A 120,810-nucleotide genomic window follows, 5' to 3' on the forward strand; every position below is an offset into this window, starting at 1 on the left:
TTTGGGTTTGCTAATGTTTAGGGTTGTACAGTACTATTATGTGGTGAATATACAGATACAAACATCTAATATACACTACCGTTCAAAAGTTTGGGGTCACTTAGAAATGTCCTTGTTTTTGAAAGAAAAGCACATTTTTTGTCCATTAAAATAACATCAAATTGATCAGAAATATAGTGTAGACATTGTTATTGTTGCAAATAAATTTTGTAACTGGAAACGGCCAATTTTTTATGGTATCTACATAGGCGTACAGAGGCCCATTACAGCAACCATCCATCCGGTGTTCCAATGGCACGTTGTTAGCTAATCCAAGTTTATCATTTTAAAAGGCTAAATGATCATTAGAAAAGCCTTTTGCAGGAGGACAAGTGCATTAGAGTGTCTAGTTTGAGAAACAGACGCCTCACAGGTCCTCAACTGGCAGCTTCATTAAACACCAGTCTCAACGTCAGCAGTGAAAAGGCGACTCCGGGATGCTGGCCTTCTAGGCAGAGTTGCAAAGAAAAAGCGATATCTCAGACTGGCCAATAAAAAGAAAAGATTAAGATGGGCAAAAGAACACAGACACTGGACAGATGAAGATTGGAAAAAAGTGTTACGGACAGACGAAGTTTCAGATGGTCAGATAGATGTTGGAGGAGTGCTTGACGCCATCTGTCAAGCATGGTGGAGGCAATGTGATGGTCTGGGGGTGCTTTGGTGGTGGTAAAGTGGGAGATTTGTACAGGGTAAAAGGGATCTTGAAGAAGGAAGGCTATCACTCCATTTGGTAACGCCATGCCATAACCTGTGGACGGCGCTTAATTGGAGCCAATTTCCTCCTACAACAGGACAATGACCCAAAGCACAGATCCAAATTATGCAATAACTATTTAGGGAAGAAGCAGTCAGCTGGTATTCTGTCTATAATGGAGTGGCCAGCACAGTCACTGGATCTCAACCCTATTGAGCTGTTGTGGGAGCAGCTTGACCGTATGCTACGTAAGAAGTGCCCATCAAGCCAATCCAACTTGTGGGAGGTGCTTCAGGAGGCATGGGGTGAAATCTCTTCAGATTACCTCAACAATTTGACAACTAGAATGCCAAAGGTCTGCAAGGCTGTAATTTCTGCAAATGGAGGATTATTTGACAAAAGCAAAGTTTGAAGGACACAATTATTATTTCAATTAAAAATCCTTATTTATAACCTTGTCAACGTCTTGACTATATTTCCTATTCATTTTGCAACTCATTTCATGTATGTTTTCATGGAAAACAAGGACATTTCTTAGTGACCCCAAACTTTTGAGTGGTAGTGTATGTATAAAGTTGCATGAATACATATGCAAACTTATTTTTATTGTGTTCTTTTCATGAACATGGACTGCAAGCATTCAGTATCATCACAGATCCATACAGTTACATTCATCATCAGATTTCCCATTTTGAAATGACAAACCACTGGCAATATGTGAACTCTCAACTCTTCTCTATATTGGACATTACAGTAATAAGGGCCAAAAAAGTCAGCTCAAATAGTATAGAAAAGTATTATATTGTGGAATATCATAATAGCATAGATGCTTGCTCCAGTTTTGGCACTTTATGTTTCAATAACGTAAAGTAGAAGCAGCCTTAAGGCATTATAGAGGCTAGATCCATTTCTGTATCCATGGATACAAGGGCAATCATGATTTGATTTGTTTTCAACAGTGTCTTTTGCATGAGACAGGACTACTGAACAGTAGACCAGCAAATGTCTGACTCTTTGGCCAAGTATGAAATGTAAGGTTGGTATCTGAAGGCCAAGAGAGACATCTTTAAAACACTCTGTCCAAGACGTATCTCAATACATTTTCTTAGTTTCAAGGTATTTTCTGCAGACTTCTCCACAGGGGGAAAAAACATGTTTATGACAGTTGACACTGGTTGGGCTTTCCTACACTTCTATAAATAGAAGTGTGTGACAAAGATAGGGAGAGAAACAAAAATAAAAACTCAGCCTTACTGAGTAACTATTTATGGATATAATGTGTCCAGGTGTGGAGAGGAGAGGAGAGGAGAGGTCATAACTCCATCTTCATTGACGGGGATCCAGACTGAGTTAGAGAAATGTAACCAGCCTACAGTAACAACTGTAAATCCATATGCTTCATAACAAGTATGTCAGAACAAATGCAAGACTTGAATAGGAGTGGAGGAGGTTAGGGAAGCAATGTTAGGATCACAAGAGCTTGATAAAAATGTGATGTGCAAACCCCATTCACTCCTGTGGATGAGATGACAAAACGTATCAGAATGATTGTAATGCATGTAGAGTTTTTGTAACTCACAATGCCAAATAGGAAAACTGTATATACACACATCTATTGTCCCTGAGCAGGTCCTGGATATCAATTTCTGTTCAAAAAGTTGAAAAGAGACTGAAAAGAGACACTGTGATATGTTGTGAAATAACTCCCAATACCAACTTTTCTGTATGTAGCCTATAAATAGCCTATAAATAGCCGATGCAATGAATGACAACCACTTCATTTGAAATAAATGGAATAAAATGTTGTTCAAGGTCTTTGTTGTTCACTTTGTTGTTCAAGGTCATATAATAGTATCAACAAGTTTCTCTTGAGTTTTTTCTTTATTCTTTGTTTGCTCCACTTCACCGCATTGGGAATCATATTGTCCGTCCGTCCGTCCGTCCGTCCGTCTGTCCGTCTGTCTGTCTGTCAACCCATCAACATAAAATCACCATAATACCCCTGTTTCTTCACTTAAACAACTGTATAACTCTCAGGCTGATGCCAAGTTCACCAAACACGTGGGGCATGGGCAGGTGAAATATCAAAACCCTGTTTAAGTCACAAATGGCACCCAATTCCCTCTATAGTGCATTACTTTTGAACAGGACCCACAGGGCCCATAGGGATCTGGTCCAAAGTAGTGCACTATATAGGACATATGGTGCCATCTGGGACACAGCTCAAGACTAAAATAGTAAATGTTCTTCATCACCTTTCACTTCTTCTTTAGGGAACTATAGTTAACAATTGCTGAGGTGATTGATTGCTAAATAAAACATTTGATTGATTCGATTGATTGTTAAATAAAAAATGTCACATCAAATGACACAAATGACAGTAGAGCAGAAGATAAACAATGTCTTCAAACAGAAGATGGCAAACATTTGGTTGAGTTGTCAGCTAATGTGAATTCAACATGAAATCCACAAATAAATCACCATGTCAATGGATTTAGGTTAAAAGTTAAGTGAAAAAAACCCGAAATTGATGACTTTTTATTAATCCAATTCCGTTTCCCGCATTGATTCAGCGTCATCGCATAGATTTTGGGGATTGAAATGACAACATTGATTCAACCAGTTTTTGCCCAGAGGGCTGTCTGTCTGTTAGTCTGTCTGTCTGTTAGTCTGTCTGTCTGTCTGTCTGTTAGTCTGTCTGTCTGTTAGGCTGTCTGTCTGTTAGTCTGTCTGTCTGTTAGGCTGTCTGTCTGTTAGTCTGTCTGTCTGTTAGGCTGTCTGTCTGTTAGTCTGTCTGTCTGTCTGTTAGTCTGTCTGTCTGTTAGTCTGTCTGTCTGTTAGTCTGTCTGTCTGTTAGTCTGTCTGTCTGTCTGTCTGTTAGTCTGTCTGTCTGTTAGTCTGTCTGTCTGTTAGTCTGTCTGTCTGTCTGTCTGTTAGTCTGTCTGTCTGTTAGGCTGTCTGTCTGTTAGTCTGTCTGTCTGTCTGTTAGTCTGTCTGTCTGTTAGTCTGTCTGTCTGTTAGTCTGTCTGTCTGTCTGTCTGTTAGTCTGTCTGTCTGTTAGGCTGTCTGTCTGTTAGTCTGTCTGTCTGTCTGTTAGGCTGTCTGTCTGTTAGTCTGTCTGTCTGTTAGTCTGTCTGTCTGTTAGTCTGTCTGTCTGTCTGTTAGTCTGTCTGTCTGTCTGTTAGTCTGTCTGTCTGTTAGGCTGTCTGTCTGTTAGGCTGTCTGTCTGTTAGGCTGTCTGTCTGTTAGTCTGTCTGTCTGTCTGTCTGTTAGTCTGTCTGTCTGTTAGGCTGTCTGTCTGTTAGTCTGTCTGTCTGTCTGTTAGGCTGTCTGTCTGTTAGTCTGTCTGTCTGTTAGTCTGTCTGTCTGTTAGGCTGTCTGTCTGTTAGGCTGTCTGTCTGTTAGTCTGTCTGTCTGTTAGTCTGTCTGTTTGTCTGTCTGTCTGTCTGTTAGGCTGTCTGTCTGTTAGTCTATCTGTCTGTTAGTCTGTCTGTCTGTTAGGCTGTCTGTCTGTTAGTCTGTCTGTCTGTTAGTCTGTCTGTCTCACTGTCTCTCCTTGTGAAAGCATCACACAACAGCATCATCTCAAATGAACCACAGAGACATATGAAACGTTTAGCTGGAGGTATAGCCCCCGTTATGCATCTCTTGACATGGGTATGGAGACAGGGGTAATTGGGTAGAGCCCTCTTGGCGTCACAGTTTTAGGCATATGTCAATTGAGGTGGAGATCCAGTCAAATTAGCTACACACTCCCACAGCATTGTCTGCTCCTCTCTAGATTAATCACGGTTCATGTTTTCTTGGGCCTCCGTGACGAAAGCACAGCTATAAAAGCGCACCTGGTGACGTTTAGTTGCCAAAGGCGAACAGGCAAGAGGAAGGATTTGGTCTACCTACAGAGCGAAGGGGAGAAGACGAACTACATGAAAATGATTTCAAATATCCAATTTTTCTGTTTAACTGCGCTTGTACTTCTGAACTTGGTAGGAGCCAACCCCATGTCAAACCTACAGGTAAGCTGGTGCGTCATGGACCAAACTCTCTTGATCATTGCTATTTTTCTGTTCTTCTTATTCCACCAATTCATATATATATATATATATATATATTATTGTAATTTATGGAAGACTGTTTTAAGTGGCTTTAAGTGACATTGAGGTTAATAATTCCATGGTTTCTCTCCGTTAGAGCTTGAAACAGCTTCTGGAGGAGGAGAGTCATGTGCCATATTACGCGTCGGATGAGATGGGGGTGGATGGGAAAGACTTGAATACAGAGAACATCGCGGAAGAGGTGCCTCCTTGGGACTCCGAAGACGCAAGGAATTCTGCGCTGACGGGAAAGGAGGACGTAATTGCGCGTCTTCTCAATGACATTATGACGACCCCCAAGCGCTCGTGGAGCCGGTTCAAGAAGGGTGGACTGAGAAGCTGCTTCGGCGTCAGGCTAGAGCGAATTGGGTCATTCAGTGGACTTGGATGCTAAAGGACAGGTATGGTTATCCTCTGCGTCAATCCAACCGAATGGGATTATCCATTCAAGGTGTAGCTACAGTATGTTGGAGTTGAATTTATATTATAATGTGTTTATTTGAACTATCAAATAAATGCAATATTGTTTCTCAAGACCAGCTCTATGTTTTGTGTTATTTCTGCAGGGTTTGGGCTGTTGATCAGAGCACAAGAAACGAACCTTACTTGAACTCTTCAACAAGGATGAATCTCTTCACCTCAGAAAGTCTCGACTGAGAGTTTACAATGGCATTTGTGATGAGATGTATTTAAATTTGTGGTTCGCGTTTGGAATATTTAAATGGTTATTATTTTAGAACTGTATACTGATGAATTTTCATTTTTGGCTCTTGCTATAATATACTATTGTTGTATGTATTTATCTATTTATTTTCTTGTAAGAAAAATAACGTGCAGACTTGCGATAGACTGTAGCCTAATGCGTTGAAATAAATATTTTGCATAATAAATTACTTTGTTGTGAGTTTAATTGTCTCCGTTTTTTTACAATCATGGTCTGGCATACCGAGACTTACGCTCTCCTCACTCAAGCAAGTGAAGCATCTGTTTCTGACTTGCCAAAATCATCGTCATAACTCCCAACAGCGATCAGTAGCCTATCGCAACTTCCTTCTCACCTCTCCATCCTCCACCTGACCTATTCTTAATCTCCCATCCTCATCCTCCTCCTCCTCTCACCCCCAAAGACAAACTATAAACATGACACCTCAACAGCTACCATCAACTCTACAGAAAATAAGCCTATCCAGTCCAAATAATGGTCCAAACAAAATATTATCTTAAAAGGCAGTCGGTCCGGGCGTCGCTAACAACCCCGCTCCCTTATCACTGTCAAGGCGACGGAATGTCAAGCTGAATTATGTCATAACATGCAGTCCTTGATAAGTAAGCTACTATCTGAGGCAAGGAGTCTACATAAAAAGGGCCCCTAGTCATCCCGTCATTAAATCACTGAACGGGATATCTGAAACACCTCAAAAACCACCGGGGATTGTTATCGGAATGGCAAAATTGCATGTTTTCTTTGGATATATCGTATTAATAATGACGCACAGTGTGAGCTGGGGAAATCTATATGCCAGTAGGAATGTTCAAGAGTTGGAAAATATGAAGGTAAGACATACAGTTACAAGCAGGACAAAAACATAAAAAAGGCAATCAAGTTAATTTAAGTTTTTACAATTGTGTAATTTCTGCAGACAAAATGTAACTGGTGACATCAGCATACATTATATGCGCACAGGCCTACATTCTATATTAAAATCACCTTTCAAAGTAATACGTTATGACTATGTGACATTAATACGCGCCATTTGTTCACTTATAGGACCTGATCCAGCGGCTCGAGGACAAGTTGACGGTTAACGAGGAAAATTACGTTTATCCGTCAGAGTCTGAGGACGTGGACGCAGCCGATATGGAGGACATTGAGAACTCGCCCGCGGCGATCCGGGGACAGAAGGAGAGAATGGTAATCAACGCAGCCAAAATAATTGCCCTCGAAAGCCCTGTGGTGTCACGCCTGAAAGATCTAATCGGTTTGAGGAGGACGGCCAAATCGTTCAACAGCTGTTTCGGTAACCGGATTGAGAGAATCGGCTCGTGGAGCGGACTGGGGTGCAATAACGTCAAGACTGGTATATTTGAAGGCAATTATTTGAGTGGAATGCCTTTAAAAAACGTACAAATAAGGACAAGAATGTAGTATCATGTTAATTTGTGTGCAAAAAGTCCATACTTTGGGGCTAAAAGGTATGCGTAAAATGTGTTGGCTTTACGCACGAATTGATTTTACGCATAGCTCTGTCTATTGTAAGACATAACATAAAGGTTGTTGCAAGATCACACACACATCGATATTAACTCCATTACATTATTATAATCAAGAAAGGGCTGTATATTCATTATTCATTGATATCATTTAGGGCTATGACTTGAACTTCTGCATGGTGATGTTTGACAACAATTTAACCACAGAAAAATGAAATTAATCAGTTGATTATTATATCATTTTAATTTGTATTTGCAGGTAACAAGAAGAGAATATCTGGGAACTGAAGAACAACCTAGGCCCACCCATTCATGGACGATAAAAAAACAGCGTCATGTCTGACCTCAGTGAAACTCTCCTTGGCATTCTGGAGAATGCATTTTTTTCCCCTTCAAACAATAGTCCTAAACTGAGAAATATGTATTTCATAAACGAATTTATACTAAATAATTTCAATATTAAAACATGCTAAATTTTTCTGTGTTGGTTGGTTTCTAGACTGTCAGTGACAATTAGACATGCATATTGTATTTCTACCACGAAAAGGAAACTATGATTGCTAATCGCACTCTCCAGAAATGCCTAATACAACGCATTTGTTACGTAGGGGCGGACGGGTAGCCTAGTGGTTAGCGTTTTGGGTTAGTAACTGAAAGGTTGCAAGTTCGAATCCCCGAACTGTTCCTAGGCCGTCATTGAAAATAAGAATTTGTTCTTAACTGACCTGCCTAGTTAAATAAAGGTAAAATAAAAATGTGTTGGACGCCTGTACAGTATTGTTCACTTGTGTGTTTCAAATCGATGTATATGTTGTGAGATGGCATTATTTGTAATAAACTTTTCTTTATTATCATATCCAATTATATATTTCTTATCAATTACATTATAGCCTTCCATAGTTGGTCACATTAGTTGTCGCACAGAGAGAAAGATAATGAGATAAATTCAAGTCATACCTTCTAATGAACTACTTACTGCAATACAATGAATAGTTTATGCACTCAACCAGCGCTGCAATGAAAGCACATGAGGTCCAAATTATCTGAGGATTATTATGATAAAACGATTTATCAACAATATTTCGAATTCTTGTAGACAAGTAGTATGACACAGTTAACGAATTTGTTCTCATTATAAGCCCAACTATTGCTGTTGGACCAGTAAATTGGAAAGTCTCCCATTGTTTATTGTAAAAAGTAAAGTTACTGACACTACAAAAGTAAATGCAAGTTCAGATACAAGAATGTGACAGATGCAGTAGCCTATTATTCCACAACGATATGACACCATTTAATAACGCAACAAAAGTCCAACTTCAAAATCTATATGGCAGGTCTGTAGAGAGAGCATCTGCCCAGGGTCCAGCACACACCACACCTTAGACACACATATTAGCTAAATTATGTCTAAATGATTAAAATATATTAAAATGCACATGCGATAGGGACCAGATGTTGGAGCAGCCTTAAGCGCAGTAATTAGCAGGAGGCAGCAGGATCAGGTGCAAAATAGTGTCCAGTTTATTATCAGTGAAAGGTGGTTCCAGGTGAATGGAGAAATCCAATTCATATTTAAATCATCTACAAAAGGTATTTACAAAATAAACACTCAAAATACAGGTTTGAATACAAAACAAAAACCTAAGCCTGAATCAGGCCTACCCTGCCAAACCAACTATAGCAGATTGGATGATAGAGGCTAGGGACAGCCTCCCCACACAGCTCACATACCAGAGCTTGAACATAACTGAAACCCTCAGGTGAAACAGGTATAACTTTTCACCCATTGCCCCTTCCTATGGCCCATACCATTAACCATGGAGCTCTTTACCCAAATATGGCAGTAAATCATGTAAGAGGCATTTTCATCATACCCACATTTACATATTCTGCCTAAATAAGCATCTTAAACATTCCTGGCTTATCATCAAAACAGGAATACGTTCAATTAATGAATACATATTTGATAGTTCTGCAGGTCAACAAGCAGCAGCAAAACGTATTACTTATGGAGCCGAGCACACACCCGTGCTCCCATTAAGCACATACATGCCAGACAAGACATGGAGCTCCCAGACTTGCAAACTTCAAACACAGGATGCATTACAATAAGGAAATAAACAACTTCTTTCTCGTCAGTGTAGCAAGTGTTCATGTGCACCTGAACATCGCATCCACTTGGAGGATTGCAAAAGGATAAATTACTGCCTTTAAATATGAAACTGAAATGTGCTACAATGCAACTTGACCAAATATTTCCTAGACACATAATTAACCTTGCTCACAGTAAATACTCATGACTGGCAAAAGAGGAAAAGAATAACAGTATACACTACTGGTCAAAAGTTTTAGAACACCTACTCACCTACTCAGGGTTTTTCTTAATTTGTACTATTTTCTACATTGTAGAATAATAGTGAAGACATCAACACTATGAAATAACACATATGGAATCATGTAGTAACCAAAACAAGTGTTAAACAAATCAAAATATATTTTATATTTGAGATTCTTCAAATAGCCATCCTTTGCCTTGATGACAGCTTTGCACACTCTTGGCATTGTCTCAACCAGCTTCACCTGGAATGCTTTTCCAACAGTCTTGAAGGAGTTCCCACATATGCTGAGCACTTGTTGGCTGCTTTTTCTTCATTCTGCGGTCAGACTCATCCCAAACCATCTCAATTTGGTTGAGGTCGGGAGATTGTGGAGGCCAGGTCATCTGATGCAGCACTCCATTACTCTCCTTCTTGATCAACTAGACCTTACACAGCCTGGAGGAGTGTTGGGTCATTGTCCTGTTGAAAAACAAATGATATTCCCACTAAGCGCAAACCAGATGGGATGGCGTATCGCTGGAGAATGCTGTGGTAGCCATGCTGGTTAAGTGTGCCTTGAATTGTAAATAAATCACAGACAGTGTCACCAGCAAAGCACCCCCACACCATAACACCTCCTCCATGCTTTACAGTGGGAAATATACATGCAGAGATCATCCGTTCACCCACACCGCGTCTCACAAAGACACGGCGGTTGGAACCAAAAATCTAAAATTAGGACTCCAGACCAAAGGACTAATTTCCACCAGTCTAATGTCCATTGCTCGTGTTTCTTGGCCCAAACAAGTCTCTTCTTCTTATTGGTGTCCTTTAGTAGTGGTTTCTTTGCAGCAATTCGACCATGAAGGCCTGATTCATGCAGTCTCCTCTGAACAGTTGATGTTGAGATGTGTCTGTTACTTGAACTCTGTGAAGCATTTATTTGGGCTGCAATTTCTGAGGCTGGTAACTGTAATGAACTTATCCTCTGCAGCAGAGGTAACTGGGCCTTCCATTCCTGTGGCGGTCCTCATGAGAGCCAGTTTCATCATAGCGCTTGATGGTTTTTGAGACTGCACTTGAAGAAACTTTAAAATTTATTGAAATGTTCCGAATTGACTGACCTTCATGCCTTAAAGTAATGATGGACTGTTGTTTCGCTTTGCTTATTTGAGCTCTTCTTGCCATAATATGGACTTGGTCTTTTACCAAATAGGGCTATCATCTGTATAAAACAACTGATTGGCTCAAAGGCATTAAGAAGGAAAAACATTTGACAAATTAACTTTTAACAAGGCACATCTGTTAATTGAAATGCATTCCAGGTAACTTCCTCATGAACCTGGTTGAGAGAATGCCAAGAGTGTGCTAAGCTATCATCAAGGCAAAGGGTGGCTACTTTGAAGCATCTCACATATATTTTGATTTGTTTAACACTTTTTTGGTTACTACATGATTCCATATGTGTTATTTCATAGTGTTGGGCATGCCATTGGTAGACATGCCTGCAGTACCTGGTAAAAGAACAAGCACACAACACAGGATGTTTAAGGAAGTATATTTACATGTGTGAATAACTAGCTTACAAACATTTACAAATGTGGGAATAATGATTAATAAATGGTGAGCAAACGGTTTGTAAATGTCTTATATTTAGTTTGTTATGGACCCTTAAAATAAAGTGTTACTGCACAGACAGACAGAGAGAGACACACACTGACACATGTACTGCCAGTTTATTGATATTTTGGCTCTATATTATATATGTAACAGTAATTAGGGGGGAACATGTATGACAGCCAGGTACTTATATTTGCAATATTATGAGCCAATGGTCATCTATTTGGCATTTATTCAGTAATCTTTATTGTGTATCTAAGAAATGTGTTTATTCACTCACAACTAGGATGTTGCTCAACCCAGCACAGGCAGTGTGGTCCCCTGGTCTTCTGGTGCCAGTGCTGTGGGAAAGGATGCTGGACTTAGCAGAGACAGCTCAAAGGTGAGTGCAGTGGAGGTAGGAAGAAAACAAAGAGACACAAATGCACTGCCAGTTCCTTAACATGTTGGCTCTATAGTGTATGTAATAGCAATTAACACTTAGGAGTCACAGACAGACAGACAGGCAACAGAGGAGCACAAGGAGAAGCGAAGACAGAGACAGACAGACAGACAGACAGACAGACAGACAGACAGACAGACAGACAGACAGACAGACAGACAGACAGACAGACAGACAGACAGACAGACAGACAGACAGACAGCAGACAGAGAGACAGAGAGACAGACTACAGCAGAGAAGATGCAGAGAGAGACAGCACAACAGGGAGGCAACAGAGACACAGTTATAGTGGTGAGCTGTAGTGGTGTTTTTACATGTTGTATTTGTCTTAAAACATGAGCTGGTTAAAAAAGGATGACTATGTTTCACCGGTCACTGGTACAGTAAAAGTTGAACTATAGTTGCCTATGTTACTGCCTGTGTGGGCGCATGCAGTGATACGGGCAGATACGGGCAGATGTGACTGAAATGCCAGGGCTGAATTTTTGTCCCAGTCCACCCCTGGGTATATCTCATTAAACTCACTTTTATGCATTTGGTTTACCTAAAACCCATATAGGCTTATGACATATAGTCATTTAATCATTGCGGTTTACTAAGAACTTCACATTGACTTAATCATGAATATCGCCACATTTAGTAACAATAAACAAGGCGCGAGGTCTGTCCTCAATGCTAGACAGCGTCACACTGTTGGCAAAGCCAGTGTTAAGCCTATGACTTCCTGTAGGCCTACTCCAAGTCAACAATCTCTTACAATATGTTCGCCAATTTATGAACGTGTGTTTCTAAAGAAAGGATTGAACTGACTAGGACTATGTCATGGGTATGCCCCATTATCTAGGAAGACAACGCTTTAAAAGGAGTTGCTTCCGACAGCTACTGTTATCACAATCAGGTGTTGGCATGCAACTCCAATTCCTCGCATAACTGTGCGTGTCAGACTAGATATAAAAGACCATGCGGTAGGTGTGTAGAAACAACGACAACTGCGAAGAAAATAAATAAGCTTCACACACCACTTCACCTTCACTGAAGAAGAAAGAGAATAATGCAGCTCTCCAACATTCCTCTTTTTGGCCTTATCCTGTTCTTAAATCTGCCGCTGCTCAGCGCATATCCTGTCTACAATGGGTTACTGACCAATGATGACATGAATGTCTTAAAGGTGAGTCCCTTTTAGGCTATAGGCCTATAGGCTCATTTTTACGCCTTTGAGAGATATTGTTGCGGATAGATCATGTAATTTATATTTCCTATACGTTAAAGCCCAAGGATAGATACCATTGAAACCGTTTGTTGAAACTTGCTTTTGGCATTTTAGGTACTTCTCCATCGACTTGAAGAGTCCATTCCTGAGCGGAGCGAGGTCGAGCGGGTCGCCACAGAAAAGTTGGACGACATGACTCTCGAAGCCATCGCAATGGTTGCAGAGGATGAGAGTGAGCAACAACAAAACCAACTCGACAAATCCGCAATAAGAGAGTTCCTCTCGGCTCGGGACCTGAAAACTGTCCGAAACGACTCAACATCGAAGAGATACTCGGGCTGCTTCGGGCGAAGGCTAGACCGAATCGGCTCAATGAGCTCTCTTGGATGCAACACGGTTGGCAAATACAGTGGGTAAAGTTAAGGTTAATATCAGACTACTGTGCATCAGACAAAATCTCTTAATCAAATAGGGTCCAAGTAGTAGACTCCAAAACCGCGTGGTTAAGTTGACTAATATCCATTGTGAGAGTTATGTTGAGAGAAAATTGTGTTGGCTAATTTCTTGTTTCTCTATTTTCAGATCCAAAGAGAAGATGAAGTCTTACACATTACCTGGAACAGCAAAGTCAATACTTACCAAGGGGTATTCTTATTTATAGTCTGTAGGCTACCTATTTATTTTCAATTTATTACATTTTGTTTATTGCCAATATATTTATTTGAACCAAGGCAAGATGTTTCTTTATATGGTGTCATTGGTGTACAATAAATGTTTACAATTGCTCAGGAAATGTTTTGTCTGATTACTTTCTATACCATCCATTAGGAAAAATGCGTTATTCAAAATGACAGAATGCCTAAGTCATAGGTTCAGGCTGAATAATCAATGAGGAAAATAATAGGATGTGAAGTTTGCCTAAACACCTTGGGTTCCTATTCATAGGCCTATCATAAGCCAAACTGAGTCAGGTGATTATCATTTGGGATGACCTGACCATAGCCCACTAACTCACAAGAGACCTAGCAGGGTGACCCTCACAGAACAATAAAAACACACAGAACAATACGTTACGGGAGACGCAAATAAAAACGACTTGTGTCACATGAGTTGACGCTGGAGAGACGAAGCAGGTGCCGGGAGTAAAACATTTAATAAATAACGGACATGGAACGAGACAAGAACAGCGTCAGCAAACAGGTAACACAAACAAAAGACAATCAATGCAGAAGCAGGGAACAGAACTGGGGAACTGACAAATATAGGGGAGGTAATAACAGGTGGTGAGTGAGTCCAGGTGAGTCCAATATCGCTGATGCGCGTGACGAGGGAAGGCAGGTGTGCGTAATGGATGATGGGAGTGCGTGATGCAGGGCAGCCTGGCGCCCTCAAGGGCCGGGGGGGGAGCAGAAGTGACAACTTGGTTCTAAGTAAAATCACAAGGAATAAACCTCAAATTCGAGGTTTGCTTCAACACCGTCTTCGGCACTGCTGTTGTTATTTCAGCACCATGGAGAGATACGTTGGTTCAATAGTTCCATGATTTCACAACGTTGACAAACCCATGACTCTGGCCAGACATGGATAGGACATGAGATATGTAGTCTGATATTTAGCACCCAAGATTCTCATCCATATATCAGTGAATGCCCAACAACAGTCCCCTTAGCAGACAATTCACATGCTTTACCATAATACTGATAGGAGGGCCTGGTAACTATTGCCACAACACAAGTAGACTATTTATTATTGGCGACTCGTAAATACCACCACTCAAGATGAATTAAGTCATACGTTGCCTCTCATAGGTCTCTCTCTCTTTTAAGATAATTAGGAAACTCCTCCAAGAGAAAACACTATAAAGTGGATCCACACACTCAACTGAAGATATTCTACTTCTTTTAAGGATGCTTTAACCATTCTAAACTAGCCCGATGTAAGTGTTTGTTCAGATAAAGGTGTGGATTACACACCATTTAGACAGAGCTTAAGGTTATTGAATGTTCAATGAGGCACCTACAGGTTTCCTAAGACTATACCGAACACTTATTAATTGTGTATTTTTGCCTTGTCATTATGTCTTGTCATGTCTTTATGTATGTTATGTTTGCCAAGTAAGCCAGTATGACGCAATCAACATTCCCTAAAACATATTCTAACCTGGAGAAATGTTTCATGAATAACCCCCCACTATATATAGACTATCAGAGCATGCTTTTAACCTACTATGGTATAGTTTGGGTTTGTAGCGAGAGCAATGCCAAGTATTTGTGTAGCGGATGGATTCCCGGCAACACACGGCCATGTCTGAGCGCAGGCCCCTAAGACTGATCCTGAGGTCACACACTGTTTGTGTGACCGGGCCCTACCATGAGTATCCTCTCACACACACGAACACACACACATCAGTCACCAGCCAGCCACCACTTAAAATTACATTTTACCAGCAGCCTTATCAGACAGAGGTGTCAGAATGCACTTCAGACAATGCACAAAATGATGAGCCACTAACACCAGATTGTCTCCTCTGTGGGTGTGTGTGTGTGTGTGTTTATGTCTAAGTGCCTATATAAGTCTCACGTCCTGACATGTAAAGGGGGTTATTTGTTATTGTAGTTTGTTCAGGGCGTGACAGGGGGTGTTTGTTTTATGTGTTTCGGGGTTTTTGGTTAATGTTCTATGTTAGTATATTTCTATGTTCTTTCTAGGTCTTCTATTTCTATGTTTAGTTTATTGGGTTGACCTTCAATTGGAGGCAGCTGTTCCTCGTTGCCTCTAATTGAAGGTCCTATTTAGTAGGGGTGTTTTTTTCCATGGGTTTTGTGGGTATTTGTTCCGTGTATAGCTGTGAGCCTTACAGGACTGTTTTTCGTTGTTGTTTTTGGTAATAGTGTTTTGTTTGTTTTAGTCAATCACCACCTTCCGGAGACACCTGAAACCCCACCTCTTTAAGGAATACCTGGGATAGGCTAAAGTAATCCTTCTAAAAAAAAGTAATCCCCCCCCCAAAAAAATATATAGATGTACTATTGTAAAGTGGTTGTTCCACTGGATATCATAAGGTGAATGCACCAATTTGTAAGTCGCTCTGGATAAGAGCGTCTGCTAAATGACGTAAATGTAAATGTAAATGTTTTGGTTTTCATCTAATAAAAGAAGATGAGTATTCATATCCCCACTGCGTTTTGGTCCAATTCTTACAACGAACCTGACAGAACTACCCACCAAACGAGGACCAAGCAGCGGAGGAAGGAGCAGCAGAGGAGCTATGTAGAGTCGTGGACATGGGAGGAAATATTGGCTGGAGAGGGACCATGGAAGAAGGCTGGAGAAAACCGGGAATGTTATGTGAGAACACGGCTGGCAAGGAAGCCTGAGAGGCAGCCCCCCCAACAACAAAAATTTTTCGGGCACACGGGGAGTTGGAGCAAGTCAGGCAATAGGCCTGAACCAACTCCTCGTGCTTATTACGGGGAGCGACAGATCGAGAAAGCACCGAGCTATGCGGAAATGCGCACTGTATTGCCCAGAAGCGTTCAAAGGCCGGTGCAATTGGTGAAAGCTCCTCAGTATGGCCAAGCTATGGTGAGCACTCAGCCAAGAAGGGTTGTGCAGGCCGTATGCTCCAGACCTCCAGTGCATCTCCAGGGTCCAGTTTACCCTGTTCCTGCTCCTCGCACTAGCCTTGAGGTGCGTGTCACCAGTCTGGTGCCTCCAAAGCCGGAACCAACAGAGTCGGCCCGCCAGTCTGGCGCCGCCAGAGTCGTCCGCTGCGAGGGTCCCCAGTCCGGGGTCGGCAGCGAGGGACCTTGCTCTAGAGGCGCCACCAAAGTGGGGTGAGCCAGTGGTGGAGCGGGGTCTGCGTCCCGCTCCTGAGCCACCTCCGAAGGGGGGAGGATTGGGAAGGGGGGGTGTTGCACAAGAACCGTCGGTGATGGTGGCCACCCTCCCTTCCCTCCCTTTATTTTGGGTTAATTATTATTATTATTTTTTAAGGTGCATACGGGGTCTACACCTTTGGGGGGGGGGGTAATGTCACGTCCTGACCAGTCCTGACCAGCAATTTGTTATTGTAGTTTGGTCAGGGCGTGGCAGGGGGTGTTTGTTTTATGTGTTTCGGGGTTTTTGGTTAATGGTCTATGTTCTATGTTAGTATACTTCTATGTTCTTTCTAGGTCTTCTATTTCTATGTTTAGTTTATTGGGTTGACCTTCAATTGGAGGCAGCTGTTCCTTGTTGCCTCTAATTGAAGGTCCTATTTAGTAGGGGTGTTTTTTTTCCATAGGTTTTGTGGGTAGTTGTTCCGTGTATAGCTGTGAGCCTTACAGGACTGGTTTTCGTCGTTGTTTTTGTTTAAGTGGTTTGTTTGGTTTCCTTCGAAATAAAGAAGATGAGTATTCATATACCCGCTGCATTTTGGTCCACCTTTTACGACGAACATGACAATAAGAGAGTGCTTGGCTAACAACCTGCCTTAGCACTAACAAACCAGAGCCTAAACGGAATCAGGCATGGCGAGGAAGGCCACCTCATGGGGACTTCTGGTCCTGCTGTGTCAGGAGACATTGATGGCAGTCCATGTGTTGGGCAGACCCTACCCTGCTAGCAATTTGGCCCAATTGAAGATAGGTAACTACTAGTCCAGTCAGTTGATTTAGGTAGGGCACACTGATTCTTTGTCCCTGGTAGAATTGATAATAAAGTTGTGTTGAATTGGATTGATGGATGGTTGTTTGACAAAGGGCCTGGAAACTTCTGTGATCTAACAACAGCTAGTCAAAGACAAAATGTCTGACCTAATATGCGCTCTTCAAAACCATCTTTTGAGTAAAATATCTAGAGTTCTTTTGGAATTAAGGTTTCTTGTATTTGAAGGTAAATACATGTTGAATCGCCTTCATGTCAATGGCTTCAGGAACTTGTTTGTCTGTGATAGATGACAAAAACAGTGCCCAGGATACTACAACTAAATCAAGTCGTGAAATATTGTGACGTCCATGTCAATTCCCTGTTCTACAGAATCTACTGGAGCGATTCGAGGAGACCTTGGCTGCGGTGGACTACGAGGGCACCAACCCAGAGCACGAACACAGTCAGGCTAGCCCAGGGTGAGACGTGGCCCCAGAGGCCCCACAGAGGCTTCTGCTCTCAGACGTCCGGGAGTCAGCTGCAGAAGGGAGATACAGCGGGACACAGAGTAAGAGGAGCCGGCTGCAGGACCTGGTCATGGCCACCAGGAGTAAAGCTTTCACCGGGTGCTTTGGAGCCAGGATGGACCGCATCGGGAACTCGAGCGGCCTAGGCTGCCGTCCTTAAAGAGGTAGCAACTGTAGTACAGTTAGTTGATGTATTTACAGTACACAGAAAAACATGTGTACTTGTTTTAACTTCAACAGATGAGTTACCTCCTTAAGTTATGTCAACTTAGTTGCATTATAAGATACATGTTGAGACAACTTAACATTTGAAGTCATGGCAACTCTTTTTAAGTCGTGAACCACTCTTGTGATGACTTGTGATACTATTATGACACATGCTATTGTTTTAGCAAGTAGAATAGAAAACATTTGTGGACTCAAGATTTTAGTATCAACAATCATCTACCATCTACAGTACCAGTCAAAGGTTTGGACACACCTACTCATTCAAGGGCTTTTCTTTATTTGTACTATTTTCTACATTGTAGAACAATAGTGAAGACAGCAAAACTATGCAATAACACATATGGAATCATGTAGTAACCAAAAAAGTGATCAACCTATTTTATATTTAGCCTTGATGACCGCTTTGCAAACTCTTGGCAATCTCAATTGGGTTGAAGTCGGGTGATTGTGGAGGCCAGGTCATCTGATGCAGCACTCCATCACTCTCCTCCTTGGTCAAATAGCCCTTACACAGCCTGGAGGTGTGTTTTGGGTCATTGTCCTGTTGAAAAACAAATGATAGTCCCACTAAGCCCAAAACAGATGGGATGGCATATCGCTGTAGAATGCTGTGGTAGCCATGCGGGTTAAGTGTGCCTTGAATTCTAAATAAATCACTCAGTGTCACCAGCAAAGCACCCCAAACCATCACACCTTCTCCTCCATGCTTCACGGTGGGAACCACACATGTGGAGGTCATCCGATCACCTACTCTGCGTCTCAAAGTCATGGCGGTTGGAACCAAAAATCTTACATTTGGACTCATCAGACCAAAGGACAGATTTCCACCAGTCTAATGTCCATTGCTCGTGTTTCTTGGCCCAAGCAAGGCTCTTCTTCTTATTGGTGTCCTTTAGTAGTCTTTTCTTTGCAGCAATTCAACCATGAAGTCCTGATTCACGTAGTATCCTCTGAACAGTTGATGTTGAGATGTGTCTGTTACTTGAACTCTGTGAAGCATTTATTTGGGCTGCAATCTGAGGTGCAGTTAACTCTATTGAACTTATCCTCGGCAGCAGAGGTAACGCTAGGTCTTCTTTTCCTGTGGCGATCCTCATGAGAGCCAGTTTCATCATAGCGCTTGATGGTTTTTGTGACTGCACTTGAAGAAACTTTCAAAGTTCTTGAAATGTTCCATGTCTTAAAGTAATGATGGACTGTGGTTTCTCTTTGCTTATTTGAGCTGTTCTAGCCATAATATGGATTTGGTCTTTTACCAAATAGGGCTATCTTCTGTATACCACCCCTACGTTGTCACAACACAACTGATTGGTTCAAACGCATTAAGAAAATAAATTCCACAAATTAACTTTTAACAAGGCACACCTGTTAATTGAAATGCATTACAGGTGACTACCTCATGAAGCTGGTTGAGAGAATGCCAAGAGTGTGCAAAGCTGTCACCAAGGCAAAGAGTGGCTACTTTGAAGAATCTCACATATATTTTGATTTGTTTAACACTTTTTTGGTTACTACATGATTCCATATGTGTTATTTCATAGTGTTGATGTCTTCACCATTATTCTACAATGTAGAAAATAGAACAAATAAAGAAAAACCCTTGAATGAGTCGGTGTGTCCAAACCTTTGACTGGTGCTGTATGTCTGTAGAATAACTTATCATTCAAAAGTTGAGCGATTCGCTCAACTACCGTTCAAAAGTTTGGGGTCACTTAAATGACTATTGTAGTTGGAAAAGGCTAATTTCTTATGGAATATCTACATAGGCGTACAGAGGCCCATTATCAGCAACCATCACTCCTGTGTTCAATGGCACGTTGTGTTAGCTAATCCAAGTTTATAATTTTAAAGTCTAATTGATCATTAGAATACCTTTTTCCAATTATGTTAGCAGAGCTGAAAACTGTTGTTCTGATTAAAGAAGCAATAAAACTGGCTTTCTTTAGACTAGTTGAGTATCTGGAGCATCAGCATTTGTGGGTTCGATTACAGGCTCAAAATGGCCAGAAACAAAGCACTTTCTTCTGAAACTCGTCAGCCTATTCTTGTTCTGAGAAATGATGGCTATTCCATGCGAGAAATTGCCAATAAACTGATGATTTCGTACAACGCTGTGTACTACTCCCTTCACAGAACAGCGTAAACTAGCTCTAACCAGACTAGAAAGAGGAGTGGGAGGCCCCGGTGCACAACTGAGCAAGAGGATAAGTACATTATAGTGTCTAGTTTGAGAAACAGACGCCAGTCTCAACGTCAACAGTGTCACGTCCTGACCATAGAAAGCTTTTATTTTCTATGGTAGAGTAGGTCAGGGCGTGACTGGGGGGTTGTTCTAGTTTATATTTTCTGTGGGGTTCTAGGTTCATTTTTCTATGTTGGTGATTTGTATGATTCCCAATTAGAGGCAGCTGGTTATCGTTGTCTCTAATTGAGGATCATACTTAAGTAGCATTTTTTCCACCTGTGGGTTATGGGATATTGTTTGTTTTGAGTTAGTGCACGTAGCATCGCTGTAGTCACGGTTCGTTGTTAGTTTATTGTTTATTTGTTTTTGTCTTTGCTTAGTTTCACTTTCTAATAAATAATGTGGAACTCAACAATCGCTGCGCCTTGGTCCGACATTTATTCCAGCGAACATGACAAACAGTGAAGAGGTGACTCCGGGATGGTGGACTTCTAGGGAAACCATCTCACCCTGAGATAAAAGATGTGATTCCTTCAAAGCTAATAAAAAATGCTACAGTGTGTAGTGTCTGGTGGGGATGTATTCTGACAGGCAGCGTGAATGGGACGCCAGTGTTGGTTACGCTAAAGCGAAGCCCTGTCACTCCAGTCTCACTCATGTCAAGTTGGGTTACTCTTTATGAATTAGACTCCGGTAGTCTGCTACAGTGAAGGATCACCACAGATGGCAATGACCCATTGAGAGAAGGTGCTACAATTTCAGGAGGAGCAGCTGAGCCGTGCAGGAACTAATCAAACACAAATGATGTGCCTGGAGACTTCTCCTTAACGGTGTCAGGATCACTTGTAAACCGTAAAGTGGCACCGCAACTAACTCCTGTACTTTTCAGTGACTGTGATCCCAGTGATAAGAACAGGTGCGATGGTCCATGGAATAACAACCCCGGGAGGATTTTTCCACTGTGGTGGAAGATTTGCCTGATTCGTAATTGGTAGCTTATAAGTGTGGGCTAGGTTCCCAGAGCCAGTCAAATGTGGAAAACTGGGACCAGGACCTCGTGCAATCCCTCCGTATCCGGCACATCAGAACACCTTACACAGCCAGCCTGAGCATGCATGTCATTTTAGTACCAGGCAACAGGGACAACTCAAGCATTGGAAAGGTGACGTAGTGCACTATGACATATCTCTATTTATAATATGCTTTCATTGAAAATAACACAACACTTTTGTATTATATCTTCTAAAACATATTTTCTACAATGATAAAAAAAATAAAAAAATAAGATGGATACATTTGAATGATTTACAAAACAAAGAGACCTTTATTTTGAAGAGTAATGTCAAGGCACAAGACCGAGGTCTCTGCTTTCTCTTTTCAAGGGACCTATGGTGTTTGCCATGGGCTTGCTTTCCTACATTTGTCAAGCTTTCACAAACTTCTCAACAAGCTCAGAGCAATGCCTAAACCTCCACAGCAGACGTACTAAACACAGGTGTGTCCATAATGTTATTTGGCAAAGAAACGATCCCTCTGGTCCCAACGCTAGCTAACCGTAGCGCGTTTACCATTTGTCATACAACCTCATCTGATGGCATGTCATATGCAGAGACAACATTTAGTGTGGATATAAAGTAGCATGATACACAAAACCAGAGGTGGCTGGTGGGAGGAGCTATAGGAGAACGGGCTCATTGTAAAGACTAATGGAAAAAATCTGAATGGTATCCAACACATTAAACATATGGAAACCACCTTCGACTCCGTTCCATGAATTATATTCCAGCCATTACAATGAGCCCATCCTCCTATAGCTCCTCACACAAACCTCCTCTGATAAAAACATTGATTTAAAATAACAAGTGTGTTACGGCTAGGGTTGCAAAATTCCAGTAACTTACCCAAAATTCCCAGGTTTTGGGAAAATTACCCTTACATTTTGAAACCCAAGCTATGGCGATGACAAAAAGAATAATAATGTATTTTTTCCCAAAGTAACATTGTGCCATCTTGTTATAGACCAAATGTAATGAAGGCCATTTCATGTGATCCAATCATAGTGCATGAAGCAAATCATAAAATGTTCATTTCTTAAATAAGACATTTAGCAAAAAATATCACACAAATAAAACAAAGAATACTTAGTGTATAAATATGTGCCATCGTGGTTTGTCATAATTGATTATCTTTACATCTATCCACACTATTTAGAAGGCATAGAAAAGCTACACTCGCCTCATCATCATGTTTAATCACATGTTAAAGGTAGACTCTGCAATATGACATCACCATACACACGTGTTACTCACTATTTTTTGTAAGGGGGCCACTTTGGGTTGAGACAATCATTCAGAGGGCCGCACAGATCTTTAATTTGTTGTACTTCTTCTTCCAATATTATAAATTAGCAATTGAGAGCAAATTCAGAGCATAGCAATTGATTTGATGTACAGCACATCACAAATATATACATACACACATCAAATAGGCTACATCACATGTATAAGACCCATATTAAGGTTTACCTCAGTAGTTGGATTAGCAAAAATGTCCCTCCTGCTCCTTGACTGAATTAATTCTAAATGTGTAGTCTGTTGTTGCTATCCTTGTGAGGCAATCCAGGTCTGCATTGGTCAGTCAGTTTCTATGTTTTTGTTTCACAATGTTCATTGTTGAAAATGTTGCTTCACATGAATAAGTGCTGACAAAAACGGATGTCACCTTTTGCACACACTGCTTCAGAAGTGGATACTCTGTGTCTGACCCAGAAATGGGTAACACCTGATCTTAGTCCACCTTGCAATGTGTCATTTGACTGCAGCTCCACTATCTCACTCTCTATTCCATCACGGTCAGGACAGAGGCCTGTGATGACTGGGGTCAGAGATGACACTGGCACATGAAAGGGGTTCTTAATGAAGTTGAAAAACTCCTTGTACTGCATGATATCCTTGAATCTGGACACAAACTCCAACTCCAACTCTTCCAACACACACACAAATGCATCATAGTTAAAATGTTACAGTATGTCTGGGTTGGATGTGGTGACTGCTCTGAGTTTGGTAAATGAACAAACTGTCTGTCAGGTATGCACATGTGGTGATTTATTTTGAAATGCTGTGACCACACACAGTATTTTGCCCGGAGTTTTAGCTTTCCCTTGGAGCAGCGAGCCGCAAATTAAGGGCATGCAGCCCGCTGGCCTTGCAATGAGTATCACTGCCATACACAGTGGAGCAACTTCCTACTTACACACATCAACTTAACAAGACAGCCATTACTGGCTTATCCCAATTTACACCATCCCTTGAGTCATGTGATGATGTCATATTGCGGATTCTACCTTTAAAGTACCACCATTTTTTGTTGGCACAAAACTACTTCCATACATCCATTTATTTGTATGAGTGACCTTCAGACGATTCCCGTGACACTTGTGGTTGGGTCGTAGAGCAAAACGGAGAACACCATGGTGTTTGTGAGAGTTTGAAGGCCAAACCATTCGGACGCTATAGACGTTTTCGTGACAATACCGATTTTCAGGATGTCTCATGGTCTGACAAACACAGCTGTAGCTCGTGCACCTTCAACCGCAGATGCGGAACGCCTGACATAGGCGGATGTGGTGGACTGAGACGCAGACCATGCAAAAACACTATCTCTAGCTTAACCTGACAGATTTTGATGGGGATATTTTTGTTATGTTACTTAGATTGACACACGGCTGTGCCAATAGACTCTTAAGGATTAATACTGACAAACAAACGTCCACCCTTTGCTGTCTAGAAAATATGCTGAGCCTTCCTTGGCCCAGCATATTTAGTCAAAATAACAAAAATAAAATGAATAAACTTTTGTCGATTCCATTCCACTCTCATAACCTTGTTGCCTGAATATTTGTGAGAACAACTGTCTGTTGTTAAGCTTTACATGTGCAATTATGCATTTTTGCATTAACATATCCCTTGATTAGAAATGGTCCCTAATCTTGATCTCTTGATAAGCCTACTTTGATCGAAGCCCTGGCAGAACAGCAAAATGGTTTTAGTGCAAATATATAGAATAGTACATTTAAATATACAGTAAGCATAAAATAAAAAAATACAGTCAAATCTAAACAAAAGTGCTACAGTGATAATGATGCTAAATCGTTGGTTGGTTGGTAAAGCATGGAAATTTGTTGGGACACAGAGGATGTCTTTGGGTGATGGAAGGCTCCTCAGCAGACAAAAGTCACCAGCTTTCATTACAAGGGGTGTGTGCCTATTATCTCATACAGAGAATGGATGCCGTGCGGTTGGGTGTGTGTAATGGATAAGACATGGAGAAGCATGGTACAGGTCCAGTTAAAGGCGGGATTGTGTCCCAAGGACAGCAAGATGCAGGCGGCTCTTGTCGGCTTTAAAGACTGATCTCTGGAGCTCAAAAGGTGATGTAGTGCTGTCTGAGTTTCACCAAAAGGAACTCATGGGTTAAATTGTGTCGTGTGATTATTCCCACAATCTGAAAGAGAAGGTACAGACAGCGACATCATGGAGCAAATTGCTTCCTCTACTCTAGACAGACTCTCAAAAATAACTAATTAGCTACAGTAGTTAAGAAAGCGATTTCTCTGCTTAAAGCATTTATGCAAATGAAAATTCTAGAGCTCGTTTTGACGGATAAAATAAGTCGAGTCACTCACTTGAAGCTGCGTTTATGTCAGAGAGAATGTTGATAATTCATGCCGGTTTAAATTTGAACAATATGGACATTTAATACATACTGTGTCAAGTACTTGAAATGAGTCTATGGTGTGTCTGTCTTTATGATGGACCAACAAAGGCATGTTGCAATGTGAATGGTTGTTATTATAAATCTGGGTTGTATTCATTAGGCACCAAACAGAAGGAAACAAAGGGGGGACTACTTGAACTTGTCCAACAAGAAACACGCCTTTCTCTTTTCCATTGCAAGCCATTTGGCTACGGTGTTCACTGATGAATACAACCCTGTCCACAGAGAGTAAACAGGAAGTAGAAACAGGAAGTTGAGGAATGGGTCTTATTAACCCTTTGCAGTAACACTCACCTCTCCCACGGCATTGACCACAGGCAGGTGTTGGAGGCCCATGGTCCTGAACAGGTTAAAAACTTGGGACACATGCGTGTTTGGGGACACTGTGTAGGGGCACGGGTTCATGTACGGTGTGACGTCCTGAAAGGGAAAGATGAAAAATAATTGTCCCTTTTTCGCATTGTCCATTGTATTGACTCGATAAAGAGATGTCACACATCTATAATGATTGACTGGGTCGTACCACTATAATGTGGGGTTGTAAGTGCAGTGTTAGCTGTAGATGTAGTATTTTGTATTTTATTAGGATCCCCATAAGCTGTTGCCAAGGCAACAAATACTCTTACTGAGGTCCAAACAGAGATAAAACATATCAAACAAAACATTGTGCATAATACAAATTTACATCGCTACATTACTACATTACAATAATACATTACTAAGAAGAGTGTGTGGGTGTCTGTCTCTTCACAGTCCACGCTGTGCCGTGATGTGTTTTATCAGGTTTTTATAAAACTGGATTTTACTGCTAGCTTGAGTTACGTGGAAGAGAGTTATGGCTCTGCAGTTGAAGTCGGAAGTTTACATACACTTAGGTTGGAGTCATTAAAACTTGTTTTTCAACCACTCCAAAGATGTCTTGTTAACAAACTATAGTTTTGGCAAGTCGGTTAGGACATCGACTTTGTGCATGACACAAGTAATTTTTCCAACAATTGTTTACAGACAGATTATTTCACTTTTAACTCACTGTGTCACAATTCCAGTGGGTCAGAAGTTTACATACACTAAGTTGACTGTGCCTTTAAACAGCTTGGAGAATTCCAGAAAATGATGTCATGGCTTTAGAAGCTTCTGATAGGCTAATTGACATCATTTGAAAGTGTACCTGTGGATGTATTTCAAGGCCTACCTTCAAACTCAGTACCTCTTTGCTTGACATCATGGGGAAATCAAAAGAAATCAGCCAAGACCTCAGAAACAAAATTCTGGTTCATCCTTGGGAGCAATTTCCAAACGCCTGAAGGATCCACGTTCATCTGTACAAACAATAGTACGCAAGTATAAACAGCATGGGACCATGCAGCCATCATACCGCTCAGGAAGGAGACGCATTTTGTCTCCTAGAGATGAACATACTTTGGTGCGAAAAGCGCAAATCAATCCCAGAACAACAGCAAAGGACCTTGTGAAGATGCTGGAGGAAACAGGTACAAAAGTATCTATATCCACAGTAAAACGAGTCCTATATTGACATAACCTGAAAGGCCACTCAGCAAGGAAGAAGACACTGCTCCAAAACCGCCATTAAAAAAGCCAGACTATGGTTTGCAACTGCACATGGGGACAAAGATCATACTTTTTGGGGAAATGTCCTATGGTCTGATGAAACAAAAAAAGAACTGTTTGGCCATAATGACCATCGTTATGTTTGGAGGAAAAAGGGGAAGGCTTGCAAGCCGAAGAACACCATCCCAACCGTGAAGCACGGGGGTAGCAGCCTCATGTTGTGGGTAGAGGTCGACCGATTAATCGGAATGGCCAATTAATTAGGGCCGATTTCAAGTTTTCATAACAATCGGTAATCTGTATTTTTGGACAACGATTAGCCGATTTAAAACACCTTTATTTGACTAGGCAAGTCCGTTAAGAACACATTCTTATTTTCAATGACGACCTAGGAACGGTGGGTTAACTGCCTTGTTCAGGGGCAGAACGACAGATTTTTACCTTGTCAGCTTGGGGATTCAATCTTGCAACCTTACGGTTAACTAGTCCAATGCTCCAAGGTAAGTTGCTAGCTAGCATTAAACTTATCTTATAAAAAACAATCAATCAATCAATCATAATCACTAGTTAACTACACATGGTTGATGATATTACATTTACATTTTACATTTTAGTCATTTAGCAGACGCTCTTATCTAGCCTGTCCTGCGTTGCATATAATCGATGCGGTGCACATTCGCGAAAAAGGACTGTCGTTGCTCCAACGTGTACCTAACCATAAACATCAATGTCTTTCTTAAAATCAATACATTTTAGCTAAAAGAAATCCAGGTTAGCAGGCAATATTAACCAGGTGAAATTGTGTCACTTCTCCTGCGTTCATTGCACGCAGAGTCAGGGTATATGCAACAGTTTGGGCCGCCTGGCTCGTTGCGAACTAATTTGCCAGAATTTTACATAATTATGACATAACATTGAAGGTTGTGCAATGTAACAGGAATATTTAGACTTAGGGATGCCACCCGTTAGATAAAATACGAAACGGTTCCGTATTTCACTGAAAGAATAAACGTTTTGTTTTCGAGATGATAGTTTCCGGATTCGACCATATTATTGACCAAAGGCTTTTATTTCTGTGTGTTTATTATACTATAATTAAGTCTATGATTTGATATTTGATAGAGCAGTCTGACTGAGCGGTGGTAGACACCAGCAGGCTCGTAAGCATTAATTCAAACAGCACTTTCGTGCGTTTTGCCAGCAGCTCTTTGCAATGCTTCAAGCCTATCAACTCCCGAGATTAGGCTGGTGTAACCGATGTGAAATGGCTAGCTAGTTAGCGGGGTACGCGCTAATAGCGTTTCAAACGTCACTCGCTTTGAGACTTGGAGTAGTTGTTCCCCTAGCTCTGCATGGGTAACGCTGCTTCGAGGGTGGCTGTTGTCGATGTGTTCCTGGTTCGAGCCCAGGTAGGAGCGAGGAGAGGGACGGAAGCTATACTGTTACACTGGCAATACTAAAGTGCCTATAAGAACATCCAATAGTCAAAGGTATATGAAATACAAATCGAATAGAGAGAAATAGTCCTACAATTCTTATAATAACTACAACCTAAAACTTCTTACCTGGGAATATTGAAGACTCATGTTAAAAGGAACCACCAGCTTTCATATGTTCTCATGTTCAGAGCAAGGAACTTAAATGTTAGCTTTCTTACATGGCACATATTGCACTTTTACTTTCTTCTCCAAGACTTTGTTTTTGCATTATTTAAACCAAATTGAACAAGTTTATTATTTATTTGAGGCTAAATTGATTTTATTGATGTATTATATTAAGTTAAAATAAGTGTTCATTCAGTATTGTTGTAATTGTCCTTATTACAAAAAAAATAAAAAAAATCGTCAGATTAATCGGTATCGGCTTTTTTGGTCATCCAATAATCGGTATCGGCGTTGAAAAAAATCATAATCTATGCTGGCAATAAGACCGCACTCAATGAGCTGTATACGGCCATAAGCAAACAGGAAAACGCTCATCCAGAGGCGGCGCTCCTAGTGGCCGGGGACTTTAATGCAGGGAAACTCAAATCAGTTTTACCTAATTTCTATCAGCAAGTTAAATGTGCAACCAGAGGGGGAAAAAAATCTAGACTACCTTTACTTCACACACAGAGACGCGTACAAAGCTCTCCCTTGCCCTCCATTTGGCAAATCTGACCATAATTCTATCCCCCTGATTCCTGCTTACAAGCAAAAACTAAAGCAGGAAGTACCAGTGCTTGTCAATAAGAAAGTGGTCAGATGAAGCAGATGCTAAACTACAGGACTGTTTTGCTAGCACAGACTGGAATATGTTCCGGGATTCTTCTGATGGCATTGATTACACCACATCAGACACTGGCTTCATCAATATGTGCATCGATGACGTCATCCCCCCATATATATACATATATTCCCCAACCAGAAGCCATGGATTACAGGCAACATCCGCACTGAGCTAAAGGGTAGAGCTGTCGCTTTCAAGTAGTGGGACTCTAACCCGGAAGTTTATAAGAAATCCCGCTATGCCCTCCGACAAACATCAAACAGGCAAAGCAGGACTAAGATTGAACCCTACTACACCGGCTCCGACGCTTGTCGGATGTGGCAAGGCTTGCAAACTATTACAGACTACAAAGGGAAGCACAGCCACGAGCTGCTCAGTGACAAGAACCTACCAGATGAGCTAAATTACTTCTATGCTCGCTTCGAGGCAAGCAACACTGAAACATGCATGAGAGCACCAGCTGTTCTGGAAGACTGTGTGATCACATTATTCACAACTAGATTTAGATGAGGTTCAGGGTTTAACAAATGATTTGTCCCAAATACAATGCTTTTAGTTTTTTATATATTTAGGACTAGCTTATTACTAGCCACCCATTCTAAAAATGACTGCAGCTCTTTGTTAGGTGATTTACTTGCCATAGTAGCTGACGTGTATAATGTTGGGTCATCGGCGTACATAGACACACAGGCTTTATTCAATGCTAGTAGTAGGTCATTAGTAAAAAAGGAGAACAGTAGAGGGCTAAGACAGCTGCCTTGAAGAACAACCACACTCTACCTGGTTTACATTAGGGAGGCTTCCATTAAAGAAAACCCTCTGTGTTCTATTAGATAGGTAGCTATCAATCCACGATATGGCAGATAACATATCTTTTTCAGCAACATATTATGATCGATAATATAAGAAGCTGCATTGAAGTCTAACAACACAGCTCCTGTGTGATGGACTGGGTCGTACCACTATCATGTGGGTGCAGTAGTAGCTATAGATGTGTGATGGACCGGGTCGTACCACTATCATGCGGGGGTTGAAGAGGGCCAGGTCCAAGTTGTGGATTTCTGGGAAACAGCGGTAGTCCTCAGTCATCTCAGCGTATGACAGTCTGGGCTGCGTGGCCCTCTATGTGGACGCACAGACATACAGTCAAAGAGAACAGTGCACAAACACAGACACTCCTTCACTTCCTCTCTCCCCTAGACACACTGACTAACTCCTAGGTTATATTCATTAGTGCATAGCACAAAGTAGCAAAACGTAGCAAAACGTTTTGCAATGGAGAACAAAAATGAGAGTGAAGGTAGTTCCTCCACGGTTTCTTCCATTTGGTGCCTAATGAACACTAGGGCTGGGAATTGCCAGGGTCCTCACAATATGATATTATCACAATACTTTGGTGGGATACTATATGTATTGCGATTCTTTATGTCACACTATTTTATATATTGCGAATCGATACTCTGATTTTATTGTGATTCGATGTTCAAACATACTGCTCACTACATGTCTGCTGCAAAGGAACAAAAGGGCCATGAGTAAACAAGTTTTGAGCAGTCATGGAAATAAAAGTGCTGAAAACATGTTGGCTCACCATATAAAAAGAAGATTAAAATCACGATAAGATTAAGATAATCTTGCCATAATCTATTGTATAAATGTTTTCCCCCCATCACTAACTAATACGACCCTCATGAGGAGTGGGTTGGAACACTAACCGACTGGTTCTCTGTGTAGCAGACGCCACGGATGAGCAGGTTGACCAACTTGGGACCGCAAGATGATGCCGTGGAAGGTCAGAGGTCAGAAGCACTTTTCCATGGTACACTCCTCGCTAGGGGACTGGTCTGGAAACAGGTTAGGGTAGGGCACATGTCTGGAAAGATACACACAGAAACACACGTCAGCACAACATTTTCTCCAAATAAAAAACACCTGACTGACTCATCACAGTTAATGGGAACTATCTATGTTTTACCTGCTTCTCCTTCTAAACATGCTTGTTAATTAAATAGAGGGTGGGTCATTACCTGGTTTATGACTGCAGTAATGGGGTAAAGACATCAGTGCTAAGATATGGTTATGACTTCAGTGGATAGAACATACCATAGTATCTGTTTGGACACATCACCTAGTAGTCAAGCATTGTGTGTCTGCTATGTAGGTAACTCTGCACTCTTCTTGGGAACGGGAAGGTATGGGCATCTTCACACTTCTCACGGGAAACGAAGAAGATGTACCGATGTATACATTAAGACCTACATCAAGACTTAGAAGCCATATGTTTACATATTGACCAAGACATAAAGTAATCATATAAGGTTTGTTCCACCAATTTGGAGTCTTTTCAGAATTGGAAGTTGGTAAAAAAAATCAATCGAACTTGATTTCACCTCATTTTAACATTGTGTCATAAAGAGCACATGTTCAACTTCATTAAAAAAAAAAAAAAAATTCCCATCTACAAAATTACTATAGTAGTTTCAAGTTTAATTTGTCACATGCACAAGTACAGTGAAATGCTTAACTTTCAAGCCCTTCCCAAAAGTGCAGTATTCAATATCAAAATAGTATAACAAAAATAAAACAGAAGAAATAGGAAGAAGACAAAAACTAAAACAATATAGACTTTATACAGGGTCAGGGCCAGTACCACATTTACAATGTGCAGGGATACTGGAGTGTTTGAGATAGCTATGTACAGTATGGCAGCATTAGGAGAAAGTGACTGGTAGCAGGATCAATAATAATAATAATAACAGTAAACAGTATGGCAGCAGCATAAGTGGTGGGTGAGTGGGTGTGTGCGTGGTGGTGAGTGTGTGTATGTGTGGGTGTTGATTAATCAACAATCATTTTAGCAGAAGCGTAAGTGTGTGGCGTCAATAACGACTGTGTGACTGAGGGTGTACAGTATGTGAGTGTGCGCATGTGAGTATGTGTGTGTGCATGTGAGTAAGAGTGACAGTGAAGGTGTGTCAGAGTTGTGGCAGTCATTTTGCCAGCCGGTTATTGTCATGCAAAAGCATGAAAAAACCAAAAAACATTTAGCATCTCCAGGCCTTCAAGCATACAAGCTACGTACAAGCCACTGATGCACCTTTGGAACATCTACATTTAAAAAAGTATAATAAATCAATTTCATATACACCATCACAATAAATCCATAGTTTATTTTAGTATGAAGAAAATGTATTTTCCCAAAGAACAAAATATGAGTTGCGCTACTGTATGGTATCTGGCTATGGTCCATGCCATAGGATATAGGCTTGTTCATTTCGCTGACAAGATATGCTTATAAGTCTCGTGCCATTATTTTATACGTTATGATTTTACTTGAACAAAGCTGAATTGAAGCTGAATAAAATAGAAAGGATATTTCTCCCATTCTGGAGCGAGTGTGCATATGAAGTGGCTATGTTGAGCTAAAAGTGATCATTTGAAACAGGTCCTACACGCTAGATTTAGAGTTATTTGGCAACCTTAGTTGTGAATGATACAAACCTTAGAATGTTTTAGAAATCCAAACATAAATGGGCTGCGTGATGCGACTACAGGATATTGATGATTTGAGAAAGTCGCAAAAAGAGCTTGCGCTCTGCTCCTTGCCTCAGGCTGCACACTCTCTCTCACCAAGTTATCATATTTACACCCATCAGACTATTCTCAATTTAATCCTGTCTTTACTAATATGTAAAATAAGTTTCGATTTAGATGATCAAATTATCAAATGGACAGGGGGAGGGGGAAAAATACATGTAAGCTGTGTGTACTCAAATAGCGAATGGAGGCCACGTGTTTTCCCACCAGTCCGTTTTTCAATAATGCCTGGTAGGCTACTTCAGTTTTATAGCAGACCTGTGCTTCATATGAGCAGCTGAGAAATAAATATAACAACACTTATTTCACTCCACACGTCAACCACTATTTGAGGAGTATGCTCTCGCTGCCCGACAGGTGATATTCTACCCAAACTATCTATGCCATGGACTCTCCAACTCTGTTCCTGCAGCTACCCAGCGCTTAATTTGGGAAACCAAGTGAAATCTGTTTGGGAACATCGATAGTAACATGTTTATCTCAACAAAACATATTTCACTAAACTGTTGACAGCCCCTCTGCACGCTCAAGAAAGGAATAAAGGAAAGGAGATGGAAATGCATGGTGATGAGATATTCTGTATAGCTAAAGTTAATGTACCACCCAATTAATTATGAAAATATAGAAAAATCCCTATTAAGGACTACCTGTAAGCCGCCCTGCACAATCAATGAACCAACAGCATCGCCTAGGGCTATATGTACGCACGGTAATCTCCTTTCATGCACCCTGGGTATGCTTTTTTTGAATTTTACTGCGGTAATGACTCATGACTGACAGTGTGGCGGTAATACGATCACTGCAACAGCCCTAAGGTGTGTGCGTCTGAGTGGGTAGAAACCTGTGGATGGGCATAGAGTCAGTGTGGATAGTTTGTGGGAGAGCAGTAGTTGTTATCCATTTAACAGTCTTATGGCCAGGAGATAAGTTGTTTAGGAGTCTGTTGGTCTGAGCCTTGATGCACTGGTACCACCTGCCGGAAGGGAGCATGAAGAACAGTCCATGTCTGAGGTGGCTGGAGTCTTAGGCAATGTTTTGGGCCTTTTTCAGACACCGCATGGAATGTACGTCCTGGATGGCTGGGAGCTCACCAACAGAGATGCGTTGGGCCATCTACACCACTCTCTTCCAGTCGAGAGTGGTGCAGTTGCCATAACAGACGGTTATACAACCAGTCAGGATGGTGCAGCTGTAAAAGTACCTAAGGATCTGAGGGGCCATGCCAAATCGTTTCAGCCTACTGAAGGCGAAGAGGCACTGCCATGCCTTCTTCACGACTGTGCTGGTGCCAATTCCTCAGTGATGAGGACACCGAGAAATTTGACCCTCTCCACTGTGGACCCCCCATTTCTTGTATTCCACGATAAGCTCGTTGTAAATGGCTATTAAGTGCGAAATAAAGTAAAAGTCCAATGCAGTTGTTTTTATCTCAATAACAAATCATTTCTGGGTAACAATTAAGTACAGTACTCTGATTGTTTTCAATTAAAATTGACAAAAAAAATCTAATATTTGCTTCACAGCAGAAAGCAATTTCTCAATCAAGGAATTAGCTACAGTAGGACTGTCTGGGATTAGTCTGAGTGAGGAAGGGACAACTGAAAACTAGCTGTTATTTGGAACTCTTTCTTATAGAGGGTTGCCAGGTTGCATATGACGCCTCCTGGAAGCCATATTGGAAGATCACCACGTCAATTCTTCCAACAACAACAGCTGAGTGGCTACCCCAAGCTGCCTAAAATTAGTTGATTCATCACCATGGTACATTTCTGTTCAGTATTTGGCTGCTATAACAAGGCAGGAAAGACAACAGGATTTTTTAATTTTTTTTTAACAGATTACCCGCAATCATGAAACACCATGGCGATAAGACTCAAGAACTGTCTGAAAAACAAAGAAACCTTATTGTCAGTCAAGACCTGAACCCAGACAACTGTCAGTACAGGATCTGTTCCGACCATTTCATCACTGGTTAGTCTGATCGATTTATAGTTTAGTTTAGATGCTATGCTAACCAGGTGAAGACAACAAGACTAAGTTAGCCAACATTAGCTACCTAATAGCGTGTAGTCTAGCTATTAGCATGTGTCTCTCTCATAGGCTGCGCATGATTTTCAAGTTATGGGGAAGCAATTTTTTCCACCATAAAAATGTACCTTTATAATAAATCATTGCATGCATCTAATGTAAGCCTACTATTCCTAATGTGACGATTGGATAGTCATAATTTATTCAGATATAAATATAACTCAATCTAATCCTTGTACATGGCTGAGGGTGTAGTGGCATAGGTTAAATAAAAAAAGGTTAAAATAAATAAGGAAATAGGCATATAGGCTATATCAAAGATGTTTCTTTTCTTTCCTTTGCACAGGGAAAATGTGGCCTTTGATCAACACATTTCATGCAATTCTACAACACTTTATATGACTGGAGACATTAGCAGAATCCAGTGCCACTGGAATTTTGGAAAATAATGTCCTCCTCCTGGCTACAATGACGGCCTACCGGGGAACAGTGGGTTAACTGCCTTAGGATTTTTACCTTGTCAGCTCGGGGATTCGATCCAGCAACCTTTCAGTTACTGGTCCAACACTCTAACCACTAGGCTACCTGCTGCCCCATTTGTTGAGAACTCTAATCATAAAGTGGGACAATGTATGGCCATTACAGTCTAGAACAAAGGCCTCAATGGGATAGGACAACCTGCTGTGTTTACTATTGGTTCTTCCAGCCCAACAATAGATTTAATCTCTATATGACACTAAATCACCTGTATGAATTAAACACAACCAATCAAGAACCCTGATGCTGTAGGTTAATCAGCTATCCCACTGTAACGATGAGCAATGCTGCAGCAGCATCAGTTTCTACTTCTACTATTTCGCCCTTTTCCAGATATGAAAGGAGACATCCCTCAGTTAGACAAAATGGTTTTCATATGCTGTGCCTTGGTCAATCTGAATGATTCTGTTGTGCCATGAGGAGAGAGCACCTTCCCCCTTAAACAGAATGAAGGGTGCAGCAATAACTGCTGATTAAACAGAAACACAGTTTCACAGTACACATGTATGAATAAATGAATTGTAATTTGGAACATGTAAAATACTATTGTTTTATGACATTGTAAACATACTTTAATAATAGGCTATTTTGTTGTATTGTGTGTCATCTCTGCTTTGCCTTGCCTTATTAAATAAAATGTATTTCTTACAGCCTAACTATTTTTCTTTCTTTTACAATTTAAACAGATTTAGCATAGACAATGTAATTGTTGTGGTAGTCTTAGGCAAACCATCTTCATTATCACAGTGGCACATCCTGTCACACCCTGATCTGTTTCACCTGTCTTGTGCTGGTCTCCACCCCCTCCAGGTGTCGCCCATTTCCCCCATTATCACCTGTGCATTTATACCTGTGTTTTCTGTTTATCTGTTGCCAGTTTCTCTTGTCAAGCCTACCAGCGTGTTTTTCCGTACTCCTGTTCGCGTTAGTCCCTGTTTTCTACTTTTGACCATTCTGCCTGCCCTGACCCTGACTGCCGTTCAGTACCTTACGGACTCTGCACTGGATTACGGACCTCTGCCTGCCTGCTGTTCTGTACCTTATGGACTTTGCACTGGATTACTGACCTCTGCCTGTCATTTTGCCTTCCCCGTTTTGTTTATAAATTTCTGTGATTTGAACTGTCTGCATCTGGGTCTTATCCTGAGGTCTGATACCTCCAAGTGCCAGTCAGACCTTCTAGGAGAAAAGTATCTGACATTGAACTTTGTAGAAGTAGTTGTGTCTGTTTTTATGCTAAGGATCCAATCTCCTGCTTTGACATTTCACAGGGATTGGATTTGCACTAAACAATTTAATTTTTTATTGTTGTATTTTTCACCCCCAATTTTGTGGTAGCCAATTGGTAGTAGTTACAGTCTTGTCTCATCACTGCAACTCCGGTACGGACTCGGGAGAGACGAAGGTTGAGAGCCATGCGTCCTCCGAAAACAACCCAACCAAGCCGCACTGCTTCTTGACACAATGCCCGCTTAACCCGGAAGCCAGCCGCACCAATGTGTCGGAGGAAACACCGTACACCTGGCGACCGTGTCAGCGTGCACTGCGCCCAGCCTGCCACAGGAGTCGCTAGTGCACGATGGGACAAGGATATCCCTGCCGACCAAACCCTCCCTAACTCGGACGACGCTGAGCCAATTGTGCGCCGCCCCATGGGCCTGCCGGCTGCGACAGAGCCTGGACTCTAACCCAGAATCTCTAGTGGCACAGCTAGCACTGCAATGCAGTGCCTTAGACCACTGTGCCACTCGGGAGGCCAACAATTGTATATCAGCGTACAAAATCTAGTATAATGATGAGCCTAATATACATTGTCTATTGGTATCGCTTTTTAATTGAATACGTTGTTGAGCTATATGTTTTATGTAAACAATGTGTGAGGTAAGCTATTTTCTGCTTCAGATGTACAATGTCATGGGATGCATTGCAAATGCAATCATAAGGCTAATGCCGTCATACCGTAGGCCAGTGGTTCCCGACTCTGGTCTTCAAGTACCCCCAACAGTACACATTTATATTGTAGCCCTGGATAAGCACACCTGATTCAACTAATCATCAGGCCCTCCAATGAGTTGAATTAGGTATGTTGTCTGGGGCTATAACAAATGTGTGCTGCTGAGGGGACCCAAGGACCGGAGTTGCGTGCCATTATCAGCTGCAATATGGGTATGACTGACATCCTGAGAGTGACAAAACTAATTGGAGAGCTTGCAACTGAACAAAAAGGTCATGTTCATTTGAGAATACAACACAAACACATTTGAGACAGATTCCTTCCACCCTTTATTGCAGGATTGTGATCTGTGATTAATCAACATTGACTAGTTCATCTTGAATAATAGTTAACAATACAATTAACTTCAAAGAATCAGCACTTTATTACATATCATTTCAAAGTGTACAAGTAACCTAACTCAAAGATTAGACATCTTAGTAACAAGTAGGCTATTATTACGAAAGCATAAGGTAAACAAAAGCTGTGTTCGAATACTCATACTAACTGTACTATTTGTGACATGAATTGAGTATATGGTATGCTTATTGGTCATAGTATCGATTGTAGTTAGTATGCCAAAAGTTCCCGGATGTCGTACTAAATTCGCCAAAATATGAAGTATACACTCAGAGGACAATATTTCTGTACTTTAGGGCCCATAATGCAATTATTTAGGAAATGGGTGTGGCTTCACATCATTTTCAGATTTGAAGAAAATGGGGTGCTCAGTGGGGTGCTTTCGTAAATTCTCTCTGGCTATCTTCTCGTCTAAGTGTACCAGAGCGCAGAATAATGAATTTACGAGCGCTCAACACCCGTTGAATATGGCCGGTGTCAGTAAACGTCGGCAAAAAGGCATAAAAGTTTTGCCAGCAGCACAGTTATTCACCAACGCTCTGGATAACAAACTGCCTAACCAGCTCTGCTAGGGTGAGTAAAATGGTCAGAGTGGTCTCATAGCCAACGTTAGCTTGGGTGCTTGACTGCCGTTGTAAGATCAGAACACTCAAATCAACCCTACTCCTTGGCCAGAGCGTCCAGTGTGCGCTCCGAGAGCGAAACGCTCTGAATTTACAAACGGACAACGCTTTAACTTTACGGGCTCCCTCTGGCACTCCACATTGTATTTAAGAACACACCTGAAGTCGTAAAATGTCTAACTAATAATTTATGCTAACTAGCTAGCAAGAGGTTGCACAGCAACAGCATAAACTTCCGGTAGACAGGCGAAGAGCTAGTACGCTCAACTGAAAGCATACTGTTTGTTTACAGTATACTAAAATGAACTTATAGTATGTAGTATATACTCATTAAGTATGTAGTATACAGTATGTTAGTATGGGTATTCGAACACAGCTCTAGTCAATACCAGAGGTAGCCAACCTCGCTCCACTGATCCCTGATCTACCTGGTGAGTTAACTTCTATTCCAACCCAGCTATAACACACTTGATTATCAACTAATTAGGTTTGATAAATGGAATCAGGTGTGTTACTGCTGGGCTGGAACAGAAGCCTGCACACCCAGCAGGGTTGGCCTACTCCAGTTGTAATAGGTTTATACATTGTGTGTGTCTTTTTTAAATTGGATTTTTGTTTAAAACATTTGCTAAAGATGTACCCTTATTCTTTTGGGACTTTCATTGGGACCTTTCTCTTCATCTGCAGACAGGGTTTCACAGCTCTCCGTATCTGAGGACAGAAAACATCCCAAAGAAACAGGGATCATTATACTCAGAGATATAGCAACGTAATATTCAGTGCTCTCTGATTTGTCATTTTTTTTGCTAGAAGAATCTTTTCAAAATGTCCTCCCACAAAAGGTACATGCCCTATCCAGAGTAACCTAGTCTCCTTCTCTGACAGGTTTAGCTAATAATACATTGTTTATCATTTTCAAAATATATTTACTTACTTCTCCAACTCCATCTGTTTTCTGGGTCCTTAATAATGGGCAATCTTCCCCATGTTTCTGGTGGTAGAAAAACGCAGCCAGCCATATGGACGATTGGAGGACTTCCACCAGACTGACTCTGGTCTTCCAACACGGCATCTGGTGTGGTTGCTAGGTGATTTGTGATGCAACTGCAACCCCTTTATTGGTCTATTAACTAATTTACCGCCTAGTGACGACAGGCAGGCAAAAACTCCATCTGACCAAAACAGGATGAAATTTCAGATGGTCTTTTCAAACAGCTCTTACACTAAAAGGGCATTATAATTTTAAAAACTCGGTATATAAGACGCTTCTAGCCCCTTCTTATTAATGGTATGTTGCTTTTATACATGTCTTACTACTCGAAAGTCGTCTTAATACTCGATCAAAAAACTCGCGTGGCATGTTTTGTTTCTAAATGTCTTCGCAAGAGTGAAGGTTTCATCCGAGCCATTTTATACCGAGTGGCTAGGACAGGCAAGCCCCATACTATTGTGGAGGACTTAATTCTTCCTGCTGCCGTGGATATGGCTGGGACAATGTTGGGGGAAAAGGCCCAAAAAATGCCTTCATCAAACAACACTGTTTCACGACGCATTAGTGACATGGCAGGAGATGTTTTGAAACAACTACTGCTTTGTATACAAGCCTGTGAATTTTATGCATTATACAGCTGGATGAGTCAACAGATGTGGCGGGCCTGGCACAGCCCCGATACATGTCGTTACGTTTATGGGGGTGGGGGGTCAATTAAGGAAGACATCCTCTTCTGCAAACCACTGGAAACCAGGACAACAGGAGAGGATATTTTGAAAGTACTGGACAGCTTTGTGACATCAAATGGACTTTGGTGGTCAAGATGCGTTGGTATCTGTACTGATGGCGCAAAAGCCATGACAGGGAGACATAGTGAAAATGGTTAACTTCATTAAAGCAAGGCCCCTGAACTCTCGTGTATTTTCTGCATTATGCAATGATAATGGGCAGCGACCATGTAACGCTTTTTCACCATACAGACGTGCGCTGGTTATCAAGGGTCAAAGTATTGACCCTTTTTTAATTGAGGGACAAGCTTAAAGTTTTCTTTACTGACCATCATTTTCACTTGTCTGACTGCTTGCATGATGACGAGTTTCTCACATGACTGGCCTATCTGGGTGATGTTTTTTCTCGCCTGAATGATTTGAATCTATGACAGGGACTCTCCGCAACTATATTCAATGTGCGGGATAAAATTGAGGCTATGATTAAGAAGTTGGAGCTCTTCGACTCACTGGAGCTCGACGACTCACTGCGAGCTCACAGAACAGGGCTCCGGGCAGCCGAGCGGAAATGGAGGAAAACTCGCCTCCCTGCGGACCTGGCATCCTTTCACTCCCTCCTCTCTACATTCTCCTCTTCTGTCTCTGCTGCTAAAGCCACTTTCTACCACTCTAAACTCCAAGCATCTGCCTCTAACCCTAGGAAGCTCTTTGCTACCTTCTCCTCCCTCCTGAATCCTCCTCCCCCTCCCCCCCCTCCTCCCTCTCTGCGGATGACTTCGTCAACCATTTTGAAAAGAAGGTTGACGACATCCGATCCTCGTTTGCTAAGTCAAACGACACTGCTGGTCCTGCTCACACTGCCCTACCCTGTGCTTTGACCTCTTTCTCCCCTCTCTCTCCAGATGAAATCTCGCGTCTTGTGACGGCCGGCCGCCCAACAACCTGCCCACTTGACCCTATCCCCTCCTCTCTTCTCCAGACCATTTCCGGAGACCTTCTCCCCTACCTCACCTCGCTCATCAACTCATCCTTGACCGCTGGCTACGTCCCTTCCGTCTTCAAGAGAGCGAGAGTTGCACCCCTTCTGAAAAAACCTACACTCGATCCCTCCGATGTCAACAACTACAGACCAGTATCCCTTCTTTCCTTTCTCTCCAAAACTCTTGAACGTGCCGTCCTTGGCCAGCTCTCTTGCTATCTCTCTCAGAATGACCTTCTTGATCCTAATCAGTCAGGTTTCAAGACTGGGCATTCAACTGAGACTGCTCTTCTCTGTGTCACGGAGGCTCTCCGCACTGCTAAAGCTAACTCTCTCTCCTCTGCTCTCATCCTTCTAGACCTATCTGCTGCCTTTGATACCGTGAACCATCAGATCCTCCTCTCCACCCTCTCCGAGCTGGGCATCTCCGGCGCCGCCCACGCTTGGATTGCGTCCTACCTGACAGGTCGCTCCTACCAGGTGGCGTGGCGAGAATCTGTCTCCGCACCACGTGCTCTCACCACTGGTGTCCCCCAGGGCTCTGTTCTTGGCCCACTCCTATTCTCGCTATACACCAAGTCACTTGGCTCTGTCATATCCTCACATGGTCTCTCATATCATTGCTATGCAGATGACACACAATTAATCTTCTCCTTTCCCCCTTCTGACAACCAGGTGGCGAATCGCATCTCTGCATGTCTGGCAGACATATCAGTGTGGATGACGGATCACCACCTCAAGCTGAACCTCGGCAAGACGGAGCTGCTCTTCCTCCCGGGGAAGGACTGCCCGTTCCATGATCTCGCCATCACGGTTGACAACTCCCTTGTGTCCTCCTCCCAGAGTGCTAAGAGCCTTGGCGTGACCCTGGACAACACCCTGTCGTTCTCCACCAACATCAAGGCGGTGACCCGATCCTGTAGGTTCATGCTCTACAACATTCGCAGAGTACGACCCTGCCTCACACAGGAAGCGGCGCAGGTCCTAATCCAGGCACTTGTCATCTCCCGTCTGGATTATTGCAACTCGCTGTTGGCTGGGCTCCCTGCCTGTGCCATTAAACCCCTACAACTCATCCAGAACGCCGCAGCCCGTCTGGTGTTCAACCTTCCCAAGTTCTCTCACGTCACCCCGCTCCTCCGCTCTCTCCACTGGCTTCCAGTCGAAGCTCGCATCCGCTACAAGACCATGGTGCTTGCCTACGGAGCTGTGAGGGGAACGGCACCTCCGTACCTTCAGGCTCTGATCAGGCCCTACACCCAAACAAGGGCACTCCGTTCATCCACATCTGGCCTGCTCGCCTCCCTACCTCTGAGGAAGCACAGTTCCCGCTCAGCCCAGTCAAAACTGTTCGCTGCTCTGGCACCCCAATGGTGGAACAAGCTCCCTCACGACGCCAGGACAGCGGAGTCAATCACCACCTTCCGGAGACACCTGAAACCCCACCTCTTCAAGGAATACCTGGGATAGGATAAAGTAATCCTTCTAACCCCCCCCTTAAAAGATTTAGATGCACTATTGTAAAGTGGTTGTTCCACTGGATATTATAAGGTGAATGCACCAATTTGTAAGTCGCTCTGGATAAGAGCGTCTGCTAAATGACTTAAATGTTAATGTTAATGCATTAACAAGGACAACACACAGGTCTTTCCATTATTGTATGCAAATGAACTCAAGCTTACGGACAATGTCAAATGTGATTTAGCGAAGCGCCTGAGTTAGCTCAATTATCCAGGTACTTTCCCGAAACGGACGACACAAACAACGGGATTCGTTATCCCTTTCATGCCCTGCCTCCAGTCCACTTACCAATATCTGAACAAGAGAGCCTCATCGAAATTGCAACAAGTGGTTCTGAGAAAATTTAATTTAATCAGAAGCCACTGCCAGATTTCTGGATAGGGGTGCGCTCAGAGTATCCTGCCTTGGCAAATCGAGCTGTTAAGACACTGATGCCCTTTGCAACCACGTACCTATGTGAGAGTGGATCCTCGGCCCTCACTAGCATGAAAACTAAATACAGGCACAGACTGTGTAGAAAATTATTTAAGACTGAGACTCTCTCCAATACAACCCAACATTGCAGAGTTACATTGCCATTCAAAAGTATGCACCCCCTTGGCGTTTTTTCCTATTTTGTTGCATTACAACCTGTAATTTCAATAGATTTTTATTTGGATTTCATGTAATGGACATACACAAAATAGTCAAAATTGGTGAAGTGAAATGAAACTTAATTTTTTTTTTTTATTCAAAACTGAAAACTAAATAAGATCTGGTGCAACCAATTACCTTCAGAAGTCACATAATTAATTAAATAAAGTCCACCTGTGTGCAATCTAAGTGTCACATGATCTGTCACATGATCTCAGTATATATACACCTGTTCTGAAAGGCCCCAGAGTCTGCAACACCACTAAGCAAGGGGCACCACCAAGCAAGCAGCACTATGAAGACCAAGGAGCTCTCCAAACAGGTCAGGGACAAAGTTGTGAAGAAGTACAGATCAGGGTTGGGTTATAAAAAAAGATCTGAAACTTTGAACATCCCACAGAGCACCATTAAATCCATTATTAAAAAATGGAAAGAATATGGCACCACAACAAACCTGCCAAGAGAGGGCCGCCCACCAAAACTCACGGACCAGGCAAGGAGGGCATTAATCAGAGAGGCAACAAAGAGACCAAAGATAACCCTGAAGGACCTGTAAAGCTCCACAGCGGAGATTGAAGTATCTGTCCATAGGACCACTTTAAGCCGTACACTCCAAAGAGCTGGGCTTTACGGAAGAGTGGCCAGAAAAAAGCCATTGCTTAACAAAAATGAGCAAACACGTTTGGTGTTCACCAAAAGACATGTGGGAGACTCCCCAAACATATGGAAGAAGGTACTCTGGTCAGATGAGACTAAAATGTTGCTTTATGGACATCAAGGAAAAAGCTATGTCTGGCACAAACCCAACACCTCTCATCACCCCGAGAAGACCATCCCCACAGTGAAGCATGGTGGTGGCAGCATCATGCTGTGGGGATGTTTTTCACTAGCAGGGACTGGTCAGGGAAACTGGTCCGAATTGAAGGAATGATGGATGGCGCTAAATACAGGGAAATTCTTGAGGGAAACCTGTTTCAGTCTTCCAGAGATTTCAGACTGGGATGGGGGTTCACTTTCCAGCAGGAACCCATCCAACTTGAAGGAGCTGGAGCAGTTTTGCCTTGAAGAATGGGCAAAAATCCCAGTGGTTAGAATCTATTTTAATTCAAGGTTGTAAGGCAACAAAATAGGAAAAATGTATACTTTCGCAAGCCACTGTATGTGCATCCTTTCAAGCACACCCCTTCTCATTAACCTGTGGTGAGTTATTCACAATTCTTTATGAACAAATAAGGATTTATATGTAAGATGGCTAAATAAAGAGCAAAATTATTGATTATTATTTGTGCCGTGGTCCTATAAGAACTCTTTGTCACTTCCCACGAGCCGGGTTGTGACAAAAACTCACACTCATTCTTATGTTTAATAAATTTATCATATAGTGTGTGTGTGGCAGGCTTACAATGATGGCAAAAAAACATTTGAGAGTGCGTTGACCCTGGTGCTAGAGGGGGTACACAGTTGGGAGGTTGAATGTTTGAAGGGGTACGGGACTATAAAAAGTTTGGGAACTACTGGTGTAGACAAAGAATAGCTCTCCAGTAGGTGTACCCAAACATTCAAGGTCCATTTTCTCAAAAGTGGGGTTCCAAGTTTAGAAACGTACAAAGCAGAATTACTTTCCCATTGTTCCTCAACTGTAGTGTATGATATACCATTTGCTAGCTCTGAGTACTTTTATTCAATGTAAATAACACAATTTCAAATTTTGGGACATAAGACTGAATCGAGCTGGTTAGTCATGTGATCGAGCTGGCCTTGCTTCCCCCCCCCTCTCCCGCATCACTTTATACACAGAAGATCTCCACTAAACATGGAATCACATGGTTTATCCATCTCTTTGTGACTGCCGATAACTTCAAAACAAAGTTGACTACAAATATAAAAGGATCATCGCTTTCACATGGGGATCATAGCATTCACATGGATTCACCTGATCACGTCTGTCATGGAAAGAGCAGGTATTCCTAATGTTTTGCACACTCAGTGTATATACTCTTGCTGCAAGTTTCCAATAAAAACACCATCCTTGTTTTGGGTGTGTATCCATGCTATACAGAAGAACCAATCTATTTTGTATTTTTATAATAAGGTCCTGCAGGCTTTACCCTCCCATGATTTAGATTGCTTTCTGCCTATGGCCTAATAAGGTTTCAAGGAGGGAAAAGTTTTGAATTTGCTGTTCTTGTAGCATTTTTCTATGTTTGAACATTTAAGTCAGAGGTAAATACAGTGCCTTCAGAAAGTATTCATACCTCTTGACTTACTGCACATTTTGTTGTGTTACAACCTGAATTAAAAATAGATTAAATTGTTTTTTACTCTCACCCATCCATCTACACAAAATTCCCCTGCAAATTTATTGAACATGAAATACATGTTAGAATCACCTTTGGCAGCGATTACAGCTGTGCGTCTTTCTGGGTAAGTCTGTAAGAGCTTTGCACACCTGGATTGTGCAACATTTGCACATTATTCTGAAAAAAATATTCAAGCTCTGTCAAATTGGTTGTTGATCATTGCTAGACAGCCATTTTCAAGTCTTGCCGTAGATTTTCTAGCTGATTTAAGTCAAAACTGTAACTAGGCCACTCTGGACCATTCAATGTCGTCTTGGTAAGCAACTCCAGGGTATATTTGGCCTTGTGTTTCAGGTTATTGTCCTGCTAAAAGGTGAATGTCTCCCAGTGTCTGTTGGAAAGCAGACTGAACCAGGTTTTCCTCAAGGATTTTGCCTGTGCTTAGCTCTATTCCGTTTATTCTTTATCCTAAACAACTCCCTAGTCCTTGCCAAAGACAAGCATACCCACAACAGGATGCAGCCACCATCATGCTTGAAAACATGAAGAGTGGTACTCATGTGTTGTGTTGGATTTGCCCCAAACATAACCATATGTATTTGACATGAATATTTTTATTCTTTACAGGCTTCCTTTTCACTGTCATTTAGGTTAGTGGATCCATCCTCAATTCTCTCTTATCACAGCCATTCAACTCTGTAACTGTTTAAAAGTCACCATTTGCCTCATGGTGAAATCCCTGAGCGGTTTCCCTCCTCTCCGGTAACTGAGTATTACGCCTTTATCTTTGTAGTGATTGGGTGTATTAATACACAATCCAAAGTGTATTTAATAAATTCACTGCTTGATTGAGGGACATTACAGATAATTGCATTTGTGGGGTACAGAGATTAGGTGGTCATAAAAAAGTCATGTTAAACACTATTATTGGACAGAGTGAGTATATGCAACTTATTATGTGACTTGTTAAGCAGGTTTTTACAACCTGAACTTATTTTGGCTTGCCATAAGAAAGGGGTTGAATACTTATTGACTCAAGACATTTCAGCTTTTAATTTTTTATTAATTTGTCAATTTCCAATTTTACATTATGCAGTATTGTGTATAGGCCAGTGACACAGAATCTAAATGTAATCAATTTTAAATTCAGGCTATAACACAACAAAATGTGGAGAAAGTCAATGGGTGTGAACATTTTCTGAAGGTACTGTATGCTTGAAGGTTAAATGAATGTTTAATAACATTTCCAGAGAAAACTAAGACATCTTTTAGCATCCATAGAATTTTTGTGAATTTGTCTTCATAGCATCAATCGGACCTTGTATTCATAGCAGATAATATTCTAATTTCTGGTGACTTTAATATTCACATGGAAAAGCCCACAGACCCACTCCAAAAGGCTTTCGGAGCCATCATCGACTCAGTGGGTTTTGTCCAACATGTCTCCGGACCTACTCACTGCCACAGTCATACTCTGGACCTAGTTTTGTCCCACGGAATAAATGTTGGGGATCTTAATGTTTTTCCTCATAATCCTGGACTATAAGACCACCATTTTATTACGTTTGCAATCGCAACAAATAATCTGCTCAGACCCCAACAAAGGAGCATCAAAAGTCGTGCTATAAATTCTCAGACAACCCAAAGATTCCTTGATGCCCTTCCAGACTCCCTCTGCCTACCCAAGGATGTCAGAGGACAAAAATCAGTTAACCACCTAACTGAGGAACTCAATTTAACCTTGCGCAATACCCTAGAGGCAGTTGCACCCCTAAAAACATTTGTCATAAGAAACTAGCTCCCTGGTATACAGAAAATCCCAAGCTCTGAAGCAAGCTTCCAGAAAATTGGAACGGAAATGGCGCCACACCAAACTAGAAGTCTTCCGACTACCTTGGAAAGACAGTACATTTACATTTACATTTAAGTCATTTAGCAGACGCTCTTATCCAGAGCGACTTACAAATTGGTGCATTCACCTTATAATATCCAGTGGAACAACCACTTTACAATAGTGCATCTAAATCTTTAAGGGGGGGTTAGAAGGATTACTTTATCCTATCCCAGGTATTCCTTGAAGAGGTGGGGTTTCAGGTGTCTCCGGAAGGTGGTGATTGACTCCACTGTCCTGGCGTCGTGAGGGAGCTTGTTCCACCATTGGGGTGCCAGAGCAGCGAACAGTTTTGACTGGGCTGAGCGGGAACTGTGCTTCCTCAGAGGTAGGGAGGCGAGCAGGCCAGAGGTGGATGAACGGAGTGCCCTTGTTTGGGTGTAGGGCCTGATCAGAGCCTGAAGGTACGGAGGTGCCGTTCCCCTCACAGCTCCGTAGGCAAGCACCATGGTCTTGTAGCGGATGCGAGCTTCGACTGGAAGCCAGTGAAGAGAGCGGAGGAGCGGGGTGACGTGAGAGAACTTGGGAAGGTTGAACACCAGACGGGCTGCGGCGTTCTGGATGAGTTGTAGGGGTTTAATGGCACAGGCAGGGAGCCCAGCCAACAGCGAGTTGCAATAATCCAGACGGGAGATGACAAGTGCCTGGATTAGGACCTGCGCCGCTTCCTGTGTGAGGCAGGGTCGTACTCTGCGAATGTTGTAGAGCATGAACCTACAGGATCGGGTCACCGCCTTGATGTTGGTGGAGAACGACAGGGTGTTGTCCAGGGTCACGCCAAGGCTCTTAGCACTCTGGGAGGAGGACACAAGGGAGTTGTCAACCGTGATGGCGAGATCATGGAACGGGCAGTCCTTCCCCGGGAGGAAGAGCAGCTCCGTCTTGCCGAGGTTCAGCTTGAGGTGGTGATCCGTCATCCACACTGATATGTCTGCCAGACATGCAGAGATGCGATTCGCCACCTGGTTGTCAGAAGGGGGAAAGGAGAAGATTAATTGTGTGTCATCTGCATAGCAATGATATGAGAGACCATGTGAGGATATGACAGAGCCAAGTGACTTGGTGTATAGCGAGAATAGGAGTGGGCCAAGAACAGAGCCCTGGGGGACACCAGTGGTGAGAGCACGTGGTGCGGAGACAGATTCTCGCCACGCCACCTGGTAGGAGCGACCTGTCAGGTAGGACGCAATCCAAGCGTGGGCGGCGCCGGAGATGCCCAGCTCGGAGAGGGTGGAGAGGAGGATCTGATGGTTCACGGTATCAAAGGCAGCAGATAGGTCTAGAAGGATGAGAGCAGAGGAGAGAGAGTTAGCTTTAGCAGTGCGGAGAGCCTCCGTGACACAGAGAAGAGCAGTCTCAGTTGAATGCCCAGTCTTGAAACCTGACTGATTAGGATCAAGAAGGTCATTCTGAGAGAGATAGCAAGAGAGCTGGCCAAGGACGGCACGTTCAAGAGTTTTGGAGAGAAAGGAAAGAAGGGATACTGGTCTGTAGTTGTTGACATCGGAGGGATCGAGTGTAGGTTTTTTCAGAAGGGGTGCAACTCTCGCTCTCTTGAAGACGGAAGGGACGTAGCCAGCGGTCAAGGATGAGTTGATGAGCGAGGTGAGGTAGGGGAGAAGGTCTCCGGAAATGGTCTGGAGAAGAGAGGAGGGGATAGGGTCAAGTGGGCAGGTTGTTGGGCGGCCGGCCGTCACAAGACGCGAGATTTCATCTGGAGAGAGAGGGGAGAAAGAGGTCAAAGCACAGGGTAGGGCAGTGTGAGCAGGACCAGCAGTGTCGTTTGACTTAGCAAACAAGGATCGGATGTCGTCAACCTTCTTTTCAAAATGGTTGACGAAGTCATCCGCAGAGAGGGAGGAGGGGGGGAGGGGGAGGAGGATTCAGGAGGGAGGAGAAGGTAGCAAAGAGCTTCCTAGGGTTAGAGGCAGATGCTTGGAGTTTAGAGTGGTAGAAAGTGGCTTTAGCAGCAGAGACAGAAGAGGAAAATGTAGAGAGGAGGGAGTGAAAGGATGCCAGGTCCGCAGGGGAGGCGAGTTTTCCTCCATTTCCGCTCGGCTGCCCGGAGCCCTGTTCTGTGAGCTCGCAGTGAGTCGTCGAGCCACGGAGCAGGAGGGGAGGACCAAGCCGGCCTGGAGGATAGGGGACAGAGGAAATCAAAGGATGCAGAGAGGGAGGAGAGGAGGGTTGAGGAGGCAGAATCAGGAGATAGGTTGGAGAAGGTTTGAGCAGAGGGAAGAGATGATAGGATGGAAGAGGAGAGAGTAGCGGGAGAGAGAGAGCGAAGGTTGGGACGGCGCAATACCATCCGAGTAGGGGCAGAGTGAGAAGTGTTGGATGAGAGCGAGAGGGAAAAGGATACAAGGTAGTGGTCGGAGACTTGGAGGGGAGTTGCAATGAGATTAGTGGAAGAACAGCATCTAGTAAAGATGAGGTCAAGTGTATTGCCTGCCTTGTGAGTAGGGGGGGAAGGTGAGAGGGTGAGGTCGAAAGAGGAGAGGAGTGGAAAGAAGGAGGCAGAGAGGAATGAGTCGAAGGTAGACGTGGGGAGGTTAAAGTCACCCAGAACTGTGAGAGGTGAGCCATCCTCAGGAAAGGAACTTATCAAGGCGTCAAGCTCATTGATGAACTCTCCAAGGGAACCTGGAGGGCGATAAATGATAAGGATGTTAAGCTTGAAAGGGCTGGTAACTGTGACAGCATGGAATTCAAATGAGGAGATAGACAGATGGGTCAGGGGAGAAAGAGAGAATGTCCACTTGGGAGAGATGAGGATTCCAGTGCCACCACCCCGCTGGCTCGATGCTCTAGGGGTATGCGAGAACACGTAGTCAGACGAGGAGAGAGCAGTAGGAGTAGCAGTGTTATCTGTGGTAATCCATGTTTCCGTCAGCGCCAGGAAGTCTAGGGACTGGAGGGTAGCATAGGCTGAGATGAACTCAGCCTTGTTGGCCGCAGACCGGCAGTTCCAGAGGCTGCCGGAGACCTGGAACTCCACGTGGGTCGTGCGGCGCTGGGACCACCAGGTTAGAGTGGCAGCGGCCACGCGGTGTGGAGCGTTTGTATGGCCTGTGCAGAGGAGAGAGAACAGGGATAGACAGACACATAGTAGACAAGCTACAGAAGAGGCTACGCTAATGCAAAGGAGATTGGAATGACAAGTGGACTACACGTCTCGAATGTTCAGGAAGTTAAGCTTACGTTGCAAAAATCTTATTGACTAAAATGATACAGTACTGCTGGCTGGTGGAGTAGGCTAGCTAGCAGTGGCTGCGTTGTTGACTATGAACGTGTAGCTGGCTAGGTAACCTCGATAGTTTCAGTACTACACCTTGTCATGATACAAAGCAACTTTGTAGCTAGCTAGCTAACATAACACTAATCAAGACGTTCCTTGTAATGTATTTAGTTTCTACAATGCTGCTCGTCGGTAATAGTTGGCTGGGTTAGGAAAAATGGCGTCGCGGGGGACGGAAATAGCTGGCTAGCTAACCTCGATGGCTGGCTTGCTAACAATTATCAAGCTATGACAGTACCGTGCAGTATCAATGAGCCCTCACTGCTGCTCAATCATCCTATTTTTCAAACTTAATTGATGAAAATAAGAACAATACGACATTTATTTTTGATACTGTTGCAAAGCTAACTAAAAAGCAGCATTCCCCAAGAGAGGCTGGCTTTCACTTCAGCAGTAATAAATTCACAAACTTCTTTGAGGAAAAGATCATGATCATTAGAAAGCAAATTACGGATTCCTCTTTAAATCTGCGTATTCCTCCAAAGCTCAGTTGTCCTGAGTCTGCACAACTCTGCCAGGACCTAGGATCAAGGGAGACACTCAAGTGTTTTAGTACTATATCTCTTGACACAATGATGAAAATAATCATGGCCGCTAAACCTTCAAGCTGCATACTGGACCCTATTCCAACTATTGAAAGAGCTACTTCCTGTGCTTGGCCCTCCCAAGTTGAACATAATAAACGGCTCTCTATCCACCGGATGTGTACCAAACTCACTAAAAATGGCAGTAATAAAGCCTCTCTTGAAAAAGCCAAAACCTTGACCCAGAAAATATAAAAAACTAAAATCAGCCTATATCAAATCTCCCATTCCTCTCAAAAATGTTAGAAAAAGCTGTTGCACAGCAACTCACTGCCTTCCTGAAGACAAACAATGTATACGAAATGCTTCAGTCTGGTTTTAGACCCCATCATAGCACTGAGGCTGCACTTGTGAAGGTGGTAAATGACCTTTTAATGGCGTCAGACTGAGGCTTTGCATCTGTCCTCGTGCTCCTAGACCTTAGTGCTGCTTTTGATATCATCGATCACCACATTCTTTTGGAGAGATTGGAAACCCAAATTGGTCTATACGGACAAGTTCTGGCCTGGTTTAGATCTTATCTGTCGGAAAGATATCAGTTTGTCTCTGTGAATGGTTTGTCCTCTGACAAATCAACTGCACATTTCGGTGTACCTCAAGGTTCCGTTTTAGGACCACTATTGTTTTCACTATATATTTTACCTCTTGGGGATGTCATTCAAAAACATAATGTTAACTTTCACTGCTATGCAGATGACACACAGCTGATCTTTTCAATGAAACATGGTGAAGCCCCAAAATTGCCCTCGCTGGAAGCCTGTGTTTCAGACATAAGGAAGTGGATGGCTGCAAACTTTCTACTTTTAAACTCGGACAAAACAGAGATGCTTGTTCTAGGTCCCAAGAAACAAAGAGATCTTCTGTTGAATCTGACAATTAATCTTGATGGTTGTACAGTCGTATCAAATAAAACTGTGAAGGACCTCGGCGTTACTCTGGACCCTGATCTCTCTTTTGACGAACATATCAAGACTGTTTCAAGGACAGCTCTTTTCCATTTACGTAACATTGCAAAAATCTGAAATTTTCTGTCCAAAAATGATGCAGAAAAATTAATCCATGCTTTTGTTACTTCTAGGTTAGACTACTGCAATGCTCTACTTTCCGGCTACCCGGATAAAGCACTAAATAAACTTCAGTTAGTGCTAAATACGGCTGCTAGAATCCTGACTAGAACCAAAAAATTTGATCATATTACTCCAGTGCTAGCCTCCCTACACTGGCTTCTTGTTAAGGCAAGGGCTGATATCAAGGTTTTACTGCTAACCTACAAAGCATTACATGGGCTTGCTCCTACCTATCTTTCCGATTTGGTCCTGCTGTACATACCTACACGTACGCTACGGTCACAAGACGCAGGCCTCCTAATTGTCCCTAGAATTTCTAAGCAAACAGCTGGAGGCAGGCTTTCTCCTATAGAGCTCCATTTTTATGGAATGGTCTGCCTACCCATGTGAGAGACTCAGACTCGGTCTCCTTTAAGTCTTTATTGAAGACTCATCCCTTCAGTAGGTCCTATGATTGAGTGTAGCCGGGCCAAGGAGGTTGAAGGTGAACGGAAAGGCACTGGAGCAACGAACCACCCTTGCTGTCTCTGCCTGGCCGGTTCCCCTCTCTACACTGGGATTCTCTGCTTCTAACCCTATTACAGGGGCTGAGTCACTGGCTTACTGGTGCTCTTCCATGCCGTCCCTATGGGGGGTGCGTCACTTGAGTGGATTGAGTCACTGACGTGGTCTTCCTGTCTGGGTTGGCGCCCCCCCTTGGGTTGTGCTGTGGTGGAGATCTTTGTGGGCTATACTCGGCCTTGTCTCATGATGCTAAGTTGGTGGTTGAAGATATCCCTCTAGTGTTGTGGGGGCTGTGCTTTGGCAAAGTGGGTGGGGTTATATCCTGCCTGTTTGGCCCTGTCCAGGGGTATCATCGGATAGGGCCACAGTGTCTCCTGATCCCTCCTCTCTCAGCCTCCAGTATTTATGCTGCAGTAGTTTGTGTCGGGGGGCTAGGGTCAGTCTGTTATATCGGGAGTATTTCTCCTGTCTAATCCGGTGTCCTGTGTGAATTTAAGTATGCTCTCTCTAATTCTCTCTTTCTCTCTTTCTTTCTCTCTCTCGGAGGACCTGAGCGCTAGGACCATGCCTCATGACTACCTGGCATGATGACTCCTTGTTGTCCCCAGTCTACCTGGCTGTGCTGCTGCTCCAGTTTCAACTGTTCTGCCTGCAGCTATGGAACCCTGACCTGTTCACTGTGATTACTATTATTTGACCATGCTGGTCATTTATGAACGTTTGAACATCTTGGCCATGTTCTGTTATAATCTCCACCCGGCACAGCCAGAAGAGGACTGGCCACCCCTCATATCCAGGTTCCTCTCTAGGTTTTGGCCTTTCTATGGAGTTTTTCCTAGCCACCGTGCTTCTACACCTACATTGCTTGCTGTTTGGGGTTTTAGGCTGGGTTTCTGTACAGCACTTTGAAATATCAGCTGATGTAAGAAGGGCTATATAAATACATTTGATTTGATACATTTGATATAGCTAGAGAGTAGGCCAGATCTGACAATCATTTATTTTATTGATTGAAAACTTTTCAATACGCATGGATAAAATGTACAAGTAGGCCACCCCAAGTAATCAAGAGCGAAGTGATGCGTTTTGACAATTAAATATAGACTCATGATTGGACATATTAACATAGTGCTTGGTAGACCAGTATTTATGAGGGTTTACTTTGGTCAATCACATTATTTGTATTGACCTGTGGAGCCTGCTTTTGTTCAGCAAGTTGATTATAATTTAGCACATGCAGGTGAACACTATAGTCACCCATTTGGATGTATACATTCAATACATACAGTACTAGTCAAAAGGTACTGTATATACACATTAATTCTGAAAGTATTGGAACCCCTTCCATTTTTCCACATTTTGTTACGTTCCAGCCTTGTTTAAAAATGGATTAAATAAAAAATATATTTTAATCCCTACACACAATACCCCATAATGACAAAGAGACAACAGGTTTTTAGACGTTTTTGCTCTGACAGAGCTCAAGAGTTCCTCTGTGGAGATGGGAGAACCTTCCAGAAGGACAACCATCTCTGCAGCACTCCACCTATCAGACCTTTATGGTAGAGTGGCCAGACAGAAGCCATTCCTCAGTAAAAAGGCACACGACAGCCCGCTTGGAGTTTGCCAAAAGGCAAATAAAGGACTCTCAGACCATGAGAAAGAAGATTTTCTGGTCTGATGAAACCAAGATTGACCTCCGAATGCCAAGCGTCATATCTGGAGGAAACCTGGCACCATCCTTACGGTGAAGCATGGTGGTCGCAGCATTATGCTGTGGGGATGTTTTCAGCAGCAGAGACTGGGAGACTGGTCAGGATCGAGGGAAAGATGGATAGAGCAAAGTACAGAGAGATCCTTGATGAAAACCTGCTCCAGAGCACTCAGGACCTCAGACTGGGGCGAAGGTTCACCTTCCCACAGGACAACGACCCCAAACACACAGCCAAGACAATACAGGAGTGGCTTCAGGACAAGTCACTGAATGTCCTTGAGTGGCCCAGCCAGAGCCTGGACTTAAACCCGATTGAGCATCTCTGGAGAGACCTGAAAATAGCTGTGCAGCAACGATCGCCATCCAACCTGACAGCGCTTGAGAGGATCTGCAGAGAGGAATGGGAGAAACTCCCCAAATACAAGTGTGCCAAGCTTGTAGTGTCATACCCAAGAAGACTTGAGGCTGTAGTCACTGCCAAAGGTGCTTCAACAAAGTACTGAGTAAAGAGTCTGAATATTTATGTAAATGTTTTATTTCAGTTTCTAAAAACCTGTTTTTGCTTTGTCATTATGGGGTATTGTGTGTATATTAAGAGGATAAAAACTATTTTAGAATAAGGCTGTAAAGTGAAATGTGGAAAAAGTCAAGGGGTCTCAATACTTTCCTGAATGCACTGTACATACACACCGTACATATAAACTCAGCAAAAAAAGAAACGTCCCTTTTTTAGGACCATGTCTTTCAAAGATAATTCGTAAAAATCCAAATAACTTCACAGATCTTCATTGTAAAGGGTTTAAACACGGTTTCCCATGCTTGTTCAATGAACCATAAATAATTAATGAACATGCACCTGTGGAACAGTCGTTAAGACACTAACAGCTTACAGATGGTAGGCAATTAAGGTCACGGTTAAGAAAACTTAGGACACTAGAGGCCTTTCTACTGACTCTGAAAAACACCAAAAGAAAGATGCCCAGGGTCCCTGCTCATCTGCGTGAACATGCCTTAGGCATGCTGCAAGGAGGCATGAGGACTGCAGATGTAGCCAGGGCAATAAATTGCAATGTCCGTACTGTGAGATGCCTAAGACAGCGCTACAAGGAAACAGGACGGACAGCTGATCGTCCTCGCAGTGGCAGACCATGTGTAACACCTGCACAGGATCGAAACATCCAAACATCACACCTGTGGGACAGGTACAGGATGGCAACAACAACTGACCGAGTTACACCATGAATACACAATCCCTCCATCAGTGCTCAGACTGTCCGTAATAGACTGAGAGAGGGCTTGTAGGCCTGTTGTAAGGCAGGTCCTCACCAGACATCACCGGCAACAACGTCGCCTATGGGCACAAACCCATCGTTGCTGGACCAGACAGGACTGGCAAAAAGTGCTCTTCACTGACGAGTCGCGGTTTTGTCTCACCAGGGGTGATAGTCGGATTCGCGTTTATCATCGAAGGAATGAGTGTTACACCGAGGGCTGTACTCTGGAGCGGGATCAATTTGGAGGTGAAGGGTCCGTCATGGTCCGGGGCGGTGTGTCACAGCATCATCTGACTGAGCTTGTTGTCATTGCAGGCAATCTCAACGCTGTGCGTTACAGGGAAGATATCCTCCTCCCTCATGTGGTACCCTTCCTGCAGGCTCATCCTGACATGACCCTCCAGCATGACAATGCCATCAGCCATACTGCTCGTTCTGTGCGTGATTTCCTGCAAGACAGGAATGTCAGTGTTCTGCCATGGCCAGCGAAGAGCCCGGATCTCAATCCCAATGAGCACGTCTGGGACCTGTTGGATCGGAGGGTGAGGGCTAGGGCCATTCCCTCCAGAAATGTTCGGGAACTTGCAGGTGCCTTGGTGGAAGAGTTGGGTAACATCTCACAGCAAGAACTGGCAAATCTGGTGCAGTCCATGAGGAGAAGATGCACTGCAGTGCTTAATGCAGCTGGTGGCCACACCAGATATTGACTGTTACTTTTGATTTTGACCCCCCTCCTTTGTTCAGGGACACATTATTCCATTTCTGTTAGTCTGTGGAACTTGTTCAGTTTATGTCTCAGTTGTGGAATCTTGTTATGTTCATACAAATATTTACACATGTTAAGTTTGCTGAAAATAAACGCAGTTGACAGTGAGAGGACGTTTATTTTTTTGCTGAGTTTACAATGCACACACACACACACACACACACACACACACACACACACACACACACACACACACACACACACACTATATACAGTGCATTCGGAAAGTATTCAGACCGTGTATAGCCTTATCGAACATAATGCAAGGGTTAAATAAAATGTCAATCCTGATATTGCATCCAGTTGTGCTAACTAGGGATGGGCATGGTTAATTGAATATCCAATTCGATTACTTGAGTGAGTGTTCATTTAATAAAAAAAAAATAATAATAACAATATAGGCCTATTTTAAAATCACTTAAAAAGCTGTCTAAAATAAAATCATCCTTGTGACATTTTGACTTACATTTAAAATTCATAATTTAATAAAACAAACTTTTGAATGTAGTTTTATTATGGTGCATTGAGCTACTGCTGCGCATTTAGCCCTCCAGGTTGCCCTGACATCAGTATGCTGTTTTCCCCACTTCAGATAGCAATTACAGGCGCTCGCCTAATGGAGTTTCCACAAGACCTGAAACAGATCAATGCAAAACACTCACCAGAAAACCTTTCTGTAACAGAATCAGTTCAATCATGGTGAAAATCAAGCAAGCAGTTGAAGCGGCCTCTCTATAGGGCTTGACACAGAGCGAAGATCCTTTTAGGAGCAATGGATACGTGATTATCCATGTGCCCCACGATGTCCTGATGAATCTCTCTGAACCCAAATCCTCTGCAGTCCATATTTCATGTTGGGAAAAACACCTCACCCTCCCTTCAGTAAGGTTTTAAATAGTTACATCTAGATTACCTTAGTATTTGGGCCTATAGGGGAACTCTCACTAGTGGATTATCCCCAATTTGAAATGAGGTTGGTACAGGGCCTTCACAGAGCACATCAAGATGACCACAGCAAGGGCAATGCATATGCAGATGGTTTAGCTAGAAGGGCAGCTGTGGATGATGAGAAGGATGAGTGTAAGATAGCCATAGATGAACAGGCCTCTCTCCCTCTCGTCTGCACCAAAATTGGCATCCTATAATGACCTTAGGGACATTCAGAGAATTGCCCCTAAGCCAGAGAAACTGTTATCAAATCAAATTTGATGGATGGAAAATTAAGGAAAATTACACAATGGAGGTGAAACACCATGAATGTAAATGTTTAAGTGTAGAATGGAGCTCCACTGGTTTTCTTTGTTCTTGGAATTGGTCTAATTGGTTAAATGTATTGACACTAGCTGAATGATATCTTCTCTGTTTCAGATAAGTGTCCCTAGTTGTCCAGATGAATGTCAACGTGTAAGAAATAGTTTTCAAATATAAACTTTATATGGCAAAATCCCTCTCCCGACTCGATTTTAATGAGGTCAATGCCTCTCTAACCTTCACAGGACCTTTCCTGTTTGCCCCTGAGATTTCAGTAAGGTCCCACATGGTTGATTATAGGATCATCAAGGTGAGGGACAGGTAGTTATGTATCTGCAGGGGAAAATACTGAGGGTTCGTTTTTGCCCTCAATCCAACTTCCATCTTGGCAGATCATAGCTGAACATGATAATGTGTATGATCGAAAACACTGTCAACAAGTACGACTACTACTACTGATTTATCCACTGTATTTGAGGTTACAAACACATTACCATTAAGCTGGATCAGGAATATACACTGCTCAAAAAAATAAAGGGAACACTTAAACAACACAATGTAACTCCAAGTCAATCACACTTCTGTGAAATCAAACTGTCCACTTAGGAAGCAACACTGATTGACAATAAATTTCACATGCTGTTGTGCAAATGGAATAGACAACAGGTGGAAATTATAGGCAATAAGCAAGACACCCCCAATAAAGGAGTGGTTCTGCAGGTGGAGACCACAGACCACTTCTCAGTTCCTATGCTTCCTGGCTGATGTTTTGGTCACTTTTGAATGCTGGCGGTGCTTTCACTCTAGTGGTAGCATGAGACGGAGTCTACAACCCACACAAGTGGCTCAGGTAGTGCAGCTCATCCAGGATGGCACATCAATGCGAGCTGTGGCCAGAAGGTTTGCTCTATCTGTCAGCGTAGTGTCCAGAGCATGGAGGCGCTACCAGGAGACAGGCCAGTACATCAGGAGACGTGGAGGAGGCCGTAGGAGGGCAACAACCCAGCAGCAGGACCGCTACCTCCGCCTTTGTGCAAGGAGGAGCAGGAGGAGCACTGCCAGAGCCCTGCAAAATGACCTCCAGCAGGCCACAAATGTGCATGTGTCTGCTCAAACGGTCAGAAACAGACTCCATGAGGGTGGTATGAGGGCCCGACGTCCACAGGTGGGGGTTGTGCTTACAGCCCAACACCGTGCAGGACGTTTGGCATTTGCCAGAGAACACCAAGATTGGCAAATTCGCTACTGGCGCCCTGTGCTCTTCACAGATGAAAGCAGGTTCACACTGAGCACGTGACAGACGTGACAGAATCTGGAGACGCCGTGGAGAACGTTCTGCTGCCTGCAACATCCTCCAGCATGACCGGTTTGGCGGTGGGTCAGTCATGGTGTGGGGTGGCATTTCTTTGGGGGGCTGCACGGCCCTCCATGTGCTCGCCAGAGGTAGCCTGACTGCCCTTAGGTACCGAGATGAGATCCTCAGACCCCTTGTGAGACCATATGCTGGTGTGGTTGGCCCTGGGTTCCTCCTAATGCAAGACAATGCTAGACCTCATGTGGCTGGAGTGTGTCAGCAGTTCCTGCAAGAGGAAGGCATTGATGCTATGGACTGGCCCGCCCGTTCCCCAGACCTGAATCCAATTGAGCACATCTGGGACATTATGCCTCGCTCCCTCCACCAATGCCACGTTGCACCACAGACTGTCCAGGAGTTGGCGGATGCTTTAGTCCAGGTCTGGGAGGAGATCCCACAGGAGACCATCCGCCACCTCATCAGGAGCATGCCCAGGCGTTGTAGGGAGGTCATACAGGCACGTGGAGGCCACACACACTACTGAGCCTCATTTTGACTTGTTTTAAGGACATTACATCAAAGTTGGATCAGCCTGTAGTGTGGTTTTTCACTTTAATTTTGAGTGTGACGTCAAATCCAGACCTCCATGGGTTGATAAATTGGATTTCCATTGATTATTTTTGTGTGATTTTGTTGTCAGCACATTCAACTATGTAAAGAATAAAGTATTTAATAAGATTATTTCTTTCATTCAGATCTAGGATGTGTTGTTTAAGTGTTCCCTTTATTTTTTTGAGCAGTGTATATATATATATATATTTTTTTTTTAAATGCTGTTTTCAATAAAGTGGTCAAAGAACATGTTCAGAAGACTGGAAAAGAGATAGCCTTATTGACTTGAACTTCAGCTTTCAGAGATATAAAGCAGGAGAAGTTATTGCAGCTGAAAGTATTCCATGGTGTACAATATTGGTATTGGGTATTTGTATGTCAAACTATTAGTGATTTTGACTATTCTTACTTTCTTCATGGTGATACAGCTGTACTGCAAGATAAAGGAGATTCATTGATCTGATTTATAAAAAAAATAATAAATATATTTTATTTCAATGTTTTCATGAATATCGCTAGTAACAAAATAAACACATTGAAATACATACCTACAGTAGAAAATAGAATAATATATTCTTTCTAATGAACTTCACGTCTGAACTTCTAATATTGAGCAAATTACACTCACTGGAGTATCCGACATAGGTTTTGAAAAAGCACCAGTCGTTGCAGGTGCCGCTGGCTACTGGTAAGCTTTTTGGCCAACGCATGGCTAACCTTTGTTTAACCAGCTAAACAGATGCTCTTAGTGAAAATGTGTTTGGAGTTACTTTTCTAGCAAATAGGCCATGTTAGAGTTTAGATAATGACAGACTATCTACCAAAATTATTAATTTTAAAATGTTGATTACTTCTCCTTGCAATTATCATTCACCTGATAAGACATCTGTAAAAACATATATTTGTTTAAAGCCATCATATGATGGGGGTCCCTGGGTCGCCGGTTTGCCTGGGCAGGGGTCCCTGGGCAAGAAAAGTTTGAATACCCTTTTTTTAGGGAATAGTACCGGGAGGAGGGGCGACTTAAGGAAATGGTCATTATTATGTACAGGAATTGGAACTGAAGCGCCCATACACTAAGCAATACACTTAACCTTTTCATATTTATTTTATTTATTATTTTGATCCTTTGCACCATATTATTTATATTTTAACTTTGAACTTTCTTCAAATTATAAATCTACCATTCCAGTGTTTTACTTGCTATACTTTATTTACTTTGCCACCATGGCCTTTTTGCCTTTACCTCCCTTATCTCACATCATTTGCTCACATTGTATATAGTCTTATTTTTGTCTACTGTATCATTGATTGTATGTTGTTTTACTCCATGTGTAACTCTGTGTTTTTGTATGTTGTCGAACTGCTTTGCTTTATCTTGGCCAGGTCGCAATTGTAAATGAGGACTTGTTCTCAACTTGCCTACCTGGTTAAATAAAGGTGAAATAAAAATAAAATAAATAAAATATTTCATTCTATTCCCTATACTACCTATTTCCATTATAATTTTCATTATGTTTTGTTAATATTTTTATTAGTGTCTTCAAATGTTGATTGTATAAAGGAATTGTGTGGTCTTCTTATTTTGGTAAAAGTGACCTCTCAAAATAATTTATACCTTCAGATGAATCTATATTATTCCTAGTATTTTCATTGTTGTCTTATAAATGTATTGTTAAAATAACTAATGAGTCAGGTCTCCTTAAAATACAAATTCTGTCCCATAACAGACTAGTGCCCCAATTCACAATTCATAGTAATAATTGTATACTCTCCGTTACACATGCTTCTCCTTCTAAACATGCTTGCTAATTAAATAGAGGATGGGTCATTACCTGGTTTATGACTGCAGTAATGGGGTAAAGACATCAGTGCTAAGATATGGTTATGACTTCAGTGGTTAGAACATACCATAGTATCTGTTTGGACACATCACCTAGTAGTCAAGCATTGTGTGTCTGCTATGTAGGTAACTCTGCACTCTTCTTAGAAAAGTATGGGCATCTCTCCACTACTCACAGGAAACAAGGAAGATGTACAGATGTATACATTAAGACCCTCACAAACTTTCACAGATGCACAATTGAGAGCATTCTGTCGGGCTGTATCACCGCCTGGTAAGGCAACTGCACCGCCCGCATCCGCAGGGCTCTCCAGAGGGTGGTGAGGTCTGCCCAACGCATCACCGGGGGCAAAATACCTGCCCTCCAGGTCACCTACAGCACCCAATGTCACAGGAAGGCCAAAAAGATCAAGGACATCAACCACCCGAGCCACGGCCTGTTCACCCCGCTATCATCCAGAAGGCGAGGTTAGTAACAGGTGCATCAAAGCTGGGACCGAGAGACTGAAAAACAGCTTCCATCTCAAGGCCATCAGACTGTTAAATAGCCATCACCAGCCGGCTACCACCCGGTTACTCAACCCTGCACTTTAGAGGCTGCTGCCCTATGTACATAGACATGGAACACTAGTCACTTTAATAATATTTACATACTGCTTTACTCATTTCATATGTATATACTGTATTCTCCTGTATTTTAGTCAATGCCACCCCGACATTGCTTGTCCTAATATTTATATATTTCTTAATTCCATTCTTTTACTTTTAGATGTGTGTATTGTTGTGAATTGTTAGATACTACTGTACTGTTGGAGCTAGGAACACAAGCATTTCACTACACCCGCAATAACATCTGCTAAATCTGTATGTGACCAATAACATTTGATTTGATTTGAAGCCCTACATCAGGGATCATCAACTAGATTCAACCGCAGGTCCATTTTTTCTTGAGCGGATGGTCGGGGGCCAAAACATAATCACCAATAATTTGTAGACTGCAAATTGATCTCAAGAAGACTAAACAGATATACACTGAGTATACAAAATATTAAGAATAACTACTCTTTCCATGACATAGACTGACCATGTGAAACCAGGTGAAAGCTATGATCCCTTATTGATGTCACTTGTTAAATCCACTTCAAATCAGTGTAGATGAAGGGGAGGAGACAGGCTACAGAAAGATTTTTAAGTCTTGAGACAATTGAGACAAGGATTGTGTATGTGTGCAATTCAGAGGGTGAATGGGCGAGACAAAAGATTTAAGTGCCTTTGAATGGGGTATGGTAGTAGGTGCCAAGCGCACCGGTTTGTGTAAAGAACTGCAACGCTGCTGGGTTTTTCATGCTCAACAGTTTCCCATGTGTATCAAGAATGGTTCACCACCCAAAGGACATCCAGCCAACTTGACAAGTGTGGGAAGCATTGGGGTCAACATAGGCCAGCATCCCTGCGGAACGCTTTCGACACCTTGTAGAGTAAATGCCCGACAATTTTAAGGTTTTCTGAGAACAAAAGGGGGTGCAACTCAATATTTGGAAAATGTTCTCAGTGTATTTTGGACTAAAACAATCATTTCAAACCTACCATTTGTACATGATAACGTCTCTCTATTATGCGTGGGAATACTTGGGAACAGATTTACAAAATTAAAAATCACTTGGAGCTGATTTCCTGGTTATCCTCAACTATGTCCAACAATGAAAAAAGACCAAAAAATAAAACATGTTTTTTGTTTTTGCTCAGAAAACTTTGAGGGCCAAACATAACCAATCGCTGCCAGTTGGGGAACCCTGACCCATATTAAGACCTAGAAGCCATGGGTAGATTGCAACAAACATGCTGAATTTCGCACATACCACTGTGTTAACCAATGATATTTATAAACCCTGGAACGCTGATACAATGTATTGACCAATGAGAGGCTTTGAAGCCACCAGTGGGCCATATTGGCACTCCCCAGAAGAAGCAGTCATCCATTGGAATGAACGAAATTCTACAGTATTTAAATTAAATATTTCAATAACAAAAACACCTGTCTCAACGTCAACAGTGAATTGTTTTTTAAAATGTATTTATACAAGGCAAGTCAATTAAGAACAAATTCTTATTTGGAAGCGACTCTGGGATGCTGGCCTTCTCGACAGAGTTGCAAAGAAAAAGCCATATCTCAGACTGGTCAATAAAAAGAAAATATTAAGATGGGCAAAAGAACACAGACACTGGACAGAGGAACTCTGCCTAGAAGGCCAGCATCCCGGAGTCACCTCTTCACTGTTGATGTTGAGACTGGTGTTTTGCGGCTACTATTTAATGAAGCTGCCTGTTGAGGACTAGTGAGGCATCTGTTTCTCAAAGTAGACAATCTAATGTAGTTGTCCTCTTGCTCAGTTGTGCACCGGGGCCTCCCAGTCCTCTTTCTATTCTGGTTAGAGCCAGTTTGCACTGTTCTGTGAAGGGAGTAGTACACAGCGTAGTACAAGATCTTCAGTTTATTGGCAATTTCTCACATGGAATAGCCTTCATTTCTCAGAACAAGAATAGACTGACGAGTTTCAGAAGAAAGTTATTTGTTTCTGGCCATTTTGAGCCCGTAATCAAACCCACAAATGCTGATGCTCCAGACACTCAACTAGTCTAAAGAAGGCCAGTTTTATTGATTCATTAATCACGACAACAGTTTTCAGCTATGCTAACATAATTGCAAAAGGTTTTTCTAATGATCAATTAGCCTTTTAAAATGATAAACCTGGATTAGCTAGCACAACGTACCAATGGAACACAGGAGTGATGGTTGCTGATAATGGGACTCTGTACGCCTATGTAGATATTCCATTAAAATCGACCATTTCCAGCTACAATAGTCATTTACAACATTAACAATGTTGACACTGTATTTCTGATCAATTTGATGTTATTTTAATGCTCAAAACAATGTGCAACAAACAAATGTGCAACAAACAAACTTTTGAATGGTAGAGTGTATATATATATATATATATATATATATATATATATTGTGGCAAAGAAGGGTGTCGAGTGATAAATGGCAGATATGTGAGGGCAGAACTAATAAACGGGCTCTGCCCGATCACTAAAATGGCCACCCCAATCAGAACTACAGATCACAAAATGGCCGACTGCCAAAACTACAATTCCCAGAAGCAAGGGGAACCCTCAGAAGGTGGAGCCGACCCACAGATAAAAGATCAAGAAAAACCAGGAAGAGAGAGAGAGTGCGGGAAGGATCTATGAACCATAGAGAAAGAGACAATCTACATTGGCTGGATTTACCGTGTACGAGCTGGACTGTTTTGGACTTACCTGTTGGCGTTTAGACCTGGACCTACTGAGAACCAGATTTGTGTACCGAACCCTGCTATCCTTGACCTTACTTGTGGCCTGGGTGGACCATTACAGCGAAACAAACACACAGGTACTGTCATGTTCGAAAGAACTTTCATTCTGGGCTGACTTTGGTGACAGTGTCCCACTTAATTTGTGACAAACGCTCCTAACTTTGAAGAGGTTTGCCACACGTGGTGGAGAGTGTGGGCACTGGATTAACCAAACCGCTGATTGGGTAGATACTTTCCTAACTTTGCGAAGTTAGGTCAAAAGAACGGCATATTTGAGAAGCCAACAACCCTGACCAAGCAGGAAGTGAGCATGAGGCCATATCGGGTACCCGAGGCTCGACAGGCAGCGATTAGAGCAGAGACGGAGAAAATGTTGACAGCTGGAGTGATCGAAGAGTCACATAGTGAGTGGTCTAGCCCAATTGTGATGGTCTCCAAGCCCGATTGGTCTTTGCGGTTCTGTAACGATTTTCGGAAGGTAAATGAAATCTCCAAGTTTGATGCCTACCCCATGCCCAGAGTAGACGAACTACTGGAGAAAATTGGTAAAGCTCGGTACATTACGACCCTGGACCTGACAAAAAGGTACTGGCAAATTCCTCTGACCCCCAGGGCCAAAGAAAAGACAGCCTTTGCAACCCCTGACGGTTTGTTTCAATACACCGTCATGCCATTCGGCCTACACGGGGCCCCAGCCACCTTTCAACGGCTCATGGACAAGGTCCTAAAACCGCACCAAACATACGCCGCAGCTTATTTAGATGACGTGGGGATCTACAGCCCAGATTGGGAATCCCACTTACCCCGGGTACAGGCGGTGTTAGACGCCCTTAGAAAGGCAGGGCTCACGGCGAACCCTGCCAAGTGTTATGTGGGGTTAGAGGAAACGGAGTATCTGGGATACACAGTGGGAAGAGGATTAATCAAACCCCAACGTAAGAAGGTGGAGGCAATTAGAGAATGGCCGAAACCAGTAAATAAGAAGCAGGCTCGAGCCTTCCTAGGGCTGACCGGGTACTACCAGAAGTTCATCCCAAGTTATGCCACAGTGGCCGCCCCACTCACCGACATGACTAGAGCCAGAGGGCCAAACATGGTCAAGTGGGATGAAAGGGCCACCAAAGCATTTAGGACATTACAGGAGGCCCTCTGCTGTAATCCAGTGCTGGTGGTACCAGACTTTGAGAGAGAGTTTGTGGTTCAGACGGATGCTTCAGAGGTCGGCTTGGGAGCAGTGCTGTCCCAAGAGGTAGAAGGGGTGGAACACCCCATCCTGTTTTTAAGCAGGAAGCTGGAACCACGGGAAACCAACTACTCAGTTGTTGAGAAAGAGGCGCTGGCAGTAAAGTGGGCTCTGGAAAGCCTGAAATACTACCTGCTGGGGCGCCACTTCACCCTCATCAGTGACCATGCACCACTCACCTGGATGCATAGGGCTAAAGAGAAGAACGCTCGGGTGATGCGGTGGTTTTTGAGTCTCCAACCGTTTCACTTTGACTTGAAACACAGAGCAGGAAAGGAAATGGGAAATGTGGATGGGTTATCCCGCATGCACGCATATTTTGCTGCGGTAGCCCGACACTGGGGGGTCGGATCTAGGGGGGAGATGTGTGGCAAAGAAGGGGGTCGAGTGATAAATGGCAGATATGTGAGGGCAGAACTAATAAACGGGCTCTGCCCGATCACTAAAATGGCCACCCCAATCAGAACTACAGATCACAAAATTTGTGACAAACGGTCCTAACTTTGGAGAGGTTTGCCACAATATATATATACTGCTCAAAGAAATACTAAAACACTAAAATAACACATCCTAGATCTGAATGAATGAAATAATCTTATTAAATACTTTTTTCTTTACATAGTTGAATGTGCTGACAACAAAATCACACAAAAATAATCAATGGAAATCCAATTTATCAACCCATGGAGGTCTGGATTTGGAGTCACACTCAAAATTAAAGTGTAAAACCACACTACAGGCTGATCCAACTTTGATGTAATGTCCTTAAAACAAGTCAAAATGAGGCTCAGTAGTGTGTGTGGCCTCCACGTGCCTGTATGACCTCCCTACAACGCCTGGGCATGCTCCTGATGAGGTGGCGGATGGTCTCCTGAGGGATCTGCTCCCAGACCTGGACTAAAGCATCCGCCAACTCCTGGACAGTCTGTGGTGCAACGTGGCATTGATGGAGGGAGCGAGGCATAATGTCCCAGATGTGCTCAATTGGATTCAGGTCTGGGGAACGGGCGGGCCAGTCCATAGCATCAATGCCTTCCTCTTGCAGGAACTGCTGACACACTCCAGCCACATGAGGTCTAGCATTGTCTTGCATTAGGAGTAACCCAGGGCCAACCGCACCAGCAAATGGTCTCACAAGCGGTCTGAGGATCTCATCTCGGTACCTAATGGCAGTCAGGCTACCTCTGGCGAGCACATGGAGGGCTGTGCGGCCCCCCCAAAGAAATGCCACCCCACACCATGACTGACCCACCGCCAAACCGGTCATGCTGGAGGATGTTGCAGGCTGCAGAACGTTCTCCACGGCGTCTCCAGACTCTGTCACGTCTGTCACAGGTGCTCAGTGTGAACCTACTTCATCTGTGAAGAGCACAGGGCGCCAGTGGCGAATTTGCCAATCTTGGTGTTCTCTGGCAAATGCCAAATGTCTTGCACGGTCTTGGGCTGTAAGCACAACCCCCACCTGTGGACGTCGGGCCCTCATACCACCCTCATGGAGTCTGATCGTTTGAGCAGACACATGCACATTTGTGGGCTGCTGGAGGTCATTTTGCAGGGCTCTGGCAGTGCTTCTCCTGCTCCTCCTTGCACAAAGGCGGAGGTAGCGGTCCTGCTGCTGGGTTGTTGCCCTCCTACAGCCTCCTCCGTGTCTCCTGATGTACTGGCCTGTCTCCTGGTACGCCTCCATGCTCTGGACACTATGCTGACAGACACAGCAAACCTTCTTGCCACAGCTCGCATTGATGTGCCATCCTGGATGAGCTGCACTACCTGAGCCACTTGTGTGGGTTGTAGACTCCACCTCATGCTACCACTAGAGTGAAAGCACCGCCAGCATTCAAAAGTGACCAAAACATCAGCCAGGAAGCATAAAAACTGAGAAGTGGTCTGTGGTCACCACCTGCCGAACCACTCCTTTATTGGGGGTGTCTTGCTAATTGCCTATAATTTCCACCTGTTGTCTATTCCATTTGCACAACAGCATGTGAAATGTATTGTCAATCAGTGTTGCTTCCTAAGTGGACAGTTTGATTTCACAGAAGTGTGATTGACTTGGAGTTACATTGTTTTGTTTAAGTGTTCCCTTTATTTTTTTGAGCAGTGTATATCAGTTGAAGTTGGAAGTTTACATACACTTAGGTTGGAGTCATTAGAACTCGTTTTTCAACCACTCCACACATTTCTTGTTAACAAACTGTAGTTTTTGCAAGTTGGTTAGGACATCTACTTTGTGCATGACACAAGTAATTATCCCAACAATTGTTTACAGACAGATTATTTCACTTATAATTCACTGTATCACAATTCCAGTGGGTCAGAAGTTTACATACACTAAGTTGACTGTGCCTTTAAACAGCTTGGAAAATTCCAGAAAATTATGTCTGGCTTTAGAAGCTTCTGAAAGGCTAATTGACATAATTTGAGTCAATTGGAGGTGTACCTGTGGATGTATTTCAAGGCCTACCTTCAAACTCAGTGCCTCTTTGCTTGACATCAATGGAAAATCTAAAGAAATCAGCCAAGACCTCAGAACAAAAATTGTAGACCTCCACAAGTCTGGTTCATCCTTGGGAGCAATTTCCAAATGCCTGAAGGTACCACGTTCATCTGTACAAACAATAGTACGCAAGTATAAACACCATGGGACCATGCAGCCGTCATACCGCTCAGGAAGGAGACACGTTCTGTCTCCTAGAGATGAACGTACTTTGGTGCGAAAAATGCAAATCAATCCCAGAACAACAGCAAAGGACCTTGTGAAGATGCTGGAGGAAACAGGTACAAAGGTATATTTATCCACAGTAAAACGAGTCCTATATCGACATAACCTGAATGGCCGCTCAGCAAGGAAGAAGCTACTGCTCCAAAACCGCCATAAAAAAGCCAGACTACGGTTTGCAACTGCACATGGGAACAAAAATCGTACTTTTTGGAGAAATGTCCTCTGATGAAACAAAAACGGCCATAATGGCCATAAAGACCATCGTTATGTTTGGAGGAAAAAGGGGGAGGCTTGCAAGTCAAAGAACACCATTCCAACCGTGAAGCACGGGGGCGGCAGCATCATCTTGTGGGGGTGCTTTGCTGCAGGAGGGGCTGGTGCACATCACAAAATAGATGGCATCATGAAAAAGGAAAATTACGTGGATATATTGAAGGAACATCTCAAGACATCAGTCAGGAAGTTAAAGCTTGGTCGCAAATGGGTCTTCCAAATGGACAATGACCCCAAGCATACTTCCAAAGTTGTGGCAAAATGGCTTAAGGACAACAAAGTCAAGGTATTGGAGTGGCCATCACAACGCCCTGACCTCAATTGAAACAATAGAACTCGTTGAACCAATAGAAAATGTATGGGCAGAATTGAAAAAGCGTGTGTGAGCAAGGAGGCCTTCAAACCTGACTCAGTTACACCAGCTCTGTCAGGAGGAATGGGCCAAAATTCATCCAACTTATTGTGGGAAGCTTGTGGAAGGCTACCTGAAATGTTTGACCCAAGTTAAACAATTTAAAGGCAATGCTACCAAATACTAATTGAGTGTATGTAAACTTCTGACCCACTGGGAATTTGATGAAAGAAATAAAAGCTGAAATGAATCTCCCTCTACTATTATTCTGACATTTCACATTCTTAAAACAAAGTGGTGATCCTAACTGACCTAAGTCAGGGAATTTTTACTAGGATTAAATGTCAGGAATTGTGAAAAACTGAGTTTAAATGTATTTGGCTAAGGTGTATGTAAACTTCCGACTTCAAGTGTGTGTGTGTGTGTTTGTGTGTGTATGTGTGTGTGTGTGTGTGTGTGTGTGTGTGTATGTGTGTATATATGTGTGTGTGTGTGTATGTGTATATATGTGTGTGTGTGTGTGTGTGTGTGTGTGTGTGTGTATGTATGTGTGTATATATGTATATATGTGTGTGTGTGTGTGTGTGTGTATATATGTATGTGTGTATATATGTATATATGTGTGTGTGTGTGTATGTATGTGTGTATATGTGTGTGTGTGTGTGTATATATATATATATGTGTGTGTGTATGTATGTATGTATGTATGTATGTATGTATGTATGTATGTATATATATATATATGTATGTGTATATGTGTATGTATATATATATATATATATATATGTATGTGTATATGTGTATGTATATATATATATGTATGTGTGTATATATGTGTATGTATATATATGTGTGTATATATATATATATGTATGTGTGTGTATATATGTGTTTATATGTGTATATATATATATATGTGTGTTATATATATATATATATATATTTCAAAGTATGAATATATATATATATATATATATTTCAAAGTATGAATATAAATAGAGCACATAGAACAGATAAACTGCTTCTCAGACTTGCTTTCAATCTATAACTCACATTTCTACGTGAATTTGGCCTGGTCGCCCCAAAAGCAACTGCGACTTTAATGGACCGCATAAACTGGAAACAAATAAAATAAGGAGTGGTAATGAGGTGACCAAAAATGGTTGCAATTGAGATTAGCTGTGGCGGTAAATTTATCACGAGAGATCAGCTGCCGATAATCTGGTCACCATCGATGGTTGTAATAGGCCTCCATATGTTTCCAAAGGCTGCGTTTACACAGGCAGACCAATTCTGATCTTTTTTTCACTAATTGGTATTTTGTTCCAATTACATCAGCTCTGAAAAAGATCTGATGTGATTGGTCAAAAGACCAATTGTGAGAATTAAGGTGTGTGTGTGTGTGTGTACGGGTGTGTATGAGTGTATGTGGGTCTCACCTCCTCTCCAGCATCTGCTGCAGCATGTCCTGGCCCTCCTCCGCAGCAGGCACCACAGCCACTGCTTGGTTGTCACACACTTTGCGCAGCTCGCTGGACGGATACGACTTCATGGACTGGCAGCGCCGCCGCTGTTCCCCTGCCCGTGTCAGCATGCTCAGTTTCTGAGAGGGGGGAGGGTAGGGTTACACACGTGCGCATAGAAAATATTTAAAATAATTAGGTGGATGCTTATATTTGTCCTTTTTCACACATGTACAAGTGTGTATCATATACATTTGTGACATGGAAATGTGTTTTATGCATATCCCAACTCTCCCCGAGACACCCTAGGGCAGTGGGGTCATGGCCAGGGTCAGCCATTATCAACAGCGACCCTGGAGCAATTAGGGTTAAGTGCCTTGCTCGTGGACACATTGACATATTTTTCACCTTGTCGGCTCGGGGATTCAAACTAGTGACCTTTCGGTTACAGGCACAATGCTCTAACCGCTAAGCTCCCGTGCACGCGCACGCACACACACACACACACACACACACACACACACACACACTCCAAGATCCAGGATTCACACAGGGTTTAAGTTCAATGTTCTATTTCAATTGTTACAGTCATTACTGTCAGGAAAGGTAGTGTTTTACGTCACATATGTGAAGATTCCAAGCATTCAACTCATGAATTATGGACAACTCATGATAGGGTGTACACATGTTTTGATTAATCTCATGTAGGTCTATTAAATTTAATGTAGGTTACCTGTTCTGCGTGTGCTCATGTGTGTAAAATTTGCCTTGGCTGAGAGGGTAGGCTACCGGCACTGTAGGTCTGGTGGTGGGTAAACGCAGGTTAACCACCTTTTTCTGAAATATGCATTGAAAGTATAGGGAGAGTTACTTTTTTCACCGCAATCAGAGTTTACCCACCTAGTGTTTTTTTTTACTACTACATCACTGGCTACTGGTAGGTCTATTTGAAGTTCATGGTAATTCACATTGTAGCCTAGTCTAGTAAATTGACCGTGAGTGTGTTAGGGTGACCATCCCAGTTTCAGCCCCATTTCAGGTGTCCTGACTTTTCAGGCTACAAAAAAGGTCAATTTGTCAACAAGACGCATCAATTAATGTAGGCCTAATCAAATGCGGCCTAATCAATGGCGGCCTAATCAATGGAGGCCTAATCAATGGCATTAGGCCCACTTTGTTTTTTTTATAAACAGATATCTATTTCCATTCATCAGAGTGTACATGCAGTGCACAGTTTGGACACTGGAATTATTTTGGAGTGGACGAACATGCACAGGTAGCGTACTTTTTGAAGGGAGTTGTTTTACAATCAGATGAAAACAACATAACTGGTTGTCTTAATGCCACATTAAAATGTTAGATGATGAAAATGTTAGATAATCAATGTAACGCACGCACACGCACCCAATAGAGACAGCCCTGTTCAAAGAAAACACAGATTAAGCCTGGTCCTGGAACTAAGAAGTACTTTTACATGGAGATCCTTCATTGAGCATGCTGTTTAGTACAGAAGTGGGATAAGTTTTGCCCTTCAGATCAGATGGGAGCCTGTCCATAATCTCATTCATTATGGCCTAAAACAGAGGTCCCCAATTACATTCAGCGATGGGACGAATTTGGCCCGCGGGCCGCCTATTGGGAAACCCTGATCTAAAATGTCAAACTGATCCTAGGTCAGGTCCTGTCTCACCGTCCTGGTGGAAAAGTTGGTGGATGGCCACCTCCTGAGAGTTGAAGAACAGAGTGGCCATGTTGTTGTACGTCTTGTTGGGACAGAAGAACTGGCGGATGGTGGAGTTGATGACGTCTTCGTTGAGTGACACCTAAAAAAAACACCATATCCAGATTACAAAAATGACCTGACACGGTCATTATAATTACAGATCAAGCTGCACGTACAGGAGACATGTGAAAAAGAAAAGACTCTAGTCTAACAGAAGGTTAATCCTAACTTCAGTTTAAATTGGTATTTACCCCTAAACTCATAAGTGTGAGTTATTAAGACACATTTCCATCCTTAGGTCTTCATGGCTAAAAGCCATTGAATGGGAGTATGTTTCTATCTATTTTTACATGTATGCACCGCAAAATGTCTGTACAGTGTGGGAGCCATTAAAAATACAAAATTCCACTTCTGAAGGACCTGAGTGTGCACTAGACTAGAGGCCTGGAGAGATCAAAGATCACAGCCAAAGCATTGAAAAGTGAAATATTAACACAGTGACTGTGTAATACTGGAGTGGGAGTGTGTTCTGTCAGATGAATTGGTTCATTTACACTAAGCAAGTTGCTACACAGCTCAACCAACAGCAGTGGTACTGGGGTATGTTTAATTAAGAGAAATGTTGAAACTGGGGTATGTTCAATTAAGAGAAATGTTGAAACTGGGGTATGTTCAATTAAGAGAAATGTTGAAACTGGGGTATGTTCAATTAAGAGAAATGTTGAAACTGGGGTATGTTCAATTAAGAGAAATGTTGAAACTGGGGTATGTTCAATTAAGAGAAATGTTGAAACTGGGGTATGTTCAGTGATGTTGTCACGCCCTGACCATAGAGAGCCTTTTATTCTCTATGTTGGTTAGGTCGGGGTATGACTAGGGTGGGTAATCTAGGTTGTTTTATTTCTATGTTGGCCTGGTATGGTTCCCAATCAGAGGCAGCCGTTTATAGTTGTCTCTGATTGGGGATCATATTTAGGCAGCCATTTCCCCACTGTCTTTTGTGGGATCTTGTTTTGGTTTTGTGTAGTTGCCTGTGAGCACTTCACTTGCTTCATGTTTCATTTGTTCGTTTATTGTTTTGTATTTGCTTAAGTTTCACTTTATAATAAAGATGTGAAACGCTACGTACGCTGCACCTTGGTCCAGTTCTTACGACAATCGTGACAGACGTTGCAGATAGAAATGGAATGAGCCGAGCTGACTGGATTCTCTATTCTACATGACAGACAATTATATTGGTTTTAAACAATGCACCCTCCTGAACCGCCCCCCTTGTTAGCAGGGTTGGGATCAATGACATTTCAAGTCATTCAACACAGGCGACTAGTCTGCTGAAAGATGTCAGAGAGACAATAGAAAACACACAAGACAAACTTTTTAAAGATGGCTTTTGTTTGATTATAGGTTGTTTTATGATCATGCTGTGTTCCAATATGCTTTCAGTGCTCGTTTCAGGATGATTATAACATTGTTTTATGGTTGTTCATAACTTGCTTTTTTATATGCTTTTATATGCTTCACTTTCTTTTTTTTTAATGAAGTTCAGCTCTACCAAACGTACCGGCGCTGTACTGTTGTTGTTGGTTGTGGGGGAGGCCAAGTCGCGACATTCGCCCAACGTTATGGACACCACGAATATCACCACCGTCGTCACCATGGTGACCAGCAGGCTCTCCAGGACCCTAGAGAGGGAGTAGAGGAAGAATAAGAGATGAAAGATATATGACAACCTTTTTGAGACAAATGCCTTTCCACTCAGACGAATGCCTTTCAGATGGGAATGTTGATTGATTGAAACTATTTGATAATTAGGCTAAAAGTAGAAGACTACATTACAGATATACGTTTCATATATTAAACAAATATTTTCAACAACTGCAGCAACTAACACTACAACGACATAGGAGAGCATAAATGGTGTGTGTTCATGCTTTTTGTATGTTACGGTATGTTTCCCAGCAGTACCTGACAAACTTGGCCTTGGGGTGGACATGTCTCATGCGGTACTTGTCCAGCCTCTTGTTGATGTAGTTGAAGATGGCCCCCAGCAGCCCTCCCACCACCCCCATCAGGACAAAGAAGGCCAGGTCCACCACCGTCCACAGGTGGTACTTATTATCCCCATCTGAACACTGTGGGAGAGGGATAGACATACATGGAGGTGTAGAACTCAAGCCACTTTATCATCATATGCACACACAGACCCACATACAAAACACTGTACCCACATCGCAGCTCTGCCACAAAAATGGAAGAGACAATTACTCAAAAGAGAAAGGAATGAATTGATTTGTCTGTGTAACCGGTGTGAAATGGCTAGCTAGTTAACGGGGTGTGCGCTAATAGCGTTTCAATCGGTGACGTCACTTGCTCTGAGACCTTGAAGTAGTTGTTTCCCTTGCTCGGCAAGGGCCACAGATTTTGTGGAATGATAGGTAACGATCTTCGAGGGTGACTGTTGTCGATGTGTGCAGAGGGTCCCTGGTTCGAGCCAAGGTTGGGGTGAGGAGAGGGACGGAAGCAACACTGTTACATTGGTGCTGTGACCTGGATCACTGGTTGCTGCAGAAAAGGAGGAGGTCAAAAGGGGGGTGAGTGTAACCGATGTGAAATGGCTAGCTAGTTAGAGGGGTGCGCGCAAATAGCGTTTCAAAACGGTGACGTCACTCGCTCTGAGACCTTGAGGTAGTTGTTTCCCTTGCTCGGCAAGGACTACTGCTTTTGTGGAGCGATAGGAAACGATGCTTCGTGGGATGCAGTTTTTGAGGTCCCTGGTTCGAGCCCAGGTAGGGGCGAGGAGAGGGACGGAAGCAACACTGTTACATCTGCCTCCAATGAAAAACTATGCCAGGCTTAAAACGACTACTAGAAAATCGCAAAAAAGGTTGCGAGGTTTCACAACTATTGAAGAGTTAGACCGGTGCAGACTGCCACGAGGAAACATAACCAATAGATCATATGTTTTGTTACTGTCCTTCGCTGGCTCGCTTTTGGAGCCAGGTCCAGCAGTGGTTGTTAAGTCATAATGTCTGTGTTCAGATGGACCTACAAACAGTACTGTTAGATCTGAAAAAGCCCAATCAATCAATGGGAAATATGATTATACACTTAGGTAAATAATTTATTTTTAGGGCAATCTTGATAGAATTGGTACAAATAGAGGTTCAAGACCCTCACAAGACATCACAGTAAAATACACTATGTAAAATATCACAGACATCACAGCAAAGTACCAAACATAAGGAACACCTTCCTAATATTGAGTTGCACCCTCTTTTACCCTCAGAAAAGCCTCAATTCTTTGGGGCATGGACTCTACAAGGTGTCGAAAGCATTCCACAGGGATGCTGGCCCATGTTGACTCCAATACTTCCCACAGTTGTGTCAAGTTGGCTTGATGTCTTTTGGGTGGTGGACCATTGTTGATACACACAGGAAACTGCTAAGTGTGAACAGCCCAGTAGTGTTGCAAATTTTAACACACTCCAGTGCACCTGACACCTACTACCATACCCCGTTCAAAGGCACTTAAATATTTTGTCTTGCCCATTCACCCTCTGAATGGTACACATACACAATACAATTGTCTCAAGGCTTAAACATCCTTCTTTAACCTGTCTCCTCCCCTTCATCTACACGAGAGGTCTCCAAAAGGTAGTTTGCGAGTTACCAGTAGCGCACAGCCTACCTATGAGTAGCTCGCCAAGCAATTCTGAAAGTACGCTACATGCATTTTTTTTCATGCTTTCCATCACAAACTGTCATAAACATAAAGCTCCCGTATCCAATCAATTTGACAGTGTTGTAGTGAAGGGTAAATGCAAATCACGACAGTTTACAGCCAAGACCTCAAAACAACAATTGTAGACCTCCACAAGTCTGGTTAATAAATTAATTAATAAAATTAATTCAAAGTTTGTTTTGATATTTCAGCCTGCGTGTTGTGATCGCGTTTAGTGTGGGGGGCCAGAATCAATTTGCGCGTCCAGTTTGGGCATGGTGTTACAGTAGCTCTCATGCTAGAAAAGGTTGGAGACCCCTGATCTACACTGATTGAAGTGGACTTAACAAGTGACATCAATAAGGGATCATAGCTTTCCCCTTTCCCCTGGTCAGTCTATGTCATGGAAAGAGCAGGTGTTCCTAATGTTTTGGCACACGGTGTATAAGGATGTAATGCAAAATAAAATAGTAAAATGGTAGTGTCCTGGGAGAAATAATATCATGGTAGTGTACTGGGAAAGATATGTTAGTCTGTGGACATGGAATTAAGATTGGAGTGATTAGTTGATTGGACGATACACTTTAAGTCCAGTGTGATTAGGAAACAAACGTTATATACATAATGGTAACTACAAAAATAAAAGGAAACACCAACATAGTGTCTTAATAGGGCATTGGGCCACCACGAGCCAGACCAGCTTCAATGCACCTTGTCATAGATTCTACAAGCGTCTGGAACTCCATTGGAGGGACGCGACATCATTCTTCCACGAGACATTCCATAATTTGTTGTTTTAATGATGGTGGTGGAAAACGCTGTTTCAGGCGTCGCTGCAGAAGTGTTCATCTGGGCTGAGATCTGGTGACTGAGATGGCCATGGCATATGGTTCACATCGTTTTCATGCTCATCAAACCACTCATGCCCTGTGGATAGGGGTATTGTCCACCTATGGGGGCATAGCCATGGTAGCCAAAATAACCTGAACAAAAATATAAACGCAAAATGTAAAGTGTTGGTCCCATGTTTCATGAGCTGAAATATGTGTTTACATCCCTGTTAGTGAGCATTTCTTCTTTGCCAAGATAATCCATCCATCTGACAGGTGTGGCATATCAAGAAGCTGATTAAACAGCATGATCATTACACAGGTGCACCTTGTGCTAGGGACAAAAGGCAACTCTAAAATGTGCAGTTGTCACTCAACACAATGCCACAGATGTCTCAAATTTTGAGGGAGTGTGCAATTGGCATACTGACTGCAGGAATGTCCACCAGAGCTGTTGCCAGAGAAATTCATATTTATTTCTCTACCATAAGCCGCCTCCAACATTATTTTAGAGAATTTGGCAGTACGTCCAACTGGCCTCACAACTGCAGACAACGTAACGTGTATGGTGTTGTGTGGGTGAGTGGTTTGTAATGTCAACATTGTGAACAGAGTGCCCCATGGTGGCGGTGGGGTTATGGTATGGGCAGGCATAAGCTACGGACAACAAACACAATAGAGATACTGTGAAGAGATCCTGAGGCCAATTGTCATGCCATTCATCCGCCGCCATCACCTCATGTTTCAGCATGATCATGCATTGCTCCATGTCCATTGACTTATTTCCTTATATGAACTGTAACTCATTAAAATCTTTGAAATTGTTGCATTTGTGTTTTTGTTCAGTATAATAGACAAAATAATAGCCTGCCCAGCAGTTTTATAAATGAAACCTAAGCAAATGATGGGATGCACCTGTGTGGAAGCACCTACTTTCAATATATATCCCTCATTTACAATAGTGTTTTCATTATTTTGACAGTTATCTGTATAGTATACAGTATTTTGAATTGTAACGTTTCCCACCAAGTCTTCCAACTAGTGTGTATTACACACACAGTACCAGTCACGGGTTTGGACACATCTACTCATTCAAGGGTTTTTCTTTATTTGTACTATTTTCTACATTGTAAAATAACAGTGAAGACATCAAAACTATGAAATAACACATATGGAATCATGTAGTAAGCAAAAAAAGTGTTAAACAAATAAATGTGAAATTCTTTAAAAGTAGCCACCCTTTGCCTTGATGACAGCTTTACACACTCTTGGCATTCTCAACCAGCTTCACCTGGAATGCTTTTCCAAGTCTTGAAGGATGCTGAGCACTTGGTGGCTGCTTGTCCTTCATTCTGCAGTCCAACTCATCCCAAAACATCTCAATTGGGTTTAGGTTGGGTGATTGTGGAGGCCAGGTCATCGGATGCAGCACTCCATCACTCTCCTTGGTCAAATAGCCCTTCACAGCCTGGAGGTGTGTTTTGGGTCATTGTCCTGTTGAAAAACAAATGATAGTCCAACTAAGTGCAAACCAGATGGGATGGCGTATCGCTGCAGAATGCTGTGGTAGCCATGCTGGTTAAGTGTGCCTTGAATTCTAAATAAATCACCAACAGTGTCACCAGCAAAGCACCCCCCCACACCATCACAACACCTCCTCCATGATTCATGATGCTCGTGTTTCTTGGCCCAAGCAAGTCTCTTCTTGTTATTGGTGACTTTTAGTGGTTTCTTTGCAGCAATTGGACCATGAAGGCCTGATTCACACAGTCTCCTCTAAACAGTTGTTGAGATGTGTCTGTTACTTGAACTCTATGAAGTATTTATTTGGGCTGCAATTTCTGAGGCTGGTAACTCTAACTTATCCTCTGCAGCAGAGATAACTCTGGGTCTTCCTTTCATAGTTTGTCTTCACTATTATTCTACAAAGTAGAAAATAGTAAAAATAAAGAAATCCTTGAATGAGGTGTCAACTTATATACAGTATATTTGGAAAGTGTTCAGACCCCTTTTCTGTTACGGTAGGCTTATTCCAAAATGGATTGAGATTTTTTTTCACCATCAATATACACACACAATACCCCATAATGACAAAGCAAAAACAGGTTTTTTGAATTTTTTGAAAATGTATAAAAAAAATAAAAACACCTCATTTATGTAAGTATTCAGACTACTTCCTGTGAAACTTGAAATTGAGCTCAGGTGCATCCTGTTTCCATTGATCATCCTTGAGATGTTTCTGCAACTTCAATGGAGTCCACCTGTGCTAAATTCAATTGATTGGACATGATTCAGAAAGGCACAAGCCTGTTTAAGGTCCCACAGCTGACAGTGCATGTCAGAGCAAAAACCAAGCCATGAGGACTAAGGAATTGTCCGTAGAGTTCCGAGACAGGATTGCGTCGAGGCACAGATTTGGGGAAGGGTACCAAAACAATTCTGCAGCATTGAAGATCCCCAAGAACACAGTGGCCTCCATCGTTCTTAAATGGAAGAAGTTTGGAACCGCCAAGACTCTTCCTAGAGCTGGCCGCCCCGGCCAAACTGAGCAATCAGGGGAGAAGGGCCTTGGTCAGAGAGGTGACTAAGAACCCAATGGTCACTCTGACAGAGCTCCAGAGTTACTCTGGAGATAGGAGAACCTTCCAGAAAGAAAACCATCTCTGCAGCACTCCACAAATCAGGTCTATAATGGTAGAGTGGCCAGACGGAAGCCACTCCTCAGTAAAAGGCACAAATTATTATGGGGCAGGGGTATTGTGTGTAGATTGAAGGAAAAAACGATTTAACCCATTTTAGAATACGGCCGTCATGTAACAAAATGTGGAAAAAGTGAAGGGGTCTGTATACTTTACAAATGCACTGTATATATAAATATATAACGCAACAATTTCTAAGAATTTACTGAGTTACAGTTCATATAAAGAAATCAGTCAACTGAAATAAATTCATTCGGCCCTAATCAATGGATTTCACATGACGGCAGGGGTTCAGCCATGGGTTGGCCTGGGAGAGCATAGGTCCACCCACTTGGCCTATGCTCTCCCAGGCCCACCCATGGCTGAACCCCTGCCCAAAACAACGTTGGAGGCAGCTTATGATAGAGAAATAAACATGCAATTCTCTGTCAACAGCTCTGGTGGACATTCCTGCAGTCAGCATGTCAATTGCATGCTCCCTCAAAACTTGAGACATCTGTGGCATTGTGTTGTGACACAACTGCACATTTTTTAGTGGCCTTTTATTGTCCCCAGCACAAGGTGCACCCATGTAATGATGATGCTTTTTTTTATCAGCTTCTTGATATGCCACACTTGTCAGGTGTATTGATTATCTTTGCAAAGGAAAATTCCCACTAACAGGAATGTAAACCAATGTGTACACAACTTTAGCAAAACAAGCTTTTTGTGCAAATGAAACATTTCTGGGATCTTTTATTTCAGCCCATGAAACCTGGGACCAACACTTTACATGTTGTGTTTATGTTTGTGTTCAGTAAAGGGGGATAAGAAATTATGCAAGTCATTTGATAGACTCCAGTTCTGTCTGCTGGTTTCATAGCGGATCTACAAAAATACCCACATAATACTCTCACACCTCAAACATGAACAAGCAATGTCTGGGCATGTGAATGAGTGCTTGTACCTTGAATTCTCCAAAGTTGAGCAGGCCGGGTAGCTTGAATGAAGCCCATTTGTTGTAGTTTATCCCATAGCGAAAGAAGTTAAGGGTTAATGTAGTCGACATTGAGCAGAAGAGCTGAGGGGAGGGAGACACAGGAAGAGGGGTACCTCAGAGCAACCGACTTACAATGACTTCAACTAACAGAAAAATTGCCTGTGTGTGTACGTATGTATGTGTGTCCGTCGACCTACCACTTTTCAGGTGAGTGCCTGGTTCCAGAAAGAGGAGCCTTCCTCCAGGCTGAAGAGGGTGCCCCCTATAGGCGCCCCAAACGCAGCAGCCACCCCGGCCGCAGCCCCCCCCGACACAAAGTCGCGCTTGTCCCTGTAATAAAGATTAAGCACAGACATTTAACTTATAATGGTGAACTACTGCACTATTAGCACTTTACACTAGTAGAGTGAGTCCCTGTACCGGTCACTGCGGAAGTAGGGGAAGTCAAAGTTGATCTTCTTGAAAGTGATGCTCTGAAACTGAGGTAGGCCGGCTCCCACGATGGCTGCGCTGTGGATCATTGGACCCTCCTTCCCCACAAACAGACCTGAAGGATCAAACACGTAGTCAGAGGCGGAACAGATGAATTGGTACTGGATTCCTTTTAGTTTAATCCTATAATGTTTGCATCTGGAAAGTCAGGGTCATATTCATTAGTCCACACCGTAGAAAAATGTTTTGCAACAGAAAACAAATAATAACCGTTCTATTGGACAAGTTCAGATAGTCTGTTGCAGTCCGTTTGGTGCCTAGTGAATACGACCCAGTTCCATCTGTTGTAGTACCTCCGGCTACGGTGAAGAGGACTCCAATGGCCTTGCAGAGGAAAGTACGTAGTCGGACTATTCTGGGTATTTTTACTCCGTTCAGGTAGCTCTTGATCTCGGGGATTCCCGAGCCTGCAGCTACAGGCTAAATGACACAGGACAGGGACTTTCAGTGGGAGTTGGGACAATTCTAATATGCTACCACTAGACAAGCAAATAAAATGTAAAGAACTATCCCACAGTTAGAAAAAAAACAGCAGTTTTGAAAATAAGCGTATTGTCAGAGGGATTATGAGCATGCACATTACCTCTGAAAATGAGGGTATGGTCAGTACAGGCAGACTACTGATAAGTGCACTTCAGATAAGTGCCAGCTTTTTTGAAGTGCACTATAGTTTGGTCGTCCCTTTTTAATTGCTCCTGATAACTGCATGCTTTGGTTTAGTGCACGCCATCCCAACAGTCCCAAGCCACTGCATTTTTCAGGAGTCGACTGTAATAGCATAACAATAGCATGAAAGAACATGTTAGGTATTTGTGTAGATCGGCTTTACCTCGATGAGGACCAACACACTGGCGATGAAGATGAAGGTCATGTTGAAGGCCAGCAGCTCGAAAAGCGACAGTGTCAGGCAGCCTTTCTCACTGCACTCCTCCACAGCTAGCAAACACTGGCTAAGGAAAAACCCTGTCTGTCACACACCTCACTGCTCTCAACTAACTAATATGTTGATTTGGGAATTATGACTACTGTCATGCATGTTCAATATCAGAAAGACCTGATTCATTTGAAATATTGAAGTTTTTGAGTGAAATATTCCATCTTCCAAAAATAGATACATTTTCCCACCAAGTTTAATTTGAGCTTAGTAAGAAGTCCACGAAAAGGCCCACCTGAAAGAAAGGAAAATAGTGTCAAGAGTTTCATGTGCATTTTCTAATGAATGCAGCCATTTGGCAGTAGCACTTGGCATCGTCCATACCTTCGTCATACCTTATTTCCAGAAAATGTACAGAGCGTCATTGTTTTTTGCTTACTGGTATGTAAGCTAACCAAAAATCAGCATGTCTGATTCTACATGCAGGATAGAAAATGATGGCACTTACCAGGCCTACTGAAACTCCAATTGCAAACACCAGCATCCACCTCACAGCTTCATACTTTTGGGCATTCTAATATGTGATAGGAGTACCAATGTTAGAATAAATGTAAATATAGACCAACTCAGCACAATTGCAATATGCAGTTTGTGGAAATTAACTGCAAAAAAAGTAATCATTTTAATCACTAAGTAACGACTTTGTATCTAACTTAAAACATGTATTTATCACTTAAACAATACAACGGTTAATTTCTTAGTATACCTTAGTGTTCATTCCCTCCAGAACTTCAACATATGGTTCATTGATGCACCTGTCATAATCCAGGCTCTGCCAAAAGATAGAGAGAGAACCATTTGGAGATGAGTCAGAGTGTGTTTAATTATATAGATTCTCTAGTATCTCTATCTGACAAGACAGATTTCAATGGTACTCTGGCAACATATGTGGTCCAGAACTAGCCTGGTTCCAGATCTGTTTGTGCTCTTGCCGACTCCACTGTCAAGCCAACATCTTGATGTTCATCTGCTTCGAAGTGACTTTCTCACCTCATAATCTTTCCTTGGAAGGATCTCATCCTCCTCATCTTGAGTTTCCCCAATAATAGTCTGGAAATGATGTTGAAAAGGTTGAAGAATGTGACATTGACATTAGGCCCTATGCATGAATAATAAAACAACAACACAGAACTATGTCTGACAAATAAGGTTATTGCAGTACTGCTTTCCAGTCCTCATTAGAAGATAGCTGGCACTTACTGCACATAGTACCACATGCCACATAAGTAATACCCCCAACAAAAGAGCAAGCTGTTGCTGAGATTTCTTCCTGAGTCATCATGCAAGGCTGTGAATAGTTTGAGGGGAATTAACAGCTAGATGTTTTAACTCTCTTTCAACATACACTTCTTCAGACAACTAGTGCCCCCTTGTCAAACTGTCCAATTGGGTGTTTGACAAGGGCCTCTTAAACGATGAACATCATGATCATGCAATGTTTTTTGATAAATGGAATGGGTCGTGCTTGCCAAGCATCAAGCTAGTGTAGTGCCAGTGCCTACTAATCAGCATTGTTTCTAACCACTGTCAGCTAGCTAGCTGTCATGTTGTTTAGTTTGACTCAGTACAAATTTCCCCAAAACAGTTATTCAGCCTATTGCTATTCCGACAACTATATAGCAAACATAGCCTAACTCAATATTTCTTCATTTATCTAGCTATCATACAATATAGCTACCAAGCTAAAGTTCTATTATATAATAATATATGCAATTTTTAACAGAAAAATGGCATATATTATCCAAAGCGACTAAGTCATGCGTGCATAAATGTTTAGTGTATGAGAACATCACAACAGAAGAGGATTTAGCTTTCTCCAGCCATGGTGAAGAAGTCAGGACACAGGCTTAGTTTTTCTTGGAAATCTCGCACAAAATATTGAGCAAATTGAGGCATTTCAACACATTATGCAAATTATCTCATACCAGTTCCTCGGGTGTGCGGGTCTCTTCATCCCTGCAGCAGCATTGACAACATAAGCAATTCCCACACTCGCCATCTTCGCTGTTGTCTCTTCAGCACCACCCTTCCCACAATGTCATGTGATGAACAAAGACCGGAGGGAGTAGTTTACGGAAAAAGTACGTCTTCGGTGGGGTTTATTCGCAACTTACATCCAACGTTAATGAGCATTACCGCCACCTACTGTACTGGAGTGTGGGCCAGAGTCAGGGAGAAACTCAAGTCGACCTTCCAGCCCCTTTGCTCTTAAAAAAGATAAAATATTTGAGACAATATCTAATAACGTACTGCTCAATATACTCTTAACTAATTTCCTGTATCCCCTTCTCCCTCATACTAGATCTCAGCATCTCTCTTTCCCTCTGATACTTCCCACACTGCAGCAATACATGCTCAACAGTCTCTGTTTCCTGGCAAGAATCACACTTTCCTGTTGGATATTTTCCTATCACATTTAAGGACTTATTCAACTGGCTGTGTCCCACCCTTAATCTTGTAAAAAATAGCCTCCTCTCTTCTGTCCCTCCCTGCCATCCTCCCGGACTTTCCTCTGTACTTTAAATAAATCCCTGCACTTAGTATCTCTATTCCACTGCTCCATATCAGTTTGCAAACAATGTTAAAAATATAAGAAAAAATGTAATTTAATTAATAAAGCCACATACAAACATGGTCTCTTTTTTGCTTTCTTGAGTGAGGCAGCTTCAAAATGCAGGGGTTTTAGCCTAGCTCAGTGCTGTCTGTGATGGTGGGGCTAGCCAGCAGAAAATACAGAGTGTTGCGCCTGATTGGCTCAGTTTTCTGTCACTCATCGGATAGTACGTCATCGCCAATTCTAAGGTTAGAGCTCAAATGTTAGCCCCTTGGCTTCTGCCATAGAGTTTTTTTAGAAGTGCCCATCCAAGAAGGCTCAAGGTCATTGGTCACAGATAGTAAGACATCAAATCACATTATATCTATATCTACAGTAGCTTTGATTGGACTGATCATGTCAACATCTTACTTTCAAAGTCTTAGCTAGTAGTCATCATCAGTTGTCATCAAGTCAAATCAAATCTAATGTTATTAGTCACATGCACCAAATACAACAGGTGTAGACCTTACAGTGAAATGCTTACTTATGAGCCCCTAACCAACAATGCAGTTAAAAAAAAATACCAATAAGAATAAGAAATAAAAGTAACAAGTAATTAAAGAGCAGCAGTAAAATAACAATAGCGAGACTATATACAGGGGGGTACCGGTACAGAGTCAATGTGCGGGGGCACCGGTTAGTTGAGGTAATATGTACATGTAGGTAGAGTTATTCAAGTGACTATGCATAGATGATAACAACAGAGAGTAGCAGCAGTGTAAAAGAGGGGGGTGGGGGCAATGCAAATAGTCTAGGTAGCCATTTCATTAGGTAGGAGTCTTATGGTTTGGGGGTTGAAGCTGTTTAGAAGCCTCTTGGACCTAGACTTGGCGCTCCGGTACCACTTGCCATGCGGTAGCAGAGAGAACAGTCTATGACTAGGGTAGCTGGAGTCTTTGACAATGTTTTGGGCCTTCCTCTGACACCGCCTGGTATAGAGGTCCTGGATGGCAGGAAGCTTGGCCCAAGTGATGTACTGGGTCGTTCGCACTACCCTCTGTAGTGCCTTGCCTTCGGAGGCCGAGCAGTTGCCATACCAGGCAGTGATGCAACCCGTCAAGATGCTCTCGATGGTGCATTTTGAGGATCTGAGGACCCATGCCAAATCTTCTCAGAACGCCAAACGGCGTTCAATGTGCCTCACCCTAATCATTTGGTCTATTTTCACCTCTTAATTTTGCCCACTGTTCTAACTTGGTGGTGCACAAATAGCCTATAATCTGTTTTAGAGACATGTAATCATTGAATATTGTAAGATATTTCATTATCTGTTTATATGACCCCATTTATTTATCCTACGGTTCTGACTCGTACAGGGAGTACGTTGTTAGAATGGCCCGTGTTTTGAATTCTGTCGCTGTACATTTCAAAAGTGCTGAACAAATAGTTATATTGACAACGTCCTTCATCGTTTGCTCATTGTTGTCTTAATCGAAATTATGGAATGCCTCTTATCCGCTTGTAGTCCCTTTAAGCCATAATTTGCACTGCTCAATTGTCAGTAGAGCAAGTCTGCCATATCAGCTGTTTTTTTTAAAGGCAGTAAATGGTTTAGCAGTGGTAAGGTGTTGTGACTCTGCTGTTGGGACAGCTTTATGTAGGCCTTAACACCTTGTGGGCACCGTTTGTCACCGTTATAGTGGAATTAATGTATTGTTTAGTGTTGTGTAGTGGCTTTGCTGGCATGCATCCCACTTTTTTTTTGCGCCACCAAGATTCATGCTAAAATCGCCACTGGTACTGTCCAATGTCTTAAGTAGTTAAACATTACTCCAACCTCGTGAAAGTGACAAACTGACACGTTTTCAGAAGAAGTTTCTGCCTACCTTCATGCTCATACTGCTGTTTTTGACTATACTGCTGCTGGATCAGCCTACCTGTCAATAATGAGTGATTTGGTGGATTTGGCGCATGCGCACTTGGTCAAAAACACTACATAATTCCAGACAATATTTTTTTTCGGTTGCTTGTATATCATTATTTATACCTTTTTGGAAGTACATACCGGGCGTGACGGCAGTAAATGAAGATAATTGCTCAGCCAAACTCTAGTAATTAAAATATGTTGACATTAACATGTGCAGAGCTGTCTAACGGCTCGATCACACCTACATGATATGCATCATCTGGATAGTGTCCAACAAAATGTCAACGTTCACCTTCTGCTACCATTTCTGTCAAGCCATCTATGCACACAATGTGATGCATACGTTCGATAAATCCAACTGTGCACCACACATAATGAACTGCAACTGCAACACAATGGTGCAAGGCAAACGTAGCATTCCATTGGACATGTATGTACTTCTGGTGTCACAAAACGTCAAAACACTTTCGGTGTGATCGAGGCGTATCTTTTCATAGTCATCGTTGTCTCCCCCTTTTAGCCGACTAAACTCAACGATTTATGATGTAGTTGAGCGATACGTAGTGTGAGCGGACTGGAGCTCTGACCTCACATAAAATTGTATTTTTGTTTTAAAACGACTTATTTAAGCACCCAAAGAATATCACACATAACAATGTTATGACTCGTATGTAATTGGGCTATTGTTTGAGCGCTGAAATAAAATACTTCATTATGTGATGCCGGAGCTCCAGTACTCCTGTACTTCTGAACTCCATTGTAAATCATGGAGTTTCGTTTAATCGGCTATCTCCCCCTCTGCCCAGACGCTGGAGCAGGACGAGGAATATAAGACCAGTCACACGTTGTAGCAGCTCACATAGCAGAGGCGAGCCTGTGAGAATATTTAGCTAACGTTACGCCTGCAGAATAATTTGTGGAAGAATTGAGAGAAACAGGTAAGTTAGTTATGCATTTGTTGCCGAATGTTGTGCATGATTGCTCACGTTAACTAGCTAGCTAACATTCTCTTTGTAACGTTAGCTGCTTTGTTTATTCTGTTCAGTGGATAACGTTAGCTAGCTAGCTAACAGTAATACATGCTGACTAGCGTGTCTTTCAGTTTCACATGTTTTCGCCCGTGTGCAAGCGACTGACTGAGTTTGTGTGTGTGTGTGAGAACTTCATTGTAAGATAGTTTGACTTCAAACACTGTTTTTGGCTGTAGCAGCATGGTGAATCAAGTGCAGAGAGTCGAAGACACATGGCGAACATGCAGCAAAAGCGACTCAAGTGGCGCGAGCAACAGCGGTGGCGAGAGTTCCAAGGAAAGCTCTCGCTCCTCGACGCCGGTGTTGGACACCGACCGCACGGACAGGCTACGGGACAAGATGCGCCGCCGGACGGAGTCGGGCGACCACTGGTTTTCCCTCGAGTTCTTCCCCCCTCGCACTGCAAGTGGAGCTGTCAACCTCATCTCTAGGTATGTAGCAGAAACTTTGGCGTTGGCTTGTTCTAGTAACTCATCACTTAGTTGTGAGTTAAACTATCACCTGTTGAAATGTATCACCTGCTAATCAATGCACATTTCTCTCCCATTTATCCCAATTCAGATTTGATCGCATGGGCTCAGGGGGGCCCCTTTTCATAGACGTTACCTGGCATCCGGCGGGGGACCCTGGTTCGGACAAGGAGACCTCCTCCATGATGATCGCCAGCACAGCGGTCAACTACTGTGGCCTGGAGAGCATCCTGCACCTGACCTGCTGCAACCAGACCAAAGAGAAGATCACTGGGTACCTGAGCAAAGCCAAACGCCTTGGCCTGAAGAACATCATGGCTCTAAGAGGAGGTAGGGCCTTTTGGAATGGACTAGGGTGACATTGTACCTAGACCCAGTTCTAAGGTCAGTTTTCACTTTCTTTTCTTAAAGTGGAACTGACAGCGTTTTAATTACTTTGCAGCTCTGAAACAGACATTCATATCAGTCAAATATCAAATTTATAGTTTATGCTACAAAACTAAGAAGTAAAAAAAAAAAAGTGGTTCTATTTTACTCAAAATTCCATGATGTAGAGTAAGGCATTTTTGGCAGACTAGATGGATGCAGTTCAATGCATGATTAATTAGCTAATTCACCAATACTATTCTTGGTAGTCCAACAAATATTGCTATCAGTTTGTATACCAGGCCAGCTGTGTTTTACTGCCTCCAGCCCTTCGGGATACACTGTTTCAATTGCAATGACTCAATGTTTTGGACAAAAACCTACAAATGTATCAAAGGCTGTACATGTCAGTACAATAATGTCCTTCTGGAAGGTTCTCCCATCTCTGCAGCACTCCGCAAAACACCAGTCTCATGGTCAACAATGAAGAGGCGACTCCGGGATGCTGGCCTTCTAGGCAGAGTTGCAAATAAAAAGCCATATCTCAGACTGGCCAACAAAAAAAAGATGGGCAAAATAACACAGACACTGGACAAAGGAACTCTGCCTAGAAGGCCAGCATCCCAGAGTCGCCTCTTCATTGTTGACCATGAGACTGGTGTTTTGCGAGTACTATTTAACCTCATACATCTAGGCGTTCTGCTAGCGGAACCCCTAGCCAACAGCCAAAGGGATCGCGTGGCGCGAAATACAAAAACCTCAAATCCAATAATTTCAATTTTTCAAACATACGACTATTTTACACCATTTGAAAGATAAACCTCTCCTGAATCCAACCACGTTGTCCGATTTCAAAAAGGCATTACAGCGATAGCAAAACATTCGATTATGTTAGGAGAGTACATAGACCAAAATAACCACACAGCCATTTTCCAAGCAAGCATATGTCAATAAAACACAGCTAAATGAAGCACTAACCTTTGATGATCGTCATCAGATGACACTCCTAGGACATTATGTTATACAATACATGTATGTTTTGTTCATATTTATATCCAAAAACAGCTTTTTACATTGGCGCGGGATGTTCAGAAAATGTATTCCCACCAAAAACTTCTGGTGAATTTACAAAAATACTCATCATAAACGTTGACAAAATACATAACAATTATTTTAAGAATTAGATACAGAACTCCTTTATGCAATCGCTGTGTCAGATTTTAAAATAGCTTTTCGGCAAAAGCACATTTTTCAATATTCTGAGCCATCACGGCGAGCTATTCAGACACCCGCCAAGTTCGGGGCAACCTAAACTCAGAATTAGTATTAGAAATATTGTATTACCTTTGCTGATCTTCGTCAGAATGCACTCCCAGGAATGCTACTTCCACAAGAAATGTTGTTTTTGTTTGAAATAATCCATAGTTATGTCCAAATACCTCCGTTTTGTTTGTGCGTTCAGGTCACTATCCAAAGGGTAACGCGTGAGCGCCTTTCGAGACACAAAAAGTCAAAATGTTCCATTACCATACTTAGAAGCATGTCAAACGCTGTTTAAAATCAATTTATGCTATTTTTTTATGTAAAATTGTGATAATAATCCAACCGGACAATAGTGTATTCATTCAAGGAGGAAAAGAAAAAACAGCGTGCTCGCCGGAATGCGCATATCCCATCTCTTTGTCCTCAGGCAGACCATTCAGTAACTGAGCTCCTATACTCTGCCCAGAGACAAAGGCTCAATCCACTTTCTGAAGGCTTTAGACAGCCAATGGAAGCCTTAGAAAGTGCAACGTAACAGCACAGATACTGTAGTTTCGAAAGGGACTAGAAAGAATAGCTACATTTCTCAGATCCTACACTTCCTGGTTGAATTTCTCAGGTTTTTGCCTGCCATATGAGTTCTGTTATACTCACAGATACCATTCAAACAGTTTTAGAAACTTCAGAGTTTTCTATCCAAATCTACTAATAATATGCATATTCTCGTTTCTGGGCAAGAGTAGTAACCAGTTTAAATCGGGTACGTTTTTTTATCCGGCTGAAAATACTGCCCCCTATCCATATCAGGTTAATGAAGCTGCCAGTTGAGGACTTGTGAGGTGTCTGTTTCTCAAACTAGACACTCTAAAATACTTGTCCTCTTGCTCAGTTGGCCACCGGGGCCTCCCACTCTTTCTATTCTGGTTAGACAGTTTACGCTGTTCTGTGAAGGGAGTAGTACACAGAGTTGTACGTCATCTTCAGTTTCTTGGCAATTTCTCGCATGGAATAGTCTTCATTTCTCAGAACAAGAATAGACTGACCAGTTTCAGAAGAAAGGTTTTTGTTTCTGGCCATCTTGAGTCTAATCGAATCCACAAATGCTGATACTCAACTAGTCTAAAGAAGGCCAGTTATATGGTTTCTTTAATCAGAACAACCGTTTTCAGCTGTGCTAACATGATTGCAAACGTTTTTTCTAATGATCAATTAGCCTTTTAAAATGATGAAGTTGGATTAGCTAACAAAACGTACCATTGGAACACAGGAGTGATGGTTGCTGATAATGGGCCTCTGTATGCCTAGGTAGATATTCCATAAATCTGCATTAGTCAATTACAAGATTAACAATGTCTGCACTGTATTTCGAAAAAATGTTATGTTATTTTAATGGACAATTGTTTTATTTATTTTTTTTGCTTTTCTGTGACCCCAAACTTTTGACCTCAACTTTTGAATGTGTGTGTGCATTAATAAAATCTCAATCGACCAGTCAACTAATCCATTCAGGTGTATTTTGTGGCTTTTTATGAATACTTTCTAATGATCTAAAGTCACGCTGTTGCTACTGCCGTTAGATAAACTGTCCAGTTCAAAGTGAATGATGGCAGGCCATGTGGCAAAATACTTATTTGCATATAGGCCTACTGTAGCTCTGATTGGCTCCTGAACAAGACTGACGTTTTATTTACTGAAGTACCTTATCAAACGAACGGCCGCTTTCCTACTTTATATTGCTATAGAATTTTCACACATGCCTTACTGTCAATCTCAAACATTGTGAAAAATGACCATATCAAAGTGCTCGCTTCTCAGAATAGTACCCCAAAAAAAGCGTGACATGAACAGATTTTTGTAAGATTTCATGTTGCTGAAACGCTGTCAGTTCCACTTTAATTGTTATGGTTAGGATTTGGGGAGGGTGAGCTGATCCTAGGGACAACTTCTACACAGCAAGGTTGGTCCATTTGCAGGAATGTTTGTGTGTTTTGAGGGTCACCCTGATATTTTGGAGAGAAGTGGATTTCTGTTTGAATGCATGATTGCAGCCTGTTGCATCACTCTCACTCAGCAAGATCTGTGGTTCACATTGCTGCTCAAGGTCACGTCCTGTCACTCGCCTTGGCGCCTCTTGCATCATTCACTCTTCAATATTTTTGGTTTGCATTTATGCTCGTGGTCACATATCGCTGAGTCGGAGTGAACCTTATTTATCCAGGTTTTTCTCATTGTCTTTTTCTTTGGCTAACTAGCTAGGACTCATTGTGACAATTCCCATTTTACATTTACATTTTACATTTAAGTCATTTAGCAGACGCTCTTATCCAGAGCGACTTACAAATTGGTGCATTCACCTTATGATATCCAGATATCCATTAAACACCATGTTTTCCTGATCTCTTTATAGATCCCATGGGGGCTGACTGGGAAGAGGAAGAAGCGGGCTTCAACTACGCCACAGACTTAGTCAAACACATACGCTGCGAGTTTGATGACTACTTTGACATCTGTGTTGCCGGTAAGTTTGAAGCAAAATATATTTATTTTTTACAAAGCTTCATCATATTGTAATTTTATCCTTATGTCAGGTAATTTGTGAAAGACTTTAAAGTAGGCTGTTGTACCTACTGATACGATGTGAGCATCTTATCACCCCAAAAACCATTTTAGTGCTACAAGTTGGTATAATGTCACCCACCACCTGGATTCGGTCCAAATAGCAACATTTGAGATGGTGTTTTTTTTTTACATTGTATACAAGTAGAGACTGAGAGCTAGACAATTGTATATCATTCACTGCAGTTGAGGGGGAAAAAAGGGAAAGTAATTCTGCTTTGAAGTTGATGAACTTGTAACCCCACTTTTGAGCAATGGGCCATCTGAATGTTTTGGTACGCATACTGGAGAGCTCTTTGTCTACGCCCATTCAGCATCGTTCACACCCTCTTAAACGTTAGCCCCACCCATCTCTTTAAGGATTCACTTGAGACCTTGTGCTAAATAGAGTGAATACGCTAGTGTAGTTAACAACCAAAGATTTCAAGACTAAAAGTGGGAAACTAGTAGTAAAAATGCATTATCTAGTCCTTGGCCTATATCCTGTTACTCTGAGCCGCTTTGCTTTATCTTGGCCAGGTTGCAGTTGTAAATGAGTACTTGTTCTCAACTGGCCTACCTGGTTAAATAAAGGTGAAATAAAAAATCCTAATCTGACTTTGGTGCAGGTCATATTTTTCATCACATTACGGTCTCTGGTAAACACAAACACCCAAAAAATCTGTTTCTCACATGCACAAGATGCTGAAGGTGTAAACGGTACAGTTAAATGCATAGTGGAATATTAGTTGTTTAGACGTCTAGCTAGCTAAACAATGAACCATAATCTCAACTCATAATACCATGCATGAATCTGCAGCCTCCTGTTATCTTTTCAACTCTCCGCATTTGGGAATCATCTCCCTCTGCTTCCACTGTGCATTCTGTGACAATACTGTTAACCTCTTAAATCTAGACGTTCCGCTAGCGGAACACCTGCTCCAATATCCAATGATGGGCGTGGCGCGAATTACAAATTCCTCAAAAATACAAAAACTTCAATTTTTCAAACATATGACTATTTTACAGCATTTTAACCTGTTAGGGCTAGGGGGCAGTATTGACACAGCCGGATAAAAAACGTACCCGATTTAATCTGGTTACTACTCCTGCCCAGTAACTAGAATATGCATATAATTATTGGCTTTGGATAGAAAACACCCTAAAGTTTCTAAAACTGTTTGAATGGTGTCTGTGAGTATAACAGAACTCATATGGCAGGCCAAAACCTGAGAAGATTCCATGCAGGAAGTGGCCTGTCTGAGAAGTTGTTTCATCTTGGTTCTTTTTATTGAAGACTGAGGATCTTTGCAATAACGTGACACTTCCTACGGCTCCCATAGGCTCTCAGAGCCCGGGAAAAAGCTGAAGGATATCGAGGCAGGCTCTGGCTGAAACACTTTATCGCTTTAGGCAAGTGGCCGCTCAGAGTACTATGGGCTTAGGCGCATGCCCGAGTCGACCGAATGCTTTCTTTTCTTTTGTCTGTTTACCTAAACGCAGATTCCCGGTCGGAATATTATCGCTTTTTATGAGAAAAATGGCATAAAAATTGATTTTAAACAGCGGTTGACATGCTTCGAAGTATGGTAATTGAATATTTAGATTTTTTTTGTCACGAATTGCGCCATGCTCGTCACCCTTATTTACCCTTTCGGATAGTGTCTTGAACGCACGAACAAAATGCTGCTGTTTGGATATAACGATGGATTATTTTGGACCAAACCAACATTTGTTATTGAAGTAGAAGTCCTGGGAGTGCATTCTGACGAAGACAGCAAAGGTAATAACACTTTTTCTTATAGTAAATCTGACTTTGAGTGCTAAACTTGCTGGGTGTCTAAATAGCTAGCCCTGTGATGCCGGGCTATCTACTGAGAATATTGCAAAATGTGCTTTCACCGAAAAGCTATTTTAAAATCGGACATATCGAGTGCATAGAGGAGTTCTGTATCTATAATTCTAAAAATAATTGTTATGCTTTTTGTGAACGTTTATCGTGAGTAATTTAGTAAATTCACCGGCAGTGTTCGGTGGGAATGCTAGTCACATGCTAATGTAAAAAGCTGGTTTTTGATATAAAAATGAACTTGATTGAACAAAACATGCATGTATTGTATAATGTCCTAGGGTTGTCATCTGATGAAGATCATCAAAGGTTAGTGCTACATTTAGCTGTGGTTTGGGTTTATGTGACATTATATGCTAGCTTGAAAAATGGGTGTGTGATTATTTCTGGCTGGGTACTCTGCTGACATAATCTAATGTTTTGCTTTCGTTGTAAAGCCTTTTTGAAATCGGACAGTGTGGTTAGATTAACGAGAGTCTTGTCTTTAAAATGGTGTAAAATAGTCAATGTTTGAAAAATGGAAGGTTTTGCATTTCTAAGGTATTTGAATAACGCGCCACGGGATTACACTGGCTGTTGAGTAGGTGGGACGCTTGCCCACCTTAATCAGAGTCCTTGAGAGCCAGCATGGCATGTCCTCCAGAAAGTAGTCCATCACAACTTTTTCCTGCTGATCTTTGTCGCTAGCGCTATTAACTTCAGGGCAGCAATGCAACACTTTCAGTTCTTCGTGATATTTTTCAAAAAATGCCACGATAGAAAGGATTATCCACACATACTGAGCAACTCATGTATAGACAGAAGCATGCTACATGGCAGACAATCTGAACTCATCTCTCGGGCATGTCCAGCCCATCCATTATCTCAGCCAATCATGGCTAGCGGGAAAGTTCCTGTATTTTTTCCGTGGCTAAACCAAATAGGCTCGTAATAAAAACATCCTATTTACAGATGGCATACACATTTGTTAATAAGGCACATGAAAGTTCACATGTTCCAGAAGGCAATTCTGCCAAAAAAAAAACATATTTTGTATAATGCCTCTCCTGTGAGGTAGTGACATATATGCCTAGCTTCTTGAAATTGGTCAAAAAAAATGACCTCAATAAACACACACACACACACACACTGAGCATTAAAATCTTTTCATTGTGGCAGGCTACCCCACTGGCCACCCGGAGGCGGAGAGCTACGACGAGGACCTGAGACATCTGAAGGAGAAAATGGACGCTGGGGCCGACTTCATCATTACTCAGCTCTTTTTCCGGGCTGACACTTTCCTCAAGTTTGTCAGGGACTGCAGGGCCATAGGAATCACCTGCCCCATCCTACCAGGCATCTTCCCTATCCAGGTACTGTTGGATATGGGCCTAAACTGGGGGGGGTGTAAATAAATGCACTAACTACTGTAAGTCGCTCTGGATAAGAGTGTCTGCTAAAAGACAAAACATGTCATGTTTGTGTGTGGTGTGATCAAAGGCTACATTTGTCAAAAGGTTTAAAGGGAGGGGTAGTGTGGGTGTACTTTGTAACATTCTTTCTAATGTGATGGCGAAGGTGTAACAAATTACCAAGTACATTCAGTGCGATTCCCAAAAAAATCTCATAATTGGACCATTGTCCCTTGGAATTTTAATCAATTCCACATTGATGCGAGTCAATACAGAAATGTAACACTCCCACCGTGACCTGTGTAATTTGTCCTTTTTCATTGTCTTAAGTGTCTTTGCAATGTGAGAGTACATCAGTTGCATGGAGACATCATTTGTTCTTTACATTTTGTTTTTCTGTCAGTACCTGAACCAGTAGGATTTGTGGTTTTCCAGGGCTACCAGTCTCTGAGGCAGCTGGTCAAGCTGTCCAAGCTGGAGGTGCCCGATGAGATCATGCGTGTCATCGAGCCCATCAAGGACAACGATGCGGCCATCCGCAACTACGGCATTGAGCAGGCTGTGGGCATGTGCCGCGTGCTGCTGGAGAGCGGCGAGGTGCCGGGCCTCCACTTCTACACGCTGAACCGCGAGGTAGCCACCATGGAGGTACTTCGGCAGCTGGGCCTGTGGAATGAGGACCCCAGGTCTGTCAATTGCCCTAGATTGGTTATCTTTCAAATACTTTGGGTTCCGCTTGATTTAGCTTACCCAGTATTTAGGGGGCAACCCTAAAATGAATGGCATGTTTGACTTCTGAGATGTCATGTTTTCACACACAGTGTGGGTACCATTTGTAATCGTGTGTGTATTACCGCACTTTCATTAGTTCTGGAACATTTAACAAAGATTTCACCATGTGAAGTGATTTCTAACTGGCTAGTTGTTGGAATATGCGCTGTCTTGCCTGTTCCTAGTACTGATGGAGGGTTTGGGGTCTACTTGGATTGCCAGGCGGACACTCCCCTGGGCGGTGAGCGCTCACCCCAAACGCAAAGTGGAGGACGTGCGGCCCATTTTCTGGGCCTCCAGACCCAAGAGCTATATCTACAGAACACAGGACTGGGATGACTTCCCCAATGGACGATGGTGAGCAACACTGGAGAAAAACTTCAGAAAGTTTGTGGCCAGAATTTCTCACCATGGCTAGTTTTCTGGGTGTAAATTATGTTGTTCATTCAAGGCCTTTTCACACTACTGGACTGAGCCAAGCTATACTGTGTAACAGTAACAAGTACTGTATAATCATTGAACAGGCAATATTCCCAGGTCTTGTCACCTTGGCTCTGTGTTATTTCAGGGGAAACTCGTCCTCTCCGGCCTTTGGTGAACTCAACGATTACTACCTGTTCTACCTTAAGAGTAAGTCATCCAAGGACGCCCTGCTGAAGATGTGGGGCGAGGAGCTGACCAGCGAGCAGAGCGTCTACGAGGTCTTCACTAGTTACATCACGGCCCAGCCCAATGTTGCCGGACACAAGGTGACACCCGGACCTCTACACTTTGGAGTGAAAACAGACCGAAACGTTAACTTTCTTTCATTAGGCGCCTCATAAATACAACCATGTGCATTATGACAACCACTTAAAACAAGAACCTAAACCCTTGACTTGCACTTTGCTCGGGTGACGTCTCCTGACCTCTCGTCTCCTAGGTGATGTGTCTGCCCTGGAATGACGACCCGCTGGCCCCGGAGACCAACCTGCTGAAGAACGAGTTGGACAAGGTGAACCGCAGGGGAGTCCTCACCATCAACTCCCAGCCCAGCATCAACGGCAAGCCCTCCTCAGACCCCATCGTGGGCTGGGGCCCCCCTGGTGGCTATGTCTTCCAGAAGGTAAAGTTCAGCGTCTGTGGTTTGGTTGTGGGGATGACCAATTATGTCTTATTATAAAAAGGCTCCTACACGCTTATTACTGTACTTGCATGCTTAAAGTAAAGTTATTTTCCCCAAAATAATAATGTAGGCCTTAGTAAAAGGAGTGGGCAGGGGGATGTACACTGGAACACTATTTAGAAATATCCATTAGAATTATCAAGGATTACTACTGGTTTAGCAAAATTAAGGCTGTCCCAGTTTTTCTTTCTTATCATGTTATTGAGAGTAGGTTGATCCACAATCTTTCCTAGAAATGAAAGAGCATGAATAAATCAGTCTTTTGTGGTATGGTTGATCGACAGTGGAGTTTTTCCAACGTAACAGTTCTTGTATCACATGCATACCAATCATGAAATGATATGAACCTTATACTGTGCCACGTTTACAAATCCAACAGGCTTATCTGGAATTTTTCACCTCAAGCGAAAATGTCACCGCTCTCCTCAAAGTGCTAAAGAAGTACGAGCCTCGCGTCAACTACCACATCGTCAACGTTCACGTAAGTTCTCAACTACAGGCATTACATCTACACATATTTTGTGAATTGGAACAGTTTGCTAGAATGATCTACTGGCTGATTTGTATCCATCTACAGGGTCAGAATACTACGAACGCCCATGACATGCAACCCAACGCTGTGACATGGGGCATCTTCCCCGGCAGGGAGATTGTCCAGCCCACCGTGGTGGATCCAGTCAGCTTCTTGTACTGGAAGGTAAGGTCAAAGGTCATCTCATTAACCTACTGGGCCCCTTCCATGTACATTACCCCCTATGCACTTGTGTAGATATACAGCAACTGGATAGGTGTAAGCAGTTCAGTGAAAACGCCTATCAGCAAGATGGCGTGTGCTAGGGGTCGTTTCTGGTTGTGGACTGTGCCCATGACTCAGATGAGTTCGTGGAATGGTTGTCATTTAGTTCTCTAACATTTTAAAGAGATTTTAGTGGAGTATGGTATTTGAAGTACAGTTTTGAACCCTCCACATCTTTTTGAGCTTGAGCGTTTGACACAACAACCTCCCGTGAAGCCTTTTCAAAACCAGAATTTTGTGTGTACAGCAAGCTGTATCAGTTACCAGAGCTGTGAAGATTCATCTTTAGCGACATGCCTGAACCCCCCCCCTTCTGGAATGTGTTGAGTTAATTGTTCTCGCCTTCTTTTAATAGGATGAGGCCTTTGCCCTGTGGATCGAGCAGTGGGCCAAGCTGTACGAAGACGAGTCCCCATCACGTATGATCATCAAGTATATCCACGACAACTACTTCCTTGTCAACCTGGTGGACAACGACTTCCCTTTGGACAACTGCTTGTGGCAAGTCATCGACGACATGTTTGAGCTGCTTGACAACCCCCAGGAGGAGCAACCTGCAGAGCAGCCCAACGATGAGCAATCCGACAAGGAACAACCCGGAAAGTAACCATGGCGACAGCCACCAACTGAGTGACTTTTTTTTTTTTTTTTCTGGTGCTGCTATCGATAACTTTTCACTCAACAAACACCACAAAGTACTTAACTACAGTATTATACCATACAGTATATACTCCAAAATATATATATACTTTTTTTGAAAACTATTTTATTATCTGGATGATGGATCTTAATCGAGATACTTGAGTGAATGAATACGATGACAAATACAGTGTATTTGGAAAGTATTCAGACCCTTTCACTTTTCCCACATTTTGTTAAGTTACAGGCTTATTCTAAAATTGATTATCCTTTTTTTTACCTACACACAATACCCCATAATGACAAAGCGAAAACGGGATTTTATAAACAAAATAACTGAAATACCTTATTTACATAAGGTTTATGAGACTTGAAATTGACCTCCGGTGCATCCTGTTTCCATTTATCATCCTTGAGATGTTTCTACAACTTGATTGGACATGATTTGGAAAGGCACACCCGTCTATATAAGGTTGCACAGTTGACTGTGCATGTCAGAGCAAAAACCAAGCCGTGAGGTCGACGGAATTGTCCGTAGAGTTCTGAGACAGGATTGTGTCGATGCACAGATCTGGGGAAGGGTACCAAAAAATGTCTGCAGTATTGAAGGTTCCCAATTGGCCTCCATCATTCTTAAATGGAAGATGTTTGGAACCACCAAGACACTTCCTAGAGCTGGGTGTCTGGCCAAACTGAGCAATTGGGGGAGAAGGCCTTGGTCAGGGAGGTGACCAAGAACCCGACGGTCACTCTGTCCAGAGTTCCTCTGGAGATTGGAGAACCTTCCAGAAGGACAAACCTCTCTTCAGCACTCCACCAATCAGGCCTTTATGGTAGAGTGGCCAAACGGAAGACACTCCTCAGTAAAAGGCACATGACAGCCCGCTTGGAGTTTGCCAGAAGGCACCTAAAGGACTCTGACCATGAGAAACAAGATTCTATTGTCTGGTAAAACCAAGATTGAACTGTTAGGCCTGAATGCCAAGTTAAGTCTGGAGGAAACCTGGCACCATCCCTACAGTGAAGCATGGTGGTGACCGCCTCATGCTGTGGGGATGGTTTTCAGTGGCAGGGACTGGGAGACTAGTCAGGGTCGAGGGAAAGATGAATGAAGCAAAGTACAGTGAGATCCTTGATGAAAACCAGAGCGCTCAGGACCTTAGACTGGGGTTAAGGTTCACCTTCCAACGGGACAACGACCCTAAGCACACAGCCAAGAAAATGCAGAAGTGGCTTCGGGACAAGTCTCAATGTACTTGTGGCCCAGCCGGAGCCTGGACTTGAACCTGATTGAACAACTCTGGAGAGACCTGAAAATTGCTGTGCAGCGGCGCACGCCATCCAACCTGACAGAGCTTGAGAGGATCTGCAGAGAAGAATGGGAGAAACTCCCCAAATACAGGTTTGCCAAGCTTGTAACGTCATCCCCAAGAAAGCCCGAGGCTGTAATCGCTGCTGAAGGTGCTTCAACAATATACTGAATAAAGGGACAGAACACATTTACATTTTTTTATAGATTTGCGAAAAATAACACGTTTTTTCATTATGTGGTATTGTGTGTAGATTGATGAAGAAAAACAACAATTTAATCAATTTTAGAATGAGGCTGTAACAATGTGGGAAAATCAAGGGGTCTGAATTCTTTCTGACTGCATTGTAACACAGGGGAACGTTTTGTACTTTTTAAACCATTTTAATTGTGTTTGGTGTATCTATCTAAACGTATGTGGACACCCATTCAAATTCGTTGCTGACAGGTGTATAAAATGGAGCAAACAGCCAAGCTTTCTTCTTAGACAAACATTGGCAGTACAATGGCCTTACTGATGAGCTCCGTGACTTTCAACGTGGCATCGTGATAGGATGCCACCTTTCCAACAAGTCATTTTGTCAAATTTCTGCCCTGCTAGAGCTGCTCCGGTCAACTAAGTGCTGTTGTGAAATGGAAACGTCTAGGAGCGACAACGTCTGTCGCGAAGTGGTAGGCCACACAAGCTCACACAACGCGAGTGCTGTAGCGTGTAGAAATCATCTATCCTCGGTTGCAACACTCACTACCATTTTCCAAACTGCCTCTGGAAGCAATGTCAGCACAATAACTGTTCGTTGAAGCTTCATGAGATGGGTTTCCATTGCCGAGCAGTCGCCCACATGCCTAAGATCACCCTGCGTAATGCGAAGTGTTGGCTGGAGTTGTGTAAAGCTTGCCGCCATTGGACTGGAGCAGTGGAAACGCGTTCTCTGGAGTGATAAATCACACTTCACCATCTGGCAGTCCAACGGGCGAATCTGGGTTTGGCGGATGCCAGGACAACGCTATGTGCCCCAATCTATAGTGCCAACTGTCAAGTTTGGTGGAGGAGGAATAATGGTCTGGGGCTGTTTTTCATGGTTTGGGTTAGGCCCCTTAGTTCCAGTGAAGGGAAATCTTAATGCTACAGTATACAATGACATTCTAGACAATTCTGTGCATCCAACTTCGTTTCGACATGACAATGCCCCTGTGCACAAAGCGAGGTCCGTACAGAAATGGTTTCTCCATCTGTGTGGAAGAACTTGCTTGCACAGAGCCATGACCTCGACCCCATCGAACACCTTTGGGATGAATTGGAACGCCGACTGCAAGCCAGGCCTAATCGCCCAACATCAGTGCCCAATCTCACTAATGTGGCTGAATGGAAGCAAGTCCCTGTAGCAATGTTCCAACATCTAGTGGAAAGCCTTCCCAGAAGAGTGGAGGCTGTTATAGCAGCAAAGGGGGGACCAACACCATATTAATGCCCATGATTTTGGAATGAGATGTTCGACGAGCAGGTGTCCACATGCTTTTGATCATGTATGTACTTGAGGGTGAGAATGGTGGTATATTATTGGAAACTGTTTTGCATTGTGAATTTAAGAGCTGTAGACTAGAGCATTTCGTAAGACTTAACTCTCTTTTCAACCAAAGTTTTTTTTTTTTTTTTTTTTTTATTTTTTTTTTATTGAGCAGTACAAGGACATTTCTCCTGATGAGTCAGGGTTACCAGAACACACAAGCATCGACAGACTTGATTTGTGATTACCTTTGTAAACTGCCATAGACAATAATTGAAAATAATACACACTGTGAGCTGCTGCTAAGATGTCACTTGAGGCCTTAACAAGCATTTAAGCAGTAACCTCACTGCTTTTATTTTTTGTCTTTCTCTGTTTATATTTATTACCGTTGTGCAACGTTAATTAAAAAACAAGCATACTTTCCATGTTGCAATGCTCAATTGCCACCAGCATAATGTGTGATTTATTTTTTTCTCCCTGATGTGTACATGGTGGTTTACACCAGGGGTTCCCAAGCCTTTTCACTCCTTCCAGTATTGGGGAACATCCTGTGCGCACGCCCCATGTCTATCTCTATGGGCACAAGCACAGTTCTTGAGACAAACTGTTCATACCACTCTTGTTAGTGGAGAACATGTTGCATGTTTTAAAGCTTATTTACTGCAATTCTACACATTTTGTCTTGGGTGCAAATAACATTTTTGTTTTTTAAAGCAAATTGTCTTGCAATTCTATACATTTTACCATGTCTGTGTATTCATGTGATTTGAGTTCACATTTTTGTCACTATCAGCCAAAACAAATTCTTCTAAAAACCGTTAGCTGACCTGGGCTAGTTGATCTGACAAGTTATAAATGGCTCTCGAAGGTACGCAATGACTGACATGAGTAACTGATGATGCACTACACAATGTTGTAATTGCACCTCATGCATTCTATTATAACTTTCAAGAGTAAGTTTAAAGCTGGACTGACTTCATTTTTTTGTGGGGGGGAGGGTTGCAGAGCGGGAGCCACCATGCTCCACAGTTTGGGAACCACTGGTTAACTCAGCTATTACCTTTTTGCATGATAACAGTTAGTACAAAGTCCATGGGATCTCACCACCTGATGGCACAAATGAGGGATTTCCCCTTGGAACATAGAAGCCTGTGACTTGTCAGAAAGGGATTGGATGATCCTTATAGACAGATGTATCACTGCCGAAGTGAAGTCAAACCATATCCCACTGCATACATTGGAACAACTTCTTATCTCTTGAGCCTGCTGGCCTATAACCTACATAAAATGTACTGCACTTGCCAGGAGTCTAAGCGTTACCTTATGTTCAAATGTACAGTTGAAGTCAGAAGTTTACGTACACCTTAGCCAAATAAATTTTAAACTACATTTTTCACAATTCCTGACATTTAATCGTATACAAATTCCCTGTCTTAGGTCAGTTAGGATCACCACTTTTTATTTTAATAATGTGAAATGTCAGAATAACCGTAGAGGATTTTTTTTAAATTTCATTCATCACATTCCCAGTGGGTCAGAAGTTTACATACACTCAAATTGTTTAACTTGGGTCAATTGTTTCAGGTAGCCTTCCACAAGCTTCCCACAATAAGTTGGATGAATTGTGGCCCATTCCTCCTGACAGATCTGGTATAAATGAGTCAGGTTTGTAGGCCTCCTTTCTCGCACATGCTTTTTCAGTTCTGCCCACACATTTTCTATAGGATTAAGCTCAGGGCTTTGATGGTCACTCCAATACCCTGACTTTGTTGTCCTCGAGCCATTTTGTCATAACTTTGGAAGTATGCTTGGGGTCATTGTCCATTTGGAAGACCCATTTGCGACCAAGCTTTAACTTCCTGACTGATGTCTTGAGATGTTGCTTCAATATATCCACATAATTTTCTTTCCCTCATGATGCCATCTGTTTTGTGAGATGCACCAGTCCCTCCTACAGCAAAGGACCCTCGCAACATGATGCTGCCACCCCCGTGCTTCACGGTGGGGATGGTGTTCTTCGGCTTGCAAGCCTCCCCTTTTTCCTCAAAACATAACGATGGTCATCATGGCCAAACAGCTCTATTTTTATTTCATCAGACCAGAGGACATTTCTCCAAAAAATACGATCTTTGTCCCCATGTGCAGTTACAAACCATAGTCTGGCTTTTTTATGGTGGTTTTGGAGCAATGGCTTCTTCCTTGCTGAGCAGCCTTTTCAGGTTATGTCGATATAGGACTCGTTTTACTGTGGATATAGATACTTTTGTACCTATTTCCTCCAGTATCTTCAAGGTCTTTTGCTGTTGCTCTGGGATTGATTTGCACTTTTCGCGCCAAAGTACGTTCATCTCTAGGAGACAGAACTCGTCTCCTTCCTGAGCGGTATGACGGCTGCGTGGTCCCATAATGTTTATACTTGCGTACTATTGTTTGTTCAGATGAATGTGGTACCTTCAGGCGTTGGGAAATTTTTCCCAAGGATGAACCAGACTTGTGGAGGTCTACAATTTTTGTTCTGAGGTCTTGGCTGATTTCTTTAGATTTTCCCATGATGTCAAGCATAGAGGCACTGAGTTTGAAGGTAGGCCTTGAAATACAGCCACAGGTACACCTCCAATAGTCTAATTGACATAATTTGAGTCAATCAGAAGCTTCTAAAGCCATGACATAATTCTCTGGAATTTTCCAAGCTGTTTAAATGCACAGTCAACTTAGTGTATGTAAACTTCTGACCCTCTTGAATTGTGATACAGTGAGTTAAAAGTGAAATATTCTGTCTGTAAACAATTGTTGGAAAAATGACTTGTCATGCGCAAAGTAGATGTCCTAACCGACTTGCCAAAACTATAGTTTGGTAACAATACATTTGAGGAGTGGTTGAAAAACAAGTTTTAATGACTCCAACAAGTTTTAATGACTCCAACGAGTTTTAATGACTCCAACGTAAGTGTATGTAAACTTCTGACTTCAACTGTATACCTCACCTGATGGGCGGAAGGTAGCTTAAGGGTTTAATGGCGTTCGGCCAGTAACCGAAAGGTTGCTGGTTCGAATCCAAGAGCTGACTGAAAAATCTGCCGACGTGCCCTTATTTCTCCTAAAAGTCACTTTGGAACAGTGTCTGCTAAATGACTAAAATGTAAGCCTACTGTATTGCTGCCATTGGTAGATGCCAACATGATTTCAATTGAACCCTGTTAGGCATGGTGGCACAGAATCAAAATATTCAACCCCCTTCTGTCAAAAACACGAGTCCACACCATAGTCAACAAACTAAAAATAACAGAATTGAAACCTACTTGGCAGAACTCTTATCAAAAGAGACAGACATGACCAACTGTTCTGGGATAGTAGGAGTCTTCCGCTGGGGGTTTTAGATGGTGAAAGCCTGTCCCTGGTCAGTTATGTCTGGCAATGGATATCTCTGAAGTCTTCAGTCATTCGGTCTAATCTAAGATTCCTTCATGCAAGGAAGAGGGTCTGTCTTAATGTAAAAGCAGTGTGTGAATTATGGAGGGCCCAGGGGTGCCTCAGACTGCCTGAATGAGACATGAGTCCCCCTAAATGCAATATCTAACTTAGTGGGGAGTCTCCAAATAAATCTAATTTAACCAGTCTGCGATTTAAATAAATATATCTATCTATCTGCTAGTTGGAGTTCTTAAAATAAAAGCTTATTCCAAATTTAACACCCCCAGCTATGTGCACTGTTTAAAAACATTTTCTCCATGGCTGCATTTGTCATGTGTGGACAGTCCTGTCAAAGATGATTCACTCAGGCCTTTTACCATTTAAAAAGATTGTTCTGGTCTATTTTACTGGATGTGTCTTCCGTAGTCACCAATGCATTACGGACTGGGTCTGGTCTACTTAATTTCATTGACTTTCATTGAACCAGAAATATCCCACTCGCTGTTTCTCACTTCCTCTTCTGTCTCTGGTCCCGTATTACAAACCCTTTTCAGATGTCCAAACTTTTTTCTTTCTACAGAAAAGGTCATTTTTTTGTCATTGAGACATGTTATTTAAATCAGGCTGCAAGAGTGTAGACCCAATGACAATTGCCGAATGTCATTAAACTTTTTGGTGGTTTGTAACAATGTCTCTTTCCATTAAATGATGCTACTGCACAATACATTTTCTGGATGCTGGAATTATTTTGGAGTGCAAGAACAGGTGTAGGTAGCCTTTTTGAAGTGATTTGATTGACAATAAGAATATCATGACTGGTTGTGTTCATGACAAATTAAAAGGTAATAAAACATTTTACTGTTAAATGACATCTATTGTTAGGCCCATACATTTTCCTCACATGCACACAGAGGCGGTCCAATGGAAAAAATGGAGGCCCCTGAATGTCACGGTATAATTTGCACTGAGTGTAAAAGCATGGCCACATGCTTGAAATATGTTGAAACCTGCACCAAGTCCTATATGGCAACCCCCCCAGTCCTAGGGTTCTAGGAAACCAGATGAACATGATAGTGGAGAGGGGAACCCGGGAACCATGTTACATAAGCATGAACTCACTGTGAACCCACTGACAGATGTCTCCTGGAAAGATTACACAAGAAATGTCTGTTCCACCAGTTTCCATTACTCAGTGAACCCCATTAAACATGCCAATACTAGCCTGGAGTTGTCAGTTGGTAAAGGACGAAATATGAGTGTCAGTTGTTCAATGCTGAGTTTGCTAAATGTGATCTATACTAGCCTATAGGTACTAAGCCTAAAACTGTCAGCAAGTTTTGCGTGGCTCTTTCACACTGTATGTGTGTAAACTTCCCCTCTTGAGATGAAGCACCCTCTGCTGCAATTGGGCAATAGCCCCCACTTTTTTCTTATGGGCTACCTATGTCACCTCATAATGTCATACTTCCCGGTCCCATACATCAGCTAAACCTTTGGGAACTTGAACTTTAGACAGACGAAACTGCAGAGTTCCTTATTCTAAATTTAGATGTAGTACTGGGGTGTATTCAGTAGTGCACACCATAGTAAAACCTTTTGCCACAAAAAACAAGTTGCAACAAAAATGTGCATGTCTTATTGGAAACGTTCAGGTTTGTGTCTCCTCATTTTGGCCTGTTTGCTTCCATTTGATTCCTAGTGAATAGACCCCTGTACTGTACAAGATCACCTAGAGACTAAGGCTGGAAGAAAGGATGTCCCAGATATCCAACATTCTTCAAAATGCAAAAAGGTTTATTTAAACACGGAAACCTTAAACTGGTCACTTACTCCATTTAACTTGAGTTATTATGCATCTGAACTGGCTGCAGTTATGATGCATCTGCCTTTAAGCTGCTGCAGTTGTAGTGGCTAAACTGTCCAGTATAATTGTCCCAATACAATTTCCATCCTAATCCTTTAGCCACAATGATGAAATTGTAGTCTTGACATATGTCCAGAGTTGAATTTAAATTGAAAAATAATACATTTACAAAAATGTCAATAAATAAAGAGACATTCTGATTTAAAGGTGTAACTAAAAAAATGGTCAGCATTTCATGGTATGGTATGGTCAAACTAGTGTGTGCTGCCATTCCAGCCACTCCCAGTTGGCCTTGGAGCCTATAGGCCTTCTAACTGTATTCCCTGTAGAGGGGACACACACATACTGTACAACATGAATTCATTATGAATTTCAAACACAAAAAAATGACATTTAAATTATTTGGCTCATACAAAATGTTTTGTAGATTTCCTTATACATGTCCATCATACATGTATTTTTTTAAGTAAATGTGCGCCTACTTGTAATGTAAGCAGTAATCATTCATGACCCCTTATTTTTGATAGATTTTGCAAACGTTCTGCATATTGATATGGTGGAGATCTCTGAGGTTAAGTGAGTATAGGCTATACATAAAGTAGATGCATCCTTACATTCCTAGACAGAAACTATGCATGCTGGATGTCATTAGTCTATTTTGGTCCAGTGGTATAAGTTATACCATTTAGAAATGGAGGCTGCCAGGTCAAATTAAGTTTCACTGTAGACCTCTGGGGTTATTTTTGGTCATGGTAAAACTGGAGTGAACACATACTCTAAACTTTTTTTGTTATGCCTGTTGGTCTATGAAAACCATAATCGGATGGATAAACACGATCTTCATAATGTTGATTAAACAGAAAATACAGCCACAGGGGAGTCACAATGGGTAACGCTCTCTCGTTGGGCACACCACGTCATATCAACGTGGATAATTGGGAAATATTTTATTTGGTAGATGCTGTACGTTGATCAATGAGATTCCAACCTATTTTCACCCACTCGAAAAGACAGCCAAAGGTATGTTGAATTCCCAATGTGTTATCACTATGCTTTAAACCATCTAAAATCACAACCAAATTTCAATGGAAAATGAATGTTTCATTTTTGGATTAGTAATCACCTAAATGTGTTATCATTGCGCTTTCAACCATTTTGAAAAGCACAACAAAGTTCAAATGGTAATACAATGTCAGATATTTTGTATATTTATACAGCAACTTAAGGTGTGGTCACTGTGCTTCATCTAATAGCACAAACAAATAACCTGGATTGCAGTTGAGATTACATTAAAGTACTATACATGGTGCAAGTGATCAGTGCCATTTTGAGATTCTGTGCAGATTATTATAGCAATTGTGAGGATTTTCACAGACCTGCGACCCTGATAATGCACACATTCTGTGATTAGGTAAGACATTTATTGTTAAGGTAACCTCAAAAAGTGGCCATGAATGTGGTATTCATTTTAAGGTTGAATAAATACTATTACATTTGTTTTGAAGATACCATTAGGCTATTTACTGTCTAACAAAAGTAATATTCAATTGTGACTGGTTCACAACACAACCAAATATCAACATTTTAAAAGAGAAATATCTGCTGCTTGGATAGTTAGATCTGAGCCACTGGCTTAAACCTATTATTTTATTTCTTTAGAAGGATATTTACTGTATTGCAAAAGTGATATTGAATTGTGTTTGGTTATCAACACTACCACATATCAACATTTGAAGAAGTTTCTTCTGCTCGGATAGTTCCATCTGTGCCACTGAGTGTAGCTTTAATTCCATTTTGTCTATAAATTAATAATTGACATGTTGGATTCACATCTCCTTTACAACCAAAAATCTAAGTTAAGGAATAAATAAAATCAAACTTTAAATGCACTTTAAATACAGTTTGATTTAATCCTATTCTTTAACTTACATTTTTGGTTTAAATCGAGACATGGATCCAACATTTATTATTAACTTGTAGATTCCATTTTAAATCAACCAAAGCTTGAAACCCTAGGACTATATGAGGGGTCTTCAAGTTTTCTTGCCCATGGACCCCCTCCCATGCAAACAGGTGACCCAGGATACCGTATAATAAATTAGGAAATAATATGTATTATCAAGTAGAAGTAATCAACATTTTAAAATTAATCATTTTGGTAGATAGTTTGTCATTATCTTGACCTCCCCACATAATTGGAAGAGGGAGTGTAAACTCTAACATATCCTATTAGCTAGAAAGGTTAGCCATGTGTTGGCAAAAATGTATGTCCAAGTCAAGAAGGCTTACCAGCGGCACTTGACGCGCTTGTAGGCTATACACGGGTGCTTTTTCAAAGCTTATGTCAGATACTCCAGTGAGTGTAATTTGGCTCCAATAAGTGTAATTTTCTTAATATTAAGAGTTGAGCAATAAAGTTGTCATCATTAGAAAGAAGATATTCTCTTATTTTCAACTTGTTGCTAGCAATATTTCTAAAAACATGTAAAAAATATATATATATACTGAAAAAAATAGAAACACAACAATTTCAATTGAAAAAAACCCAGGCCTTACTTATGATTCAGTACTACACAAATTGGTTTAATTATTTATTTACTAGCTAACTAAATGGTAACACAGAATAAACATACACTTAATACATTAAAAACAAGTCCCTAGCGGACTGACACAACATGGCTGATTCTCACAAAAGAGATGGAGAGGGTGGGCAGAGAGGAACAGAGACATAATACTTTGGTACATTTTATAAATTACTCATACAGTAATCATATACTTTGCACCCGAACCGCCGCCCTCTTTGAGTAAGAAATCATGAATGTATTTACATAATTCATGCAGTTTGTTCGAGAGGGCGGTTCCATCAGGCTGACACGCTCTCTGACCTCACTCGGGCGTCACTTGTCACTTGTACAAAGTTATGTAAATCTCTTATGGCTCCTAAAATCATGTCCCTCTCAACAAAAACATCAGATGGACACTTCACACACATAGTGGGTATACTTTCCAAGTTACAGTATTTCCTTTATAACATTTTTAATGGCATCACAAAATTACACACCATATGACATTAGTGTTCATTAGATCGCCTCTGACCATTCCCCAAGTCCTATGTTAGAAATATTGTTCCAGTATTCGCTTTGGAACGTGTTGGAGTTTTGGCGGGAAAAGTCTGTGAAACAAAGGCACATTCCTCTGGTGAATTTGGAGAGGGAAACCTGAATCTTCTCTCCTTGATTTACAACAGGGTGTGAGGTGTTAACCCCACCAGTTCCCTCCTTCACCCATCTGCAGGTGAGAGGAGGTCTGGTTAAAGTTATTTATTGCAAAGCTGATCTGACCTCTTTGGATCCTCACAGGACAGTCATGACACAGTTCAAAGATTTCAATCTTGGTTTCATCAGACCAGAGAATCATGCTTCTCATGGTCTGAGAGTCTTTAGGTGCCTTTTGGCAAACTCCAATCAAGCTGGTAAGTGTCTTACTGAGGAGTGGCTTCCGTCTGGCCGCTCTTCCATAAAGGCCTGATTGGTGGAGTGCTGCAGAGATGGTTGTCTTTCTGGAAGTTTCTCCCATCTCCACAGAGGAACTCTGTCAGAGTGACCTTCTGGTTCTTGGTCACCTCCCTGACCAAGGCCCTTCTCCCCCGATTGCTCAGTTTGGCCGGGTGGCCAGCTCTAGGAAGAGTCTTGGTGGTTCCAAACTTCTTTCATTTAAGAATTATGGAGACCACTGTGTTCTTGGGGACCTTCAATGCTGCAGACATTTTTTGGTACCCTTCCCCAGATCTGTCCCTTGACACAACCCTGTCTCGGAGCTCTATGGACAATTCCTTCGACCTCATGGTTTGGTTTTTGTTCTAACATGCATTGTGGGACCTTATGTAGGCAGTTGTGTGCCTTTCCAAATCATGTCCAATCAATTGAATTTCCCACCGGTGGACTCCAATCAATTTGTAGGATGATCAATGGAAACAGGATGCACCTGAGGTCAATGAGTCTCACAGCAAAGGGTCTGAATACTTATGTAAATAAGGTATTTCTGTTTTAAATTTTTAATACATTTGCAAACATTTCTAAAAACCTGTTTTTCCTTTGTGAGTATGGGGTACTGTGTGTAGATTGCTGAGGATATATATGTTTTAATCCATTTTAGAATAAGGCTGTAACTTGACAAAATGTAGGGAAGGAGTCTGAATACTTTCCGAAGGCACTGTATATAGAGGTACTTTATTAATCCCTAAGGGTAACATAATAGTGTGTAGCCCAAACGGTTCGGATGCTACAGACAGAAGATAATAGTCAGCTGTACCGTCTTCAGATGAGTCTTCTGACACTTGTGGAGATCGTAGAGCAAAACAGATAACACCATAGTGAGAGTCTCATCTTTCTATAGAGGGGTAGGCCAAACCGTTCGGACAGTACAGACGATTATGTGAGAAGACCAATTTTCAGGATGTCTCATGGTCAGACAAACACTATTCTTGCACTGTAACATTTCACCACAGAAGTGCGACATAGGCTGATGCGGTGGATTGAGACGCATCCAATATCTCCAGCTTAAACTGACATTTTTATGGTCATTTCTTTTATTATGCTATATTAGATTTCCAGGTTTTTATCACCTGAGTTAGAATCATGGTTGCTGTAGACCATACACATGTTTTATTTATTTAACTAGGCAAATCAGTTAAGAACAAATTCTTATTTACAATGACTGCCTACCCCGGCCAATTCCTAACCCGGACGACACTGGGCAAATTGTGCACAACCCTATGGGACTCCCAATCATGGCCGATTGTGATACAGTCTGGAATCGAACCAGGGTCTGTAGTGACGCCAATAACACTGAGATGTGTCACGAACTGGCTCAAAGTTCGTAACAAAAGGGAGACAACGTGCAGACAAGGAATAAAAAAAGATATTTATTAAATAAAGTAAACTAAATACAATTAACAATGGTGTGTGTAATCAGTAGTGTAAGTGAGTGTTTGCATGCATAAATATGATAATGCGGGGTGTTGAAAGGTGCCAAAGCAAACAAACAAAATGCCACAAAAAAATCTATAAAGGTGTCTGCATGGAGAGAGTCTCCCCAATGAATGGGGAAGAGGTGCATTTATCCTGGGACACAACTGGCAACCCTCCCCGGCTCCGCCCACCGACATCCTATTAAGGAAAACAAGAGCAAAGAGAAAGAATTCGGCAGACAGAGTGGGAGGGTCGTCACAGATGCAACATCTTAGACCACTGCGCTTCTCGGAGCGCCAAAAAAACGTGCTATTTACCGAGCAAGCTTTCATCTATATTTTTCGTAGCTGTCTATGTACCACCACAAACTGATGCTGGCACTAAGACCACACTCAATAAGCTGTAAATGCCATAAGCAAACAAGAAAATGCACATCCAGAGCCAGTGCTCCTATTGGCTGGTGATTTTAGTGCAGAGAAACTGAAATTTGTCTTCACCTCATTTTTACCATCATGTCACCTGCGCAACTAGATGCGAATAAAAAAACTGTAGATCAACTTTACATTACAGTCATTTAGCAGACGCTCTTATCCAGAGCAACTTACAGTAGTGAATGCATACATTTCATTTCATGCATTTTATTTCATGCATTTTTTTGTACTGGCCCCCTGTGGGAATCAAACCCACAACCCTGGTGTTGAAAATACCATGCTCTACCAACTGAGCCACATATAAAGCTCACCCTCCATTTGGCAAGTATGACAAGAACTCTATCTTCCTGATTCCTGCTTACAAGCAAAAACTCAAACACTAAGGACATTTTAAGTGTAGCTGGAAAAATGCCTGTGAACAGGGAATAATTGACAACAGTGTGTACTTCCTCAACTCTACTTGTATCATATGCAATCACAGTTCAACAGGGGAACACAAAAACAGAAGTTGTAACGGAATGTATTTATTGTGAAATCAGTTGAAACATTTTAAATAGGCCATTTGGAGTTGAAAGAGTTATATGATTAGTACTCAGGCACAACATGCTGCTTTCCAGGCTCAATAGTGTGAAATATGAACAGTGCATCTATTACTGTGTCTCAAAGCTGTACACACTAGTTTCTCCTCATGAGGTATGTAAGAATAGCTGGTAGGGACAAACTTGTGAGAACATTCAAATGACATTCAAACATTCAAGAACATTAGAAGGAGCTCACCAATGTCAAAGGAGGTGGAAGACAATATCTATGAGAATGGTTATCACGTTTTCAAAACAATACATTAGAAAAACTGCAATGACTGTTGCTAGATGACATTGAACCAAGAACACGGCTATACAATTTATATAACAACAATCTCTACAACGGTTATGGGACCTTACCACCCACTGACACATATTTGGGATTTCCCCTTGGAATCTAGAAGCCTGTGATTTGTCAGAAAGGGATTGGGTGAGGTATCATTGCCCCTGTGGCCAGTGTGAAGTCAGACTATATCCCACTTCATACATCGGAATAACTTCTTATCTCTTGCACTTCTTATCTCTCTACTGCACTTGGCTGTAGTGCTGCCATTGGTTGATGCGAACATATCAACAAAACCATTAGGCATGGTGGGAGTGGGACAGTATAACAAATATTGACCAGTGTGGTCACTTTGACCCCCTCCAACCAACAACACAAACATGAGTTGAACACCAGAGCAAACAAACAAAATGTAACATAATTGAAACCCACTTGGCAGAACTCTTATCAAAAGAGACTGACATGACCAACTGTTCTGGGGCAGCAGAAATCTTTGTCCTATGGACCCTGGTCAAAAGTAGTGCACTTAATATGGACTAGGGTGTCAGTTAGGACACATACCTTGACTTAAGACCTGCACAGACAATATGATTTAAGCCGTCTTATGCCACAATTTTGCCGTCCCAAACAAAATTTCCACGTCGTCGGCAAATAATTATATATATATATATTATACACTACAGTTGAAAAGTTTGGGGTCACTAAGAAATGTCTTTGTTTTTGAAAGAAAAGCAATTTTTTGTCCATTTAGAATAGAATTGATCAGAAATACAGCGAAGACATTGTTAATGTTGTAAATGACTGTTGTAGCTGGAATAGACAGATTTTTAATGAAACATTTTACATAGGCGTACAGAGACCCATTATCAGCAACCATCACTCCCGTGTACCAATGGCACGTTGTGTTAGCTAATCCAAGTTCATCATTTGAAAAGGCTAATAGATCATTAGAAAACCCTTTTGCAATTATGTTAGCACAGCTGAAAACTGCTGTCCTGATTAAAGAAGCAATAAAACTGGCCTTCTTTAGACTAGTTGAGTATCTGGAGCATCAGCACTTGAGGGTTCGATTAAGTACCGTGTGAAGATGCTGGAGGAAACAGGTACAAAAGTATCTATATCCACAGTAAAACGAGTCCTATATCGACATAACCTGAAAGGCTGCTCAGCAAGGAAGATGCCACTGCTCCAAAACCGCCATAAAAAAAGCCAGACTACGGTTTGCAACTGCACATGGGGACAAAGATTGTACTTTTTGGAGAAATGTCCTCTGGTCTGATGAAACAAAAATAGAACTGTTTGGCCATGATGACCACCGTTATGTTTGGAGGAAAAAGGAGGAGGCTTGCAAGCTGAAGAACACCATCCCAACCGTGAAGCAAGGGGGTGGCAGCATCATGTTGTGAGGGTGCTTTGCTGCAGGAGGGACTCGTGTACCTCACAAAATAGATGGCTTCATGAGGCAGGAAAATGATGTAGATATATTGAAGCAACATCTCAAGATATCAGTCAGGAATTTAAAGCTTGGTCGCAAATGGGTCTTCCAAATGGACAATGACCCCAAGCAGACTTCCAAAGTTGTGGCAAAATGGCTTGAGGACAACTAAGTCAAATTATTGGAGTGGCCATCACAAAGCTCTGACCTCAATCCTATAGAACATTTGTGGGCAGAACTGAAAAAGTGTGTGTGAGCAAGGAGACCGACAAACCTGACTCAGTTACACCAGCTCTGTCAGGAGGAATGGGCCAAAATTCACCCCAGTTATTGTGGGAAGGCTACCCGAAACGTTTGACCCAAGTAAAACAATTTAAAGGCAAATACTAATTGAGTGTATGTAAACTTCTGACCCACTGGGAATGTAATGAGAGAAATAAAAGCTGAAATAAGTCATTCTCTCCACTATTATTCTGAATTTTCACATTCTTAAAATAAAGTGGTGATCCTAACTGACCTAAGACAGGGAATTTTACTAGGATTAAATGTCAGGAATTGTGAAAAACTGAGTTTAAATGTATTTGGCTAAGGTGTATCTAAACTTCCGACTACAACTGTATATGTATATATATATATTTAAAATGTACTTTTACCCTTTTTCGTAATATCCAATTGATACAGTCTTGTCCCATCGCTGCAACTCCCGTACAGACTCAGGAGAGGCGAAGGTCGAGAGCAATGCGTCCTCCAAAACACAACCTTGCCAAGCTGCACTGCCTCTTGACACACTGCTCGCTTAACCCGGAAGCCGGCCGCACCAATGTGCCGGAGGAAATACTGCACAACTGCCGACCGAAGTCAGCTTGCAGGCACCCAGCCCGCCACAAGGAGTCGCTAGAGCACAATGAAACAAGGAAATCCCAGCTGGACCAATTGTGCGCTGCCTCATGGGTCTCTCAGTCACGGCTGGTTGTGACACAGCCTGAGATCAAACCTGGGGCTGTAGTGACGCCTCAAGCACTACGATCCAGTGCCTTAGACCGCTGCGCCACTCGGGAGGTACTTGTCGGCAAATTCTTAGGTTGTAAACGATTGTCGGACATCTTGGCTTGTTCAATGTGACAGAGTCTAGGTCTGCCAATTTAAGTAACACTACGTGTGGTCGTTAGCTCCGACAAAGTTCTGACAGTGTCAGAAATGTTTAGCCTTTATCGTGTAGTGAGCCAATCTCAGTGACTGACCAATAGGAACACACCTGGCAATAACGCCATGCTGGTTTCTCGAGACAAAACATTGCCAACATAAAAGCAACTACTTGTTGTGGTTCTTTCGACACCATGCTTGATATGCCCAGTGGACATAGCCTACGTTGCAGTTAACATAGCTGACGTAGCCAGACAAGCCAATCGCAGAATGTGCCAACAGAACTGAAGCAATTCGTACAACCTGGCCAGGTTGATATCAAGATTTGAAATTGGTCATATTGCACAGTGTGACATGTAATAATCGAATCCGACGTACAGTGTGGGAAGGCCTTAAGCCAGGAAGAAAGGATGTCCCAGATACAGTATATCCAACATTCAAATCTATGAAGGATTGTATACAGTACCAGTCAAAAGTTTGGACACACCTACTCATTCCAGGGTTTTTCTTTATTTTTGCTATTTTCTACATTGTAGAATAATAGTGAAGATGTGAAAACTATCAAATAACACATATGGAATAATGTAGCAATCAAACGAGTGATAAACAAATCAAAATACAAATTACATTTGTGATTCTTCAAAGTAGCCACTCTTTGCCTTGATGACAGCTTTGCAGACTTGGCATTCTCTCAACCAGCTTCATGAGGTAGTCCCCTGCAATGCATTTCAAATAACAAGTGGCTTGTTAAAAGTTAACCTGTGGAATTTATTTCCTTCTTAATGCGTTTGAGCCAATCAGTTGTGTTGTGACAAGGTAGGGGTGGTATACAGAATATAGCCCTATTTGGTAAAACACCAAGTCCATACTATGTCCTGAGCAGCTCAAATAAGCAAAGAAAAATGACATTCCATCATTACTTTAAGACATGAAGGTCAGTCAAGAATTTTGAACGTTTCTTCAAGTGCAGTCCCAAAAACCACCAAGCGCTATGATGAAACTGTCTCTCATGAGGACCGCCACAGGAAAAGAAGACCCAGAGTTACCTTTGCCGCAGAGAAAAAGTTAATTAGAGTTACCAGCCTCAGAAATAAGGTTCAAGTAACAGACACATCTCAACATCAACTGTTCCGAGGAGACTGTGTGAATCAGGCCTTCATGGTCAAATTGCTGCAAAGAAACCACTACTAAAGGACACCAATAAGAACAAGAGACATGCTTGGGCCAAGAAACACAAGCGATGGACATTAGACCGGTGGAAATCTGTCCTTTGGTCTGATGAGTCCAAATTTGAGATTTTTGGTTCCAACCTCCGTGTCTTTGTGAGATGCAGAGTAGGTGATCAGATGATCTCAGCATGGAGGAGGAGGAGGTGTGATGGTTTGGGGGTGCTATGCTGGTGATTTATTTAGAAATCAAGGCACACTTAACCAGCATGGCTACCACAGCATTCTGTAGCGATACGCCATCCCATCTGGTTTGGCTTAGTGGTACTATCATTTGTTTTTCAACAGGACAATGACCCAACACACCTCTCGGCTGTGTAAGGGCTATTTGACCAAGAAAGAGAGTGATGGAGTGCTGCATCAGATGACCTGGCCTCCACAATCACTCGACCTCAACCCAATTTGAGATGGTTTGGACCGCAGAGTGAAGGAAAAGCAGCCAACAAGTGCTCAGCATATGTGGGAACTCCTCCAACACTGTTGGAAAAGCATTCCTCATGAAGCTGGTTGAGAGAATGCCAAGAGTGTGCAAACTGTCATCAAGGCAAAGGGTGGCTACTTTGAAGAATCTAAAATCGACCTACTCCATGAGAAAATTATGTAAGTTAGGCCTACAGTAGTGTTGTTCAAGTGCAGAAAATGTATCTTCGCTGCATGCCCTGGGCCTACTTTCGGTCATCATGGTAAGTCTGGAGGATGTAAAAATATTTGTCACCACAACATGCGGTAAGAATATCAGTGGAATTCAACCAAAACAATGGAATCGCCACGCACATGTCCCCCCATAGGCGATAGATCCAGAATCTGGACTTTTTACAATATTTCAAAATACAATCACAGGGGAAAACAGTTTGGAAAGCAAACGATGACTGGCCTACTTCTGAAAAGAGAAGATCTAAACTGTCTGTAGTTAAGCTACCAAAATATTTGATCAACTCCTCCCCAGTACCCCCAACTTTAACTATCTTCCTCAGGCCTTCCCTCGGCTATGTCTATACTGTTTTTTAATAGGCCTATATATGGATAAAATGGGTTCAGGGTAGACCTATTACAACATCGAATTTTAAGCAGAAAGCAAGTGCCATGATCCCACAGATTTTTTTTGCTCCAGAGTAGAGAATAATCGGTATATGCAGAGATTAAAAAGCTGATTGCTAAACACATTTTTGATTTGCAGGAGGGGGGAATTGCATTGAATCAAATTATTAATTTCCAATGGTTAACTGCCCGTAAAGTCAGGGTTACTATTGTTTAAAAAAAATAGCAACAGTGAATAGTGAAATGGAGATCCCTATATAATCACATCAGAACATTGGTAATAGTCAGTGACAAATATCAAAGCTAAGCAGGGCTTAGTTAAAACCCTGGCAGGGAGACCAAAGTGGTAGTTATAGATAGATCAACTCTCCAGTAGGAGGTGCTGTCCAGCCTATTGTTTATTCTGATTATGGATATAGCGTTGAAGGTCTGACGCTGTTTCAAAGGTACAAATTCAACATATTTTATACAAGTTTTGTGTACATAAAAAATTGGTTAACATGATAATCCTGAGGTTGAAATTTCACCATCAGAACAACAAGTTACGTTGATGACTTTCATTGGCACTGTCCACAGCAGCATGCTGGCATTAGTCGTGAGTGAGTCTAAAACATGGTCCAGCAATAGCAAGTAGAAAATGTTCCCAATTCCCACTTCATTCAGGAACTCAAGATAGCACCATCAAAACAACTCAGTAACAGACCCGCCGGTGTTTTCAAATCTCCACTGCTGCGCATCATCTGCGGTCGCAAAGACAGACAGACGGACAGAAGGACTGACAGCCAGGAGACAATATTACAGTATTACAGGACTGGCCGTTCCATGATCTCGCCATCACGGTTGACAACTCCCTTGTGTCCTCCTCCCAGAGTGCTAAGAGCCTTGGCGTGACCCTGGACAACACCCTGTCGTTCTCCACCAACATCAAGGCGGTGACCCGATCCTGTAGGTTCATGCTCTACAACATTCGCAGAGTACGACCCTGCCTCACACAGGAAGCGGCGCAGGTCCTAATCCAGGCACTTGTCATCTCCCGTCTGGATTACTGCAACTCGCTGTTGGCTGGGCTCCCTGCCTGTGCCATTAAACCCCTACAACTCATCCAGAACGCCGCAGCCCGTCTGGTGTTCAACCTTCCCAAGTTCTCTCACGTCACCCCGCTCCTCCGCTCTCTCCACTGGCTTCCAGTCGAAGCTCGCATCCGCTACAAGACCATGGTGCTTGCCTACGGAGCTGTGAGGGGAACGGCACCTCCGTACCTTCAGGCTCTGATCAGGCCCTACACCCAAACAAGGGCACTCCGTTCATCCACCTCTGGCCTGCTCGCCTCCCTACCTCTGAGGAAGCACAGTTCCCGCTCAGCCCAGTCAAAACTGTTCGCTGCTCTGGCACCCCAATGGTGGAACAAGCTCCCTCACGACGCCAGGACAGCGGAGTCAATCACCACCTTCCGGAGACACCTGAAACCCCACCTCTTCAAGGAATACCTGGGATAGGATAAAGTAATCCTTCTAACCCCCCCCTTAAAAGATTTAGATGCACTATTGTAAAGTGGTTGTTCCACTGGATATTATAGGTGAATGCACCAATTTGTAAGTCGCTCTGGATAAGAGCGTCTGCTAAATGACTAAAATGTAAATGTATACGAACCATTACCACACGCATTCTGTATCACTTAACTCTCATGTATAATGAGTCTAATTTATAATGGCAGCGAAATAAAAGTAACTGCCAAAGTAAAGGAAACAGTTGAGTAAATAAGTGATACAAAGTGTATTGAAAACAGGTGCTTCCACACAAGCGTGGTTCCTGAGTTAACTAAGCAATTAACATCCCATCATGCTTTGGGTCATGTATAAAAATGCTGGGCAGGCCATTATTTTGGCTACCATGGCTATGCCCTCATAGGATGAAAATGCTCCCATCCACAGGGCACGAGAGGTCATTGAATGGTTTGATGAGCATGAAAACAGTGTAAACCATATGCCATGGCTGTCTCAGTCACCAGATCTCAGCCCAATTGAGCACTTATGGGAGATTCAGGAGAGGCACCTGAGACAGTGTTTTCCACCACCATCAAATGCTGGAATTTCTTGTGGAAGACTGGTCGCATCCCTCCAATAGAGTTCCAGAGACTTGTATAATCTATGCCAAGGTGCATTGAAGTTGTTCTGGCTCTTGGTGGCCCAATGCCCTTTTTAAGACACTTGATGTTGGTGTTTCCTTTATTTTGGCCTGTAGATAGGCCTATTCGTAATGCTGTTGTGTTGCTGTAGTTGTGGATGGATCAGAGTAATAGACTGTAGGCCTACAAAGTGTGCGAGAAGAATTATCAATATCATACGTCATAATTACCTGGAGAAATCTGATCTGCAATTTGTAAATGTAGCTGCTGTACGTATAACTCGTAAAAACTTGGAGACACAAATGGAAAATGAAGCTTTCATATATCCATTTTAAGATATATTAAACAAGATTTTTTGTATTATTATTTAGGACTGAGTCTGGCTTTAACTCATTTTATTTATTGCACTTACAAGCATCTATAACAAAATATCAAAAAGCATTTTGTAAATAAAAATCATTGTTCATATGAAAACATCCCCTATCCAACATTTAATGTCTGTGCAGTCAATTGTTATGGCATCTACCTCAATGCACAAATGATTCAGCCACGTTAGACAAATGATAACAGTGGCCTACATAAAAGCGTTAAAAAACAAAGCAAGCAACAAAATCGCGTTTTCTAAAAATGTCACATTGTTCCTCACAATATCTCACATTCCCTTGTGTAGCCTACAGTGCCTTCGGAAAGTTC

General features: G+C 42.3%; 4 protein-coding genes and 2 pseudogenes across 7 annotated transcripts; 5 read left to right on the forward strand and 1 right to left on the reverse strand.

Moving 5' to 3' along the window:
• The first annotated feature begins 4,603 nt into the window (after positions 1 to 4,603).
• On the forward strand, positions 4,604 to 5,650 carry nppal (natriuretic peptide A-like). Of its 2 annotated transcripts, NM_001165265.2 has the most exon segments (3): positions 4,604 to 4,752; positions 4,928 to 5,231; positions 5,397 to 5,650. In NM_001165265.2, coding segments are annotated over 2 exon segments (387 nt in total). In that variant the 5' UTR covers positions 4,604 to 4,662; the 3' UTR covers positions 5,225 to 5,231; positions 5,397 to 5,650.
• A 557-nt stretch (positions 5,651 to 6,207) lies between these two features.
• LOC106572130 (ventricular natriuretic peptide) lies at positions 6,208 to 7,897 on the forward strand. Its single transcript, XM_014145994.2, has 3 exons — positions 6,208 to 6,384; positions 6,599 to 6,908; positions 7,301 to 7,897. Exons 1-3 carry the CDS (start codon positions 6,274 to 6,276, stop codon positions 7,327 to 7,329), a joined length of 450 nt encoding a protein of 149 aa, XP_014001469.1. The 5' UTR covers positions 6,208 to 6,273; the 3' UTR covers positions 7,330 to 7,897.
• A 4,415-nt stretch (positions 7,898 to 12,312) lies between these two features.
• LOC106572129 (brain natriuretic peptide) lies at positions 12,313 to 13,424 on the forward strand. Of its 2 annotated transcripts, none has more exons than XM_014145990.2 (3): positions 12,313 to 12,589; positions 12,746 to 13,044; positions 13,214 to 13,424. In XM_014145990.2, exons 1-3 carry the CDS (start codon positions 12,473 to 12,475, stop codon positions 13,290 to 13,292), a joined length of 495 nt encoding a protein of 164 aa, XP_014001465.1. In that variant the 5' UTR covers positions 12,313 to 12,472; the 3' UTR covers positions 13,293 to 13,424. The 2 variants fall into 2 exon arrangements, with proteins under 2 accessions (XP_014001465.1, XP_014001466.1); XM_014145991.2 differs by having other exon boundaries at positions 12,359 to 12,589; positions 12,746 to 13,040.
• Positions 13,425 to 17,142: 3,718 nt separating this feature from the next.
• On the forward strand, positions 17,143 to 17,947 carry LOC106572320 (natriuretic peptides A-like; annotated as a pseudogene).
• Positions 17,948 to 21,387: 3,440 nt separating this feature from the next.
• On the reverse strand, positions 21,388 to 84,780 carry LOC106572288 (chloride transport protein 6-like; annotated as a pseudogene).
• Positions 84,781 to 87,034: 2,254 nt separating this feature from the next.
• Positions 87,035 to 99,177, forward strand: mthfr (methylenetetrahydrofolate reductase (NAD(P)H)). 2 transcript variants are annotated; one of them, XM_014145989.2, is made up of 12 exons: positions 87,035 to 87,392; positions 87,665 to 87,916; positions 88,047 to 88,285; positions 91,992 to 92,102; positions 95,187 to 95,380; positions 95,855 to 96,105; positions 96,413 to 96,547; positions 96,759 to 96,939; positions 97,113 to 97,295; positions 97,735 to 97,836; positions 97,933 to 98,052; positions 98,507 to 99,177. In XM_014145989.2, the coding sequence occupies exons 2-12, from the start codon at positions 87,666 to 87,668 to the stop codon at positions 98,756 to 98,758; spliced, it is 2,019 nt and encodes a 672-aa protein (XP_014001464.2). In that variant the 5' UTR covers positions 87,035 to 87,392; position 87,665; the 3' UTR covers positions 98,759 to 99,177. The 2 variants fall into 2 exon arrangements, with proteins under 2 accessions (XP_014001464.2, XP_014001463.2); XM_014145988.2 differs by having other exon boundaries at positions 87,037 to 87,392; positions 87,662 to 87,916.
• Positions 99,178 to 120,810: the final 21,633 nt, after the last annotated feature.

Source organism: Salmo salar, chromosome ssa15 (assembly GCF_905237065.1).
Source record: "Salmo salar chromosome ssa15, Ssal_v3.1, whole genome shotgun sequence".
NCBI classification, from domain to species: domain Eukaryota; kingdom Metazoa; phylum Chordata; class Actinopteri; order Salmoniformes; family Salmonidae; genus Salmo; species Salmo salar.

Excerpts from the sequence above, each read along its gene's own strand:
- nppal (XM_045695218.1), top strand. The coding sequence starts at position 4,663 with ATGAAAATGATTTCAAATATCCAATTTTTCTGTTTAACTGCGCTTGTA. Across the intron at positions 4,753-4,927 it reads ACCCCATGTCAAACCTACAG|AGCTTGAAACAGCTTCTGGA; the intron begins GTAAGCTGGTGC and ends TCTCTCCGTTAG.
- LOC106572130 (XM_014145994.2), top strand. The coding sequence starts at position 6,274 with ATGGCAAAATTGCATGTTTTCTTTGGATATATCGTATTAATAATGACG. Across the intron at positions 6,385-6,598 it reads AAGAGTTGGAAAATATGAAG|GACCTGATCCAGCGGCTCGA; the intron begins GTAAGACATACA and ends GTTCACTTATAG. Across the intron at positions 6,909-7,300 it reads GTGCAATAACGTCAAGACTG|GTAACAAGAAGAGAATATCT; the intron begins GTATATTTGAAG and ends TTGTATTTGCAG.
- LOC106572129 (XM_014145990.2), top strand. The coding sequence starts at position 12,473 with ATGCAGCTCTCCAACATTCCTCTTTTTGGCCTTATCCTGTTCTTAAAT. Across the intron at positions 12,590-12,745 it reads ATGACATGAATGTCTTAAAG|GTACTTCTCCATCGACTTGA; the intron begins GTGAGTCCCTTT and ends TTGGCATTTTAG. Across the intron at positions 13,045-13,213 it reads ACGGTTGGCAAATACAGTGG|ATCCAAAGAGAAGATGAAGT; the intron begins GTAAAGTTAAGG and ends CTCTATTTTCAG.
- mthfr (XM_014145989.2), top strand. The coding sequence starts at position 87,666 with ATGGTGAATCAAGTGCAGAGAGTCGAAGACACATGGCGAACATGCAGC. Across the intron at positions 95,381-95,854 it reads CAGGCATCTTCCCTATCCAG|GGCTACCAGTCTCTGAGGCA; the intron begins GTACTGTTGGAT and ends GTGGTTTTCCAG. Across the intron at positions 96,940-97,112 it reads CCAATGTTGCCGGACACAAG|GTGATGTGTCTGCCCTGGAA; the intron begins GTGACACCCGGA and ends CTCGTCTCCTAG.